The sequence below is a fragment of the Pteronotus mesoamericanus genome, unplaced genomic scaffold (genome assembly GCF_021234165.1).
Source record: "Pteronotus mesoamericanus isolate MK-2021 breed Mesoamerican mustached bat unplaced genomic scaffold, CSHL_Meso_final scaffold_31, whole genome shotgun sequence".
Lineage (NCBI taxonomy): Eukaryota > Metazoa > Chordata > Mammalia > Chiroptera > Mormoopidae > Pteronotus > Pteronotus mesoamericanus.
Window position 1 is genome coordinate 5,487,406 of NW_026555312.1, and position 122,686 is coordinate 5,610,091.

Genomic DNA, 122,686 nt, shown 5'->3' on the forward strand with positions numbered 1-122,686 from the left:
CCTTCTTTCACCTTATGTTTTATTTGAAAGCCTTGCTGGGAAGAGCAGCCGTGGTTGCAGGCCTTTGCTTTTCATTACTTGGAATATTTCTTGCCATTCCCTTCTGGCTTGTGGTGTTTCTGTTGAGAAGTCAGCTGCTAGCCTGATCGGGCCTCCCTTGCTGCCTTTACGAACTCTCTTTGTCTTTGATATTTTCCATTTTAATTATGATGTGTCTTGGAGTGGGCCTCATTGGGGTTCCTCTTGAATGGGAGGCACCCTGTGTGCTTCCTGGACTTGTGTGAATTTTTCTCTCCTCCAATTAGGGAAGTTTTCCATCATTACTTTTCCAAACAGGTTTTCTATCCCTTGCTCCTCTTCTTCTCCATCTGGTATCCCTATTATATGAACATTATTACATTTCAGGTTGTCCTCATTTCCTTAAATGCCTCTTCATTCTTTTTGAGTCTTTTTTCATTTTCTTGCTGTCTCTGGGAGCTTTTCTCTACCTTGTCCTCCAGCTCGCTGATTTGGTCCTGTGCTTCCTCAAGTCTTTTCTTGATTTCTTCTGCTGTGTTCTTCAATCCAGAAATTGTGTTCTTCATTTCCTCTTGCCTCTTGTTGATAGTTTCTAAGTCCTTTTTCATTCTGATATAGTTTTCAGTAAGTTCCTCATAGTTTCCCTGTAGATTTTGGTAATTCTTCCTGAGCTCTCTGAGCTCATTGAGCTTCCTTATAACCATTGTTTTCAACTCAATATCTGATTGTTTACTTGCCTCTATCTCCTTTAGGCCTCTTTCTAAGGAGTCATCCTTTCCTTTCAGTTGTGGGGTTATTTCTTTGTCTTCCCATTATTTGCGAGTTTGCGTCTGCTTCTTAAATTGATCTGTCTTGATTTCTGACTTTGTGGCATAAACTTTTGTGGTAGGAGACCTGTGAGACTCAGTGGTGCAGTCTCCTTGATCTCCTGAACCTGATGCTGCTTGGATGCCTTTTATGCTGTTTATGTTGGCTCCCTAGAAGTAATTGGGTTTTGATTATTGTTCAGCTGTTCTTTGGTTGGTCCTTCCCTCCAGCTGGTTGACTGGGGGTCTCTCTGCCCATCACGTCTTGTGTGTTTTTGTGCAGGTGCTGCCAGAACAAATCCGCAAAGCCCAGGAATCAAACCCACATCTGCAAACATAACCCCTCCTGCAATCCCAGCATCAACAAGCAAAGAAATTAGTATCAAGAAGGCTTAAAGAGATTAAGACTATGATAAGGAAGTAGAGAAATAAACTAGTAGTAAAAAATCTAATGACTTAATATGCACAAATTTGATGGACTTGAAATGGAATTTAAAAAGCTATGTAGCAAAGAAAATATCACACATCATGGAGAAGACCTCAGTGGATTTCATCTTGGTCCTCTAGTATTTACCACTTTTTATTTTCTGGATCCACCTCTGGTGGTGTCAGATATTGATCCTGTCTGACCTTAGGCAGTCTGTTCAGGACTTCCAGGAATCTAGTGTCTGTGGCTATCTCCTTCATTTGTTAATCTAGTCACTCTGCACTCAGCAGTCAGGCTTAGGCACCACAGGGTGAGGCAGAGTCCCTTCTTGGGGCTGGGCTATTGTTTCCTCTCATGCTGCTGCCGATCAGGGGATTGGTCTTCCTGAGCAAGATGGCTGCTGCCGTATGGGAGATGACTCAGCACTGGGATCCCACCAGTTACCCTCTCAGTTCTCTCCCCAAGTTTCTCTAGACCCCTCTGCCCCCACCTTTGCTGGAGCCCAGGGTAAGTGATAGCAAATAAAAATTTATGCATTGTCCCTTTAAACAGCTCTTTGTGTCTCCACCTGCCCGTCTCTGGCAGAGAGCAACCCTGCTGCTTTTCACAGCTGACTGTTATCTGTGTACTTTTTAGGCTCTGGTGCTGTAGACTGAGGATCCCCACTTATGGTTTAGACCTCACTTTTCTCAGGGGGAATCCAACTGGCCACTTGAGTGCCGACTGTGCATCAACCCCACAACCCTTTGGTGTATGGGATGATGCTGCAACCAACTGAGTTACCCAGCCAGGGCTGTGTTTGTGTCCTTTAATAAGAACTGCCTAGGATTCTTGCAGCCCTCTGCCTCATTCAGCCACAATTCCTGCTGATTTTTACAGCCAGAAGTTATGTGGACTTCTCTTCCCAGTACTGGAAACCTGGGTTGGGGGGCCTGGTTTGAAGGTTCAATCCCTTGCTCCTCAGTGGGGGGGGGGGGCCTTCCAAGTTGAAATGTTCCTCCTGATTTTTATCTGTGACACATGGGTGTGGGACCAGCCTATTCCATGTCTCTGCCCCTTTTACCAGTCTCAATGTGGCTTCTTCTTCATGTCCTTAGTTGTAGGACTTCTGTTTATCTATGTTCCTGGTGGATCTGAATGATAGTTGTTCTATAATTTAGTTGTAATTTTGATGTGGTGGTAGGAGGATGCGAGCTCTGCATTTACCTATGGTGCCATTGTAACTGGAAGCCTATTAATCTTTGTAAGCTTCATTTTCTCCTTTATAAAGTGGGCATAACCAACATATCCTCAAAGGGCTGATGTAAGGAAAATAAGAGTATTGCATGTATAAGGACCTAGAACATAATATATGATCAATAAATATTATATTTATGATGTCCTAGGATAGTGAAGAAAGACTTCTCTAAGGAAGTAGAACTTTACAGAACCTAATCTGAATTCTAGAGGAAGGATAGATTTTTAAATAGGGAATAACAGAGTAAGACCGTTTTTACAGTCATGAGGATTGATATGAGCAATATAAAGAATAAAATAAGGCAAATTTATGAAGAAATTCTTCTGAGCTTCCTCTCTGTGCTCCCATAACATTATGTACTTAATGGACTTTTTAGTGTCTAATTCCCTTACTCCTAGAATGCAAGAAATATCACAGTACCTTACATAATATCTGGTGCACAGTAGGCACTCAATGATGTTGCTGAATGAGTGGAGAAATAAACAGATCTCAGGGTCAGCTACAAGGTTAATCAGACATGGATTCTGTGGAACAATGTCAGTGATACACATTTCATAAGCAGGATATCTTTTTTTCTCCTATGAGGTAGCTATTTCAATTTGAGTCACAACTGGAGGATGGTTTTACATCCTTGGCAATATAAAGGCAACAGCTTGCTTATGTTCTCGCTAAGAACTTTAAAGAGTAAATGTCTTCAAAAGGAAGTTAAAATTCATTAGAAAAATAGAACTATATAACTTCCATAACCAGTTATTAATAGATTCTAGAACAGATCTCTGAGCAATTCTTTGCCATGGCACATGATCCTCAGTTAAAAGCAAGCACACTCGACCTTTTAACACTATATATTTTTTAACACTTTCTATAAAAATTAATTTATATGAGAAATATTTTTATAATTTATAAAATGACCTTATTGCTCTTTCTATAACTTTACTGTATTTCTTGAATAGAATCTTGGCAAAAATTATAGCCTTACTTCTTATGCAGCTAAAAACTTATGTTATCTAAAATACAGGGTTGGGCAAAAGTAGGTTTGCAGTTGTTTATATGGAAAAATGTATAATAAAAAAATTAATAGTAATACAGGAAAAAACTCTGTATTTCCTGCACTGGCAACCATAAACCTAATTTTGCCCACCCCTGAATCCTTTAAAAAAGTGTTTTGGGTAATGGAGATACAGGCTCACCTCTGCCCCTTCTTGGCACCCTTGCAGCAATCAAAACAGCAGCTTCCTTTCTTCTCTTGTTTTCATATTTTTATTATCCAATCAATTTTCCTTATCAGTACATTGAGAGCTGTTCATTATTCTTATAGCTACATGGTATTCCACTTATGGATATACCATTGTTTATTTAGCCAGTTCCCTATAGGTCAGTTTTTTTCAACAAGAACGAGGGAAAGATTTTGTCCCATTCCAACTCATCCCCAGGGAACATTTGTCAATGTCTGTAGCCATTTTGGTTTTGGGGGAAGAATTCTACTGGAGTCTATGGGTAGAGGCCAGACATGCTGCTAAATATCCCACATTGCACAGGATCCCCCCACCAACAACAAAGAATTTATTTGGTCCAAAATAAGAATTAGTGCTGAGATGAGAAACCCTGCTCTATAGATAGACACTTGGGCTACTTCCATTCTTGACTAGTACAAACAATTCTTTAACACATAACCTTGTAAATTTGTCATTTTGTATAAATGCAAATGTATTTTTAGGATGACTTGCTAGAAGTGAGATTGCTGGGTCAAAGAATAAATGTAATTGAAATGCCTTTCAAATTCTCTTCAAGGGGATGTGGGGTTTTTCATACCCAACAGCAGTTTATTTATTTCCATGATCTTATAAACAATATGTAGTCACACTTTTGTTTTTTAGCAATCTGAAATGTTCAGAGAGAAGAAGTGGGGGCAGGGGGAGGGAAAGAGGAAGGGGACTTGGGAGGGAGAGGGTAAGGGGGGAGAGAGAGGAATCGATCAGTTGCCTCAACTATGTGCCCCAACCAGGGATTGAACCTGAAAACAGCAACCTAGTACATGCCCTGACTAGGGATCAAGTCTGCAACCTTTTTTGATGTAAGGGACGATGCTCCAACTAAGTCACCTGGCCAGGGCAATGATAATATCTTTTTATATGTTTAAGAGCCATTTGAATTTCATTTTCAGTTGCCTGAGTATAAGATTTAGTTGTCTAAATATTGCATAGGGTTTTCAGAGGGAGGAATTTGGACAACTGCTTTCTTTACTTTGTCATGCAAGAAATCTCCATGGTAGAAGGTACAGCCAGAGGACTTTATTCTGTTATCTGAGAGTCAAAGTTTCTATTTTAATTGAACTATCAAGTTGGGAAAATCACGAAAGATTGATGATTTAGGACTCTTCCTGTTCGGTTATTGCAACTAGGGACCTGCCTTCCTTGATAATGGAATTTCTATAGAGTTCCATGAGAATGCAAAATGTGTTCATTGATGTATCCCCAGAATCTAGAACAATGCTTGGTACAAAGCAAGTGCTCAAAAAGTAGTTGTTGGAATGAATGGATAATCTGCAAAATGTGTTACAGAGATATGGTAATGGGAATGAAAAGAAAATAGCAGGCAAGAGGCCTAGAAAAAAAAAATATACTGAGTTTGTTGGCTGGGACTAGGAGTGCCAAGGGAAATTAAGAAATAAAGAGGAGCTGGTGGATTAGCAAACTGGTGATTTTGGAACTCATAGTCCCATTGACATAAGTAGGAAAGTCAGGAGGGTGTCAGAGAAGTTACTTTGTGGGCATGTCAAGTCAGAGGAAATGACAGGATGTATAAATGGAAATGCTCAAAAGGCAGAGAAGGGACAAAGTTGGAATATTGACTTGGAAGACATTTGTTAAGAGAGTTGATATTTTAATAAGTGCATGACATCTTTAAAGAGCAGAATATTGAAAGAATATTGCTAGGGAGAAATTAATTACTAAAGATTTTCTGAGAAATAGTTGAGCTCAACCTATTATTAAAGGAAGGCCTTGCTCCATCAACTATCTTCACTTCCCTGTATTTACAAGTTCTCTATCTCTATTGGCACTTCTCTCTCAATTAGTGAATGTGCTCAAATATCTCCAATACTAATAGTACCCACCCTCATCCCCCTGATGAGTTGCCTATCTCCTCTTCAAGCCCACAGGGTGTCACATTTCCAAAGTAGGAAAGGTTTTCCCAAAAAAAGAGGAGCTCTGATACAAGGTGGTACCATTTTAAACCTTTTATTATGAAAGATTTCAAACATATACAAAAGTAGAGAGAATAGAATGAAGAATTTCCATCACTCCAATTAAATAATGATCAATTCATGGACAATGTGATTTAATCTATTGCACCCTATTGCTCCTATCATTTCTTAGGAGCAAATTCCAGACTTCATATGGTTTCATCTATAAATATTTCAATGTGTACTTCTAAAAGATATGAACTTTTATAAAAACATAATCACAAAATTATTGTTACATGTAAAAAATGAGCAATTTCATAATAACATCAAATATTCAGTATGCAAATATCCTTGATTATCTCACAAAGTTTATTTTTTATAGTATTTGAGTCAGGATCTAAAAAAATGTTCATATATTGCAATTGGTTGCTATATCCCTTAAGTCTTTTTTTAATCTATAGGTTTGCTCCCTCTCTCTCAACTGGAAATTTATTTGTTGGAGAACCCAATTTTTTTGTCCTATGTTTTCCACAGTCTGAATTTTGCTGAGTTATCCCCATGATATTGTTTCATAAACTCTTTTGTCCTCTGTATTTCCTGTAAATTAGTAGTTTAGTGTTAAGTTAAGCTTGATAAAATTTAGGTTGGGTTTAAAAAAATTTTTTTTGAAAAGACTACTTCATATATGGTGTTAGGCACTTACATAAAAAAAAAACATGCAATGTTTAGTTATCTCTCTTTTTTGGGGGGGTACAGTGAACTTTATTGATGGTGCATGACAAGGCAGGGCTCCCTAAGCCCCTCCCCTCTTCAGAGGGTCTAGGATGGAAACAAGATCAGGAGATTCTCAGTGTGTTGGGGGATCGATTTGGGGCAAGGACTCCCCAGCAGCTGAGGGTCTCTCTTCCTGTCGCTGGGGCTGGTGGTCCAGGGGGCTCTTACTCCTTGGAGGCCATGTGGACCACAAGGTCAACCACCCTGTTGCTGTAGCCAAATTCATTGTCATACCAGGAAATGAGCTTTGCAAAGTGGTCATTGAGGGCAATGCCAGCCCCAGCATCGAAGGTGGAGGAGTGGGTGTCACTGTTAAAGTTGCAGGAGACAACCTGGTCCTCAGTGTAGCCCAGGATGCCCTTGAGGGGGCCCTCTGATGCCTGCTTCACTACCTTCTTGATGTCATCGTATTTGGCAGCTTTGTCTAGGCAGCAGGTCAGATCCACAACTGACACATTGGGGGTGGGGATATGGAAGGCCATGCCAGTGAGCTTCCCATTGAGCTCAGGGATGACCTTGCCCACAGCCTTGGCTGAGCCAGTAGAAGCAGGGATGATGTTCTGGGCAGCCCCTCGGCCATCCCGCCACAGTTTCCCAGAGGGGCTGTCCACGGTCTTCTGGGTGGCAGTGATGGCATGGACTGTGGTCACGAGTCCCTCCACAATGCCAAAGTTGTCATGGATGACTTTGGCCAGGGGGCCAAGCAGTTGGTAGTTCAGGAGGCATTGCTGACAATCCTCATGGAGTTGTCGTACTTGTTGTGGTTCACACCCCATCACAAACATGGGGGCATCGGCAGAAGGGGCAGAGATGATGACCCTCTTGGTTCCACCCTTCAAGTGAGCCTCAGCCTTCTCCATGGTAGTGAAGACACCAGTGGACTCCACAACATACTCAGCACCAGCATCACCCCATTTGATGTTAGCGTGATCTCACTCCTGGAAAACGGAGATGTACTTTCCATTGATGATAAGCTTCCCGTTCTCAGCCTTGACTGTGCCTTTGAACTTGCTGTGAGTAGAATCATACTGGAACATGCAGACCATGTAGCTGAGGTCAATGAAGGGATCATTGATGGTGACAACATCCACTTTGCCAGAGTAAAAAGCAGCCCTGGTGCCAGGCACCCAGTACAGCCAAATCCTTTCACTCCAATCTTCACCATCTTGTCTCAGGGTTGAGGCTGGCTCTGCGCAGGGAGACCTGGCTGCCTGTCAAACAGGAGGAGCAGAGAGCCTATCTCTCTTTTTGTAATGTTAGCAGCCACTGGCAATTAAGGTCTACAACCATTAATTCATAATGAATTGTAAAATGATGATATTCAATCAGTCTTCATTTTTAGCTATAATAATTTTATCATGAGGCATTTTCTCTCATTGGCTATTTGATAGAGTTCATATAGGGAAGACAGAATAAATGCTTGATTCTTTGCTGTACAAATTGGTTTTCAAAATAAAGTGTTGGTACCCCAGTATTCTCTAACTGGACTAACTACTTTTTTCTAATCATTATGAATTTGCATTTAAGTAAAATTTATATTTTTCAATTCATTGTTATTAATTTCTTTATTAATAACTTACTAAAACAGCCCTGGCTGGTGTGGCCCAGTGAATTGAGTGCCGCTGGCTGGTTCCCAGTCTAGGACACATGCCTGGGTTGCAGGCAGGGTCCCCAGTAGTGGGCGCATAAGAAGCCACCACACACTGATGTTTCTCTCCCTCTCTCCCTCCCTACCCCTCTCTAAAAATAAATAAAACCTTAAAAGAAAAAAATTTATTAAAATAAACTATTCCATCTTTGGCCAGTTGGCTACTGAGTTTTTTTGACATGACCCCAGTGATCTTTGATTGCCTTCTTCATTTCTGGCATTACAAAATATCCCAAGCTTTTCTTTTATGTTTTATGCCTTAGATGGACTCAGCCATTTCTCCTAGGACTTCTTTTAATGGGAAATGGCCTACAAACCAGGCACTACAGTTGCTCATTACTTCTGATTTGTCATTGTTTATAGATCACTTCAGAGGATAGAGATAGGAAATACATATTTAAAGATAAAATACATTATGAGTACATACCGATATTGCCAATTCAAATTCATCATTTTGAACTTATATTTATGTCCCCTTTCTCCCATGGCAAAAATCCTAGTTCTTAATAATGCCAATGTAATTGTTTACCGGCTTTAACCCACAATACACTTACAATAATTTCAGGATAACACCACCACCTCCATTAACAATATGAACACTGAAAGAGTTTGTTTTTTTTTTTAATTTCTTTTTTTTTAAACTCTTTTGTCCTTACAGCGTATACCAATAGTAATGTACAAATTCCTGTATTTTATTTTATTTTTAAAAAGATTTTACTTATTTATTTTTAGAGAGAGGGGAAGGAAGGAGAAAGAGAGGGAGAGAAACATTGGCTAGTTCCTTCTTGCATACCTCCAAGTGAGGATCTGTCTTGCAACCCAGGCAGGTGCCCTGACCCGGAACTGAGTCAGTGACCTTTTGATCATTCAGTCCACTGAGCCACACCAGCCAGGGCTCCTGTATTTTAAAGTCACTCGGAATAGTTCCTGTCTGTGTGATTATGCCTCCAACTGAATATGTGAGTAAATCTTTTTCATTTTGCTTTCGATCTTTAGAGATTTTAAAGATTTCATTTTGCTGTATGATTATATTAAATATTTACATAATTCCAGAGTCTAAACTAAAAAAAAAAAAGTATAATTAAATACTTTTTTTTATCCCAATTTTCCCTGCCCTACTCCTTTTTCCCACAGGTAACCATTTAAAAAATTGTGTGATTTATCATTTCATTTTTTAAAAGTATATAGGCAAATGAATGTACATTCATTTTTCCTATTCCTGCTTAGATAAATGGTAGTCTACCAAAACACTTTTCTCCATCTTGCTTTTTTCACTTAATAGAATATCCTGATGATCATCCCATTCTAATATATAAAGATGTTTCTCATTTCTTTCTACAGCTTTGTAGTTCTACAGTTTATACCTGTATCAAACTTATTCAACTATTCCCCTATTGATGGACTATTGGTTTTTCCCAGTCTTTTGATAATACAAAAAAATGTAGTTATGAATAGTTTCATGCAAACATTTTTTCTTATTTTTGTCTGTATGTTTGGGACAAATTCCTAGAAGTGGGATTTTTGAGTGGAATGCACATGCAATTTTGCCAGATATTGCCAATTCCCCTGCCATTAACACATGTGCATTTTGCATTCCTACAAGCAATATATGAAAGTGTACACTTCCCAATGCCCTCACCAAAAGAGTGTTGTCAAACTTTTGAATCCTCACCAATCTTATAGAGAAAACACTGCACTCTAATTTTTTTTAATCCTCACCTGAGGACACATTCATTGATTTGAAGGAAGGGTGGGAGGGAAAGAGAGACAGAGACAACGACATCAATACAAGACAGAAGCATCGATTGGTTGCCTTCCATACATGCCCTGACCAGGGATCAAATCCACAACATTTTGGTGTATAGGACGATGCTCCAACCAACTGAGCCACTCAGCCAGGGCTCGCTGTAGTTTTGATTTGCATTGTTCTTATGAGCGAGATTGTGCGTAATCTCTTTTCACAGGATTGAGAGATTTTTGCCTGTGTGTGTGTGTGTGTGTGTGTGTGTGAACTTCTGTCCGTTTCCCTAATTCAGTTTTTCAATGGGAATTTTTGGTCTTTTATACTTTTTATATACTAGGGATATTAATCCCTTCTTTACAACAGATGATGCAGAATTTTTCCCAGTTTGGAATTTTTGTTTTCATTTTGCTCATTCTGTTTTTTATCATGGAATTTAAATTTTTTCTGAAATCAAAGTTATTAATTTTTTTTCCTTTTTGCTTCTGGAAAGGAAAGTTTTCTCTATTATGAGGTTGTAGAGAAATTTACTAATTTCTTCTTTTTACATTAAAGACTCTAATCCCGTTAGAATGCATTCTAGTGCAAGTTACAAGAAATGAATTCATCTGTATCTTTTTCCATATGATTACCTACTTATTCAATCACTGTTTATTTAAAAATCCACATTTTACCCACTACTTCATTGTGCTGTCTTTATCAATTACTGTATTTTCTTATATATCAGTGTTTATTTCTTGACTTTCTATTGTATTCTCTTTGTCTGCTTATCTGCCAGTACTACCTGGTTTTAATTATGGAGGCTTTATAAAATGTTCATTTATCTGGTATAGCTAGCCCCATCTCTCATTGCTTCTCTTTTTTTTTACATTTTTCAGGTTACTCTTGTTATTCCAAATAAACATTATCATCAATGTCTAGTTCCAGTTTTTTAAAAAAACTAAGATATTTTTATTAAGATTGAATTAAATATATTCAATAACTTGGGGAGAATTGACATTTTTATGATGTTGAGTTTTTGTATCTGAAAACATGAACTATATTCCTCTTTTTATGAAAAGGTTTTATTTATTTACTTTTAGATGGAGGGGGAGGGAAGGAGAAAGAGAGGAACAGAAACATCAATGTGCGGTTGCCTCTCACGCGCTCCCCCTCCCCCACTAGGGACCTGGGTGGCAACCCAGGCATGTGGCCTGACTGGGAATTGAACTGGCGACCCTTTGGTTTGCAGGCTGGCACTCAATCCACTGAGCCACACTAGCCAGGGCCTGAAAATGTGATATATCTTTCTATTTGTTCAAGTTTATTTCTGTATCTTTCAATAGTATTTTATGGTTTATGTAAGTTTTGGACATTTCTTGTTCATATTTAGGTATTTTCTTTTTTAAAATCATCCCTTTATAAAATGATCTTATATTACAGTTTCTAAGTGGTTTTGTCTAAATACAAAAAAGCTAGTGATTTTTGTATGCTAATTTTATGACCTGGAGTTTTACCAATTTCTTTTATTATCTGTAGTAATTCTTCTATTAGAGAATAACATGTTTAAACTTGTTATACTAAAATGAACACATGGTTCTGCCATCAAGAAATGGAAAGAAAATTGCCTTTAATTCACTATTCTGTACCAATGAGTACAGAATGTTCTGAAACTCCTTTATTTTTCAGACTACTTCCCTTTGGGAGCCAACCAGAACAGGGTTAGGAGAGGAAGAAAGACTAGAGCCATTTATCTGGTTTGAGTTTATACTGCAAGATTCTGGAGATTCTCATACATTTTGTTATTCCTTGATGCTCCCCATGTGGACCTTAGCTTCTGAAACTCTAATGGTAGGTTGGAGGATGAAAAAACCTCTGGGCATATGCCTATTTTCACAATGGTAACAGACTAATGAGAAGTTTTAAGTTTCTCAGGTCCTTGCTTTAAGGTACAAACTTTCCTTTGCCTTCCTATAGTTTTAAACTTATATATCTCTATTCACAACACAAATTCCTTATTCCAGTAAGACAGGTCTACTCACTTTTCACTGCACACTACTCTTTTAGACATGTAGTCCTTGAATGTCATCTACCACCTCACATTTTTATCTCATTGGAAGCAGAACCCCTCCCCCGCCACACACTAATTTCACTTTCTTCCTCCTCTTTTCTTGTGCAACCCTAAGGGCTCTTCTGCCTCACAAAATTTTTATTCTATTATAGTTTTCTATATAGTTTTTCTATATAGTTTTCTATATTTATTCTATTAACTTGTTTTACAATTGTTTATTTACCTTTATCCTCATCTTATGAGGATAAGATTCATAAAGGCTTTTTAATTTTTATGTCTCCTGTACTTAGCACAGTGCCTGACACATAATAAGCACTAAATTAACCTTTATTCCAGGAAGGAATGAGGAAGAGAGAGAGGCATTTGTGTTAGCTCCTGATCTTATTCTGTGTTTTCCCATCTCTGTATCCAGTGCTGATCTTGAACTCTTAGCCCAGCCCTCCTCTATTCATACTTATGTGCATTTTAAGTAATGAGTTATGTTGTAACATTTTCCATCTCCACTTCCAAATATGCTAATTAACTCTGATAGCTAAAATGTTTGTATTCTTTTAGTCTAAATTAATAAATATACCTGGCTGGTTATTGCTACATCATATTCAGTTTTATTTGTGAGTGTGTTATTGAGCAGAAACTCAGGGTGTGATGAGAGCCTTATTCTTGGGGAAAAATACCAAACTCAAATGGTATCCCTCTTTTACGTTCTTTGTGAATATTTGATTTCTCACATAAGACTGTGATTCTCATGCCAAGTAAGATACTCTATTTTATAAATTTGTATTATATTTTAAACTGGATGCTTCTGGATAACTTAGCAGGAAATACATTACTTTAAACACTAAAAGACTACTAGCATTATACTGTAAAATTTAATATTTCAGGAATATTTCTTGCAGACAACCAATTTCATCAATGTGTCCACTGAGTTCAATGAATATCTTGTGAAAAGAAGTATAATGAGAGTTTGCTCAAAACCCGATAATTATAAATTGAAGTACATGCTATCTTCTATGCTCCTAGCACATACTGTCACAGGGCAATGCAACGTTTAGTAATACTTAATTTCCTACCTCCCAGGAAGTCACAGATTAGTGAAGGAAATAAGCAAAATTTACAACTAATGAGAATATGAACCAGACTATGTGGTGTTTTTTCCCCTTTTTTAAAACCCCGGTTGTGATTATAAGCAAGTGCTAAATTAATGTGAAGTTTGAGTCAGGAGTGGCTTCACAAAACTTGTGACATTTGCTGTAGGCCTTAAAGGAAGAATAGTTTGTAGAGGGCCGAGGCAGAGGGAAGAGCATGAAAAAAGGCAGAGCAGTAAGTAAAAGCATCACACATCTGATGTACCCAAAACAGTAAGTGGAAGTGAGGTAGAAAACAGTAGACATCGAGCCAAGATGGGAACACAGGGAGAATGGATATTCTTAATGGGAGAAGCTGAGGAGATAATGATCGATAATAAGTAACAGTTGAAGGCATGGAAGTGGGTTAACTAGTTTAGGAAGAGTTGACTAGACAAGGAAAAGGGAAAGAACTGAGGAAGAAGTGTCCTGGTTTTTATTTAAGGGCTCAGGAGAGGAGGAGAAATCAGCAATCATGTAGATGGAAGATCCATCAGAAAAGTATTGAGATTTGAAGATTCTCGATTATTATGTTCTTTTTTGTTAAAAAAAAGGATTTTATTTTTTTTACAGCAGTTTAAGGTTTACAGAAAAATTGAGTACAAAGAGTTCCCATATACTCCCTCCCTGCCTCATTTTCCCCTACCAGTATTATGCATTGGTGTGGTACTTGTGTTAAAACTGATAAACCAACATCAATACATTATTACTTACTGAGGTCCATAGTTATATTAGGGTTCACTCTTTGGGTGGTACAATTCTATGAGGTTTTTTTTTTTTATTGAGCTTTTACTCAATGCTCTTCCTCACTTTAGAGAAACATCTTGATGAGTTTATTCTCCTAGGAATATTCTTCTAGTAATATTCCATATTCTCCTAGTAATATTTTATAGTCATTAAAATTTTTTTGAAATCAAATAACTTTTTTTGAGAATGTCTTCAACTGTGGTGTCATGGAGCTATTTAACATTGGTTTCCAAAATAGGTACCAAGAAATAAAAAATTCACATATAAATCTAGTCATACTTCTAGTATTTTCTATTTCCAATTTAAATATGAACCATGGATGTCACATTTCCTTCTTCTTTTTAGAAGTGGTTTATGAATCTACTTGAAACCTAAAAAAAAAAAAGTAGTCTGTATGGGAATAAGGACACCAAAATATTATTGGTATTTACTTGGTCCCCCCCGCCCCCAACCTTGGATGAAGAAATAAACTGTACCAGACACAATTTACCTGTCAGGAGAGGGGATGGTGATTCCCTCCAGTGGAGAATGCCCTGAGCCCTTCTCTTGAAGTGGCTTTCATTGAGAACGGATGAGCGCAGGGGTATGCAGCATGTATGCAAAGGTCATCAATCAATGCCTTAAGGCTATATTTACAGGAAACAGGTAGAGAGCATAGGTAACAATGGGAGGAACAGAGATTTGCCTTAGGTCAGGGTCTGGTAGACAGGGTGACACCTATTCAGCCCTAAAACCTGGGAAAATAGACTCATCCCGTGCTTTGCTCAGACCCTAAACACCAGTACTCATTAACTCCAAGGCATTCTTAGCAAAGTAGGTTTCGTAGGATTTAATGCATTCCTTTCCAGGGCCTAATTGCCCCAGGGAACCGCCTGATCCAGTTTAGGGCTATACCTGCCTTTAGCATTGTTTCAAGCCTGAGTCATGGGGGTGGAACAGAGCAGCCAAGAGATAAGGCGACTTCTTTCAGATAGAATGAGGACTCCGGCCATGACCAGGCCAAGGGGTGAGGGTCTTTTACTCCTTTTCCGTGTCCCCCAACTCCTTCCCTGATGGCCCCTATGTAACTGTGCCTGTCTGAGGTTGCCCCAGCCATCAAGGGGTCTTACCTGTCATTGACTAAGCCATCCCCGGGGCCCAAGCAGGGTGATGTGAAGGAGGCAGGGGCTATGTCCCTGCCAGGGGGACAGGTTTTGTCTCCTCAGTGGCCTATTTTCCCAAGACCTCCTTGCTCAGCTCCAGTCTTGGGGCCCTCTCACCTGCTGGCAAGGCTGCAGTCCCTGAAACCAGGCAGAATGGTTCCCAACAATTTACCTATACATAGATTACAAGTAATTTTATTTTAGCTTTATACTTTTTATACTTTTCTAGAAATAACACCAATAGTTTGTAATTGGAAACAATATATCTGTTACAGACAGCTATTGACTTATACATTTTTTTTGCTTTTGCAAAAATATATAGATGAGGTATCTGTTATATTATGATGAAAATATATATTAACAAAAAATACCTTTACAGAAGTCTTTAGAAACAAAAGGAAAATTAAGGCCAAAGCAAGTCATGTCCTGGCTTTCAAGCACTTTGGTTCCAAGGATACAGAATCTATTAACTTAAACAGTAAGACTATTGTCTATAATAGTACCAAATATTCTGAATGGATAGAAGCCTCCAGCTGCATACTGATGGACTTTTGTGGTCTAAAAGCAACTGAGGGTTTCTACCCTTTAAGAAAACATTTCTCATGTTACAGCAATTGAGATGGTGAACAATGTATAGGACAGATTACATTTCACTTTCTTTATTTGCACGGCTTGTTGAAAGTAGTTTAATACTGTGGGAATCCTTACTCCATTTACAGCAGTGAATATGTACTTATAGTACTTATGCATCTAGAGTTTAATCGATCGCTCTGGTCACCATCTGTACGTGGATAGTTTTTCCCCTAATAGCTATTAGTTCCAGTGTATTGTTTTGACACTATACACTATAGTTGATTCAAACAGAAGTAAATATCAGTTCAGGCTTCACTCCGCAGGGGAGACTATATGGTTGGATATAGTGCAGAGTTCGACTATAATGCTGGTGACACTGAATTGACTATTTGAGTTGGGGAAATCATCAAGAATGTGATAGAACTAGAGTAGGAAGGATGGCTAGAAGGAGAACTAAATGGGAGAAGAGGAATGTTTCCTGATAATTTTGAGAGACAGAACCCAAGGATGACAGTTTGCCCGTCAAATGGGAAAGATATGGGGCTGCAGTAAATGTAGCAAGTCTAATACAATGAATAATCACCTATAGATGTCCAGCTGGAGGAATTCAGCCACATCCACAAACTAAAAACATTAACAAGACTAAGAAGTGTCAGTGTAAAGTTCTCTTTGAATACATCCCACAAAATGATGATGAACTGGAGCTGAAAGTGGGAGATATTACTGATATTAATGAAGAGGTGGAGTAGAACCCTGATCAACAAGTTGGGACTGTTTCCCTCAAATTTTGTGAAAGAGTTAGAAGTAACAGATAATGGTTTACCTCATGAAGCCCAGGAGGATTCAGAAACTGTTTGGACTGGCCCTACCTTGTCTTTCCCCTCTCTGGGAGAGGGGAATGAAACTGCATTTGGATCAGTTATGCAGCCAAAGAAAATTCAAGGAATTGGATTTGGAGATATTTTTGAGGAACTTTCTGTGAAGCTTAGGAAAAGAATATCTAGTGAAACAGAAGAGAAAAAACAAAACAAAACAGAAAAGACCTTAGTCATATAGTTACTATATTCCAGAACTTAGTGTGGAGGTAATAAAAACAACACTGGAAGTAAAATTAAAGTTATGGAATACTGTAGGATGTTATTTGCCTATGAAAGTATTCATGAAGATGAACTTAAAGGAGAGCTAAGCCCTGGCTGGAGTGGCTCAGTGAATTGAGTGCCAGACTGTGAACCAAAGAGTCACTGGTTTGATTCCCAGAACAGGTTCCCAGCAGGGGGCTCGTGAGAGGCAAACACACCTTGATATTTCTCTCCCCTTCTTTCTCCCCGCCCCTCTCCTCTCTCTAAAAATAAAAAAAGAACTAAAGAGGGAGAACTAACATCATATCTGATAATTAAGGAGACTAGAGAAGCTGGCTGGTGGAAAGGTAAAGTTAATGGTAAAGAAGGAGTATTTCCAGACAATTTTGCCATTCAGATGAATGAACTGGGTAAAGACTTTCCAAAACCAAATAAACCACCACCTCCTCTTAAGGGTCCAGCCCCAAAGCCTGAGCTGATATCTGCACAGGAAAAATATTTTCCTGTAAAGTCTGAAGAAAAAGGTGTGGGTAACTTTTCCATTTTTAGAAAAAAAATCTTTTCCCACTTTTCTTTTGTTGTCGTTCTAAAGAAAAACATCTCTCCACATTGAGTCATTTACATTGTTATTTCACAAATGCTCAGTATTTACTTTGAAATGCTTGGTGTTTTCTGGGAGGAACTACTTTGTCAGGATCCATTGGAAATTAAGATTTTACTCAAACTGATACCAATTTACATTCATTAAAATGTTCAACCATTTTTTTTAGTAAGGATGTAGTATTTATTCATAGTTATTTCAAATAATGTATAAGAAAACAAAGCATAAATTGTTGTACTTTTATTATTTTTATAGTGTCCTAGTTGAAATAAATTTAAAAATTTTTTAAAAAGAAGCAAATACCACAACAGTTGGTGCTCTAAAACAAAAGTCAGCCCAGTAATTTTGACATTTTTGTGAAATCTGATATACTCATCACTCCCATTGAGTTCATTACATAGTCAAAGTGAAATCTTGGGAAAGTAAGAATGAAAGATATGGGTAGAAATTAGCACCACTTACTTGACAAAAATATCTTAAATGAAATTAACTGAGACTAAAGAGTACAATTTAAGAAAATTAAAGACTTAGAATTCCCAAAATTTATCAACCATGGTTGTTGACTAATATTTATGGCCTCCCTTTCCATTTCTATTTTACTATTTCTTTTCAATCATGGTACATTATAACTTGTTTAATGTTTTTTCAAGGACTGAAGTTTCAAAAACAAACTAAACAATTTAAAAACAAAACTTTGGATTATAGATGCAACATAAAAAATATGAGCATAAGGTATGGAACATCTTTATAGTTTGCAACTTTTTTTAAAACCTTCACCTGAAGATGTGTTCCTTGATTCCAGAGAGAGAAGGGAGAGAGAAACATCCATTGGTTGCTCGTTGTATGCGCCCCCAACCTGGGATCAAACCTGTAACCTAGTTATGTGCCCTGACTGGGGATTAAACCCACAACCTTTTCATGTATGAATGAAGTTCCAATCAACTGAACCCCCTGGTCGGGGCCGAAAACTCATTTTAAAAAGTTCGACAAACAGCTTATCCACAATAATAACACTCTTCACCATCTTAAAAAAAAAACAACAAACAGTGTGTATTTAAGTTTCCGCCATGGCTTTTCGTTGCTTCATACCTCATTTCTTTTTATCATTTGATAATATGCTATTGTATGGATATATCACAGTTTGTCCATTTGCCTATTTTTTTAAATTTTATTTATTGATTTTTATAGACAGAGAGTAAAGGAGTACAGGTTGGAGAGACAGAAATACTGATTTGTTGTTCCACTTATTTATGCATTCATTGGTTGCTTCTTCTCTATGCCCTGAGTGGGGATTGAACCTGTAAATTTGGTGTATCAGGATGATGCTTTAACCAACCAAACTACCCAGCTGGTAGGGGCTGTCCATTCACGTATTGAAAGACATGTTGGCTCCCTCTAGTTTGGCTGCAAACATATATAACATATATAAATGTTCATGTGAGAGTTTTTGTGTGGACATATTTATTTGGGTAAACACTTAAGGGTGTGATTGCTGAATCATATGTTAAAACTATACCTAGTTTTGTAAGAAACTATTAAACTGTCTTCCAAAGTGTCTGCATCATTGTCCAGCAATGATGAGAATTCTTGTTGTGCTATATCTTCATCAGCGGTGTTGTCAGTATTTTGGATTTTGGCCATTATAATAGGTGTGTAGTAGTGTTTCATTGTTTTCATTTTTCAATTCCCTAAAGACAAGATGTTGGACATCCTTTGGCATGCTTTATTTACTATCTGCATATCTTCTTTGGTGAGGTATCTGTTCAGGTCTTTTGCCTATTTTTAACCAGGTTGATCATTTTCCTATTGTTGAGCTTTAAGGTTTCTTTGAGTGTTTTGGATATGTCCTTTACTGGACATATGTTTTTGCAAATATTTGTCTCTTGGCTTTCTTTTCATTCTCTTAATGCTGTGTTTCACAGAGAAAAATTAATTTTCATAAAGTTCAATCTATCAATTTTTTAAGTCACAGAACATGGTTTTGGTGTTGCATCTAAAAACTAATTGCCAAACCCGTCATATAGATTTTTTCTGTGTTAACTTCTGGAAATTTTACAGTTTACCTTTTTGTCTACACTCAATATTATTTGCTAAATAAGTTAATAAAGGATGATGGTAATAGAAATGGAACAGATGATTTTGGGTGGGAAGAAAATTACTGGCTCTATAGATTTTGAAATCATCAGCATAAAGTTAACGTAATTAGTCTTTTGGTGACTAATCCAAAGAACTAAGTTGTCAGTTAAGACCTTGTTGAGACAGTTGGCTGATCAGAAGAGCATGATGTAGGGTAAAAGGGCAAATAGGTCAGAAGAGAGAAAAAAGGATCTAGTTAGTTCATTGATCGGAATTTCAGGAAAGGCAGTCCAGTACCCTGGAGAGCTCCCCCAAAGAACCCATGTTTTGAGAGCCTGTGAGTTTTCAAATGCCTCTACCTGACATCATCTAAATTTTCCCATGGTCACTAGACTAGAAACCTGCATGAGTTTTAAATAACCTTTTAATTATTACAAGGATATATAAATTAGGAAAAAGAAAGGAACACAAAGAAGAAAAAAACTTACCACATAGAGATAATCATTAACTACATTCATTATTAATTGATGACAATGGTGAAACAAGACCCACAAATGGATCCTCTTTATTTATTCCTACCTTCTTTTGTCAGCAATCCTTATATCACTCCAGTTTAATGTGCAAATTTTGTGAAATTAAATTTTAATACGTATGTAATTAACTATGTTCTGGTCCAGTTATAATTATTATTCATGCCAAGCCTTTGTGCCTGACATGCACAAAGAGAGTCAGGAGCACTAGTGAAGCAAACTGGACTGGAGAACCAGGGCTTGGTTAGGTTTGTACTTCTCCACTCAATACCGGCCCTCTCTTTTCCTGAGCTCCAGATGCAATTCCAGCTGCCTACGAGACATACTCATTCCATGGGCACTTTAAACTCAACTTGTTCAGTACTTATTTGATTAGTTCTTCACTCAAATTGTTCCACATATCATTCCTATCCTGGTTAATTTCAACACAAGCCACCTCCAATCTTTGTTAAATGAAGAAAGGAAGAAAGAAAGAGGAAAGAAAAAACACGGGTAGCCCCTCTCATCTGACTAAAGCCACGAACCTTGAAGATTATCCTTAAATCAATTCACTTGTTCACTTACCTCTTCCAGTGACTGCCAAGTTTGTTGATATCTCCTTCCAACCATCTCTGAAGTCTCTTTCTTCTTTGTTCAGGCTTTTGCCCATTATCCACCTGGACAGTTGCAGTGGCATCTTTATTTGTAGTTTTTCCCCTCTTGAATTAAATTTCCACACCACTACAAGAGAGATATTTCTAAAGGATGGATTTATTTTAAAGCTCCTGATGGTTCTATTTCTATATAGGATTGTGATTAAAGGATAGTTTCCAGAGTCAAAAAAAAATTGAATTAAAATGTGCACTTATTGTTGTGTGACTCAGGACAATCTGTTTATCTTCTCTTTACATCAGTTACTCGATAACATAAGAATAATTTCTTCATACGGATAAAGAAAATAACATATGTAAAGCACTTTCACACAGCTTGGTAGAGGGCAAACATTCAGGGAATGCTATGATGATGATGATGAGGATGATGATGATGATGGAAGTCCAAACCTCACTGCATGTTAGTAGATCCAAAGTATTTTGGCAGTCCAGAGTAGCAACCCCTTTCTCTGGGGAAACACATTTTTTCCAACTCAACTATGTGTTTCTTATGGTGGCAGCTCATAAAAGACCATTTCTTTGGCAAGAGGGTTGGGCATTGATCCAATTATTGTTGACCATAATAGCTCATCTTCTTGCTTGTAACATCTGGTCCAAGTTGGGCATGTGACCCAAGCATAGTCCATCAGGATAGTTTCCTGGAGTTCATGACTCATTTATTTAGGCTACAATTCCAAGGGTGGGGAGTGAGGATGAGGGAAGGAGGTAGAGGAGATAAATTCCCTTTTCTTAACTACTGGTTCCTTTAGCAAAATGTAACTTTGTTGAAAGTCATGTTTCCCACTAAATAGAGAAGGCCATATGCAGAAGGAGAGAATGAAAACATTTCTCAGAGAAAGCAGAAGCAAGAGAGAGACTGAGAGAGAGAGAAATATGGATAGAGAATCCTGCTATCTTTCTAGTCCCTGTTTCCAGGCAACACCAAGGTAAGTAAGGGTTTCTACAAGGCTTGTGTAGGTTGCAATCATGACCTCTGTAATCAAAAAAAGTCTTCACTAATACCACTTGTTGTATGAGGTCTCTCAACAGTTAGACAAAATTTTTCTGTGCCTGTTTTTATCCTTCGCCCTAGGTTCTACTAAATATTTCTCTCATTCCTAGGATACATCACACTCTTTCACATCTCTTTAATTTGTATTGTATCTTAGTTGCTTGTTAATGTCACTGTCTCCAGACTCTAAGCCCCCCAGCCCACTTTGTGGGTATGGCTTATAAATGCTTGTATCATGTCCTGAATAGTGTACAGCACAGTTCTTTACATATAGAAAACATATTTAACATGGTTAAATAAATATCCATTATGAAATTTATTAATGTAAGGGCTATTCTGTGGTCCAGGTGTGTTTCCAGAAATAGGGATATAAAGAAGAGTGATGCCCTCCTACCTTCAAGGAGCTTACAGTTCAATTGAGGGAGTAAGACCTGTAATAATTGCTATGAGAGAAAAATAAAGAACTTTCACACATAACTTCATTTAGTCTGTATGATAAAACTTTAATATTGATTACTCTTATCCTTCACATCGAGCCCACAAAGCTCAGGCTGTGAGAGCTGAGGAAACTTGCTCAAGATCACTCAGTTAATGGAGACAGAGGCTGGCCAGCAACTGAGGTCCTCTGTCCTCCAGGGTTCCTGCTCCTGTTATTCTGCCTCTCTTACCTTGTCTACATCTTTGAATGCTCAGTGGGCAAATTAGCTGTATGAAGCAAATGAGAAGGTTTATCTTTCTTCCTTTTGGATAATTTGTTTTCATTCACTCTCTCTCCCCCCACCCTCTTTCCTCCCCACACCCACCGACCTTTGGCGATTTAACCTTCAAAAGCTTGAGTCATAAACACAGTACATGCAGATTAAAAGTGGAACCTAGCTCTTCTGATTTTTAATTGAGTGATCAGTTTTGAATGCACACCTTTCATTCACCTTAAATTTCTGACTGCTAAGATAGCACAAATATCACTTGATGGCAGCATGTGCAAATTCTTCTGGGGTTTTTCTAGGGAGATGATTTGACAAGCCTGACAAAGGTGCATGTGCTGCAGGATCCCAGCTCTGGGGAAGCTGTGGGCACTGCAGGAGGCTGCTGAGAGCGCACTTTGGAACCAGGGAGGTAAACCACTTTATAATACACGGTCTCTCCACCGACAATGCTTAACATTCTGCCAGTTGATAAAGGAAAAAATTTAAACGGCCCATATCCATTTTCACAAAGCAAGCAATGAAGGGTAGATTTGGAAATGGCACGTAATAAATTAATAATGGGCACACTATATTTTTAGGTGTATTATACAAAGAGTACAAATTTACTATATATACTTTTTACAACAAATAATGGTTTTAAAGCAGTGTTCATGTTGTATATGGATTCTTAATCTCTGAATAAAAAGGAAAGGAATTTGAACATATCCTATTGATTTGATTATTATGGAAACATTGATTTTTTTTTTTTATGTTTCAGATCTATTTCTCTTTTCAGACCAATGAAAGCAAATTCTATAAGGACACAAAATGTCTTTCTTTATTTCTCCGACTTGTCTGATTATTTGCATTTCTATCTCTGCACAATGAACATTAAAGCTCTTCTAGCCCTTTTGTACAAGAGAGTAATAGCTAATAATTGAGAGCTTGTAGGCTTATAAATATAATATCTTGTAATATTCACTGTGACTTCTCAATGATAAAATTAGAGAATTACCTAATGCTTTGAATGTTCTGATTGAATTTTCATATTTTTCAACTTTGCTTCTTGTTACAAAAGAGAATTCAATGCTATTTCTGAGTTCTGTTACATATTAACATATGTAGATTGTATCAGTCAGAGGTAATATGCTGGGTGGCAGACAACTCCAAATTGCAGAGGCTTAACACAACAAAAGTTTCTCTCTCTAATTGAATATCCACTTGCAAAAAGATTAATATAGACCCATGAACTCAAAATGGATCATAGACTCAAATGTAAGAGCTAAAACTTCTAGAAGAAAACATAATAGAAAATCTCTGTGATCTTGAGTCAAGCCAAGACTTCTTAGGTATAAGATCAAAAGCATACAGCATTAAAAAAATAAATTGTATTTCATCAAAATTAAAAAACTTTTGTGCTTCAACACACACCATTAAGAAAGTGAAAAGTCATTGGGAGAAAATATTTGCAAATCATGTATCTGATAAAGGACTTGTATCCAGGATATATAACGATCTCTTATAACTTGATAATAAGACAAACAGCCCAGTTTAAATAAGTGGGTAAAAGATTTTAATATACGTTTTACCAAAGAAGATCTAAGAAGAATTAATAAGCACATAAAAAAGTGCTCAACATCATTAGCCATTATGGAAGTATATATTGAAATCACAATGAAAAACCACTTTCCTCCCACTGGAATGAATAAAATAAAAAAGGAAACAATAACAATTGGTGAGGATGTTGACAAATTAGAATCCTCAAACATTGCTTGCATTTTGGAAAAAGAGTTCAGCAGCATCGTAACAGGTTAATCATAAACTTACCATACAATGCAGCAGTTTCACTTCTAGAAATCTACCCAAAATAAAAACAAATATCTACACAAAGACTTGTACACAAATGTTCATAGCAGCATTATTTACAATAGTCTCCAAATTGGAAATAATCCAAATATGCATCAACTGGTGAATGGATAAATAAAATATGTCATATTCCAGTCATACAATGAAGTACTATTCAGCAATATAAAGGAAAGAACTGACACATGGTACAACAAAGATGAACCTCAAAAAAACTGTATTGGGTGAAAGACGCCGGGCCAAAAGACTATATATTGCATGAGTTCATTATGCAATTGAAATATGAAATATGAAATATTGCAAGTTCAATATGAAATTGAGGGGGGTACCCCGTCCTGCAGAGTTCCCCCAGCCACCTTGGCTGAGGAAATAAGTCATTCCAGACACTCTCCGTCTGCCAGGAAAAGCGGTAGCAATTCCCTCTAGGGGAGAATGCCATGAACCCTTCTCCTGAAGTGACTTTTATTGAGAATGGTATGCACAGAGGTGTACAGCACGCCTGCAAAGCTCCTCAATTAATGTCAAAAGGCTATGTTTACAGAAAACAGATAGAGATCATAGGTAACCATCGAAGGAACACAGAGATTTGCCTCAGGTCAGGGTCTGGTAGACAGGGTGGTGCTCATCTGGCCCTGAAACCTGGGAAACTGATCTCATTCTATGCTCAGACCTCAAACATCAGTACTGATTAACTTGAGGGCATTCTTAGCAAAGTAGGCTTCAGAGGATTTAATGCATTCTTTTTCCAGGCCTAATTGCCCCAGGGAACCGCCTGATCCAGTTTAGGGGTGTACCTACGTATAGCATTGTTTCACTCACCTGGTCAGGCGGGTCTACCAGAAGCAACCAAAAGATAAGGAGACTTTTTTCAGATAGAATGAGAACTCCAGCTATGACAAAGCTGAGGGATGAGGGTCTTTTGCCCCTTTTCTGTGTCCCCCAAGTCCTTCTCTGATGCCCCTATGTAACTGTGCCTGTCTGAGGCTGCCCCAGCCATCAAGGGGTCTTAGCTGTCATTGACTAACCCGCCATCCTCCAGGGCCAAGCAGGGTGATGTGAAGGAGGCAGGGGCTATGTCCCTGCCATGGGGACAGGTTTTGTCTCCTCAGTGGCCTATTTTCCCAAGGTCTCCTTGCTCAGCTCCAGTCTTGGGGCCCTTTTGCTTATTGGTGAGGATACAGTCCCTGAAACCAGGCGGGATGGTTCCCAACATGAAATGGCCAGAAAAGGCAAATCTATAGAAACATCGAATTGCTTGGGGTTGTTAAAAGGGGACAGGACTGACTGAAAATGAGCATAACTATTTTTAGGGTGGTAGAAATGTTCTAAAACTGGATTGCAATGATGGTTGCACAAATCTAGTCTCCACTTATTTTCACTTAGGACCTAAAGTGACAGCTGTTGTATCTGAACACATGCTTCCATGATTTCATGATCACCACCAGGAGGGGAAGAGACTGCCTCCTAAAAGATTTTCCTAGGAGGTGGAATCACTTCGTCTCTCATTATATTGGTAAAAACAAGTTACATGGCTATGCCTAACTTCAAGGGTGCAAGATAGAGCTATTTTACTGTGTGTCTGGAGGAAAGGAAAAGAATTTTTGTGAACCTTAATGACTCTCACAGAAATATTTAACAATAAAGGGAACAGCATACCCTGACGAGTTATTTTGCTTTGTACTTCTGACAGACTTGACATTTGTTACTTTTTACAGTCCTAATCCTTTGTATACAGTTTAGAAATATCTAAGACAACAGTAACAGGGATTCTTTGTATATGACTGTGACTCCCTCAGGTGTCCTTGATTCCCTGAGCACCTAGTTTCCTTAAATTAGAGGACTGCACTTTTGCAGTCATATGTTTACACAGAAAAAGCTTTTTAAAAAACAGGGATCATTGATTTCTCCAATGTTTGAGGGATTAGGATAGGTTTGTGTGGCTAATGAGGCCAAAATTATACCAGTAAATGGAAATTATAGGAAGGCATATTGTGCATCTCTGTAAGGGAGAATTTTCTGATTATTGTTGTTTCTGAAATTAAAATGACTGCCTCTGAGGTGCTGAACCACTAAAGATGTTTAAGTTGAGACCTGATGGGCACTTGAGAGAAACATGGAGAATTTAGATCAAAGGTTCTCCAAAACTGATATTCTATGATTAGGCTTAGTTGCACAGCAAACCTAGCTGTTTGTGTAATTTCTTTATCTATTTTTGGACTACATTTACATTTTTTTAAAGTCAAACTCTACTCAACCAAAAGTGTGAAAGGAATTGAAGTCAAATTTATGAAAAATTATGTTACAACAGAATTCATAGAAAGTGAAACTCGAAAGGTAGCAAATAGGTTAAGGCTGTAGTAAGAAGACAGACTTAAAACCTGATTAGGACTATTAGGAGAAGCAAAGGAGTGGAAGAGTATGACAAATATTTAATGGTGTGGATATTTTTACTTGCCAAATCCTGTGATCAGAGGCTGAGGGGAATCCCTTTTGAAATATGAGCAAAGTGAGTTTAGGCCACAAGAGGTATTTTTGGAGAGAGAGACAGAAAGCAAGCATGGTATTAATTATCTCTGTAATGTAACATGAGACAAAAACATAAAATATTTTCAAAATATTTTGACACGTTTATAAATAAAGGTACTACACGTGGCTGCTAATAGGAACTGGGTTGTATCTAAGTCAGAGAGACAAGCTTGTACTCAGTTTGTCACTTGGGACCTCTGACCGCAGCAGTATGTTGGCAGGTCTGCCCTAGTATAAAAAAGTTTGTGTTCCTAAAATAAACCACTTTGCACGGGATTATTCTCAGATTTCATAACAATTAGGACGGATTGCAGGTAAACAGAAAAACCTTTCATTGTCAGGGAAAAACTGTCTGAAAATCTATATAGGCAGCTGCCTATTAGAAGGAATTTGGGGCTGGGCAATAATCACCGAACAAAATTTTATTGTAACGTCCAGGGTATTCTGCCCGCTGAAGGAAATTCGAACAGCAGGCCTCAGGATAAAGACAGAAGAAACGTACTTTATCTAAGGTTTTTCTCCACGGAAAGGAAATCGGCACGGCAGAATGTAGCAAGCAATGCCTTGTATCTCAGAAGACTATGCACAGTGGACGCTACACTTTACAGGAGAAACCCCAGAATTACAGCCGACGTTCCAGAGCGCAGCGCTCACTATTGTGCTAGCACCGACGGCGGAAGGACGTAGACCCACCGCAACATTAAAGAGTTCTTCTTTGTTCAGCTTCGGTCGGCGACGCAGGGAGAGGTGTTCTTCCGCGCTCACCGCGCAGTCCCCGCCTCCTCGCGGCCCTGGAGAGCTGCCATTCGGCACTGGAGTGGCTCCGCGCTCCCAGAATGCACCGGCAGTCCGCGGGAAACCAAAATGGCGAAGGGCTGTAGCGAATGGGGCTGTGTTTAATCCTGGTGTAAGAACACTCACTCTTAGCCCCCAGCCCTCGTCCTCAGGACCTCGGTTTGTGCGTGTGTATGTGCGGGGTGCCCGGCGGGGCGGGTGTCCAGTAAGTGCTCGTACTCGCAGGGGAAGCGCCCATAGGGACGTGATTGGTTGTTTTTTCCTGTATGAAGCGGTTGGCACCACTGAAGTGACCGAATGAGGTGAGAGACCTTGGCCTGGGGACCAGGCTCATTCGGAGGAGATTGTTGGTGGGTGGGTGGGGAGGGAGTAAGGGGGGCGAAGAAAGGAAGCAAGTATAAAAGGGAAAGATGGAGGATCGAGGTGGGGGTGGCGGCTGCAGTATGTGTATGTGGGTGCCTTGCATTTATGCTTATGAAAAGAATGGATGAAAAGGAGTAGTCATTTAGGTGGTAGAGAAAATAGAGACTAAGGGAGGTAGCTGGGCGTTAGGGAAGTCGGTTGGAGGAACTGGATGAAACGTTGAGACGGGGAAACAGTGTTTGGAGGGGCAGGAAGGAACCTGGGCGCGGGAGACGGTTGGAGGGGCAGGATGAACCTGGTGATAAAGGGGTGGTGAACTGAGGGGAAGAGCCGTTAGGATATATAGACCGAGGGAGACGTGGGGTGCAAAGTGAAGGGGCTGCCTGGGACCTTAGGGAGTGCAAAGGGAAGTAGCAAATTGGAACAGGAGGGTGGTGGAATTGTGTGAAATTGGAGTATGGGGGTGTAGTAAAAGGGTAGGATGGGGTACGAGGTTAAGGGGAACACTGACTGGAGCCTGGGGGCAAACCCTGAAAGCTAAAAGGGAAGAAGTGGAAGGGAAAGTGTGAGATGGGGAAGATGTGCTACATTTGGAGCACACCAAAAATCTAAGGCAGTTCTTGTATTAAATCTAATTTTTATGCCTGCTCACATGTGGATTTTTATTATTGTGTTCATTTTTTACAACTGAGGTAATTGCGGTTTAAGGGATTTAAACTAATTTGGCGAGATTTCTTAACATATTTTGGTAGTGCCAGAACTCTGAACTCTGTGTGTTTTACAGTCTGGAGTCCTTGGTTGCTAGAATTTTTCTTTGGAAGCAGCTAGAAGGAACAGATGGATTTATCGGGGTTATATGATGAACAGTGAGGGTTCATGAACAATGAGAAAAAGGATGTGGAATGTTATTCTGTTCTTCAAAGCATTTAACTTTAGTGAAAGATAGAACCCATTTACTAATACAAATATGAAAACCTAGGTAGGCCTGTGCATAATATAAGAAAGCATGTGAGGTCAGTATAGAGCTAGAAATATGTAAATAGTGCCTGATTTAATTTGACTCCAGAGGCTCCGGTAGTAGTAACTTTCTCCTTCAGATTGATTCCATGTGACCCTCCTGTATACTTTGCCTACGGGCTGGTTTCAATTTCCCTGTTTTCATTCTCTCTTGAGAATTCCTTTTTTGGCAGTGGATTGCGAAGACAGTGAATTGAAAAGTATTTAGTGTGGATAAAGTAAATACTTAAATTGTTGAGTGACTTTTTTTAAAGTTTTGAACTGCTTTAAATGAAACCATTTTGACTTAAAGTTTTAGGTGCTGAGTAGTTTTGGCAAGGAAGAGTTCTTAACATAGAGCATTCTGTTCTTGATATTTGGAATGTTATTCACACTCCAAGCATTTGCAGTGATAACTTGAGAGGGAATACAAGGCGAAATTTTTTTTTAGGTTCTTAAATTAAAAACATATGTAATTCACATTTTAAATATGCTCACCTTCAGTTGTTTTTAAGGTACTAAAAATATTCTAAAATATTTGAATTGAGAGTGCACCTGTTTCCTGGCACTGCATGTGATGTTAATGGTCATTAACAGAAGTCTATACCTGTAGAGATGAAAGCACACACAATTTTGGAATTAGAAGTACAGAAAATTATCTGGTTAAACTTTTTCTAGATGAAATAAAATATATTTAATAATACCTCTTGCCTCAGAGCTCAATTTTGAAAGGGATTTTATTCTCTGTATTATGCTATGTATGGGTGCTTTGATGTCATGGATTATAAATACACCTTTTTATTGGATCCTTGACTGAAATGGTAATTTGTTCCATTATTATTTCATCATAACCTTTACATTTGACTGTAGGAAACTGGCAGTATGGTGATCATCTGTTTTGTAAATTGATTGATTGAATGATTGATTGGGGGGGTAAGGGGGGAGAGAGGAAAAGAGGAGAGGGAGACTGATGGAGGGAGGAAAGAGGGAGGAAGAAAGAGAAAAAGGGAAACATCGATTTGCTCTTCCACTCACTGATGCATACATTGGTTGATTCTTGTATGTGCCCTGACTCGGGATGTTGATTTTTGTGTGTGCCTTGACCCGGGATCAAACCCACTGCCTTGGTGTATCAGGGTGAAGCTCTATCAAACTGAGTTATCCAGCCAGGGCGTGATAATCTATTTTAACATGTGGGGAAGTTTCCTTCTGAGGAGTTGCCGTGGCCAACATCTATAGCTTGGTGGTTCTGAAAGTAAAATTTACTGTTTTATTTAGTCTGAACTTCCACAAATGATATTCCTTGGTTGATATTTTTACGTTGTTTCCTTGTTTTTCAGAATTTGTTTATTGATACAGTATAACAACCCCAAATTGGAATGTGGAAGTTTCCCTGTGGGTGTTTTTATATATTAAGATAGTGCTCTCTAATAGAACTTTCTGCTCTGACAGCAGTGATATTTATTGTCTCTATCCAGCATGGTAGCCAATACCTCCATGTGGATATTGAATACTAGAAATAGAACTGGTGAGACTGGGAACTGAATTTATAATTTAATTAATTGAAATTAAAATGTCAGTGGCCGTAAGTAGCTATTGTACTGTATTGGACAGCACAATATTAGGGGTTGTTGCACTCATTTATTAGGAGTTGTCACATCCATTAACCATGGAAACCCAAGGGTAAGGAAGTATCTTACAACTAAGGAGACTGAAATTCTCTTTGTACATTTTTAAGATAAAGTATTTTTCATTTTTGCTCCACATCATGTCTTCTGTCATATCTCTGTTTTCCTATAACATTGCCAAAAACCCATGAAGGTAGCAACCTCTCTGCTCTGGTCTTTTCAAGAAATATAAGATTCTATTTCTTTGGTTGAAAAACAGCAAAAAATGGATGTTAGGAAAGTTTATTTTAAAAAATTTTACTTTGTTATTTGGACACATCAGTTAAAAACTTTTTATTAAGGAAAATCTCAAACATATACAAAGTGAACACAAATATTTATTATAATGAACTTTTTTTGTATCCATGTTTGTTTCATCTATACCTCTGCCTACTCCCCCACCTCCAGCATTTTATTATTTTTTTAAAGGTTTAAATTTTAGGTAAAATATACATATATTGAAAGGCACAAATCTTAACTGTACACTTTTAAAAATAATAGCTTTAGTGGGATATAATGCACATACCATATTTATATGTACATAATTCACATGTATTAATTTTTAAGATACAATTGAGTGACGATTGTGGTGGTGGTGTTTTTTTCAGTATAGTCACAGAGTTGTACAACTGTTGCTATTATCTAACTTGAACATTTTCATCATCCCAAAGTGAAAATCTGTATCTACTAGCAGTCACTCTTTATTTGTCCCTCCCTCTACCTTTGGCAACTACTGATCTATTTTTTGTGTTTATGTTTTGCCTATCCTGAACATTTCATATAAATGGAATCACACATGTGTTCCTGACTTCTTGTGTCTGGCTTTTTTCACTTAGTAAAATATTTTCAAAAGGTACATCCAAGTTGTAGCATGTATTTCTACTTCATTCCTGTTTATGGCCAACATATATTTCATACTACATTTTGTTTATTAGTTGATCGACATTTGGGTTGTTTCTGCTTTTTAGCTATTGTAAATAATGCTTTGAATATTTGTGTACAGGGTTTTCGTGAGCACGAGTTTTCATTTCTCTTGGATATATATCTAAGTGGAATTGCTGCATCAGATGATGCCTCTTGTGTTTAATATTTTGAGAAACTGCCAGTTTCCAAAGTCTGTACAAGCAAGTATGAGGATTTTAATTTGTCTACGTCCTTACCAGTACTTGTTGTATCTGCTTTTTTTATTATAACCATCCTAGTGGGTATGCAGTGGTATCTCATTATAGTTTTGATTAGCCATTATCCTGATGACTAATGATGTTGAACATCTTTTCCATGTAGTTACTGGCCTTTTGTATACCTTCTTTGGAGAACTGCCTATTCATGTCCTTCCCCTGTTTCAAGAATTGGATTATTGCCTTGGCTGGTGGGGCTCAGTTGGTTGGAGTGCTGTCCCCTAAACTGAAAGGTTGCAGGTTTGATTCTTGGTCAGGGCTTATGCCTAGGTTGCAGGTTTGGTCCCTGTTCTGGGTGCGTAGGAGAGACAACAGATCTATGTTTCTCTCTCACATGGATATCTCCCTTTCTCTCTCCCTCCTTCCCTTTTCTCCCTCTAAAAACCAAAAAGCACGCACTGGCCAGTGTGGCTCAGTTGGTTGAGCGATGTCCAACAAAGTGAAAGATCACTGGTTCCAGTCTCAGTCGGGGCACGTGCCTGCGTTTCAGGTTTGGTCCTGGTCGGGGCACACAACCAATCAGTGGTTCTCTCTCACACGGTTGTTTCTCTCCCTCTATTTTTTCCCTTCTTCCCTTCTCTCTAAAGGCAGAATAAAATAAAAAATTTAAAAATCAGTAAGCATGTTCTCTGGTAAGGATAAAAAAATAAAAATTGGATTATTTATCTTAAGTTTGTTTTATTTATTGATTTGAGAGAGAGAAAGGAAGTAGGGGGAGAACATTGATTTGTTTTTCCACTTAATGAGGCATTCGTTGATTGATTCTTGTGTGTATCCTGACCTGGGATGGAACCTGCAACTGTGGCGTGTAGGGAGGATGCTTTAACCAACTGAGCTACCTGGCCAGGGCTGGATTATTTATCTTTTGTTGAGTTGTAAATATTCTTTCTTTATGTGTTTTGGATACCAGTCCCATGTCAGATGTATGATTTGCAATTATTTTCTCCCATTCTGTGTTTTTTTTTCCCCCACTTGGTGGTGTCTTTCAAAGCACAAAAGTCTTTTACTTTTAAGATTTATTTTATTTTTTTAAATGATTTTATTTATATATTTTTGGAGAGGAGGGAAGTAAGGTAGAAAGGGAGAGAACATTGATGCTAGAGAGAAACATCAATCAGTTGCCTCTTTCACATGCCCCGACTGGGGACCAAACCCCCAACCCAGGCAACCCAGGCAACCCAGGCAACCCAGGCGTGTGCCCATGGACCAGGAATCAAACCAACGACCTTTCGCTTTGTGAGATGACGCCCAGCCAACTGAGCCACACTGGTCAGGGCTGCTTGTGCTTTTGATATATCTAAGAGAAGCATTGCCTTATACAATGTCACAAAAATTTAATCCTATGATTTTATTTTTAATTTTTCTTAACCCTCACACTCGGCATTTTTTTCATTGCTTTTAGAGAGGGCGCGAGGGAGAGAGAAGAAACATTGACTGGTTGGCTCCCATACATATATCAACCAGGGATGGAACCCACAACCCAGATATGTGCCCTGACCAGGGGATCCAGTCTGCAACCTTTCAGTTTATGGGACAGTGCTCCAACCAACTGAGCCACACTGGCCAGAGCACTCCTATGATTTTTTTAAAAAACAAATTGTATAGTTTTAGCTCTTATATTTAGCCTGAGATCCATTTTGAGTTAATTTTTGCATATGGTGTGAGCTGGGTATCCATTCTTTTACATGTGAATACCATTTTCCCAGAACCATTTGTTAAAAAGTCTTCTCTTTCTGTCTGAATTGTTTTGACAAACTTCACAGAGCAATTGACCATAATTGTAAGGGTTTGATTCTGAATTCTCAATTTTATTTCAGTGATTTATGTGTCCTCATATCTGCATCATAACATCTTGATTATTGTTGCTTTGTATAAAATTTTGAAATTGGAAAGTGTGAGTCCTTTGGTTTTGTTCTTTTTTTTTTCAGTATTTGGGTATTATGTGTTACGATCAGCCTGTCAATTTCTGCAAAAAAAATTCAGCTTGGATTTTGATAGATAATGCATTAAATCTGTAGATTGATTTGGGAAATAGTGTCATCCCAGTGTTAACATCCATGAACACAGTGTCTTTCCAATCCTATAGGTCTTATTTAATTCCTTTCTCTGTTGTGAGGTAGTTTTCATTGTATAAGCATTACTCCTTTTTGTTAGATTTATTCCTAACTATTTTGTATTTTTTGGTGCTGTTGCAAATACAATTTTTTCTTAATTTCAGTGTCAGATTGTTTCTTGCTAGTGTATGGAAATGCAGCTGATTTTTGCATATTAACCTAGTATTCTGCAACCTCGCTGAACTTGTTCATTAGATCCAATATAATAGTTTGTGTTTGTGTATTCTGAATCACCTTTTGAGGTTTATAGCATATTCCCTCACAGTGTCAGTTTTTGTGCCATTTCATAAAGCTAAAAAGTGAAAACTATATGTCCTTTAGTTAATGATTTCTCAAGGCATCCCTAGGACCCATTGGAGCTCTTTAAGCAGAGGAGTGAATGATTAAAAATAGGTTTTCCTTGCTGAATTAAAAGTGCATTAAATAAGCAAGAGGGTTGCTGGCAAGAAGATCAGTTAGGAGGCTATGGTAATAATGAAGGCAAGTAAGAGTGGTTATAGGAGATATTTGAGAGGAGATCTTTGAGGAAGAATCAACATGATTTGGTGAGTGTTTGGAAGATTAAGGAAGAGGAGAGAAGGATAGCAAATTTCTAGATTGAGAGATGGTCAGATGGTAATGGTATTAACTGAGACAGGGAATACTGGATAAAGGGGTGGAATTTGAAGAAAATGTTAGTTTTGTTAAGGTGCTGGGGGAATCCAAGTTGGCTATCTAGTAGGCAATTAGAAATAAGGGTCTGAAGCTTGAGAGATAGAATGGAACTGGAAAGAAGAGATTTAAAAATTGTCAACAGATAAAAATTAGGTGAAACAGGAGAGAATGACTGTTTAGGGCAGGCAGAATATGTAGAACAAGAGGAGGGAACCCTAGGCAACTCTGACATTTAGAGGGTTGGCAGAAGAGGAAAAATCAATACAGAAGATGCGGGAGAAGAGACACTTACTACAGGTGACAAGTATCTCAGAACCCAAGGTAAGTGAATTTCAAGAAATAGATCATCAATTATACAGATACTGGGTAGTGAGAACTTAAATTAGAGCATTGTTTGGAATTTGGTCATTTGGAGGTCTTTGATGCGACTGTTGACAGTAATTAGGACCAGTTAACTTGCTGTGGATTGAATGTGTGCTTTTTTAAGTGTATTGGTAAAAAGAATGAGAAAAATGGAGAAATAATTTGTAAGAACTTAATGTTGTTGCTTTGTTTTTGATTTTGGTTATGGTGGACTAGCACCAGAGTTGGAAAATTAAAATAAAGGAAAGGAGAAAAATCGATAAACTGAAATTTGTATGTAAAGTCTCTTTAATACTGGAGAGAAGAACCATGGCGTCCTTAGAGAAGTGAATTAGATATGTGCTTTCATGGATAGGTTTAGAGGAAGTTGAGGAATTTCATATTTCTAGCTTCTGTTTTCTCTGAAATGTAACCCAACCTTGAGAGTGGAGTGGAATGCTCCAACAGACCTGACTTCAAGTTTCTCTTTCTGAAGGTGTTCACGTAGCAGAAATGATAATATTTTTAAAAGTTTTCTTTGTGCATTGATTACTTTGCATATGTGTTTAGTTACAGCACCTAAACTTTTTGAAAAATATAACAGTTTTTTGAGATTATTGTAATTTCCCTGAGGCCAGGAGACTAGGTTTTAATATGGAACTTTCAGCTCTTGAGGAGTATCTGGCACATATATACCCCCTTACTATTCGTAGGATAATTATTTTTTTTAAGAATCACAGTTTATGATATTAAGATGCTCTAATCATATTGAGACAAAATAAACCCATTTTTATTGAGAAAATATAGCATTTTCTCCTGTCCTCAACATTACAAGTTCTCTTATGGGTACTAGTTTTGTTAAGGTGCTGGGGGAATACTGACAGTCTGCAACTTTCTGATAGCAGTTTGTGAATTCTCTATAGATAGAAGAGTTTATGCAGTTCTGGTTAAGTACCTAGTGTTAAAAATAGACTTCTACTGAATTTCCAAACATTCTCATCAGAATATAGTTTTGGATCCTAGTGACATCATCTCTTAATTGTGAGTTAACATCAAATATCTGTTGGTTGCTGATCTTGAAGAAAGTACTGTACTCTGGTACTGTATGCTACAAAGAATTAATTTACTTATTTGTACAACAAATGTTACTGAGGATCTTCTGTGTGGGATATAGCTTTAGATGCATTGTTGAACAACAGACATTTTCACAGCCCTTGTGGAGTATGCAGTATTTTTGGAAATCACACACACACACACACACACACACCCACCCACCCCCAACACACCCCCCCCACACACACCCCATGTAGTTTTTTACTAAAACTATTTAACCTGATAATCATGAGGAAACAATAAGACAAATTCTGTATGTGTAGCATGCTACCAAGATCGTGAGGAAACAATAAGACAAATTCTGTATGTGTAGCATGCTACCAAGATCGCCGATTTCAAAAAATGCCTAAAAAAATGACAAAAAAGTATTTAATAAAAACAACCAAAAACAAGGATACAGTTGAGATTAAAGGAGACAAAAGAGACATGATGTGCAAGGTGTGAGCCTTGACTGGATCCTAGATTTTGAAAAAAGGCTTAAAGAACATTTTTGAATCAAATCAGAGCATTTGGATTGTACATCAGGCAATAATATTAATGTTAAATTTGGTGGGTATGATAATGGTTTTGTGGTGCCATAGGAGAAGGTTCATTGTTTTAAGGAGGGGATACATCTGATACTGCTGAAATTTCATGATTCTGTAATTTGAAATGGATCAGTAAAAAAAAATCTGCATGGCAAGGAGAGAGGGAGAGTGAAAGAAATGTGAAATATTGGTGAATCTAGGTGAAGAATATACCGATTATTGTACTTGGCAACTGCCAAAAGAAAGAATTGGAATAAAAGAATTAATATAATTATAGGTTATAATAAATCTCTTATAGAGACTATTGTAGAGTACAACTACTTTGATAGAATTACTTAGAAGAATTAGCTGTGCAAAGAATGGAGGAATGGGGAGAGCAGTTTTGGTAGGAGGTCCTATATATGAGTGTCTCGAGTGGGAAAGATTTTTGTTTTTGAAGAGTAGAAATGAGGCTGAATGGCTAGGTCTTGAGATGTAAAGATGGAATACTCCAAAGAGGAGAAAACTATACGTGATACTTATAGCATTTTCAGCCTAATAAATATCTCAATGTTCCAGTTTTGTTGATGTTTGAACTATAATTTTTTTTTCTTTTAATCTGTGTGAGACTCTTAAATGCAGAGCTTTGGAAAAGTAAACTAGAGACAGTTGTCCTTGAGTTTTTAATTGTGTCAGAATCAGGGACAGGTAGCTATTTCTATCTCAGGAAAGAGCAACCCGGTTGAATCATCTCTAGAAATGCATTACATCACTTGATAGTGTTACATGCATTTTATTACTTAATAGACTTAAATTAGGCCTATAAAATAATTTTGGCTAAATGCACTGTGGACGAGTGGCTTGAAAAATGACAATGAATGACTTGATTTGATCACTTACATCTGAAAACATTCTTGGCCTTTCCACTGTATTTTGTGACTTCAGAATATAATTGGGATCCAAAATGACAACTATCTATAGAATAACTTAGATTGTCTCAGATAATGTGACCTGCTAGAGTTTACCATTCTAGGAGTTTTGGGCTGTAATCCAGCATCACTTAACTTTCTTTAGAGTTTTTAGGAAGTGCTTTTACTTCTGAGTTACAGAACTTTTATTTGTTAAACGGAATAGTAGTCTCCCCTTCCTATCCTATGGTATTGTTATTAGGAGACAGTGAGATATGAATGCTCTTGAGAAAGTTAAAACACTGTAAAGTGAAGGTCCTTTCAACCCTTTTAGTTTTTGTTTACAGCCTACATTTACTGAGGCTACATTTATTGACTTTGGGGTGGCGGGGGGGGGGGAGACAGACAGAGAGACAGACAAGAGAAAACACTGTGGGAGAGCGAGACAGCGTGCCCAAGAGCGAGCCAAGGCAAGAGGGAGAGAACTATCGTTGTGAGAAAGTGGGTACCTCCTCCTCATGCCTGACTAGGATTAAACCCACAACCTTTTCGGTGTTTGGGACTGCCCTCCAACCACCTGGCCACGGCTCAAGCTCTTTTAATCTGTTTGCTCTGCTACCCATGATTCAGTAAAGAATTTTCTTTTAGGAATTGGAACTTAACTGCAGGGCAGAGGTAATGGCTTGCAGCAAGGATACCTCAGTTCTGTGATTTCTTCTTCCTTGGTCTTATGGCCAAGTTCTGCAGGACAATAATGAGAAATCTGAACTTTTCATTCAGTTCATTTTGCCTGAATTGTTAGTGAATTTCATTTATGATATTGTAATCAACTTAAAATGGACTTCAAGTCCATAACTATAGTTTCTATGTATATTATTAGCATTGCTGTTTTTTGGTGTTTTAAATTTGTAGTTACCTGTCTATTGCATGTGTAAGATAACTAATCATTTCACAGCTAATAATCATAAGGGACCTCCAAAGTAATTGTTAGCTAGTATTAAAATGTCATTGTGGAGACATTCTGTTTTTAATTTGCACAGATATTTAAGATGACTGGATACTTGATAAGTTGTATTTAACAATTTTGTTTACAACTTTTAAAAAGTTATGATTTTTAATAGTTTATAAAAATCTTTTAGTGGTTACACAGATACTGTGTACATCTTGGAAAAGCCTAAACATACAGAAATGTTCTATCAGACTGATTTTTTTATCCTTAATTTTAGTATATTTAAACATTTTCTGTAATTTCTTGATCAGATCCAAAGCCACACTCACTGAAACTATACACCACTGTCATTGCTTGACCTGTTAGGTGGCTAAGCTATTTTTAATTCTAGAGGGCTCAGGCTAAACCTGAGGTCGTAGTGGCAAATTTCGTTCTTCGTTTAGTTTCAGTCTTGCAGTGACATATGGAATTAAGTACAACTTTAGAAGAGTTTTTGGCTTTTAATTCTACACTTAAATACACAAATTTAGAGCTGTGTGTATTACAGTATGTACATTCATAGCATAGTGGTATTTGATTGATGGAGGATTTATTTTCTAGTGTGTGTATTGGTAAGTATAGGCTATATTTATTCAAGAGAGAATTATTAAGTATGTACTTTTGTGACAGGCACTATGAAGAGTTCTAGATACCTAGTGATGAAGAGAATATTTTCTTTCAATTGTAATTTGAAATGCAAATTCCACTTGTTAAGATGGAGTTATTTAGGTCATAATTTCTAGAAAATTGTTTGACTCTGCTTTAAATATGTGTTTTACACAGAAGATTCTGAATTAATCCTCAGTGTATGAAATACAGTAGATTTATTAGAATATGAATATTTGTGGTTAGGTTATTTTTCCTCTAGTTTCAACAATTTCTCCATTCTTGTAACTAGTAGCTTGTATTAATGCTCAAATTATTCCCACCCCAAAACCTTCTTTCTCTTTCTAGAGGAGTTAAACTTTTAGAAACAGTAAGCTAAACATAGCTTATTAGCCTTCACTTCTAAACCCCATGTGGCCTGACATTTGAACCTAGTGGTGATAGGTGACTTCGGGATTGTTAACTTCAATAAACAGTTTTTATTACTCATTTTACCTAACCTCTTAGGTAATCTGATACACTGTTTTATCCTTTTTCTGTTTTTTATTATTTTTTATAATGATATTTCTGGGTTGTGTTTCTATTTCTCTGATGACTTCTTTCCTATGAGGACTCTTTTTTAAAACATTTTATTTTGCCCTGGCTGTGTAGTTCATGGATTGAGCGCTGGCCTGTGAACCAAAGGGTCACCAGTTGGATTCCCAGTCAGGGCACATGCCTGGCTTATGGGCCAGGTCCCCAGTAAGGGGCGTGCAAGAGGCAACTACCCATTGATGTTTCTCTCCTTCGCTTTATTTCTCCCTTTCTCTAAAAATAAATAAAATCTTTTAAAAAGTAAAAAAATTATTTTATTGATTATGCTATTACAGTTCCAATTTTTCCCCCTTTGCCCCCTTCCACCCAGCACCCCCCACTCCCTCAGGCAATCCTCACACCACTGTTCATGTCCACGGGATCATGCATATAAGTTCTTTGGCTACTCCATTTCCTATACTGTACTTACCATCCCCATGACTATTCTGTACCTATTTGTACTTCTTAATCCCATCACCTCTTCATCCATTCCCCCGTACCCAACTCCTACCTGGCAGCCATCAAAATGGTATCTGTATCCATGATTCTGCCTCTGTTCTTGTTTGCTTAGTGTGATTTTTAGATTCTGTTGTTGATAAATATGTATTTATTGCCATTTTAATGTTCCTAGTTTTGATCTTATTTTTTTTAAATGTCCCTTTAACATTTCATGTAATAATGGTTTGGTGATGATGAACTCCTTTAATTTTTTCTTGTCTGGGAAACTCTTTATCTACCCTTTGATTCTAAATGATATCTTTGCTGGGTAGAGCAACCTTGGCTGTAGGTGCCTGCTTTTCATGTCCTGGAATATTTCTTGCCAATCCCTTCTAGTCTGCAAAGTTTCTTTTGAGAAATCAGTTGACAGTCTTATGGTAACTCCCCTGTAGGGAACTATCTTCTTTTCTCTTGTTGCTTTTAAGATTCTCTCTTTATCTTTAACCTTTGGCATTTGAGTTATGATGTGCCTTGGAGTGGGCCTCTTTGCATCCATCTTGCTTGGGACTCTCTGTGCTTTGGACTTGCATATCTATTTCCTTCACCAAATTAGGGAAGTTTTCTTTCATAATTTTTTTAAACAGATTTCTAATTTCTTGCTCTTTGTCTTCTGCTGGTAACCCTATGATGCAAATGTTGGACTTCTTGAAGTTGTCCCAGAGGCTGTTTACACTGTCCTCATTTTATTTCGATTTTTTTTCTTCTTGCTGCTCTGAGAGGGGTTGGGTTTCTTTTTTTTGTTTTGTTTTGTTTTTTGCTTCCTTATGCTCCAGTTTATTGATTTGATTCTTAGCTTTATCCACTCTCCTGTTGTTTTCCCTGTAAATGTTCTTTATTTCAGTTACTATCATCTTTGGTTTTGACTGGATCTTTTTAAAAAATTTTTTTAGCTCTAGCTGGTGTGGCTCAGTGGATTGAGCACCAGCCTGCAAACGAAAGGGTTGCGGGTTCAGTTCCCAGTGTAGGGCACATGTCTGGGTTGCAGTCTGGGTTGCCAGCAGGGGGCGCATGAGATGCAACCACACATTGATGTTTCTCTCCCTCTCATTCTCCCTCTCTTCGCCTCTCTAAAAACAAATAAATAAAATCTTTAAAAAATTTTTTAAAAATCATGTTTATTACAGTTGTCTAATTTTTCTCCCTTTGCCCTCCTCTGCCCATCCCACCCCGCCTCCCTCTCCCACAGTCAATTCCCACTCTGTTGTCCATGTCCATGGGTCATTCATACATGTTCTTTGTTTAGTCCCTTCTCTTTACCACCGTTGTCCGCCTTCCCCATCCCCTCTGGTCACTTTCAGTCTGCTCCAAAACAAAAAATAGTTTTTTTTTGTTTCCTTGCCTTGTGGTTTATTTTGTTCCTTACTTTATTTTGTTGAATAGATTCCACTTATAGGTGAGATTGTTTGGTATTTGTCTTTCACTGACGGGCTTATTTCACTTAGCATAATATTCTCTAGTTCTATCCATGATGTTGCAAAAGGTAGAAGTTCCTTCTTTTTTTCTTTTAAATGCAGATTTTATTTATTTATTTTTTTGAATGTCAAGATCCATTATAAAATACTTAAAAATGTCAAGCCTCAGTAATTAAAACAGTAGGGCACCACCACAGAAATAATCAAGTAGATCAGTGAAATAAAATGAGTATTCTAGAAACAAATGTAAATATTTAACAGTGTAATATATGATTAAATTAATATTTCAAATCAATGGGGAAAATCAGGCTTATTCAACAAATAAGGTGCATAGACCACTATTACTTGAAATAAAACAAATATAGAGCCTTATTTCACACGTTGTAAAAAAAAGTATTCAGATGAGTTAAAAATCAATATGTAAAATCTAAGGAGTTTTTGGAGAAAATTCAAAATAATATTTTTCTTACCCTGAAGTAACATATTCAAACCCAGAAGCTATAAAGTAAAATATTGGCAATATGACTATATTAAACATTTAAGGCTATACAGTAATATACACATAAAAAAATTATAAAGCACAAGTAATAGAATAGGAAAGTATTTGCAGCACATCTAAAAAAGGGTTAATAGTTTTTCTGCTTTTTAAGTTGATCTGTCTTGATTTCCTGGCTTTGTGGTGTGAACTTCTATGGTGGGAGATTGCTGTTTTTTTCCTTTCTGGATCTGCCTCTGATGATGTCAGCTGTTGCACCGTCTGACCTTAGGCAGTCTCTTCGAGATTTTCAGGAATCTACTGTCTGTGGCTGTCTCCTTCAGCTGTTAATCTAGTCACTCTGCAGTCAGCAGGCCAGTTTAGAGACAGCACATGGTGGGGCAGAATTCCTTCTGGGGGCGGGGTTATTGGGTCCTCTCATGCTGCTGCCGCTCAGGGGAGTGGTCTACCTTGGGTAGATGGCTGCTGCCGTATGGGGGAGCCAGCACCAGCATCCTGCCAGCTACTCTGTGTTGTCTCCCCAAAGCCTCCGTCTCCACTCCTCAAGTGTCTCTAGACCACTCTGTGCTCCCTTTAGCCAGAGATCTACTATCTGTGGCTGCCACTCTGCACTCAGCAGGCCGGCTTAGAGACACCACAGGGCGGGGCTGAGGCCCTCCTGAGTGCGGGACTATTGGGTTCTCTCACGCTGTTGCTCAGGGGAGTGGTCTGCCTGAGCAAGATGGCTGCTGCTGTGTGGGAGATGGCTCAGCACTGGGATCCCGCTGGCTACTCTCTGTTCTCTCCCCAAAGCCTCCTTCCCCAGTCTCTCCTCAGGCATCTCTAGCCCACTCTGTCTCTGCCTTTGCTGAAGCCCAGGGTAAGTAGCTGCAAATAAAAATTCATGCATTGGCCCTTTAAACGGCTCTTTGTGTCTCCATCTGCCTGTCTCTGGCAGAGAGCAACCCTGCTGCTTTCGCAGCTGACTGTTAACTGTGTGCTTTTTGAGCTCTGGTGCTGTAGGCTGGAGATCCCTGCTTATTGTTTAGACCCCACTCTTCTCAGGGAAATCCAACTGGCCTTTTCAGTATCCTTCTGGAGCTGCCGCCCATGGACACCCCACCTGCCTTCTCGAGTGTTTACAGCACTCCTTACCTGTGAGGTTGTGCTAAAGCTGATTCTTCCGCCTTCCAAGGTTATAAGGCTCCTCTCTTGCTGTTGTTCAGTTGTTTGTTCCAGGTAATTTCTCCACAATTTAGTTGTAATTCCGGGTTAGTCTTGGGAGGTCATTTTGACTTCCACTCACTCCTCCGCCATCTTAATTCTGCTACGTGGATCTTTTTTTATGCTGTTGAGGTCCTCACTAAGTTCCTTGAGCATCCTTATAACCCATGTTTTGAACTCTGCATCTGCTATATTGGTTATCTCCATTTTGTTTAGTTCTCTTTTCTGGAGTTTCTGTCTGTTTTTAACTTTGGGCCATGCTTCTTTGTCTTTGTTTTGGCAGCCTCCCTGTGTTTGTTTCTGTGTGTTAAGTAGAGCTGCTATGACTCCCTGTCTTGGTAGCATGAGCTGATGTAGAAGATGTGTTGTGGGGTCCAGTGGCACAGCCTCCCTTATCACCCAAGCTTGGTACTCGAGGTGCACCCTTTGTGTGGGCTGAGTACACCCTTCTCTTGTAGTTGAGCCTCGATTGCTCTTGGCAGGTTAATGGGAGGGATTTACCCAGGCCGGTCAGCTGCAAAGACTGGCTGTATCCACTGCCCACCAGCCTCTGTGGAGGATCAGCTGTGCAGGGGCAGGGTGTTGGTGCTCCAACATGGGTGTAAGCTGTCTACTGGGTGTCCAGGCTCTGGCGTTTCTCTGGTTTTGTCAAGGTCATCCACTACCTGCGTTCTGCCTGGGGCCACCCTGCATGAGCTATAAAGCATCTTGAGATGGCTGCTGCTTGTGCTGGGCTTGGAGATCCCATACAAAGCCCAGTTGTTAATCCAGGCTGACTGCTGCTAGAGCCGGGCCTGGGGCTGCTTAGCACAGAGTTGCAGAATGGGAGAGGGGCTGGAGGCTTACTGAAGCCTGCTGTAGATTGTTTGATAGGATTTAGGAGATTGTGAAGCATGAGCTAAGACTGGCCATTTTTATGGAAAAGTCGCCGTTAACAGTTTGGGTGTGCTGGTAAGTTGGGTAGGAAAGAGTCTCAAGGGATCCCCAAAGCGGTCAAATGGTGTTAGCCAGGTGATTGAGTCTCAGATATGGCACCTGCCTGCCAGCTCTATGGCTCTGTGAGGGGAGGACTCAGAAAAGGGACAGTGGCTTCTGTCCAGAAGGCTGTTCCCCAGCTCTGGTCTGGATGCCACATACTTCAGTTCCTCCCTGTATGCCACTGGTGCCTTTGAAGCTGCTACCCTGGTGCTGGAGGTCAGAGGGAGTGAGTCTGGATAAGTCCATGTGTGCAGGTCCTTTAAGGGAACAGCTTGGGACTGAAGAAGTTTCTTCCACCTACTCAATCCTTGCTGGTTTATGCAGCCAGAAGTTATGGGGACTTATCTTCCTGGCACTGGAACCCTGGGTTGGGGGCTGGATGTGAGGCTGGGGCTGCTGACTCCCGAGATACCACTCACAAATTTTTATCCACCACACGTGGATGTGGGATCAGCCTGGTTTGCTTCTCCACCTCTCCTACCAGTCTGGATGGATGTGGTTTCTTTAATTCTGTAGTTGTCAGACTTCCATTCAACTTGTTTTCTAACGGTTCTGAATGATGGTTGTTCTATGTTTTATTTGTAATTTTGATGTGGTTGTGTGAGGGGGTGAGCTGTGTTTACCTGTGCCACCACCTTAACCAGAAACCTCCTAAGAGGATTCTTTGGCTTATCATTTGAATAGGAATTTTCCAAAAATTCCTAGATTTGTCTTTCAGGAACCGTTAACTTTTTTGGTAGGATAAGGGTAGTATGTTGAAATAGGTTTGCCACCTTTTTAAGTTGAAAAGTCAGAAGGTTATTAAAAACTGCCAGTTAACACCATCATTTTATAAAAGAAAATATTTTATCTCAAGAGTGTAAGGATCTGCTTTCAAAATATTGAAGTTTCTTAAGTTGATTAATTTTAACTTAATTAAAAACTCAATACCTTGTCCTTGCTTTTCTTTGTACTGGTCTGTGGACTTAATTACATTTGAGAACTACTGCCTTAAACAGTAATTTCTCTAGCTGATTCAGGAGGAAGGAATGGGTAATTCTTGTGGTCTAATGTTAGGGAAAAGTATAAAATGTGTTTTAACATACAAGGTGGGGCAAAAGTGGGTTTGCAGTTGTTTGTATGGAAAATAATGCAGTAATTAATAAATAATAATACAAGAATAAATGATGTGTCTTGCATACTCACAATTGTAAACCTGCATTTGCCCTATCTTGTATGAAAGGCTCCAGATTAGGCCCTGACTTGGGTGGCTCAGTTGGCTGGGCATCTTCCTGAAAAGCAGAAGGCGGCTGGTTGGCTTCCTGGTCAGGGCAGATACGTGGCTTGTGGTTCCGTCCCCAGTTGGGGTGCAGAGAAGGAGCAACCGAGTGATATTTCTCTCTCGATGTTCCTGTCCCTCTCTTTCTCTCTCCCTTCCCCTCTAAATAAATAAATATTTAAAAACATATATACTCCAAGATAATCTGGTGAAATGCCCCTGTGCCTCCCCACCCCCTAGCTTGTTTACACACAGCAACTAGTGTTAGTATTCTGTAGAGCAGTTATTCAAGAGGATACCCTGTGGGAAGCACTGCTATGGATGTCGATGTTATCAAGGGTTTGTTTTCACTTTTATCATTTTGTATCTTTTAAAAGTTAATATGTAATACTTATCAAAAATGAAGTAGTTGTAAAATTGTAAAACTTCAAAACAGCCCTGGCCCCTGTGGCTCAAGTTGGTTGGCATGCCATCCTGTAAATTGAAAGTTTGCAGGGTGTGATTCCTTGTCAGGGCACATGCCTAGGTTGAGGATTGGTCCCCAGTTGGGGTGCATAGGAGAGACAACCAATTGATGTTTCTCACATAGATGTTTCTCTTCCTCCCTTTCTCTCTCTCAGATCAATGAACATGTCCTCAGGTGAGGATAAAACAAAAAAAAAGGCAAAACATAAAAACCTTTTAACCAGAAGATAGAGTATCTTAGCGAACCCTGGTGCCCTGTTGGTGGAAATGCAGATTGGTGCAGCCACTGTAGAAGACAGTTTGGAGGTTCCTGAAAAAAAATTAAAATGGAACTGCTGTATATCCCAGCAATTCCATTTTTGGGTATATATCCTAAGAATCCTGAGATAGCATTTCCAAAGAATACATGCACCACTATGTTCATAGCTATGGAATTATTAACAATAGCCAAGATTTGGAAATAGTCCAGGTGCTCATCAGTAGATGAGTGGATTAAAAAAGACTGTGATACATTTACACAATGGAATATACTACTTGGCTGTTAAAAAAAGAAAGGAGGAAATCTTACCTTTTGCGATGGCGTGGATGGACCTGGAGGTTATTATGCCAAGTGAAGTAAGCCAATCAGAGAAAAAAAACCTCTGTATGATCTCACTTATGTGTGGAATTTAATGAACACTATACACAAAGAAGTCACAAACAGATTTGCAGATACAGAGAACAGACTGATGGTTGCCAGAGGAGAGAAGGGTTGGGGGACTGGGAGAAAAAGGTAACGGGATTGAGAATAATAGTAATGGGGGTATAAAGTACAGTATAGGAAATGTAGTGAGTAGTATTGTAATAGCTATGTATGGTGCCAGATGGGTACTGGAGATACCAGGGAACAGTTTGTAAAGTAGTTTATTGTCTAACCACTATGCTATATACCTGAAACTAAAAATTAATATTGAAAGTCCAAAAATAAAAAATAAAAAGATAGTGTCTTACTGTTCGCTCCGTCTTTCTTAGAGGCGGCCACTTTTCATTCTTAGATACATTATTTGTATTTCTAAATAAAACACTACTGTAGCTTGATTTATCAATTTTAAACATTTTCTTTCTATAATGTTAGATGAGGAATTTCTCACATAGCCTCTTAACCCATTCTTTCAATATGCTTACACAAAAAATTTTGAACCCCGTTTTCTTTTTATGATCAACTACAGATTTACTTACGAGCCACACAGAATATAACAAAGGAATGTTGAGGGTTAAATGATTTAATACATGAAAAGTACTTAGAACAGTGTCAAATATTTGTTTCATATTTTTAGTTATTTTTATTATTACAGTTACTATGCAGTTGGACTTAAAAGGTGACTCATTAAAAAAGTATAATTTGCTTAGTATTCTTTGAACATTGAAATCTTCACATATCTTTCCCCTGTTCTGTAAAATGTCTCATAATACATTTTTCCATACTGTCAGTCTGTGATATGATTTATCAGTTACATTGATTTCCTTTTTTTTTTTTTAAAGAGATACTATCTGGAACTCTTCTGGAGTTCTTCTCTAGTCTGGACTTGCTGCTCTCTAGACTTCCTGCACAGTTGTCTTGGTGGTTGCCTTCACAATTTCCTTTGTTTTCCTGCTGTGTTGACTCCCTTGCATCTCTTATCTGCCTTTTATTTTGTTTTTTGGTATCTCCTATCAGACCTAAAGAAAGTGTGCTTGAGCAGTAAATCTTTATAGACTTCATATGCCTGAAAATGTACTTATTTTACCCTTAGTCTTGATTGATAATTTCATTGGTTTTAAAGTTGATTTTCACTCAACTTATCTTTCACTCAAAATTTTAAATGAGTAGTTCCTGTCTTCTAACTTCTCGTGTTGCTGTGACAACGTCTTGAGTATTCTTAGTCCTTTGAAAATTCCCTTTTTCTTTCTTCCTAACCATAGTAGCTTCATCCTTAATTTCCTTGGCATAGGTTTGTTTGGTTTTTTTTATTCAATTTGCTGGACACTTGGCTGTTTCAGTCTGACAACTCTTGTTCTTAAGTCCTGGAATGTTTTCCTCTACTTTTTCTTTGATAATTTCCCCGTAACTTTTCCCAGTTTACTCTTTATTGCATGTACTTTTACTAGCCACATGTTAGATTTCTTAGGTTGAACTTCCGGCTATCTCTATTTTTTATTATTCATCTTCAGTTTATGTTCTAGTGAAATTTTTTTTTATTTTGGCTATCATTTCTTAGTACTTGCTATTTTCTCTTGTATATTCATAGATGCAATATTTTCTCAGATTTCTGAGGACATTATAGTTTTTAAAGAAAAACCTTTCTAAAGGTAAGACAAGCACAGATAAAGCACAGATGTAGGTTGTGTAAAATAAATGTATAGGTTAATAAATTATTATAAAATTAAAGCCTTTGTAACCAACCTGGGGTCAAGAAATAGAACACTGCTTGCCATTGCAGAAGCCCACATTTTAACCTGTTTCCCCAAAGATAGCTATCCTGACTTTTATGGTGATTATTTTCTTTTTTAAAGATTTTATTTGTTTATTTTTAGAGAGAGGAAGGGAGGGAGAAAGAGGAGAGAAGCACTGATCAGTTGCCTCTCACACATGCCCCACCCGGGGAGCAGCCTGCAACCCAGGCATGTGCCCTGACTAGGAATCAAGCTGGTGATTATTTTGCTCTGTGTGACGTTGACCAACCAACTGAGCCACACCAGTCAGGGCATTTTTTCTTTATAATTTTATTATACAACTGTACATCTTAAAGATTATAGTTTAATTTTGCCAGTTTCTAAACAAGAGTTTCAAGGCTTTTTTCCTTACAGGTTCTAGCTTGTGTCTTGTCCCTTTTTTTTCTTTGTGTACAGTTTATTTGAGGAAGAAACCAGGTCATTTGATGTGTAGATTTCCCAGCCTAGGTTTTGCTGATTACATCCCCATTGTGCAGTTAAACATTATTTCTCTGCATTTCTATAAATTGGTGGCTAGACCTACAGGCTTATGAGATTCATGTTTGCTTTTTGGCGGGGAGTGGGGCAGGGCTTCATAGGTGTGGTGTGTTCTATCAAGAAGTATGTAATGTCTGCCTGTTTCTCTTGTACTGTTGGAAGCCATGGGTGCTCAATGCATGGATCCATTTATTCATTATGTGTTGCAAAATGATGATTTTGAACATTCATTTCTTTTTCATTCTCTTGAATATATATAAAAATAAGGTAAGTTTTTAAAATAAATATATTCAAGACAACCCTATTTTCAGTAGGCACTTTACCTATTTTATTCAATCTTCATAAGGAAATGTGACTTGGCACTCCAGCTGTCTTTTTATAGTATTTTTACATATTACTCTATTCTTCATGCCCCACCTGACCTCTCTTGTGGTTCTGTGGGACAGATAAATTTATTTCTAATTGTTTATTATGTTGGGCACTTAAGTTTAATTGTCTTCCTTATTTTACCCTTGTTGTGTCTTCTTTCATCTGCTTTCCATTTTCATATATTGTGGTTTGGAGTTTTACATGTATTGTAGAATGATTTAAGATAGTGTATGTTTAATTTTTTTTCTTTTCTCCTTATTTTACGGTGAGGAGCACAGAAATCTTTACTCTGCTGTCTTGATACAGTAAAATCCTCTTCATCCCATTTCTGTTCTCATTTTTATCCAGGGCTTCAAATACAGTCAACACTTTCTGACATCCAGAACTTACAAACTTGATTTTCTTCCGTTTCTGAGCTGTGCATCTTTTCAACTGCTTATCAGAGTTCCTGATTAATCCTCTCCAATGTTTGCCAGTTTAATCTTTTTTCAAAGGACCAATTTTTGATGCCATTGATTCTAATATATATTTTTCTTTCATAGACTTTTAAAAAATTTTTACATTTTTTGTGGTCTGTTTTCCTTTTTTCCCCTCTTTAACATGAGATAGATGCTTAATTTTTTAACTTTCAGTCTTTTTTTCCCTTCTAAGATCTGTGCTCCAATTTTTACTAGTTGAAAGCTTATTTGAACTAGTGAAATAAAAATGAAAATGAAGACTTTCCTCATTTAAATTCCTGTGTGATTCTTCAACTACTACTGTATTTTTTTTTCAATTGAGGTATAGTTGACGTATAATATTAGTTTGAGGTGTAACATGATTCAATATTTGTATGTATTGCAAAAAGATCACAATAAGTAGTTAATAACTGTAACTGTATATAGTTAACAACCTTTTTTTGTGATGAGAGCTTTTAAGATTTATATCAACTTTCGAGTATATACAACACATTATTAACTGTAGCCACTATGTGATACATTATACCCATATGACTTGTTTATTTTATAGCTTGAAGTTTGTATCTTTTGACCACCCATCACCCAGTTTGCCCATCACTATGGCAATCACATCTGTTTTCTGCATCTGTGAGCTTGGTTTTTTTGTTCTTGTTATTGCTGTTTCAGATTTCACATATTAGTGAGATCATACAGTATTTGTCTTTGACTTACTTCACTTAAGGTCCATTATGTTGCAAGGGTCAAGATTTCATTTTTTTTTTTTAATGACTGAATAGTATTCCATTGTACAAGGTCTGTCCAGATGGTATACAGCCATATAGTATGAAAAATAGGAGACATATATTGAAGAAGGTACAAGATACAAGAAACATTGTACATAGGACAGTGACACCTCAGTCCCCCTCAAAGTAGGCACCTCGGGACCTCACAGAGCTCTCCCAGTCACCATCAGTTGCCCTTTCATATTTTTCTGAGTCTCATTGACAGTCTGAAATCTCTCCGCTTTCAAAAGTGATTTTAGTTTTCATAAAAGCCAGAAGTTGTAGGGCACCAAACCTGGGCTGTAGAAGGGGCCGAGTGACCTGAGTGATTTGATGTTTCTCCAAAATACTTTGCATGAGATGGGATGAATGAGCAGGTGTATTGTTGGTGACAAAGCTCCCAATCACTAGTTGCCCATAGATGCGGCCTTGGGAATCATCCAATTAGTTTCCATGGAGGAATGTTCAGCCTTATGCAAAATTTGATGCAGATTAGTTGCTCTACTTGCTCAGTCTTTTTGAATGCAACTGCCACATGGTATACATGCTCACTCAAAGGTGTCTATGGCCCTCGCTGACTAGTACAGGGAAGTTGTCATTTTTCACACATGCATTTTCCAGTCTACTCTCCTTGGCTGCCAGATTATATCAGTGTCATGCAAACCTGTTCTCACTATGTTAACGATGGCTGCACTTTTTCCAGACAGACATCGTATATACTGCATTTTCTTTATCCATTTATCCATCGATGGACACTGAGGTTGTTTCCATGCCTTGGCTACTGTAAATAATGCAGTAAATGTGGAGGTGCATGTATCTTTCAGAGTTGGTATTTTTGTGTTGGCTAAGTATCCAGAAGTGGAATTGCTGGACCATATATAGTTCTATTTTTATTTATTATTATTATTATTATTATTTTTAATCCTCACCCAAGGACATTTTTTCATTGCTTTTAGAGAGAGAAAAGGGAGGAGGGACGAGAGAGAGGGAGATTGTGGGGGGGGGAGAGAGAGAGAGAGAACATGTTATGTTTGCCTTCTTGTACATGCTCTGACCAGGGATTGAACCTGCAGCATGGGTGTGGGCCTTGACTGGGAATCAACCCCACAGCCTTTCAGTCTGTGGGATGATGCTCCAGCCAATTGAGCCACACCTGCCACGACTATGGTTCTATTTTTAATTTTTCGAGGAACCTCTATACTGTTTTTCATAGTGGTTGCACCAGTTTACGTGCTCAGCAACAGTGCACAAAGGGTCCCTTTTCTGTACATTCTTACCAGCCGTTGTTTGTTGATTTAGTGATGACAGCCATTTTAACAGGTATGAGGTGATACCTCATTGTGGTTTTGATTTACCTTTCCCAGATCAGTGAGGTTGAGCACCTTTTCATTTACCTGTTGGCCATCTGTATGTCTTTGGACAAATGTTTGTTAAGATCTTCTATTTCTTAATTGGATTGTTTAGAGGTTTTTGTCGTTGAGTTGTAAAAGTCCTTTTTGAAAAAAAAAAGATTTTATTTATTTACTTTTAGAGAGGGGAAGGGAGGGAGAAAGAGAAGGAGAGAAACATCAATGTGTGGTTGCCTCTCTCATGCTCCCTGCTGGGGGCCTGGCCTGCAACCCAGGCATGTGCCCGACTAGGATTCGAACTGACAACCCTTTGGTTTGAGTTGGGTGCTCAATCCACTGAGCCTCACCAGCAAGGGCAAAAGTTCTTTTTATATTTTGGATATTAACCCCTTACCAGATACATGCTTTGCAAATGTTTTCTCCCCTTCATTAGGTTGCCTTTTCATTTTTCATTGACGGTTTCCTTCCCTCTGTAGGAGATCTTTAGTTTGATGTAGCCCCACTAGTTTATTTTTGCTTTTGTTGTGTTAGCATGGTGTCAAATCCAGCATACTGCCTATATTTTCTTCTAGGAGTTTTATGCTTTCGGATCTTGCGTTCAAATCTTTAATCCATTTTGAGTTAATTTTTGTGTATGGTGTAAAATAGTGATCTAGTTTCATTTTTTTTGCATGTGACTGTCCAGTTTTCCCAGCACCATTTATGGAAGAGGCCCTACTCTTGTCCTCTGTGTCATAAATTAATTAACCATAAATGTGTGGGTGTATTTCTGGACTCTACTGTTTTCTGTTGATCCGAGTCTCTTTATATAACAATACCATACTGTTTGATTACTATGGCTCTGTAATATAGTTTGAAACCAGGAAATGTGATACCTCCGTTTTTGTTCATTCCCAAGATTTCTTTGGCTATTCAGGGTCTTTTGTGGCTACATACAAATTTTAGGATTGTTCTATTTCTGTGAAAAATGCTCCTGGGATTTTGGTAGGAATTACATTGAATCTGTAAATTGCTTCGAGTAATATGCACATTTTAACAGTGTTAATTCTTTCAGCCCATGAGATGGAAAATCTTTTTGTGTCTTCCAGTTTCTTTCATCGATCTTTTCTAGTTTTCACTGTATAGGGCTTTCACCTCGTTGGTTAAATATATTCTCTGGTTTTTGGGGTTTTTTTGTTTGTTTGTTTGTTTGTTTGTTTTGGTGCAATTGTAAGTGGGATTGTTTACCTAATGTCTCTTTCTGATAATGACTAGTGAATAGCAAACAACAGATTTTTATATATTGGTTTTGTTATCTTGCAATTTTTATTCTTTTTTTTGAGGAGTCTTTGGGGGGGGTGGGGGTGTGTGTGTGTCTGTGTGTGTGTATAGATAAATTGAAATACAATGTTATGTGTAGATAGTGACAGTTTTATTTCTTCCTTTTTAATGTGGGATCGTTTTTTCTTTCTCTTGCGTAGATGCTCTGCCTAGGACTTTAATACTGTGTTAAGTAAAAGCAGTGAGAGCAGGCTTCCTTGTATGGCTTCTGACCTTAGAGGAAAAGCTTTATAGCTATCTCACCAGTGAGTATGATGTTACCTTGAGTATGATGCGGGCTTGTCATATATAGCCTTTATTATATTGACGTATGTTCCCTCTGTACACCACTTTGTTGAGTTTTTTTATTATAAATGGATATTGAACTTTGTCATACTTTTCTGTATTTGTTGAGATGATTATGGTTTTTCTCCTTCCTTTTGTTAATGTGGTGTAATACATTGATTGATTTGTGGATGTTGAAGCATCCTGCTAATCCCTGGAATAAAACCCCACTTGATCATGGTGTATGATTCTTCTAATGTATTGTTGAATTTAGTTTGTTAATATTTTGTTGAGAATTTTTACATGTATGTTTACCAGGAATAGTTGCCTCTAATTTTCTTATGTAGTTTCCTTGTCTGGTTTTGGTGTCAGTAATGCTGGCATCATGAAATGAGTTTGGAAGTGTTTTCTCCCCTTCTGTTGTCTGGAAGAGTTTGATGATTGGTATTCATTCTTTTTTGACTGTTTGGGACAATTCTCCAATGTATCTGTTTTGTCCTGGACTTTTGATCCTTAGTAGTTTTTTGATTACAGATTTAATCTCCTACTGGCAATGTGTATTCAGATTTTTTGTTTCTTTGTGATTCAATCTTGGTAGGTTATATGTTTCTGGAAATTTCTCTCTCCTAGGTTGGTGTGTAAATGTTGGTGTATAATTATTCATAGTGGTCTCTTATGATTCTTTTTGTATTTATGTGATATTAATTGTAACCTCTTCTCTTTTATTTCTGACTTTGTTTATTTGCACCCTCTTTTTTCCTTGTTGGGTCTAATTAAGGTTTGTCTATTTTTGTATTTTTTTCCCAAAGAACCTGCGCTTAATTTCTTTGATCCTTTCTATTGTCTTTTTAAGTCTCTATTTCATTTATTTCCACTGTGATTCCTTTTATTTCTTTTTTCTACTAACTTTGGGCTTTGTTTGTGTTTCGCTTCCCAGTTCCTTGAGGTTTAAGGTTAGATTGTTTGAGATTTCTTTTGTTTCTTGATGATGTAGGCATTTATTGCTATGAATTTCCTTCTTAGCATTGGTTTTGCTGTATCCCATAGTTTTTGGTATGTTGTATTTCCATTTTAATTTGACTCAAGGTATTTTTTAATGTTTTATCTACTGGTTGTTCAATAGCATGTTAATCTCCACCTATTTATGAATTTTCCAGTTTTATTGTAGTTGATTTCTAGTTTCATACCACTGTGGTCAGAAAAGACTAATAATAGACACAGAAGTGTGTTACATAACAAAGAGGGATGACTACAACAGGAGGATATATTTGTAATTATCTATGTACCACAAAAGGGGTGCCTAAATATATAAAGTACGTATTAACAGACCTAAAGGGAAAAAGAAGTAGAAATTACAATAATGCTAGGAGACTTTAATGCCCTAGTTTTATCAATGGATGGCTTATCCATACGAAAAATCAGTAAGGAAACATTGGCCTTTAAATGACATGTTAGAGCAGATGGACTTAATAGATATAAACAGAACATTCCATCCAAAAGCAACAGAATACACAATCCTCTCTAGGATATACATTCTCTAGGATAGATCATATGTTAGGTTTCAAAACAAGTCTTAATTTTTTGTTTTCTAATATAGTTAAACTTATCTAAGTACTGCTTTTGCTACATTTTATGAGTTTTAATATGTGATATATTTGTTACTGTTCACTTCAGCATACTTGTTAATTTCCATTATGATTTCTTTGGCCCATGGGTTGTTTAGGACTCTGTCTTGATTTTCAAACTTCTAAGTTCTTTTCTTGATTTTTCATCTTACACCATTGCAGTTAAGAACATATGCGATATTATTTTATACCTTGAAATTTGTTGATCCTAGCTTTTTGATTCAGTATTTTGTCAATTTTTATAAATATGTTGTGAAACACATCCTGGGATGAATCATAAGTAAATAATTTATTTGTCTTTTTTTTCCCCCCATCAGTGCCAAATGCTGAATGTGATAGTATAGGAATATCATGAAACTTGTGAGGGAAAATTATTGTCAACATAAAATAACCATATACAGAAAAGCATCAGTCAGTTGTGAGGATAGGACTGAATAGTTTTAGATACATAAATGCTCAGGATATTCACACACACACTTCCTTTTATTTCAAGCCACTGCTTCAGCAGAATAGTGTGTGATGCAGAGTACAGAGTAATAAGGGAAACTCTGAAGATGACAAGGGCTAGACCAGAGGGTAATAATACAGGTTGGTACAGGAACATGGAGAGCTCGGGAAGCAAGAGTTACTTGTGGAAAAAAGAAAGGTTTGAAATGATTCTTGACAATTTGAAACAAGGAGGCAGTAAAGGAAAACATTCATAAAGGGCCCTGGGAAAAATAGAAAATGAGTAAGAAAAGATGTTTAATAAGGCTATGTCATTTAGCTTAATCCTGGTAAGTCATTGATTATTGTGTTCCTATTACTATTCTGGGCATTGTGTTAGGTACTGGGAAAGTAATGGTAAACAGAATGGGACAGCTGTTTCCCATCTCTGAGTACAAATTATTTTGAGGAGTAAAGATAAGTAAGTGATAGAGGAACTATAGCAAACCAAAAGAACATATAACTTGAACTTGGGGGTTGGACCTAAATCAAGAAAGAAGCCTTAAAAAGGAATGTCTAGCTGAGTCTTACCTACCAAAATCTTGGGCTCTGAAGATAGGGACCTTGACTGTCTTAAGGGGAAAACAACCTGAAAGTGAGTTGAATTTTGTAAAATTTCTTCCACTACTTAATGAGAAATTATACTTTGTCAAATCTGTAACTCATGTTTTTAAATATTAGCCTGATAGTACTTCTCAGAGATTATCTAAGGAAGATGAAATAAACTGTCCATGGTCTCACAAGTAATGTTCACGTAGTTTCCTTCTTAGCTGGGGGAATAGAGTGGGGAATGCGAAGGGAAGGAAAAAAAGACACACTATTTGAATTATATTTCCGATTCCTAAGATCTTGAGTCAGGGTTGTATTTATTGTGGAAGTAGTCAACCAAGAAGGGAAACCTTCTTTGTCCAGGCAGTGTCTTTCAGGAAGTATATCAGTAGCAGTGATGAGGAAAATACTCTAATAATGTCATTATAGATAGAAATGGTCTGTCTTTGTGTGTTGTCAGATAGGAAAAGCAGATAGCAAGTAGTGATGATAGTAGTGACTATTCTTCAAATAATGACCTACTATTTTGCTATTCTGTATTGTATATTATGAGAAGTGGATGTGTTAAATCAGACCTTAGAAACATTGGGAAAAGTGTACATCATCCCAAGTCTGATAGGATATGTTCAGATTCCCCAGTTTTCAGATTCCTGCTTTAATGTACCAATCATCTTATTAACATACCCACTTGAATATATTTAATATATGTCCTGCGTGTGTGCGTGTCCTTGTAAAATATATAGGATTACATATGCATGTTTTCAGTTTGCATAGATGATAATTGTGCTCTAAATTTTGTTCTGCTTCTGTTGTCATCAATACATTTGCGAGCTCTTTTTCTGTTGCTGAATGTATGTTCTACTTTGAATATCACAACAATATTTTACACTTTAAAGCTAGATTTTAGGTTTTATATTTTACTTTTATGTCATCAGTCCATCGGGGGTGGGGGGAGAGTGAGAGAGAGTGTGTGTACTGTAAGTTAGTGATACAGTTTCTTTAAGTTGGCCAGTTTCCCAAATACCGTTTACTGAATAATGCATCCTTTTTGTACTGATCTGTGATACCACTTTCATCATTTATCAACATCCTATAAATGAATCCGTTTTGGAGATACCTATTCTGTTGGCATTGGTTTTATTGTCTGTTTCCTTTTTTTCTGGAACAGTTTTACTCTGGAATATGTCACAGTGTCTGTAGGGCAAGTCTTTCCTTTGTTCTTTTAAAAGTTGACTTAGGTATTCTATGGACTTTTAGTGCATCTAATTTTATAAAATGTTTGACTTCAAAAAATCCTTCTGGAATTAATTGGAATTTTATTGAATTTATGTGCTAAAATTATCTGCCAATTACATTGTATTTGATTTGTATCAACTGCATTGAGAGAAGCAAGAGTATTCTAGATGCTTTTAACATCCTCTAAAATGAAAAAGTATGGACTGGAGATTTAATGGGTGTTGGGAAGAGGAGGGAGCATCTTACATAACCCCACAGCACAGATAAGGAGTATAGAGCTTAAGGAAAGGACATGTGGGCCAACTCCTGTATTTGTTTGGTTTTATGTTTAAATTTTCTTTTTTCTGACTTAAACAGGAGAGGCAGCCTATCACGGATGCAATATGAGTAGTTTCATAGCTACGGACCAGAGTCAACTGAGCACAAAAATACTAATTCCCTTATCAAAAAGTCTTATTTATCATGGCAATATTACAGTGTATGTACCGGGAAAAATATTTCTAATAAGTATAGTAAAGTATTTTTATTTATAAAATCATGAAAAGGATTAACAAGTTTATAAAACAGTTTCCAGAAGATACACAAATTGTTAACAAATCTGTGAAAAAAATGCTTCTGTGATAACAGAAATACAGATAGAAAGTATGTATGTGTAGTAGGAAAGGTTAATAACTCATTGTTGGTGAATGTGTGGGCCATCAAGTTTACTCTCATAGTGTGAATGAAAGTATTAATTGGTATTTTTCTTGGGGATTCATTTGACAACATTTATCACATTAACATATGTACATAATATGGGTTAAGGGGAAATGGCGTGTTTAAATGAAACAATATTGGCCATGAGCTGATCATTGAAACTGGATGGTGAATACCTGATGGTTCATTATACTTGTTTTGTCTACTTTGTATATAATTGTAATTTTTTCAAAAAAAAGGAAAAATGTACATATTCTTTGATTCATTAATCTTTATGAATTTATTTTATATAGTAGTTGGCACACTTAAAAATAGGATGTAAAAGAATGAACTTTATAGTATTGTTTGTAATAATGAAACATTAGGAATAACCTAAATGTCCTTTAGTTAGATAATAGTTTTTGAAAGTAGCTTAGCAGTTGATAATAAGATTATCTTATATACTTTAATACTTATACAGATGGACATTACATTGTCAAAGATGTGAGAAAAGTTACAGAACAGTATGTAATCTACCTTTTGTTAAAATATATATATGAATTATATCTATGCATGTAGTATATACATAAGTAAAATCAGAAGATTAAGTTTTACTTTATGGGAGGAGGTAGAATCGGAAATTTTCATTTCGACTATGTATTTCTGTAATACTATTTTATCATCTCTGCATGTTTTACCTTTGCAATCAAAAAGGAAAGAATAAGTTCTAAAATTAGAAAAATTAACTTGACTTCTAATAAAGGTCACATCCTAGAGAGGAGGGATGTTATCAGTGACATTAATGGGGGGTGGAACCTTAGGGAGATATTTATCCTAGTTATGTTTTGAGGTATGTTATATGCGTCATTTATTTACCCTTATCTTTCTTGCTTTGTTTTCTGTAAAATTGAGCAGAGAGGTTTTAAAAGAATAAGGCTTTCATAAATATCCTTATTAATGCTGTTTTATATTTGATTTTTGTTCTTCATGTTTATATGGACAAAGAATTGGTATATATTTGTCTTACAATGTGAATTACAATCTGTTTACTCAGAACAAAACAGATTATTTGTGCGTGCAGTTTTTTTTAGAAGAAATTTAACTCTTTAAATACAGATTTTTCTTCAGTTAAACTTGAACTTTATAAATTCCATATAACCTTTCTGCTTTTTTATGTACCACGCCCTATGCAGAGCATTGAGATGCATCTGTGAATAAGAGTAAGATAGACACATGCACTCTTTTTAATATATTGTTTGCTGGGGGAATGGTAGTATGTGTTGCAGTCAGCTGAAGACTAAATGGGGGGCACTGTAGGAGTGGAGACAGTTAAGTATGAATTAACTTTGCTGCAGAACTTTGGCTATGCATGGGAGGAAGGAAATAGGAACACAAAGAATCAAGAGAATTTTAGTTCTCTTTTCCCTATAAATTCTTGAAAATATTTAGCATAGTTGAATGTTAATGGAAAAATACCAGTAGGAAGATTTATTGAAAGCTGGCCTGGTCTATACTTGTCAAATCTTGGTCAATGTATTTAATCTGCTTTCTTATAGTTACAGTTTGTTTATATGTAAAAAGGGATCTGTGAAGTCAGCACCTATAATAATGTCTCCATAGCATTGTTTTGAGGATTAAGTTATCTTTGTTCCCCTGCCATAGTAAATGGCTCATAATAGGGGCTCAAAAATGACTTGTAAATAAATAAATAGGCAGAATGCTTAATGTGGAGTTGAGCACATAGTAAGAATTTAGTAACTTTTTCCCAGAGGTATTGCTGTGTATGGAGGGGGAAAATAAGAAGGCGGTGGTGGAGGGGGCATAAGGAATCAAGGGTAACTATAAGATTAGGTATTATTGAAGCACAATATACCAGAAATATTAGGAGATACAGGGCAGAAACACTAGGAGATGGAAAAGTAAGAAAATGTTTACCTAAGAATATAGTGTGCAATGAGAGTAATACAGTGCAGAGTAAGGTAGAGAGAGACCTGCCATCATGAAAAAGGGAGAGAATTTGCTGAAGCAATAGCAGAGCATATGAAACTATCTGGACTGTTTGTATTTTAATTTTTGTACATCTTCCACTGTAGAATTGGTAGATTCTCGGTCTTGGTAGTCACCCTGACATTCTATTGAGGTCATTTCTCACCCATAAGTATGTTGCTCAGGCTTTGGTTCATTTCTTTAACTTAAAGGAAGCAAAATCCCTTAACCACTGGATTTACAGCTTTTTAGAAAGTTGTTGTTTTAATACCTTGATTTGAAGGCTTTAAAATTGTTTTCAGTGTCTGAAGAAAGGTTTTCAGCCTGGCATTGAGCATTCCTGATGATAAAATTCATTGTTGTGATTTGTCATTTTTATCTGTCTCCAGCCATTACCTTGTCAGACTTTTAAATATTTTAACCCCTCTAATCATAGTACTAAAGTGCCTGTTCCTCACAGCTGACTATATCAATAATATATGGCAATATCTATTTTTTTATTTAGAGCATTAGTTCTCAGATTCTTTCAGGGAGTCTACAAGATCAAAACTATTTTCATGATAACACTAAGATGTTACTTGCCTTTACCACTGTTTTGGCATTTGTACAGATGGTACAAAAGCAGCCTTCCAGGTAGTATCACTTTTACTTGAAACAAAGAATAACTTGGGTATATGGCCAATATTTCCGTGAAATGACTTTATTTACTTCACTTATATTTACTTTCTTATTTACTGTTTTTTTTTGTTTTCTTTATTTGTTCCTATGGGTTGGAGTTACCATCTGGTGTCATTTATTTATTTATTGCCTTAAAATCTTTTAAAAAAATAAATAAAGGATGGGGAAGGGAGAGAGAAAAGAGGGAGAGAAACATCGATCAGCTGCCTCTCGTATACACCCTGACCAGGAATTGAACCTGGGACCTTTTGCTTTGCTGGACAGTGCCCACTGAATTGAGCCACAATGGTCAGGGTGTTATTTCTTAATAAAATTGAGTTCCCACTACCTCCTTTGTGTGAATTGACAATATGTTTCAGGTCTACCAGTAAAATTATATATGTATTGTTTCATATACTTTGAGGAAAGATGCAGTTATACTGTATTTTATAATCACTCTTACCAGTGTTTGTTTGTTTTCCTGTTATGTGTGTGTGTGTGGGTTTTTTTTTTGTTTTGTTTTGTTTTTTTTTTGAATTTTCACCTTGGTTTACTTGCTTTCAACCCTAAGAATTTCCTTGTAAGGTGCTCTGCTAGTAGCAGATTCTCTCAGTTTTTGTTTATCTGGGGGTATCTTTTTTCACCTTCATTTTTGAAAGACAGTTTTGCTGGGTGTAAGATTTTTGATTGACACTATTTTTTCTTCTACAACTATGAATATGTTATCTCACTGCCTTTTGGCCTTAATTGTTTATGATGAGAAGTTGTTATTGGGTTTCCATATAGGTGATGAGTAATTTTCTCACTGCTTTCAAGATTTTCTCTTTGTGCCCTGGCTGGTGTGGCTTAGTGGATTGAGCGCCGGCCTGTGAACTGAAAGGTTGCTCGTTTGATTCCCAGTCGGGGCACATGCCTGGATTGCAGGCCAGGTCCCCAGTAGGGGGCGTATGAGAGGCAAACACACATTGATGTTTCTCTCCCTCTTTTTCTCCCTCCCTTTCCCTCTGTCTAAAAATAAATAAATCAAATCTTTTAAAAAAAGAAAAGATTTGTCTTTCAGCATTTTTATTATTGTATGCCTGCGTATAGAGATCTTTGCATTTATCCTAGTTGGAGTTTGTTGAGCTTCTTGGATGTGTAGATTAGTGTTTTTCAACAAATTTGGGAAATTTGGGGAGAAAACAGGTATTTTTAAAATGTGTATCTTTCAGACTGAAACTCTATATACTCTTTAAACACTAATTCCACATGCGACCCTCTTTCAGCTCCTGGCAACTACCTTACTACTGTCTGTCTCTGAATTCTACTACTCATTATGTGCTCTAAGTGGAATATTTGTCCTTTTTATTTTAGAATATGTAATTTCTGGCTCTTGTTTAAAAAAGTAAAATGATTTTACATATCTCATCTGATTATGATTTTGTGAAATTGGTGGTTCCTTTTTTTTTTTTTTTAAACTCTTTGTGTGCCTATTTGAAGGACTGTGATACATCCCTGTTTATAAAGAAGGATCAGTTCAATAGCAATTCCCTGTAGGGAGGTCATGACTACCCTTCAATGAGTTGAATATACCCAGCTACCCCAAAATCACTGGTTAGTGAGTTTAACTACAAGTGGCATAATCATTTTTGTTCTTTGTCAAGTACTTTGGAAATCGTGCCATGTAACTCTTTTTAGTTTGTCTAAACCCAGTTTTGAGATTCAAAGCATCCTTTGCTGCTGACCATTGCCTGCCCACTTAAACTTAGAGCTGTTATTTTGATAACTGCCATTATTATCTTGGAGTGAGTGTTGAATCCTGGCCTCACCTCAGATAGGCACTGAAAGAATATTGAGAACTGTTGTCATTTTGTTTTAAACTTCTTTGTTTCTGGAAAGTGTTTGTGACTTGAGGTACTTGTTATATTTTCCCTCAATTTAAGGTTTTTCATAAATCAAAAATTTTACTATATCATTGGTATAAAATAAGCTCTACAAGTAAATTAATCTTATATATGCTTATCTTTTATTTTCCAACCAGAGACTCTACAGGGGCAGGTAATTCACTGGTCCACAAGCGGTCTCCTTTACGTCGAAACCAAAAGACCCCAACATCCTTGACCAAGCTGTCTTTACAGGATGGACATAAAGTCAAAAAGCCAGCATGTAAATTTGAAGAGGGTCAGGATGTCCTAGCTAGATGGTCAGATGGCTTGTTTTATCTTGGAACTATCAAAAAGGCAAGTTACCTTAATATAAAATATTTTTTACAGTTTTATAGTAAACTTTTAGTAATTTTGAAATTAAATTTGACTTCATGTTTTTAATTTTAAAAAATCACAAGTGTTCTTTTGTATTTCAGATAAACATATTGAAACAGAGCTGCTTCATCATATTTGAAGACAGTTCTAAATCCTGGGTTCTCTGGAAGGACATTCAAACAGGCAGGTGCTACGGTTTCTCTTGAACATGACTTATACTAAAATTTGATATTTTTTGACTTGTCCTTTTTGATTATTATTTGTTCAGCAGTGTATTAAGATATCTCAGAATCACTTTTGAGGAGAGGCTAAAAAAATAATTAATATTACCTTCACAGTCTCCAGGGACTCAATCTATATCAGTGATTTTCAACCTTTTTTATCTCACGGCAAACATAATCTAATTACTAAAATTCTGCAGCACACCAAAAAATACACATTTTGCTGACCTACCGCCCCCAAAAGTGTGACTTTGATTCATTCATGCCAGATGGCTATTGTGTTGGCAGTTCTCATTTTTTTGATTTGACAGTCTAAGGGAAAAGATGTCAGTGCCCCTGACTAAATAGTCAGGTATTGCATATTTTAAAAATCCTTGCAGTACACTGACTGAAAATCGCTGATCTGTATTAAAGAGCACAGAAGAAAAAGAATCACTGTGCTAGCATAGAGGAGGACTAGAAAACAGATGTGTCACACTGATGCACACCTATAAACTGGCTAAGAGCCTTCTAAAAACTTAGAGAAGACATACTCTGGGCTTCATCTTAACTGTTACTTGCTTGTATTAATACAAAGTAATGTAGAGAACTGATAGGTATTGAGAACATAGTTTTTGTTAGATGTATGGGGGAATTAGGACATATTAAACAGGCTTAGAGTACTAGAAATATTCATTAATAAGTGGTTCAAAACCGCTATTTATATTTTTTATGTGGGAAAATGAGGCTATATTGGGTACTAGTCAAAATGAGTACAGGTAAGCGTTGGCTTGTTATAGGTATGTTTTTTACAGTGCTTTTTATTTTTACAAACTCTAATTGCTGTGTGCCCTTTGAATCTGCTAAATAAAGGTGTTTTCCTAGGAATCTCTTTCACGGGAAGTGCTTTATTTTTAAAAAGTATGAATACTAAAAATCTGAGTATTTTAGCTGCACACTAAAGCAACAGTTTCGGTTTTCATTTTACCAAGTTAATAGGCCTGCACTAAGACCTGTGTTTTATATTTCCTGTTGTAGAAAGGAGAGATGTAAATTCTCTTTCCCTAAAGGGTGGATACTTTTCTCAAGTATTTAGTGATTGAGCTTTGTATTAGGATCCCAAGTGCAACTTTATGGTAGGTTACTGCATGTTGTATTATATTTTTGAATCTACATTTGATGGGTCAGTGAGGAAAGCAATAGGTAGGAGGATAGGATGTCTTCAATAGTAGTAATACTGGGCAGATCTTATTACCTCACATACAGAATTTCCCTTTTTCAGTTTGTAAACATGAATCTGTCCGTGGTAGGACTGAAAGACGTTATACCACTTCTGTTCCCCTTCTGTTAGCTGTGTGTCCCTTTCAACTCTTAATACCTTTTCAAGGTTCCTGTGAGTTAAATATAGGTTTCTCTCTGCCTTTCATGTTCTCCTTTCCCTCCCTTCCTCTCTCCCTCCCTTCTGAAGATCAGTGGTACATAGGGATAGAAAGTTGTCATGGAAGTGAGGGTCCTATCCAACATGTCCCAAAACCAGTATATCAGTTTAGTAGTCTGGTGGTTCTTTCCTCACTGGTTGCTTTTACTATCCTTAGAATTACCAAGGATTGCTCCTCAGCCGTTAACTCTTTGTAACACTCAGAAAGTAGCACACATATAACTTGGGAGTTGCTATAGAATGAGCAAGTGAACCTGAAAACTACATTATGAAAGAGTCAGTGCAGAGAAAAGTTTTAGTAGTTTTCTTCCTGTAAGGAACCTGCTAATAATAAATACTATCAAAATAACTTAATGTTAATTTCACTCATTTAATAAGATTCCTTTGAAAAGTTTACATAAATAAGGAAAAATATATAGTTATGTAAGTAGTCTAAGAAATGTGCATTACAGAAGGGAGATAACGTGTTAAAATCATTAAATGAATTTAAAAGGATTTTTAATTTTAACACCTAATACTATTGTGGTTTCTGTGAAAATAACACTACTGATGACAGTGTAAATTTCTACTTTGGGTATTTAAACAGTTGCATTAAATGCATAAAAATGTTGTACACTTTATGCAGCAGACCCATTTCAGCAGTGTATTCAAAATAATTCTAAAGTAAAAAAGCTAGGTGAAATATATTTACCGTAGTTTCATTTTAGCAACAACAGGAAAGTTGGTATATTGAAGATGAAATGGTTTGAACTTTATAGTCAGTTGGATTTAGAATGAGGGAGTCTATAGAAGGCTAGTAAGCTACACAGAAAGTTCTCGTCAACTTGATGGTAAAAAAAATATGTACTTGGATTTCACAAGTAAAGGCAATTCCCTGCTTTCTCACAGTTGTTTCCTGAGGTGAACACATATTGTTTGTTGAATTAGCACCTGCTTTTCTGAGGAGCCATGTTCTCCCACACTAGTCCATATGGTTGGCAGCTACCCCAATCTGGGACTATTGGTCCTTTTCCAGGGAATTGCAGATTTGGACAGAGAGGTCCCAGGCTCAGTCTGGTTGCTCTCCTGGCCATAGCCATAAACTCAGAAGCTGTGGGAGGACATATTTAGTCAACTGTGCAAGGGAATAAACAAACCTTGGGAAAGTAGGAGGCCAGAGAAGACAAGACCAAAACAAGGGAAACTGCAAAAAATGAACAAGAAATTTGGTAACTCGTATATGTAAGAACAGAAGCATAATAAAGTAAATTTGGTTCTTTCCACCGGATGGAATATTATGTAGTTATTTTAAGCTCTAATTTTGAAAACTGCAGAGTGAAGAATGATGCTTTTTTTTTTTTTAAAGTTCAGCTTTTTATTGAATGTGTTACGAAAGAGATTTAGTCAGAAAGACCAAAGCCCCTGTCATCATCAGACTCCTCAGATTCTTCTTTCTTTGCTTCCACTTTCTTTTCCTGAGCTGAGGCAGCAGCAGCTAAGGGTGCAGGACCTCCTGCTGGTGCAGCGGTAGCTCCTGGGGCAGGTCCACCAACCCCTACATTGCAGATGAGGCTTCCAGTGTTGACATTGGCCAGAGCCTTTGCAAACAAGCCTGGCCAGAAAGGTTCAACATTCACATCAGCTGCTTTAGAGGGCATTGATCTTATCCTCCGTCACCGTCACCGTCACCGTCACCTCATTGTCGCGCAGGATGAGGGCCAAGTAGATGCAGGCGAGCTCTGAGACACAGAGGCCAGAGGCCATGGTGTAGGCAAATGCTGGGCGAGCGCTGCCGGGAATGGAGCTAGACGCCGGATGAAGTGAGAGCCTCAGCCCAATGCGGCCTTAGCTTCCTTGGAAGGACCGAGCACCTTAGTGGCAGTTGGGGAAAGGGCAAAAAACGCTTCTGATAGAAGAAATATTCTACAGTATTAACAAAAGGAAGCATCTCACAGTGGATGGAGTATTGACTCTTGCATATCTGGGTTTGAATCCTAGCCTTGATACTTTCAGACTGAGGGTCCTTGGTTTAGTTACTTTATTTTTCCGAGCTTCAGTTCTTCTCTTTAAGTAGACTACTTTTCTAGTAAGTTGTAAAATTAAACAAAATAGTATATGTTGAGAGCCTATCAATGCTTGGCTCATAGCACAAAATTGAAATTTTTTATTGTTGCTATGTGAATAAAGCATATGTGTTAATATTTTAACAATGTTGAAATTGAGAAGAGAACATTGGAAATTGTTAGTGTTAAAATCATATTCTAAATTTTATAGAACATAATTGTTTTCAATATAAAAATGTTTAAGAAAAATAATTTACCTATGCAGGTAGAAAGTATAATTAATAACTAGAACCCCCAAATTTTGTTGCAGTAGGGTTTTGTTAGGGTATAATATTGGGCACCATATTCCTAGATTTCAGAAGCTAGAGAGTAAGTTGGTGTTCGTTCTCTTTCGTAAATTAGTATATAAAAAATGTTCCAAATCCAAAGAAAAGGAGGTCATTGATCTTCCTTGCTCTTTTTTGTTAGTCTTTAGGCAGCGTAGTGAGTGAACACACCATACATGGGTAGAGACAGATGTGTGTTGTGGAGAATAGTTCTTGTGTTGACGAAACATTCTCTTCCCTTACCCTCCCTACCCACAGGATACTGGGAATATTAGAAATAAATGATAAGGTATCCTGCCTGAGAGCAGGTTAAATTACGCCCTGTGCCAAAAATCAGGTTAAATTATGAATGTAGACAGGCATCTTAAATGAAAGGTGTGAAGAACATAGGGAGTAGAGAGATAGCATTTTATATATAATACTTTGCCTTGAAAAAAAAAAATTATGATCTAGTGAACAAACATCACCCATATGGGCTACTCACTGAGTCAAAAAGTAGTTTTGTTATATGGAACACTTCTTTATTATTTTAAATAAAGGATAATGTTTATTATTTTAAATATTTCAGGAGCCACTGGAAGTGGGGAAATGGTCTGTACAATATGTCAGGAAGAGTATTCAGAGGCTCCTAATGAAATGGTTATATGTGATAAGTGTGGCCAAGGTAAACATTGATTTTTTTTAATTTTATGGAAAAGTTTTGTTACATATGTAATGTCCATGTCGAAATTTAATGATTAAAAATACTTTTCACTGGTAATTTGAAGCTGTTGTGATAAATTTATTATCAGTTGTAATTATATTAATGTAGGAAAAGAGAATACTAAAATGCCTTCTTGAAATTGTGTTGCAGTATTTATTAATAAAATAGAATTTGCTTTATGCTTTTTTTGATATTAAGGATATCATCAGTTGTGTCACACACCTCATATTGATTCCAGTGTGATTGATTCAGATGAAAAATGGCTCTGTCGACAGTGTGTTTTTGCAACAACAACAAAGGTATCTTTTAAGTGTTTTGGGCTAAAGCCCTAAATGGAATTTGTAAGGCACTACCAACATAATGATTGTGTACGTTGAAAGTTTATTTGAATGAAATGAGCAATCAATGCTGGGTAGAAAGAGGTACTGCTTATTGTTTGACTAATGATGCTTAAGTGACTTGCAACTCTTCTTGCACTTGTTTTCTGAGTGGTCTTGGAACTGGGGCAATAATTTGAAAGAAAAGATAAAGATTATTATTAGTCAAACAGTTTGTGATATGGTAAGAAAGTTAGAATGGAAGTTTCTTCAGCAGTGTCAGAGCATTTTTAAGTTATAAAATTGTATTTAAAGTTTTATCCTTCAATCTTTAAAATAACCTTTTCCCTCTAATATAGAGGGGTGGTGCGCTTAAGAAAGGACCAAATGCCAAAGCACTGCAAGTCATGAAGCAGACATTACCCTATAGTGTGGCAGACCTTGAATGGGATGCAGGTCATAAAACCAATGTCCAGCAATGTTACTGCTATTGTGGAGGCCCGGGAGAGTAAGTAAATATAATTATTTAATGCCCTTTAAGTAATTTTTATTTGCTTGTATTGTTGATTTTATTTTTGTTATTGATTATGGTGTTGGAATGATAGTGAACTGTAAATTCATGAAAGTACCAATAAAGAAAATTGGGGGAGGGAAATTAGAGGTCGTAGTTTCATTCATCTTTTTCATTAAATATTTGTTAAGTGAATCAGTTCTAACAAAGAATATTAAGAAATTTACCTTTAACTTCTAATTAGTAGTCCTAGTCCTGCTCTTTGGAACTAAACAAGTAAATCTTACTGTCCTGAGGGGGTAATTCTTAAAATATTTCAATCCAACGCTGGCTGGTGTGGCTTAGTGGATTGAGTGCTGGCCTGTGAACCAAAAGGTGGCTGATTTGATTCCCAGCCAGGGCACATGCCAAAGTTGCAGGCTAGGTCCCCAACTGGGGGCATCTGAGAGACAACTGATCAGCCTCTCTCCCTCTCCTTCTCCCTACCTTGCCCTCTCTCTAAAATTAAATAAAACCATTAAAAATAAAAATATTTCAATGCATATTTCCCACTGCCATGATTCATATACCAATAGCATCCTCTTTTCTAGGCTACAGTCTCCATTACCATCAAAAATTCTTTATGACATGACTCCCAAACTCTGTATTTCTTGTTCACCAATTCTTAAAAGTTACTCTTGAAATACAGTGTTAAGATAAGAAAATTCACTGTTTCCAGGAGATGGAATATAACAGGGTTATTAGAGTTCTGGATATTATGCATCTGTAGTTGCAAAGAGAGATTGTATTACTTATCTCTCTTTGGTAATCCCATTATATTCTTTTGGATCATATTGGGTTTGTAGGTGGTCAACTAATGCTTTTAGCTTTTTTTGTATACAAGCTGATATAAGCCAAGTTGTACATCATGTATTTGTACTGCATTTAAAAAATATTAGTGAATAACTTTATATTTAACTTTATTTAAATCGTAATTATTGATTTCTTGTGTCTTATGAGACTGCTTCTCAAGATGGAGCTATCTAGGAGAATGCTGGGACATTCAGTGATGAAAACATGAATAAATGAATATATAAATAATGAAATTCTAGTTCTTTATTCTATCTCATCTCTGATCTTAGGCAATTGTTTTGATTTAACATTTTTATAATACCTCTCAGTTTTTGGTTACCTGCACATTTAAGAAACAGTCTGTCTCATTTTTTAAAATTCCATGTAAAGTAGATAAAATGAACAGGCCTATAGATTGATTTTTCCCTTTACTCATTTATACCTAGCATTTATTTTAAAGTATTATTCAAAATAGGTGGAAACTGTTAGAGACATTATTTTATGAAGCAGATCATTCATTGTGTTATTTAGAACTAACAACTCTAAATAACTTTAGCAGATAGCAGAGTATCTGGAACATTATATTCATTAGTCTTTGATGAATGAATGACTTTAGTTAGTATCAGTCTTCTTGCCTTTGTGTATGTGTGACTTAAAGTTTATGTGGGGCTCATTTGTTGGGCAAAAGAAGTATTGGGAAAAAAACACATTAGGGTGGCAAATAAGGATATCAGTATATCAAAACCATGTACTAACTGAGAAGAGAATGACCTCAGTTAAAGATTCAGCTTTAGCATCTTCAACTCTCTGAAACAGAACAAAATCTTTTACAAAGCCTTTATACCCGGTAGTCTTAGATTAGATTTACAGTTCGGTTAATCAAGTGTATTAAATTGCCATATAGTCATGTGCCACTTAACAACGGGGATACTTTCTGACTAATGCATCATTAGGTGATTTCATCATTGTGTGAACATCATAGAATGTACTTTTACAAACCTAGATGGTATACACCCTAGGCTATATGGTATGTCACTGATGTATATGTGGTCTGTTGTTGAAGGAAATGTTGTGATGCCATGCATGACTGTACTTCTCTCCATTTTAATGGACAAGAATACTAGAAGCACAGTGAAGATATAAAGCTGCTTATGTCCATTTGGTATATGGAGCAAACAGCTGTACACATCAGTGACTTCTGAAACTTAATCTCTCTTAGAGTGTAAAGTTGATATGAAATCCCAGGCTTGGGTTTTGTTTTTTGGGTTTTTTTTGGTTTGTTTGTTTTTTTGTTGTTGTTTTTTTTGTTGTTACTGTTTTTTAAGTTCTCACTCTAGGATATGTTTATTGATTTTAGAGAAGAGAAAGGGAGGGAGGGAGGGAGGAAGATAGATGGATTAAGAAAGAGACAGAGACAGAGAAAGAAACATTGATATGGGAGAGAAACATCAATCATTTGCCTCTTGTATGCACCCAACAGGGAATCGAACTTGGGCCTTTTTGGTGTACAGAATGATGTGCCAACCAACTGAGCCATCTGGCCAGGCTTGTGTTTTGACATAGATCCTTTACTAGTGTAGGAACTATGCACTTGTTGATTAGAAATAGATGTGTTTGTCTATTATTTATAAATTCTCATGAATAAAAGAGAGTGATGAAATGGTCAATATTAATAACCTTTTTGGGAAAGAAAAAATTTAACACTAAATGTGGTAGAAATGTGATACTATAAGCAGAACTATTTCTGCAGAGTGCCTCTTTTTTTTTTAAACCCTTTATCTCATTAAAAGGTAGTAATTTTAATCTTTTGTCTTATAGCTGGTATTTAAAGATGCTACAGTGCTGCAAATGTAAGCAGTGGTTTCATGAGGCTTGTGTGCAATGCCTTCAAAAGCCAATGTTATTTGGAGACAGGTGAGAAGGGCATTTGAACTTTAGTTCAATTTTTTTTTTTTTTAGCTTTTTTATTGTGGTTATATTTTCAGTTTCAGATTTCTAGAAGTTGTTTTAACAGTGATTTGTAAAGGGGACACCTTAGAGGGAAAATACTGAGTAATATACTTAAATTATATATCATTTTAAAATACACATAATTTTTGTACTTTTGGATGTTATTCCAGAAAGCTTTTAAGTATTTGATTAGTGATTACGTTTGCCGATATTGCCCCACACTGTTCTAAACTGTTCCCATTGGTATCTTCCGTTGAAGAACCTCAAAGAGATCCTATGACAGAAGATTGGAAAAGACCAAAGAACCTTGATACACACAATTTACACCTCAGATCTCAAAAATTTCTAAAAGCAGATTAAATGTGCTTTATGGATTAGGAGAATGTAGAATAGCAGAGAGAACTCTAGGAAGAAAAATTAAAGATACAGCACTAAACTTGGCATCAGAAAACCTGGTTTTAAATCTTGGCTTATGCCATGTACTGTCTTTCTGAATTTAGGAAGGTCAACTTGTCTCCTCTGGATTTATTTTATCAGATTGTTTTAAGCATTAAATGTAACAATGTGGATGGAATAGCCACCACAATTCCTGATACACACAAGCCTTTAGTAAAGTATGTCTGTATATGAATCACTTTGTGAACTCTGAAGGTTTCTAATGGTTAAAAAAGGAATGTCCATTCTCCCCAGATATGAACTATTTCATTATTTGTCATTACTGGAAAAGAAATTCTTTAAATCACAGACAGTATCATAATTCAAAATATACTTTGCTCTGTCGATCCTTATGTCACTTGTAAGATATGCACTTGCTGAATATTAGCTTTAATTGAGAAATAATTTATGTATATCATTGATTACTCAACATACAACTTTTCCTTTTTCCTTAGGTTTTATACATTTATTTGCTCTGTCTGTAGTTCTGGACCTGAATACCTCAAACGTCTACCATTACAGTGGTAAGTGAGGACATGTTTGTTAAGGAACAAAAGAGTCATATTCTTAAACCTATACGATGAAACTTTAGACATACATTTACTTGGCTTAAATAAAAATTTGGTCGTCTTTATGCCTGGCTTTATTTTATTTATCATCAAATCTGATATCATCTTCACTAATGTTTATTTAGTTTTGCTAAAGTAATAAGGCCATTTATTTACTAATGACATAAAATGTAACTTTTAAAAATATTTTTAAAAACTTATTCATGTTTCTAGTTCTTTTGGGCCTTAGAATAGCATACAGTAGGAGAGAAAAGTTCTTATTATAAATACTTTAATTTCTGCTTCAGGGTAGTAATTCTTGGGCATGGGAAGTATGGTGAATTTTGGAGATTTAATGATAAAATATTTATACAGCAGTTCCCCCTTATCTGTAGGGGAAATGTCCAAGACTTAAAGAGCATGCCTGAAACCATGGATTCCATCAATCTATATTATAATACGGTTTTTCCTATACATAGCTACACTTTACAGCTTCTCTTTGGTGAATTGCCAGCATCACTATTCTTGACCTTTGGGCCCACTATACAGTAAAATAAGGTTTACTTGATCATAAGCACTGAGATACTGTCACAGTTGATCTGATAACCAAGAGGGCTACCAAGTGACTAATGGGTGGGTAGTGTATATAGTCTGGTTACACAAAAAGATGATTCACAGGTGGGACATAGTGAGGTGGCACATGATTTTATTATGCTACTCAGAACATAGTTTGAAACTTAGGATTGTTTATTTCTGGAATTTTCCATTTAATATTTCTGAACTGTGATTGACCGCAGGTAACTTAAGACATTGAAAGGAAAACTGTTGTTAAGGGGGACTACTATAGTACATACTTAGAAATTTTTATTAAATGTTTTTTATATTTTTGGAAAAGAAAACACTCGTGAATGAGGTAAAAGTCTATTAAAGTATGATCTATGCTGTAGTTTATATGTAGTGAAAACATGAAATTTTAATTGTACATTTTTTTTGAAGTCAGATTCTTTTTGAATGCATAAGACATTATTCAAATATGTTTTAGTTTATAGTTACTTTAGGATAAGTAAATGTTTAGTTACTGTTTTCCAATGTCATGATTTATTACATCGTAAATATGACTTAGGATATTGACCCTCTCTTCACCTAAATACTTAACACTGGATTTTTAAAATTGCTGGTGTTATAAAAAGTTGTATGATTTTTTTAAGCAATTACCAAAAACATTATTTTTGTATATTTTGATTACTTTTGGATTCCAGGGTAGATATAGCACACTTATGCCTTTACAACCTAAGTGTTATTCACAAGAAGAAATACTTTGATTCTGAACTTGAGCTTATGACATACATTAATGAAAACTGGGATAGATTGCACCCTGGAGAGGTAAGTGGTTTTAGAGCTAACTTCGTTAGCTATTTGATGTGTTTTTTGTTTGTTTTGTTTTAGTTAAAAGCAACTAAGACTTATGTATGAGCCACACATCTAAAGTGGAATTTATTTTTAGTTCAGAGAGAAATAACTCCAGTAAAGATATCAATACCTGCTCTTTCATCCTCCTGTTTGTTGCCTGTTGACTATGGAAAAAATGTAGGAGAAAATAAATTACTTGAATCTTCCATTTTCTGAATGAGAATCACTGTAGCTCAAGATAGAAGGGAGGGAGGAATCCTTGTTATTGGGTACCTTACTTATGGTTCCTCCTTTTCTTGTAAGTTTTCTACAAACTTAGAGAGGTGCCCAATTTTTTTTTTTTTCCCCAAAAAGAGTGCTTGTTTTTAAATCTTTGACTTCCAGGAATGATGGGACCCACTGATAGTGTAAAAAGAATGGGAGAGTGAAGCTACCTGAGTTGGAGATTTTTTCCCGTAATTTAGATATTTCACTCTGCTTTTCATTTGTGAAATATAACCACTAGTGCTAATTTACAAAGAATCTTTTTTATAAAGCATTATAGAAGTTATGCACATTTATTGAAGAAGATTCTGAAACCGTAGGAGAGCACAAAGAAGAAAGTAAAATAACTAATAATTCTTTGGTTTTTATTTTTATTCTTTAAAAATTTTATTTATCCTCACCCAAGGACTTCTTCGTTGCTTTTTATTTTTTAAAAGATCTTATTTGTTTTTAGAGAGGGGGGAAAGGAGGGGGAAAGAGAGGGAAAGAAACAGCGATTAGTTGCTTCTCATACACCTCCAATAGGGGACCTGGGCTGCAACCCAGGCATGTGCAAACAGTGACCTTTTGGTCTGCAGAAGGACACCCAACCCACTGAGCCACATCAGTTGGGGCTTCATTGCTTTTTGGAGAAAGGGGAAAGGAGAGACGATTTAGAGATAGGGAAAAAAAGGAGACAGAGAAGGAGAGAAAATTCAATGTAAGAGAGAAAAATCAATTAGTTGCTTTTGGTACATGCCCTGGCTGGGGACTGAACCCACAACCTAGGCATGTACCCTGACTGGACATTAAACTGGTGACCTTTCAGCCTGCAGGGCTGCAGGCAATCACCTGAGCCACGCTGTCCAGGGTGATAATTATCTGTTTTTTAGTATGTGTTTAGAATGATTGAAATAAAGATATAAACTACTCCTAGGTTAAATAAAAATTGTTTTATAATATGTGGAATTAGATGAATGAATTTTACTCATATTGCATTTTGAGTAAAAATTATGTAAACTGATTTGAAATTCAGGAAAAATTTCTGTATTTGAAGCCTTTAGCCATATGGCAGTTAATAAGTTTTATATCAAATATAGTATTAACGGGTTTTTTTATTTGACGGGGTTATGGGGCATAATGGACAGCATAATGCACATTTATTTAAAAATTAGTTGGTGGTAGATCAGTTAACATAAAATAAAACATTTGCACAATACTTAGATTTTAAAACTAAGGATATTATTAAAATCAATTGAACTAGGATGTTTTGAGTGTTAGTAATTGGGCTATAATAATTTTGTTAAGTTTTGTTAAATGCTGCTTTTTCTGAAGTTTAAGAGAAAATTAGTGACTCGTGAATTAGATAAACTTTAATAAATTGATTAGTATAAAAGAAAAATGTAAGTGCAAAGTAGTAACTTTAGTGTTCTTTATAGTCATCTTAGTATCTTATTTTCTAATACATTCATTGAAAATACTTTCTTTTCTAGCCATGGTTCTTTGAGGGCTTAATGTACAGATATATCTATACTCCTGTTAATACATTTCATGTTTGCATGATTAAGTTCTGCAGTAGTTATTTCATGTAGACAGTGGGCATACATATTAAAACTCAAGTTGTTTTATGTGTTTCAGGTGCTATAATTTTTTTTATTAAAGTAAGAATAATATATTTTATTTAAGAGACTGAAAATAGAAAATAAAAATCACAATTAGTCTATTTTTAAGGAAATGAGTTTAATCTGTGAATTTCACATATTTCAGTTCCAGCCAAACTTCTGGTACATATTAGAAGAAATGTATTTCAGCAATAGATACAAATTTTCATTTTCTGTAGTTTATGACATAATGTCCAAGCAGCAAGAAATTTCAATTTTTTATTCTTTGACAATGTGGAAAAAAGTTTCTTTTTTTATTTAAACCTTAAGAAAAACATGATTATAATCAAATAAAACTTTACAACCAAAAATTTTTACTTTGTGAGGTACCCTTTGCATTTTATTTTGAGCCATCAAATTATCAGAATAATCATTAAAATCATTTCTCATTGTCTTAAAAAAAAAAGAAAATGTTGAGACTTCTCAGATTAGTCTTGTGTCCTCAGATTGATTATTTACAGATGGAACTTCAGGTTTTAATTCTTCGTTAACTTTCTACATCTTTATATAATAAAGAAACCATAAAATTTATGCAACTGGTAATGGTTATTCAGTGATTTTAATATAGTTCACTTTTAAAAATGTTTGTGGTACTAGAAACAAAGAATACAAATAATGGATTATTCCAGATTATTAAAATAATAAATGAATCTCTGGTTAACTAACATTTAATTGCAAATTGAATTTTGTCACTAATCCAAAAAAATTGCTTGTTTATATTTGTGTTCAGCATTTTGTAAAAATAGCAATTACTTTTGGAAAATATGGGAAATACAATATTCTAAGTCTATCATTGGTTAATTGAGTACCTTGGAGTACTCAAGGGTCATTTTGAACATCAATTCTTATTATACATACTATAAACTATATGACATAGGCACTTAACTTTAGAAGTTTTTCCTCAGAAATGACACAAAACAGGAAAGTAGTTGTGCTTTTATTCACTCAAATGTTGACTTTTCCTCTCTTACTCTGTTGCGGTAAAAGAAAAAAAAATCTTGCGGTGATTTGAGAAATTGAGATTTTTATGGCATTTATGTATAATGGACACCTAGTCAGAGGGAGGCACTTACTCCTATTTACCATTTCTGAGCTGAATTATAACATATATACATATGAGAACTGGCTAAAGTCATATGGTATTTCTATGTTGAGAAGCCATATAAATAATTATATTTCTAATTACTCGGAGCAATTGTATATTGAAACAGTGGTATCTCTTTAGTGTATTGTGCTTTTTTTTTTTTTTAATCGTATAAAGGAAGTACTCTGACCTTTTAATAACAAAAAAGTTTCAAGGACCTTGAACTTTTTTTGAAGAATATATCCTTCCATATGGAAAGGCAAATTTAACATTTGTGTAGCATATGTATTTTTTCAGTTGATTACTTTATGATTTCTGTGAAGAGATGCTGAAACTTACGGAACATAATCTAGAACATAAAATTTGATGTTTCCTTATATAATATATTTTTTTACATCTTTGAGAGTTAGTGACTTATTACATAGATCGAGTATAGCTATTTGAGAGACTGTTTTGAAATATTTTCTTTGGATTAGTAAAAATTTGTAACATAACATTTGAGACCCCAAGTGAAGTTTGCTTAAGGTTTTTATTTAGAATGAGATATTGCTCTGGTAACACATTTCTTTTGGGAGTTAAAACAAGATACTAGTACTTCATGGCATCCGCCTGTTATCATTTTGATGCCTAATGTGATTTGAAATTCTAGTTCTGGGAGGACAATCACTTTTCTGGTAACTGATTTAATAGTGTGTTGAGTGTATCTCACTTTTGAGGGATGTAGGGGGAAAAGTATAGATGAAACTCAAATGAAAATATTATGGCAGAAATTAGGTTTTGGCCAGAGTAAAATGTAGTGTAATAGAGGTAGTATAGTAAGAAATCTAGTTAACAAAAATATGTGGGACCTTGAGTGTTATATGGTAGCATACAGTGTGTATGTCTCTAAACAAATTACTTAAGATGTTTGTCATGGTTAAGTCGATGTGGCATGGAGTTCAACACAAGGGGTTGAAGGGTATATTTTATTGAAGTGGAAGAATTGTAACTATACGTAATAGCATTTATGTCTGTACAGAAATCTACAACCCTGAAAGTAAAAGCACAGTGTGAGATTGGTGTCTTCTCATACAGATTCTTTGATTTATACTATGATATTTTCACTTTTATTTTTCAAAATACAGAATGGGATCCCCCTCATTATATGAATTGAAGTACAGTCCTATTTAAAATATTGCAGTAGTGTTAAAGGAACTGAACAGATAAAATTTCTAAGAACCATAGAGAATAACTGCTAAAGGAAAGAAGAGAGTTCATTGTGATTCTTAAAAGGTAGAAAGGAGTAGAATTGAGAAATTAGAAAGTCGGCTTTGTTATTGGTTGTCAGCCAAATTGTAGAGCAGACTTTTCAAATACACGGTTTGTGAATTTAAGAAGTAATAAGAAAATAACACCGATTTATTAGAATAAATCATGTTAAATACCCTGGATTCTGTTTTGTCATGGTTAGCAAAATTGGAATGGGCATGATGTAGCCATAATACAACTCAATTTCATATAAGATATTGAAATGTGACTGGTTAAAGTATAAATTAAATAGATTTGTAACTAATTGAATTAGAGTAACAAAGGCAGTCAGTGGCTTGGAAATATTCTTGAGGGAGAGTCTAATGGACAGTCACAGGTTCTGTCTCTGTCTCTACTCTCAGTATGACAGAATCAAGAGAAAAGATCATTTCGAACATGGAGCTGCAAACAAAATCAGATTAACAATAGTTATAAAGTTCTGCTTTTAGATGTAAATACAGAAGATATACAGAAGAAGCATATATGACGGGATACTTGATTTGACAGAAGTTCATATCATCAAATGTTAGAGTTGGGATGGGGATGGGGGAAGGATGAGGAAAGGTGATGGAATTTGTTAGCCAAAGCTTAATATGAAATAATCATGTGGTGTTGCTGCTAAAAATTTAAAAACCTAATCTTAGACATGATAGCTGCTGTCAAATATTTGAAGAACTATCGTGTAAAAGAGGGAATAGAAGAATTCCAGGAAGGAAAGTTTCGTGCACCTATGGAATGGGCTCCCTCAGTAGGTGCCTCATCAGCTTTCATCAATGGTGACAGTTAAGCCAAGGTTCAGTGACATTTAAAGTCTCTTTCAAGCTTTAAAGTCTGATTGTTATTTTTGCTTTAATAGAAATTTTTTATCATTAGACACTTCACAAATTATAATAGGAGAAAGTGGTAGAATAATATGGAGGAGTGAGCATGAAACTGCCCTTCCCCTTCCTTTTTTAGCATCTAGCACATTGGCATGGGATTGGTTTTCAATGAATGGTGAATGAATGGATTTATTGTCACTTGGGTTTAGGTTCTAGCTCTCACTAACCAGCCATGTAAATTTGAGCAATTCATTTAATTTCTACATCTGTTAAATAATAAAGAGTTGGAGTAGGTGACTTCATAAGTTTCTTTTACCTCCAGCATTCTCTTTGGCAGATTTGTTTACTCTTTTTACTAGAAACTGTTCTGAGGTTTGGAAGTTTTAACTGATAAAGAACATAATCAGCAGAATTTTGAAAGTCAGCTGTGATATTTTGGAAGGTTTTTTTGTTTTTGTGGCTTTCATGGAGGATGGTCCTTTCATAATGAATTATAGTTTTTTTTTTGTTATGGTTCCTCAGTGTTTAAACTGAAGAAGAGACAGAAATGACTTTGTAGGAAACTCTTTTGAAACAAAATAGAATGTTTTTTAGAATTTAATTCAAATTTAATTAGATTTTAAAATGGTTTGTGATGTTAAAAAAATGGCAGAGCCAGTTTGGGGTTTAGGGCTATGTGATGTCTAAAATTGTTATAAAAATGATTTCCCCAGATTTCACAGTTCTAAAAAAATTTTCTTTTGAATTTTCTTTTATTTTTTAAAGGGGATGGGAAGGGAGAAAGGGAGAGAAACGTTGATCGGTTTCCTCTCCTACCTGTCCCAACTGGGGGTTGAACCCGCAACTCAGGCATGTTCCCTGAACTGGAATCAAACCTGCCACCTTTCACTTTGCGGGGATCATGCCCAACCAACTGAGCAACATGGGTCACGGCCCCAGATTTCACAGTTTTAAAAATTACAGAGATTATTGGTTTGTACTAATACTAGAAGTACTGTGAAGTGAAATGGTATGTTTCTTACTACTATTATATTCTTCTCTATTCATATCTAATATCTATTAGAAGCTTTTGTGGTTGATATTACTATAATTCAAATGTATTATTTCCCCAGGTTATAAAATGAAAACAAATTTAATGATAAGTATTCTCATTTTTGTAGTGTTACACAGTTTATGTCAATAGTTCTTTTGGACATATCATTTAAGCCATACCATTACTAGTAAAGTAACTTGTGTGGGATTTATACTCCCCCTTTTTTTTTTATAGATGAGAACATAAGCCTGGAGAGGTTAAGTGACCTTAGATCACAGAGCTAGTCAGTTAGGACCTGGAATTAGAACTTAGATCTTCTGACTATCAGTCAGTACGCTTTTCTTCTGCGTTACATTGCCTCTATCTAGCACCTGTATATTACTAATTGATGAAATTATACTACGTTAAATTGTTTCTTGATACTTCACAGCTGGCAGACACACCAAAATCTGAAAGATATGAGCATGTTCTGGAGGCATTAAATGATTACAAGACCATGTAAGTTGATTTATTTTATGTATCCCTATGAGGGAGACATTCATTAAGTATAAGGAATAATGGCATTGTTTAAGAATTGTGGGATTTGTGTATAGAACTAGTACATACAGTTTTAAACTTTCTAATGTCCTATTCTCTTTCAGTTAGAGTACAGCATTGATTCTCAAGGACTGGAGAAGGGAAGAGCAATCCAATGGGAGTGGGGTGTGGGAGGTGGCATATCAGTATCTCAGGGGAATTTGGCCTGGTTAGTTGGAAAAGTGTAGTCAGTAGTGACTTGTTTTTATAATGCACGCTACTGAAAGTAAAATAAAATCTTGTTAGGTGGTGGGGAATATGCAAAAGGTAGGGGAATTTATAATAGAGAATATGGGTTTTAAAAGGAGGCCTTTTATGGTTTTAAAATTAATATTTGCCATCAGTTATAGAAAAGTAATATTACTGGTTTAAGTTTTTGGTAATTAAGTTACATTGTTTAATATTTTCTTACCTGGATCTTTCCTTTGCAAAAAAAAACCCCAGCATATCTATATTTCTTTAAAATATTTTCAGAATACAATAGAAGTACATTTTTAAATGCATATGCTGGCTCCAAACACTGAGTTACATTACGAAATTTCTCTAACAAGTTGCTGTTTTTGTACTCGACGGCATGCTTTTCCTTATTTTAAAAAAAGTTACAAAAAATGTTGTGATTACTAGCAGCTAGATCTGTAGATCAACTCAAACAGCCATAAAGTACCTGAACAGTTACTGTGTTGGTAAAAGTACTTCATGGGACAGTGAATTCTGTAATACAGTTTAGGGTGCCAGAAGTACATGTGTTCATATTATAGAAGAAAGTGGGGCTTCCCTTTTTCAACCCTGCATAAGTGGAAGAACAATACAAGCATGTGACAGTGGCGCTATGGCTAGGCAGGCAGAGCTAGGGTAGACTGGAGTGTTTCGGGAGTAAGGGCCCTACAGGCTTTGGAAAGGGTAAAGGAGCAGGTTTTTCAGAGATCCAGGTCCACGCTGAAATAACATTTCTCTGCTCCAGGTTATTTCCAATTTCAGATCTGACACTAGATACTCCTTTTATTTTCTGGGTTTCTAGGATTGGTCTCCTACTTTCTTTAACAATGCTATTACCTTTTGCTTTCTGGCCAGAGTTTCTCACAGACACATTCTCAAATAGAATTCTTCTTTTTCTACACCTTTTTTTGGAGAAATTTTTAACAGAGGGTACTAAAATATGGAAAAACATACTGGGACTAAAGAGACGCCACTCTATACTCTCCTTTAAAAAGTTAGATGCCATATTAAAAAAAAAAAGTGGACATGTGCTTTTCCCTCTTCCTTCTGATCCTATCCTTCCCTCCCTATTCTTCCATCATATCCTACTGTGGACTGGCCCTGGGGCAGATAAGAATAAAGGAAAGCAAGGGAAAGAGTGAGTATTGGGTGTACTTTCATGTCTAAAGGCGTTATATCTGAAAGTTGAGGTAGGGTCTGCCATGTGTATGTGTTCAGTTTTTAAATTTTTAGTTAATTTTTTTAAAAATTTAGGTTTATGTCTGGGAAAGAAATAAAGAAGAAGAAGCATTTGTTTGGGTTGCGAATTCGTGTCCCTCCTGTGCCACCAAATGTGGCTTTCAAAGCAGAGAAAGAACCTGAAGGAACATCCCATGAATTTAAAATTAAAGGCAGAAAGGCATCCAAACCTATATCTGATTCAAGGTAAAAGTTGATCTGTGGCTTAGTTTTTCTCTTTAGCTTATTTGTAACTAAAAATGTGTGTTATGTAGTCTCCTTAGTATATTTGAAAGTACAAGTGGTAGTTACCCTGATTTGTTTTACTGTTTATAATTTTTTGCTTAGACAAGGTACAAAGAGTTAATGCTAGATGTTTATTTATTTATTTTAGATCTTAGGTTTTACAGGAATAAGCCCTATTGATGTGGTTAGCAAACAGCTTAAGTACTGGCCTGTTTATCTGTTTGTTTACTTCTCACATATTCATTCATTTCATTTATCAAGCACCTTACTATCTAAGTGCTGGGGATATAATAACAAACAGGACAGACTTCTTTTCTGCTCTGATGGGTTTTACATTATAATGGGGAAGAAAGAGGGTAATTAAAATAATTACAGATTATGTTAATGCCATTTTGGAAATAGCCTACAGATTTAGACTGTCATGGGATGGAGAGAGAGAATTGGGTCTAGCTGATTAAAGAAGGAGAATTAAGGAAGCCCTGTTTAAGCTGAAACTTTAAAAATGAGAATGACCTAATAATTTGAAGAACAAATGGAAAAATACTCCAGGTAGCAGAAATAACAAGTATGAAAGCTGTGAGGCACATTCTGGGAACTCTCAGAAGGATTTTGAGATAAGAATGAGGGCTGGAGAGTTGTATCAGGTGTTGGAAAGGTTGGGTGGGGCATGATCATACAGTTTTTCAGGTGTCCTACAGATAATGGGGAACTATTTAAAGATGTAAGTAGATTGGATTATCTTTAAAGATAACTCTGGAAAAGATAGTTACATTCTTAGAGGTAAGAATAGAAACGATAAGATTAAATTAAGACTCTTGAAGTTGTTTAGGTAAGAAACAGAAGGTAGCTTGTGCAGTGGTAGGTAGTAACAGTCAAATGGAGAGAAAATAGAATCAGGATTTCTATTGGAAGCAGAATTCATTGGCTTTGCAAATGAATTAAACTTACAGAAGAAAGGGAGGAATGAAGTTAAACAATGCCCAAATTTCTGGTTTGATCAACTGGTGGGTGGTGGTGTCTGTTACCAAGATCTGAAAGAACAGAATTTGGCAGGTGAATGAAGCATTCTTCTGTTTCATACTCACTGAGTTCGAGATTCTTACGGGGGATATCTAAATGATGATGATGATGTTAAATATAGGCAATTGGGTGTGCTAAGTCAGAAGCTCAGGAGAGGTCAGGACACATGATATAAATTTGGAAGCCCTGAGAATAAATTAAATTACCTAGGGAGCAAGAAGAAAGAAGAGAATGTGGCCCATAACAGTGCCCTGATATTTAGAGATTTGGAAGAGGTAAAATAAAAGAGACTGAGAAAGAATGATCAGTGACCTAGGAGGAAACCAAGAAAGACTGTTCAGTGTCACGAAAACCAAAGAAGGGTAGTGTTTCTAGAAAGATGGGTGTATTAAACAGTATTGAATGCTACTAAGAGGTGGATTAAGATGAGAGAAAAGTATTTTTTTGGATAAGATAACGTTCAGTTATTGGTGACCCAGTCACATAGTATTTCTGAGAGATAAATATAGAAGTCCGATTGAAGTGTGTAGAAGAGTGATTGAATCTGGCTCTGCCCAATCTACATGTCAAAACTGGGCTTTTTCTACAAATAAGGGGCATGGGGAGATTCAAAATGATGATGATAATAATAAGGGAAAGGGGAATAATCTTTTAAGAATTCTGAATGAGAAGAGAAAGTGAAAAGGGTATGTCTTCAAGTCTCAAGTAGTTTTACTGTGAAGGAAAGTAGACAAATGAAATGGGAACTGAAGAGGGGTCAGGGAGTAATCAAGTAATAGTTTTTTAATAGGTGGAAGTTAATTGGAACTTTCTTTCTTTTCTTTTTTTTTTTTTTTTTTGGTGCTAGTAGGAATGATCCACTGGAGGAGAACAGATTGAGATTGGTGTAGGAAATAGGGGAGATAATTGAAGATATTGTAAAGTCTTTGAGAAGACAAAAAGGAAGGGATTTTAGAGCCTAAATGTGGGAGTAGCCTTTGACAGGAGGACTTCACACCTTTCTTTTGAAATGGGCTGAAAAAGGAAAAGATGGTTATGGATGCAGGTCTGTTTTAGATTTGCCATTTAGAAGACGACTAAAGTCATTGCTGATAGTTTCTATTTTCTCAGTGAAATAATGAGGTAAAGATAACTGAGAAGGAAATGTAAGGAGAAAACAAAAGGTATGAGGTAGTCATCTTGGAGAGTAAGAACATGTAATTATAAGGGGTTGACAGTGCTTCATATCCATTTGAGTTTGTAATAAAGTAGATACTATTTCAAGATTTTTTTGTCCTGAAGAAAAGAATATGTGTTGTTACAACTTATTATTAATCCTTTGCTAGAAGTTGCCTGTATGATAAATTAGGAAAAGGTTTACACAAACTTTCTCATTCCTTTCATGATTTTGATAGAACCCTCCATCTGTGGTAGCTGTCAGGTAATTTGATGCCTCCAGGTAATGGTTCACCTTTCTTTAAAGGCATTCTTAGTTCTCTCTGGGCCCTATGTATGAAGTGGTCCTTTTAATCTGAGAGTATTTTCCTTAGTCCAGGGTGGGTCTTTTATAAATGTTATGTTAATCATCTTTTGAAAAAGAAAATGTATGCTCTATCCATCTTATCCTCGAGACTTTTGATTATAGTTCTAGTTATGGTTTGTTCCTCTAGCTCCCCTACTTGTATATACTTCATCTTTTTCCCCCAACCTTAATTTGGTGTCTGGTAGTCTCGCCTACTTTTCTCCATTCTCCACTTTTCAGCCTATTGTACAGTATTGTTCCTTTTTTTGTTTGTTTGTTTTTAATTTAATTTTCCGGGATAGCTTTCTTATAGCACTTAACTCATTTTATTAGCTTGCTTGTATACACATTTGTCACCTTCTAACTATATGGCGAACCCCTTTGCACAGGGAACATCTTTATATACCTATTATCCCCCTTTATATGATAATGTTGAATAAAATAGATATTTTGTATGTTGATAGTTCCCCTTTTTTTCTTTTCTTGTATTAATTAGGGGTGTCCTTGACTATTGCTTTTTTTCTTGGTATTGCTTTATATTTGCCTTTATGTCTCAAAAATGGTTTTCTAGACCTTTCTTATTTTGCTGTTTGAATGACTCACTCACTGCCCAATATGAAGGATTCCTTCCTCCTTTACCTCTGTCACTCTGGGCTTCATTCTCCTTGTGATTAGCATCATTCAAGAATGAGAGAGAGAGAGAGAGAGAGTGTGTGTGTGTGTAATTTAGATAATATACACCTAAAGGCAACCTCTATTTATAGCTATTATATTTTAACATAGATACTTCTGGCTCTGTGAGTTTAACTACAGAATTCCTAAATATTTTTAGTAGTAAATCCTTGAAACATCCCCAAGTTCCCACCTAGTAACAACTTAACCTAAGTAATGGAACTTTTAGGAGTTCTGAACTTTTCCATTCTAAATAGTAGTCTGTTATCTCTTCTTTTTAATTTTTAGGTGGTATTATTTTTTTATAAGTATATTAAAGAACTGTTTTCCTAAACCTTTTAAGTGTAAATATCTCAAGTCAAGAAGTATTTATTTAAATTAGAATGTATTATTTATGCACTTGAACAAACTTGTGGATTCAACTTATATTTAATGTTTATATTACTATTAATATAAAAATAAAATAAGTATGACCTAATTATTACATAAATAGAGATATGACAGTGTATATAATCCATTTTTTCCTCTTTATGCAGAGATTAAACACATAATGATTTTATATTTCAGGGAAGTAAGCAATGGCATAGAAAAAAAAGGAAAGAAAAAATCTGTAGGTCGTCCACCTGGTCCATATACAAGAAAAATGATTCAGAAAACAGCTGAGCCATCTTTGGTAAGAGAATATGTTGGTGTATGTTCTAAGAAAAGAAGGCTGCTTGAAATTACTGAGGAACTAATAACTTTTCAGCTTACTTTTACAACCATGCTTTTTAAGTGTGTGTGTCTGTGTGTATATAATTTTTTCTTTTTTCCAGGATAAGGAATCAATTTCAGAGAATCCTACCTTGGATTTACCTTGTTCTATAGGGTAAATAGAAAGTTATTTTCTCTTGTCCTAGGAATTTTCTTCTGGTGAAATTAGTATTTTCTATTATTACGTAATATAGTTGTTTTACTGTTCAAATTTTTTTTTCTCAGGAGAACTGAGGGAACTGCACATTCATCCAATACCTCAGATGTGGATTTCACGGGTGCTTCCAGTGCAAAAGAAACTACCTCGTCTAACATTGCCAGGCATTATGGGTAGATATTTTATGTTCTTATTCTTTGTTAATTTTCCTGTAGACTCTTTTCCTTTGAAGTGATGATTAATACCTTTTTTTCCATATGAAAGTGATACAGCTCTGTGTCTCATCCTTGGAGAAAGAACCCATATGTTGATTTCTTAGGTAGTTAATATTCTTTTGAATAACTTTGCTTTTCAGAGCCCAAACATTCAAAGTTTCAAATTTGTTAGAAAATTTGCTATATGCACAAAGAAAAGAGGTATAATAGTGTTTATAGGCTGGGCTTTTTTCCTGAGAGACCTTTGTATGCTTTTAATATACAAGAGTGCTTTTTTTAAGGAAGGCTCGATGATGATGATGATGATGATGATGATGGTGATGGTGATGATGATGATGATGATTTTTGTAAGTTCCAATCAGGATAATAAGCTCTTTTATTAGTAGAAGGGTTTTTAAACTCAGGAATTTTATGAATAGCAGATTTCCTTAATATTTTATTTAACCTTACTCTTCAGAAGGATAACTTTTTCCTTGTGTATAATTTATCAGTCATGAAAAGTTTTCATTTACTTGGGGTTGGAGTTATAAGCTTCCAAGTTTTATACTTCTTTTTGTTTAATTTTTGTTCACAATTTAAGAACTGCTCTTGTAAGTTATATAAAACCCTAAGCATTTAAAAGCTTAAAGTATAACATGAATCAGGAATAATAAGGTATACTATTTTTTGGCTTCTTACCAAGCGTTGTGTTAAGTTTTTTACATATGTTTTAGTCAGGTTTTGTTTTTTTGTTTTTTTTTAACCCTCATCTGAGAATGTGCTCATTAATTATGGAGAGAGAGGAAGGAAGGGAGAGAGAAAAGGGAGAAAAATACTGATTCGTTGCCTCTTGTACATGCCCCATCTGGGGACCAAACCTACAACCTAGATATGTACCCTAACCAGAAATCGAAACCATGACCTTTCTGGTTTACAGGAATGTGCTTCAACCAACTGAGCCACACTGGCCTGGGCTGTCTTGGTTATTCTTAAAATGATCCTTAGAGTTGTAGGTCCTGTTAATTTCCCTTTTATAGGCAAGGAAACAGACTTAGAGGGTTTTACGTAACATGCTTAAAATAGCATGTTTAGTGAGTATTCAATATAACAGACCTGGAATGTTAACCCGTGTAGGATGATTGTAAAGTCTTTGAATTTAATTGTTATGCTCTATTCTCCCTTTGTTACAAGATCATAAAATCATTGAATTTTTGAGCTGCAGAGGACCTCAGAGTTCATTTAGTTCAACCCCTTCACTTAATCTTTTTACTTAAGAGAGAAAATGGAGAAGAGATTTGAATTTGGCCAGTATTTCATAGAGCTATACCCAGGGTACCCTGACCTCTAGTTTGTGCTTATTCTAGTTCCTTTCATTACTTCACTAGGCCTAGAAATGGTAATAAGAAACCCTTTATTCTAGTTTTATAATCTCTTTGAGCATGTGGAACAGTGTCTTGTACATAGTAGGTGCTTATTAAATATTTGCTGCATTGAATGAATGAACTGGGCGTGTGTGCATGTGTGTGTTTTAAATGATAAGACCACTGACAAAACCCGACTTACGAATAAGTCCTCTTGGTGAGAATTTGACTTGTTGGCCTTGTAATTCAAAAATTTCCTTTGATTCTTTTAAGCTTAATAGAACATAGTTAAGGAAGAAAAGCTCTTCAAAGGTCAGCCCAGAAGGTGATGGAATCTAACAAAGCCAAGCCGTGATCCATTTATATAGCTTTTATTATTTTGATTTGGCTAATTTTTATGTCGCCAGTATATATACTTACAACAGAGTGACAGAAAAAAAATCGGAGAACATACTGTGTGGGCAGTGGATGCTTTATAAGCTTAGTAGACAATTTTGGCCTTTTTTATTCCATAGTTTATCGGACTCCAGAAAAAGAACTCGAACAGGAAGATCTTGGCCTGCTGCGATCCCACATTTACGGAGGAGAAGGGGTCGTCTTCCAAGAAGAGCACTCCAGACTCAGAACTCAGAAATTGTAAAAGATGATGAAGGCAAAGAGGATTACCAATTTGATGAACTCAACACAGAGATTTTGAACAACTTAGCCGATCAGGAGTTACAACTCACTCATCTAAAAAACTCCATTACCAGTTATTTTGGTGCTGCAGGTAGAATAGCATGTGGTGAAAAATACCGAGTGTTGGCTCGTCGGGTGACACTTGATGGAAAGGTGCAGTATCTTGTGGAATGGGAAGGAGCAACTGCATCCTGACTGTAGGACTGAACATTATGTTCACTGCACTCTCATTTTCTGTAGGTACAGTTCAAACCCTAAAGAAGCCTGGCTTTTACTATCTTTCTTTTAAAAAAAAGTCAAAAAATTCCCAAAAGAAGATGATACTAGCCTTAACGTGTACCCGTCAATGTTATGGATATTGTCATAAAAAGATATCTTTTAAAATCAGAACAGAGACTTAATTTTTTTAATCTTAAGATTTGTAGAATGTTTCTAGGATAGGATATTAAAAATGATTCAAACCCATGCATGGTGTTAGATAATTTTTCTATTATTCCATTGAGTCAGTTTTTGTGATTAGTGGTTATCAGAGCAAACAGATCATGTAGTTAGATAGCACAAGTATTTGAAAAAATTGTCTTGTTTTGTTACCAAAATGTTGGAAAAAAATTATTTCAATACCTTTTGGATTTCATAAAGTGCAGTGTATATAATGCCTACTAAAAGACTGTAAAATACTGAAATTTTCAAGCAAAATGTAAAAAATATATTGAGCCTGTAAATTGCTCTGTGACTAGACTTCATTGTCGTCTTAATATATTCTTTGCATGTGCATATATATATACACATGTGTATATATATGTGTGTGATTATGTGACCTATGCAATACAAATTATGGGAATGGGCAGCTTTGGAGTATATATCCCATAATTCTTTTTTCAGGAATAGTTGCAGTATTTACACAGCAGCATTTCTTCTCAGGCTTTTATTGGGTGCTGTTGCTTGCTATGTATGAAGAGAAATGTGTCAGACAAGTTTAGTGTGTTCTGAAAAAGGGTGTGAACAACATTGTTCCTGGGCTTTTAGAATGCTTTTCTCTTTCAGTCCTTGTAACTCAGCTTGTTCAGTACCTAAAACAAATTCAAATAATAGGAACATTATCTCCTACTAGAAGTGACATTTTCACGTTTTCATGGCACATTATGATTGTAAATGTCTCTCAGTTTTAACAGTAAGTCTATAGGAGTCCTGTGAAGATTCCTGAAATGTCTGTAGTAACTGTTAGTGATGTTGAATAAGTGTAGTATGAACAAAGTATTTTATTGCACAGGGTTAACAAACAGTATGTCGCCTGCCAAGGCTACAGCTGTTTTATTACAACATTACCTCTTGTTTTTATAAAATGTACCAAGATTTAAATTGATAACTTTATTTTACATGTGAAAAAAACCAATTTCTTTTATCACCAGTGTTAGAGTTGTCTTCTGTTTATTTTTCTTTTTTTGTTTGTTTTCCTTTTTAGCCAAAGAGTAAACAGAAGAATATTCTTATTTTGGTGGCTATTCATTGTATTCTTAAAAGTGATTGGTGGATTTTAGCCTAAAAATTGGGGAATTTGCTGCCAAAATGAAAAATATATAAAGTGTAGTGATTACAGAGTGGTAAAAATGTGGGTTAGTACTTATTTATTCCATTGATTGATTATTTGACTGTTTATAAAGAAAGTTGCTTTATTTCTTTAAACATCTTCAAAAGATGATCTTTTCTTGTCATATTATAGCCAAAAGAAGCAGAGAACGTCTTTGTCCTGCATTTGGTTCCTGGTTGGCCAGGTATAAATGAGCTTTACAAAAGTGCGAATTAAAAACTGTCACTTCTGTTTACCTCCACCAAAACTTGATTTCCCCCTAGCTATTAATTTAAAGTTGCCTTTCCTGCAGCTGCAATATTTTGAATAACACACAGAGTTTGTGTTGATTTTGAATGTTTGTTTATATCTAGGGGTAATGGAAAATGTAAATCCCGTGTAACCTTACTTACTCCACCTGTATCATATTATTTCATTTTCCCCAAAGTCCTTTAATTCTAACTGAACACCAGCAGTATTTTTAGTAACTCTTTGGCATACTTGGAAGATGATTTATTAAGCTGAACTGTCTTTAGACGTAATTATTGTGAATGTCTGTTTTTACTTTATCATGGTGGTTCACATGACTCTGATGTTCAGTTTGTATTTTTGGAATTGCTTTACTTAGAATTAAAACAGACTATTAAATGTGTGTATTTTTTAAAGAGCTAATGAGTTTTGCTTCTGTATTTGCTTGAAAATACACACTGGTGCAGCAGATGACTACTATTATTTTGTCAGGGAGCTAAGGATTTTCCAATTCCATTGTAAATATGTTCACTTGAATTAATCTTCATGAAACTTTGCTTTCATTTTTTCTTGTCCCCAATAGTATTAATAATTATTGCACATTCATCTTAAATGGTCCTTAACAATTTACCTGTTTAGCCAAGTTGTACACTCTATACTTGAAAGACAGTACCTCCCTCTCTTTACTTTGTCCCTGAACTTCAGAAAAATTCAGACTTTTCAACTATGTTTTTTTTCTTACTTACATAGAAGCTGTCAGGGATCATGTAAAAGAATTTCTTTTTTTTTTTCTAAAAAGCTTTGTACCTATGCCATAGAAAGGAAAGATGTAAAAATAATCCTCTTTACTCATTGAATTCCATTTTTGTTTCAAATACATTTTTATAAATACTCTGATAATAAATGATAAATATGGGTTCTTAGGCCCTTAGGTTATCAAACAAGATCACAACATGAGCTGTCAGAGTTAGTCTATAAATTCTAATATGGGGATGATGAAGTCAGATCTTGCTAGGTATATTTTATTACTAACTGTTCAACAGAAGTGAGTGTTGACGGATATGTGAGTTGAAGGTACCTCTCCTCTTTTACTTTGCTAGATTTGTCCAAGTAGCCATGTTTGGTTTCTATTGTGAATACTGAAGATTTCTATTAGCAGTTTTGGGGAGGGTAGAACTAATTCTGTTTTGGGGGGTTACTTGATTGAGCTTCTATTAGATACTATTAAATTTTGATTGGAAAGTAATCTGACTTGCAGTGTTGTAGCAGACTGTTTTATAATGTGGTTCTAGAGTTTTTTGAATGAGGATGTGATGGCAAAGGAAAATGTCCATGCAACTATGGGAAATAGTAAAAAAAAAAAAAAAAAAAAAAAAAGGCCTCTTTGTGTGGGGATGTTTTTGTCTTTAATTATATTTGAGTATCTTGATGAATACGTATTCCCAAAAGTCTCCCTTGGTTTCTTCTGTGGCAATTGATGAGTCATGTCCTTTCCTTAGGAAAATAAAAACTTGACAGTTAAATGTAAAGTGAGAATTTTATCTGATCATGGATTCTTTTCTAATTAATAGCAGTTAAGAAAACAGGTGTCTGATAATCATTTGGGGATGGGTTTGCTGTGAAAGCAAACTGGCTCTCTGAATAACAAATAGATGGGAACAAGTACATTATTTGTAACCTTTAAGTTATAATACAAAATGTCCTGCAACTTTAATAGAATACACATGATTTAAAAATAAAATTTTAAAAAAAGATGAAAAACAAAAGTCTTGGAGAAATAGATCAAAATACTATATTGTTTTTATATTTGAAATCAGAATAAGACTGTAAATGAACAGGCTCACTCTTTTTTTTTCTCCCCTCCCCTCACTTCTTAACATGATCCCTCTTTGCTTTCTGCCCTTTGAGATCATGAGTATTGAAGCTGGATGGTTAGTAGTAACTCCACACTTTTGTAACCTCTTCAAGGAAGATGATGTCTCATTCAGGAAAACTTCCCATTGAATTTAAGCAAGCAAGCAAATGAATAAAACCTCCATAGATGATAAACTATACATTATTGGATAAAACAAAAATATATTTTGTTATTATCATTAGTCTAATTTCTGTTCCCATGGTATTCAGTCCCCCTTTTTTTTTTTTTTTTAACTCTTTAACTTGCTTTCCCAGTGAGGGTTCATAAACTGGCACATGTTGGTTTATGAGGGGCAAGAAAATCTTAGAAAATGGTTTGTGACCTTCCAAAGTTCAACTGTACTGGACAAAAATGTTACTCCTTAGTATGTAATTACTTTTCATTTAAAAAAACAAAACCGGAAAGCCTTCTTTAAATTTAATGTCACCATGAATCAGTGGTCGGCCAGAATGGCCAAGGATTTGCCTGGCCCAATTAGTAAGTACAGGTATTTGTAGAGAAAGTGCAGTATTATTTGTTATGGGCAAATTAAAAGATAAGGCAGGTAGGTTCCGTAAAGTAAAATTAGGTTTAAAAACAGTAGTAGAAATGGTGAATTTAAGAGCACCTTAAAAATCACAGTATAGATTGGGTCCATATTGTCCTCGACACATAGTTTTTTTTTTAAGAAATAATTTTTCATTTTCAATTATAGTTGACATAAAGTATAATATTAGTTTCAGGTGTACAACATAGTGCTAGGACATTTATATAATTTATGACATGGTCGCCCTGATAAATCTACTAGCCATCTGACACCATACATAATTGTTACAATATAATTATTTTTTAAAGATTTTATTTATTTTTAGAGAGGGGGAAGGGAGGGAAAAAAAGAGGAAGAGAAACAGTGATGAGAGAGGGAAACATTGATTGGTTTCCTCTCTCACACCCCCAACTGCGGACCTGGCCCACAATTCAGGCACGTGCCCTGACTGGGAAGTGAACTGGTGACCCTTCAGGCTGCGGGATGACACCCAACCTACTGAGGCATGCCAGTCGGGGCATTATATTATTGATTATATTCCCTGTGCTATACTTTACATCCCCATGACTACTTTGTAATTACCAATTTGTACTTCTTAATCCCCTTTTTCACGCATCCCCTCTACCCCACTCCAATCTGGTAACCATCAAAATATTCTGAGTTTCTTTCTGCTTTGTTTGTTTTTAGATTCTACATATAAGTGAAATAATACAGTATTTTTTCTTTGTCTTATTTAGCATAATATTCTATAGGTCCATCTATGATGTTGCAGATGACAAGATTTCATTCTTATGACTAATATTCCATTGTATATGTGTACCACTTCTTCATTCATCTGTTGATAGCTACTTAGGTTGCTTCCATATCTTGACTATGGTAAATAATGCTACAGTAAACATGTAGATGCATATGTCTTTCTGAATTAGTGTTTTGGGTTTCTTTAGATAAAACCGAAAAGTGTAATTGTTGGGTCCATCTTTGTCTCTTATTGTAGCCTTTGTTTTAAAGTCTATTTTGTCTGGTATAAGTATTGCTACCCACCTTTCTTTTTCATTTCCATTTTTGTGAAATATCTTTTTCTATCCCTTTACTTTCAGCCTATGTCTTTTGACCTGAAGTGAGTCTCTTGTAGGCAGCATGTGCGCGGGTCTTGTTTTCCCATCCATTCAACCACCACGTCTTTTGATTGGAACATTTAATGATTTATACTTAAAGTAATTGTTGATAGAGATGTAGCTACTGCCACTTTATTATTCATATTTTTGATCTTTTTTTTCTTAAAGAATTTACCTTAAGATTTCTTATAATATTGGTTTGGTGGTGTCATTGAGTGTTGTTGAGTATCACAAGAGCAGTACTGACATTGAGTTAATGGAACATACTCAAAATATGTGCAAGTTCAGTGCTATGAAACTGCCAATTGCATAACTACGTTTTGGGGGACTTTGATTGTTCAGTCTTGAAATCATATTGTCAGGGGTGGTCTGCACATGCCTATTGGCCTATATTGACTCCCTTGCAGATATTGTTTATGTTTGATCCTCACTGCTTTTTGTTTGTGACCTGGGCTTGCAGAACTTAATTAAAATACTTCATATTTTGTATTTAGTTCAACCAAAGTTACTCAATATATCATTAATTATGTCATCTGCTGAAAAGAAAAAATGTTGACAATATCTGAATGAATGTCTACCAGGTAGTTAAAAGTAATTTTTTTATATCAAGCAGAAGTTAAAAGTAAGCTCACCAAAAAAAAATTATTACATAAGAAATTTTTTGAAGATGGAGGCATAGGTATATACACTCTGCTTCCTTACATAAACAAAAAAAGGGTAGCCGCCAATTTAAATACAAAAAATAACCAGAACTGCCAGAAAATCAAACTATATGGAAGTCCAACAACCAGGGAGTTAAAGAAGAAACATTCATCCACGCTTGTAGGCAGTGCGGAGAGGACTCATGGGAAGGCAGCAGGTGTCAGACTGGGTGATCCCATATTTGCATGTGGATAATTGGAAGGAACAACTGGGGAGAGAGATGGACTATGCAACCCTGGGTTCCAGCATGGGAAAAGAAAGCCTCAAAACCTGGCTGTATAAACCTGTGGGGATTGTGGGGAGAAACTGCCAGTCTCACAGGAGTATCCATTGGAGGGGCCCACGGGGTCCTAGAAAACTCACCCACTTAGGGAGTCAGCACCAGGGCATTGCCTGAAAGGGCAGAATTCACTTTTGGGAAGCAGAGAAGGTGACCAAAAGCTGGACGAGAGCTGAGCAAGCAGCACTGTTCCCTCTCAGAGCCCTCACCCACAGACAGCACCACAGTGCAGCCAAGTGGATTGCCCTGCCCTAGCGAATACCTAAGTCTCCACACCTTAAAACATAAGAAAGAGGTGCACCAAGACAAAGAAATATGGCCCAAATAGAACAGATCAAAACTCCAGAAAAAGAACTAAAAGTGGAGATAAGCAGTCTATCAAATGCAGGGTTCAAAACACTGGTAATCAGGACTCCCTCAGAAATCACTGCAAACAGCTGCAAAATGAAGACATGAAGGCTATACAAAGTGAAATAAAAAATACACACGTAACCAAGAGCGAAGGGAAGGAAACTGGGACCCAAATAAACAATTTGGAACACAAGGAGGAAGTAAACATCCAAATGGAACAGAATGAAGAAACAAGAATTCAACAGAGTGAGACGCTCAGGAACCTCTGGGCCAACTTTGGATGTTCCAACATCCGAATCACAGGGTTACCAGAAGAAGAAGAAGAGCAACAATTTGAAAAAATAATGGAAAAAAACTTCCCCAATATGGCAAAGGAAATAGACACACAAGTCCAGGAATCTTAGTCCCAAATAAGCTGGACCCAAGGAGGAACACACCAAGACACATCATAATTAAATTCCCCAAGATTTAAAGATGAGAATCTTAAAAGCAAGAGAAAAGGAGACAGTTACCTACAAAGGAATTCACATTAGACTATCAACTGGTTTCTCAAAAGAAACATTGCAGGCAAGAAGGAACTGGCAAGAAATAATTCAAAATGATGAAATGCAAGGACCTACAACCTTGCTTACTCTGTCCAGAAAATCTATTACTTAGAATGGAAGGCCAGATAAAGTGCTTCCCAGATAAGGTAAAGGAGTTCATCATCACTAAGCCCTTATTGTATGAAATGTTAAAGGGACTTATCTAAGAAAAAGAAGATCAAAACTATGATCAGTAAAATGACAACTATCAACAACTGAACCTAAAATCACAAACTAAGCAAACTAGAACAGGAACAGAATCACAGGAATGGAGATCACATGGAGGGTTATGAGTGGGGAAGGGGGGAATGGGAATGGGGGAAAAGGTGCAGGGGATGAGAAGCATAATTGATAGGTACAAAGTAGACATGGGGAGGTTAAGAACAGTATAGGAAATGGAGAAGCCACAGAGCTTTATATGTATGGCTTGTGGACATGAACTAAGGTGGTGGGGAGGGGATGCTGGAGGGAATGGTACCAGGTGGAGAGGTATAAAAGGGAGGAAAAAAATGGGACAGCTGTAATAGCATAATCAATAAAACATATTTAAAAAGGATATTAAGTTTTTAAAATGCTTTACTTTTGCTGGAGAACTGTCTTTTGAATTTTTAGGTATTTGATTATATTGCTATTTATATAAATTGATAACTTACATATGCAATTTTAGATGTATTACAATTTAAATGAAATTAAAAGGTATTCAGAAGGACATTTTAAATTGAAGTTAATAGCTGTATTAATAACATACAAGGTCTGTCCAGAATGTATCCAGCCATGTAAAATGAAAAAGACATTTATTGAAGAAGATAAACATTGCACATAGAACAGTGACACCTCAGTCCTCTCCAAAGTAGGCACCTGACACAGGTCTCCCAATTGCCATCAGCTATCCCGCTGTATTTTCCTGAATCTCATAGATGGTCTGAAATTTGTTCCCTTTCAAAGGTGATTTTAGTTTTTGAAAAAGCCAAAAGTCACAGGGCACTAAATTTTGGTTGTAGGGGGCCTGAATCACCTGGGTGATTTGGTGTTTGCCAAAAAATACTGCATGAGATGTGATGCGTGAGCAGGTGCTTTTTTGGTGATAAAGATGCCAATCAGCAATTCCCTGTGCTGTGGCTTTCTGAATCATCCAAATAGTTTCCATGGAGGAATGTGCAAACCTAATGCAAGATTTGATGCATATTTGTTGCTTTGTGCAGTCATTTTGAATGGAACTGGCATACAGTACACATGCTCACTCAGTGGCATGTACGGACTTGGACACCCCCACTGACTAGTACAATGAAGTTGTCATTGTTCCCACATGTGCTTGCCAGTTCATTCTTGGATGCCAGGTTACATCAATGTCCCACAAACTTCTCGTTATATTAACAATAGCTGGGCTTGTTATGGACAGACCTTCGTATACTTGGTGAAGGATTGTAATTGTTTGAATTAATAGGTGACTTCATATTCCACTGTAAGGAAATTTTTCCTACATAGAATTAGTGGAATGTGAGGAAATTTTCATATGCAGAATTTAAAACAAAAACAAGATTTTGTAAGAATTTCTATGTCCTTTGAGAATTATGTAAACCTTGCTTAGATACCCCTGGAGTTAAACTTTTTCCTGAGGAGACATGGACATTTTAGGACATGCAGCTTGTTGGACAGGGTTTTGATAGGAAAGGCCTATTGGCTAATCTAAGTCTCAGATGTATTTCGTCTATTATGGATTTGTAATATAAGAATATTATCATTTTAGATACCAGCATGTAAGACATGGTTTTATTAGATGCATATATTCAGTAGTCAAAAAAACAGCCTAAAGTTCTATTAATAATTAGATCTAAAAAACTAACAAAACAGAAACAGACTCACAGATACAGGAGACATTTTGATTCTTGCTAATTGGGATGGGTGAAAAATAGACGAAGGGATTAAAAAATAATAGAAGTATATACTGTTTGTTACGGAATGGCCTTGGGGATGTGGAATGCAGCATAGGAGATATAGTCAATGGTACTGTGGTAGCTATGTGTAGTGTCACATGGCTGGGAGATTTATCAGGATGATCACTTGGTGGGTGTGTGGTGTCTGGTCACTGGTGTGTACACCTGAAACTAGTTTAATATTGTATATCAAGTGTAATTGAAATATAAAAAATTATTTAAAAAGTCTAAGGAATAGAGAGGGGATTAAATGTCATCAGAGCAATATTTCCATACTAATTCTAATTCCCATGGCCATATAGGTTAAAATGAATATAAGAATTGATCATAGTAATTTAACTTCTCAGTAGTTTAAGTGCTGAAATTGAGTGACTGCAGTTAAATTTAAAATCTCAAGCTTCAGAGGATCCTAATTCCTAAGGAAATAGTTGTTTTACCAAATTCATGTAATAATGTTTGATCTTGGCTAAGTAAGTCAGGGAAATGAGTAAAATTAAATTACCTCTACTGGTTATTGCATGTATATGGAAGGTATAATTTAAAATGTCTTAGTAGGGTCAAACTCATTTTTTTTTAATTACTTTGAAATAATTTTAAAAAATTTGAAAATATTTTAAAACTCAATTTGTACTTTTATTAAAAAGTAGTGCTTAATATAAAGACTCATGTGCTTGAGAATTTATATTTAGTTTGGGGCCCTTTTTAGAGGAAATATGTTGGCAGCCATGTTACAGTCAAATTTTATTTTGCTAATTGAAGATACCATTGTTATATATAAGCAAAAACAAAATACACAATCATTTCTATTAAATTTGGAATTGGAGGGCTTTTTAAAAAATTGATTTGAGAGAGGAAGAGAAAAATGTCCATTTGTTCCACTCATTCATGCATTCATTGGTTGATTCTTGTATGAGCAGTGACTGGGGATCCAACACTCAACCCTGGCGCATTGGGATGACATTAATCAACTAAGCTACTTGGCCAGGGCTGGAATTGGAGTGCTTTATTATTCGTTTAGGTTCATTTAAGTTATTTTGTACTCCTCAAGCATACTCTGACTTAAAAAGCAAAAGTTGGGCAATTTAGAAACATCGCATAAGGATTAAAGGGGAGCACTGGATTGAATTTTTCATACCGAATGAACTAAATATTGACTCATACCTAATATCAAATTACATTGATCATATGAATCTTCTCCATTAAGAACAACATTTAAGACTTATTTTGTAGCCCTGGCTGGGTGACTGAGGTGATTGGAGGATCGTCCTGTACACCAAATGGCTGTGGTTTTGATCCTCAGTTGGGGTGTGTACAGGAGGCATCCAATCGATGTTTCTGTCTCTGTCTCTCTTTCTCTCCCCCCCCCAACCCTCTCTCTCTTCTCTCTCTCCTCCTCTCCCTCCCATCCCATCTTTCTTCCTCTTCCTCTCTAAAAAGTCAATAAGCATTTCCTCAGGTGTGGCTTTAAAAAAGAAAGATTTATATTGTGAAAATACCAATGAAATAGAACCTCATCTATTCACCAAGATTATTCTCTTTAGGAGTAGTGTGAATGTTTAAAATCATAGTATATATGAGTATAACTTTGGTTTTACATCTTTTAAAACTTTTAACATTCCATATTTAGAGGGTGCACTGAATTCAGTTTAACATAAGCCACTAGTTATTTATAAACAAAATCCACTTTATATAAGTTTAGGTAAAATAATGGTTTTAATTTTTAAAATGGTGTTTTTGTTTTTGTTTTTTAAGATTTTATTTTTAGAGAGAGGAGAAGGGAAGGAGAAAGGGAGAGAAACATCAATGTGTGGTTGCCTCTCATGCACCACCTAACCGGGGACCTGTCCTGCAACGCAGGCATGTGCCCTGACTGGGAATTGAATCAGTGACTTTTAGGTTCACTGGCTGGCACCAGCTAGGACCCAAAATCCTAGTTATTTCTTTAACTTATTTTTGCTCTTATTTTTGGAGATAGAAAGTTGATTTTTCTGAATGTTTAAAACAGTATGCTATTGAAGTATATATTAGTTGCTGGGACTACCATAAGAAATTACCACGTACCTTGTGCCATAAAACAACAGCAATTCATCTCATAGTTCTAGAAGCTAGAAGTACAAGATCATGGCGATGGGTTGGTTGATTACTCCTGGAGGCACTGAGACAGAATCCATTCCATGGCTCTCTTTTAGCTTCTGGTAACAGCCAGCAATCCTTGGTGTTCCTTAGCTATAGACTAGCATTACTGAATTTTCTGCCTCATATTTACACAGCTTTCTGTGTCAAATTTCTCTCTTCCTCTTGTAAGGGTACCAGCCATTGGATTAAGGGCCCACCCTGAGTCCAGAATGGTCTTGTCTCAAGACCCTTAACTTAATCATATCTGCAAAGATCCTGTTTCCCATAAGGTCACATTTAAAGTGCTTGGAGTAAAGACTTGGGCATGTCTTTTGGGGGGGACACAATTTAATTCTCTTTACAGAATTTTTTTTGTATGCTTCAGCTTCTGAAGACATTTTTAAAGCCATTTTGTGTTACTGTTTATTAAAATGCATAGATGGAGAGCAGGATGACAGCTGCTGGAGAGGAGAGGTTGGGGTGAAGGGATTAAGGAAAAAGGACTCATGGACAACAGTGTGGTTGCAGGGGGCAGGGGGTATAAGGACTAAATAGTAATGGGAAAATACAAAAAATGACAGCAGTCATGCTTCAGATACCTGTGAGTTGCTGTGAAAAGAGAAATGAAATATTAGGATCCTTGCTCTGATGTCTTAAATTATGGAAGACACAAGCATAAATATAAATAAAGAGCCCTGGCTGGTGTGGCTCAGTGGATTGAATGCCTGCCTGCAAACCAAAGTGTCGCAGGTTTGATTCCAAATCAGGGCACATGCCTGGGTTGCAGGCCAGGTCCCCAGTTGGGAGTGCGCAAGAGGCAACTGCCCCGATAGTTCCCTCTCTTTCTCCTTCCCTTCCCCTCTCTCTAAAGAATAAATAAATAAAATCTTTAAAAAATAACTAAATTTGAGATTAATGTGGTAAGTGCTATGGGATATTGGTACAAGATTCCACAGGAACGTAGAATAAACCTAGGATGCATTAGGGAAGGGCTTAATGAAGGGAATGTTATTTGAATTTGGTTTTGAAGGATGATAGAAATTTGACTGGCAAAGATAGGGTAGAATATGAAATTATAAATAAAAGAGATGGACTTTGGGGGGAGGAGCAACTAAAGGGGTGTAGTTTAGGGAACTGTACAGTCTTGGGAAGTTAGGACATGAGAATATTTGAAAACAGTATATGACTAACTGTCATACACTATATAAAGATATTCAAATATGTGGCATATCCCTGGAGAAGTGATTGATTAATTTGGACTTAATTATTTGTTAGGTTGTATCTTGAAGGGAGAGAAATACTTGGTTCAAAGTGAGCAAAATGAGGGAGCAGGGTAAGAAGAAGCTTGGGGTTGAGAAGTAACATCTCACTCAATATGTGAGGGCCTGATGTTTTCCAAGACACTACTAGCAGGAAAATGTGAAATTGATATGATAACCTCCTTTATTTAATGTTCTTAGTTGGGAAGATAACACTATGTTTAGCTATTTAAAGGGTCCACAGTGACAAGAGGATGTAAAGGAAGGGAGAGAATACTTTTGCCTGGGGCTGGCCATAGAGGATATTTGGGGAAAGCGAATTACTGTATTTTGCTGTGTATAATGCACACTTTTTGCCCAAATGTTTGAGGGAAAAGTAAGGATGTGTATTATAGATGGGTAGTGCCTGAAATACGTTGTGTCTGTTCTTGTATTTTGTAATTACTTGTTACATAAAATTTCTTGTCCCATAATATGTTAAAAAATAAATGCTAAAATTCCTTTATACTACAAAAAACAAGTATCTAAATATAAAATAAATAATTGAATTAAAAAATTAAAATGAGTTTTTTTCCCCTGAAAGTCTAGGCCAGATACGTGGGTACACATTATACATGAGAACATGTTATTCACAGCAAAATATGGTATTAGGGAAGACTTCATGAAGGTATTTAAACGAGCATGAATGTTACGGATCTGTAGAGAAGGGAGCACATTGAGACATTCACGTCCAAGAAGAGTAAGCAAAGTTATTAAGTCCCCACACAGAAAAGGATAGTTGAGTTTGGATAGTGTGTGGCATATGTGAGGATGGAATGATGTGCATTCTGGTGGGACTGCTATGCCAAGGTGTGTTTCCGAATGAATTTGGCTCTGATATATGTGTAGGATGCTTTAAAGGGAATGATGTGAGGGGCAAAGCCCGCTAGGACTAGTCTAAGTCTAAGTAAATCTGAGGTAGTAAAAGCGGCAGGAGTGTTAAGAATACATATAAGAGATTTTGGGAGAGGACTGAGTAGGTAAGGTCTCTAAGTTTTGAGGACTTGGGAGGCAAGTGATGTCATTAAATAGGAGAAACAGAAGAGGAGGAGACCTCTTCAGAGGACAGGAAGGAAGATAGGCGTGGTTGGAATAACACATCCTTGGAAGTAATGGAAGAAGACGTGGAATAGGACTGGATTATGAAACATCACACATCAATAGCTGCTGCCTCTGTTAGGCGTTTCCCAGGAGCTTCTGCATTTTATTATTGAAAACTTTTTCATTACCATTCTTTGAGCAAAGACTTAAACTCAGTTTCTTTATGGTTTTCTTTGCTATCACTAGAAAGCATTAAAGTGTTTCAAGTAGTGAAATTGACCTTTTGATATTTTTTACACTTTTATCGATTTTAGAGTGAGAAATATTGATATGGTATTCCACTTATGTGTGCATATATTGGTTGATTCTTGCTGGGGATTGAACCTGCAACTTTGACATATTGGGATGACACTAACTGACTGAGCTACTCGGCCAGCGATGAAATTGACCTTTAAAAAATTCCACTATTACACTACTTTGTCTTTTGTATTAAAAAAAAAAAATAAGGTTAGAGAAATAACGAATATTTGCTGTAGTTCAATAATAGGGAAACCTTAGAAACTAATTATTACACTTACCAATTAATTTATTCCCTTCCTGAAGTAACTGCAATAGCCTCCAATTCTGGATTTTCTTGTAATAGAAATTACTCACCTCTGGGATGAAAAATACTCCTTTACTCAGTTAAACCTGACTTAGAGGGAAATAATGCTAATTTGTTCTTAAAGTATTGCTTTTCTTCTTAAGTTTAAATTGTATTTTAGCTGGCAACAAAAAGACTTGGTGAAGCAGGTCCAAGAGAATGAAGATGTGGTTTAGCAGCGAGGGGCAATGATAGGGAAGGATGGAGGAAGCAGATGAGAAAAATGGGAGGGAGTTTTGTATCAACTATTGTTTTTCCCCCCAAAATGAAAATGCTTTATTATTTCCTAAGTATGATATACAAATATTTCTCAGTGAAAAAATACAGGCAATACAAAAATATAAAATATTCTGAAAATCCTCCCAGTTCTACAATCCAGAAAAAACGGTAAGTCTTACTTTTTACTTGATAATACACAGTAGGTTCAGCTCTACCCCAACAATACTGTGGCCTGACCACTGGGTGGGGTGGATAGAATAGATAGGTTCTCTGCCTTCAGATGTATTGTTCAGAGTTTAGTAAAGGGTTTATATACGTTAAATATGATATGGTGTGAGCAGTGCTCTTAAAGTGAAGAATAGGTGGAGCATATAATAGGGGCACAGCCTAAATTTTACGGATCTTGTCAGACTTTCTGGAGCAATGAATGAGAAAGCCGACTGGAAGACATTAGTAGTTTATAATTCCTAAATACTTGTCCCTCCCTAGTTATATTGTCAACTCTTTAAGGGTAGATTTCTTTGCTTTTCTGTTCTCAAAGTCCTGGACATAGCAATGCTCAAATTTTCTTATCCTAGAATATTAAACTTTGTCTTGATAATATTATGATGAATGTAACTCACATTAGGTGCTATGGCAATATAAAAGTGTTGCATCCTGATCTTAGGTGACAAAAAGCAATTACTTTGACAAATATAGGACATATGCATAATATTTTACACTTTCCATTTCCCTGTCTAAACAACTTGATCTTTGTTCATTCTTTTCTCCTTTGCTGTTTGTCCAAGGAATAGTAAAATAGTTGTCACACACATTTTTAAGTTTATGTCCCTTTGTCATTTAAGAATTTATAGTACTTTTTATTGTGCTTAATAAGTTGCTTCTCAGTTACATGTGCTGTATATTCCTTGATTCTAAGATTTTTTACAGCAAAAAGACTTCGTTACCTTTATGCATGAAGTAAACAGTGATCCTATATTCAAGGTTTTTCCATATACCTATATGCCTTGATTGTCCACTGGAAAGTCAGCATTTGAAAAAGTCAAGGATAGCTTCTCTGTTGAGACTCCCAGAAATGATGATTCTGCAACATTTGAGAAATAGCTGTGTTCTTCCCATGTGGTGTTCTTACAACCCCTTCACCACACTATAAACTCTAGATAATGTATTAGAATATAGAATTGCTTCAAAAAGGAAAAACTGTTGACTTTTGATTCTTTAATATTTCATGTTAAAATGATCAGGCCCAATCCCTTAATCTTCTTGCAGAAGATAGTATTTCACCTTTTTACTAATAACTAAAATCTTAATTGAAGCAACATGAAAATGACAATCATTTTTTCCACTGAGAATATTTTGATTTAGTATGAAGATAAATTGTTATACCTGGGCTCATTCAGAAACATGTATATACCAACATACTAATGTCCATTTCATCTATAAAATTCATCTGCTCATTTTTGTTTTAAATCTTTTTAAGATTTATTTTTTTATTTATTGATTTTAGAAAAAGACAAAACAGACAGACATTGATTTGTTGTTCCACTTATTTATGCATTCATTTGTTGATTTTTCTATGTGCCTTGACTAGGAATCGAACCCAAAACCTTGGGGATGATACTTAAACCAACTCAGCTGTCCTGCCAGAGCTTGGTTTTAAATTCTTATTTTGAAATAATTATAGACTCTCAAGAAGTCTCAAAAAAAAAAATGTACACGGAGTCCTTGTGTACTCTTCACAGTTTTCCCCAATGGTAACATTTTGCGTATAGTACAATATCAAGTCTAGAAAATTGTCATTGGTAGGATTCAGAGTTTATTCTGGTTTCACCAACTTTACAAGCACTCATTTGTGTATGCATATTTTTATGTAATATCACCTGTACATTATATAACCACTACAATTAAGACAGAATTATTCTACCACAAGACTGCCTTTATAGCCACATTCCCTTTCTTCCCTCTGTTCTTAACACCTGAGGACTACTAACCTGGTTTCCATCTCTGTAATTTTGTTGTTTCAAGGTTGTTACATAAAAGGAATCATACAGTGTATAACCTTTTAAGATTGTTTTTCCCCCCACTAAACCTAATTCTCTTGAGGTCCATCCAAATTGTTGCATGTATCAAGTTTGTTCATTTTTATTGCTGCATAGTATTCCATGGTGTGGATGTACCAAAGTTTAACCATTCACTTTTCAAGGACATTTGTGTTATCTCCGGTTTTGGGATATTACAAATGAAGCTGCTTATATAACATACAGGATTTTATTGGCGCATATTTTTTCATTTCTCAGGGATAAGTGTCCAATAGTAAAAATGCTGAGTTGCATGATAAATTCATGTTTAATTTTATAAGAAACTGTCAAAATACTTTCCTGACTGACTACCATTTTATACTCCACTAGCAATGCATGAGTGACCCAATTTCTCTTGCATCCTAGCATCGGGTGTTGTGTTTTCATCTCAGTGATTCAGGTAGGTGTATAGTGATAATCTCATTGTGGTTTTAACTCAAACTTCCCTAATGGCTAATGATATTGAGCAATATTTTTACGTGCTTATTTGCCATCTACATATCTTAAGTGAAATGTCTGTTTATGTTTGCCCATTTTCTAATTATTTTTTACTGCTGAACTTTGAGAATTCCTCTATATATTGTAGTCCTTTTTCAGATATGTGGTTTGCATATATTTTCTCTCCATCTGTAGCTTTCTTTTTTCATCCCCTTATCAAGGTCTTTCGTACAGCACAAGTTTTTGCTTCTGATGAGGACGTTTATCAGTTTTTCATTTTATGGTTCAAGTATTTAGTGTCAAATGTAAAAACTCTTTGTCTACCCCTGAGGCCTTAAGATTTCCTTATTTTTTTTGAAATGCAATATAGTTTTTCACATTTAAGTTCATGTTTTAACTTATGTTTGTCCCAATTTCTCCAGCACTATTTCTTTAAAAGGCCGTCTTTTCCCTATTGAATTGCTTTTGCACCCTTGTCAAATATCAGTTGGGCTTGTTTTTGGTAATATTTCTAGAATTTGTTCCATTGACCTAGATGTCTTCCTCCAGCAGGACCACACAGTGTTGATTATTGTAGCTAAATAGTAAGCCTTAACTTAGGCAGACTTTATTCTTTTTCAAAATTGTCTTAACTGTTCTTAGTCTTTTGTCTTTCCATGTTTTAGAATGTCTTCATAAACCTTCCTGGAATTTGATATAAATGTTAAATTTATAGATTAATTTAGGAAGAATTGAACTTTTTATTACGTTGAGACTTCTAATCCGTGAACATGGTATTTTTCTCCATTTATTTTTGTCTTTGAGCATTCTCTGATAATTTTCAGCATACAGATCCTGTACGTTTTGTTATATTTATACCAAAGTATATCATTTTCTTTGAAGTGATTGTAAATGATATTGTTTTTCATTTCTTAATTTGTTTTTGAGTGTCAAGCAAGAATCCAGCAAAACACAACTCTAAAATGTATCTCTTGAAGCTGTGGCATATGTTTAAGCTTTTTCCTATATATTGTATTATTGGGTTGGCTAAAAAGTTCTTTTGTACCTCCCTTAAGCTAACTCTAGTAGCATTTAGTTGTCTTTAACTTCATTTGAAACAATTTTGTTAGATTGCATTGTGACAGCTGTCATATTAGCCTTCATTAAAGAAAAGCTTATCAAAATTGGTGAATTTTTGTGTGGCCATTTTAATATTGAAGATGGAAGAAAATATGCAACATTTTTGGCATATTATGCTTTATTTCAAGAAAGGTAAAAACAAACAAAAAAAGATTTATGCAGTGTATGGAGAAGGTACTGTAACTGATTGAAATATGTCAAAAGTGTTTTGCGAAGTTTTGTGCTGGAGATTTCTCCCTGGATGATGCTCCAAGGTTGGGTGGACCATCTGAAGTTGATAGCAAGCAAATTGAGACATTAATTGAGAACAAGCAATGTTGTACCATGCGGGCAATAGCTAATATGATCAGAATATCTAAGTAAATAAAGTTAATGGAGAAAATGAAAAACGTGTCTTTTTATGGAAAAAAACCATACAGACTTTTTGGCCAACCCAATACTCGTTCTTTTAGATTTGAAATAAGGGTAGAAAGGATAGAATAATTAGTCCATTCTCCCACTTGTTATCAGATGTAGAAATAATCCCTTTTAATAACATCTGGTCATTATATGCCATTTAAAAACTTCCAGGATGGGAAAGTAGTCTCTCTCTCTCTCTCTCACTATATATATCTATATATTTCATTTTAGTGTTAACTGATTCATTGTTCATTTTGCTGTTGACTCATGATAATTAAAAACCTCCGAATTTTTATCCTGCCCTGCATTTTCTTGCCTTTCTCTTTCAGATTCAAGGATGGAGGGCATCATCTCAAAGTTCCCACTTTCATATAGCATCTTAGGTATGGATTCTTTATTCTGTGCTCTCCCCCCATACATACATGAAATAAATGTGGCATGACTAGTTTCTAATGACACAAGCCTTCCATAACTCAAGGCACCTGAAAGTGATGGGAGTGCAGAAGTAGAATGGTGCCTCAGTTTGTGAAGTAAGGAGTGGTTTGTCTAGATGGTGTGAAAGAAATGGACTGTATGATGCTATTTTAACTGAGTTTTAAGATCTTACTTAAAATATTTCTATAAATGAAGAAACAGACTCAAATGAGTCATGAATTCCCAAGATCACCCAGTTAACAAACAGTTAAAGGATAATGGACACCCAAACCCCACACTGTGTTGTTAATTTAAGATTCTGGAGCCATATTCCAAACCTAAACAATTAATTTCTGGGGTGGGGTAGAGGAGGGGAGCAAGCTCCTTGGGTGCTTATTTAGCATTCCAAACTTTCAGAACTGATGATCTTTGCCTCTACTAGTATTTTGAGCACCTTTTAGGTACAATGCATGTGTGGCAACAGATGAGTAACTATAAATATAAAGAGAACGCCAAAGCAAGGTAGAAGGCTATAATGAACTATGGCTTTTTATTGAAAGGGAGAGCACACTTTGCTAAGATGAAATCAATGAAGACTTGAAGGATTAGACAGCACTTACAATGACTGTAGATAAGTTAGATTTTTTAATTTTAATTTTTATTATATATACTCAGTGCAGTATTCATTTCTCATTTAATAAGGTTCACAACTAAAAAAGCAATTTGAACAACTGCATTATTACACTTCAGATGAAAAACCATTACATTCTGAATTAATTTCTTTTAAAATTTCATTTGGGGAGGCATACAATTATAGGAATTCAGTCTTTGTCAATTTTAAGACATAATAATAATGCTTAAGATAAACAACATGAAGTTACATTGGAATTTATTTCAATGCTGTTTCAACCACTTATTTACCCTCTACATCAATGTCTACATGAAAGAACAGTATATCATTAATGATCCAAATGCAAATTAGAGTAAAATGCCAGACCTTAGTTAAATAGAGTAGTATTTTAAAAGTTTAATTAAAAACCAATGATAAAAAGCTGTTGATTTATAAATAGTTTACTCAATTATAACAAAATTTTAATTTTGAAATTGAATACTGACATTAAAAAAACCATGAAGCAAATAATATACCTTTTGAAATATTGAAGAACTTAGTCCTTTGCTTACAAATTTTGTTTTTGATTAATACAGGTAACATGCTTCTTAAATCTCTTTTCACTTTGTGTCTATAAAAATAAAATTGTTCTCAGTATTCCTAAATTCTTTCTTTTCCAAATAAGGCTATTGTTGTATGGTAAAAAGTTACTGAATTGGTTTAATTTAACATCAGTGTCAAAATATGTGCAGAAGGTGTAACAAATTCATTGTTAGGTAAGGAATCAGAGTACAGTACAGTAACTAGCCATTCACAAGAGGTAGAATTCTTAATCACAGTTTTATAAAAAGATGCAGTAGTTTATATCTGTACTGTCTTACTAGTTATAGTACTAAAAGTTTGCTTCTCAGTATGAGGTTAACAGAAGCGGGTATGGGAGGGCTCTTTAGAGACAAGAATATTATTGGTCCTTGTTTTGCATGTGTTACAGAACTATTCTTGGACACTTGGGAGCACTTACCAATGAAGGTAATTGATCACATACGGCATTTATCTCATTTTTTTAAAGGCTTCAGGGTAGGGAAATCTAAGTTTCTGTTCTCCCAAAGACATAGAGAGGAAAATAAATCTTTTTGTACCACTCTGATTATTATCATAAATGAAACCATTCTCTCTGGATATCAATTATTGCTTTGGAGTTCCAGCAGTATTAACCTACAGAGGTGTTCTGTACTCGAATTTAAAAGTTGATTGTTTCTAACTCCTATTTGTCATAAACAATATTACAAATAGGTATATCCTAAAAATTCTATTCAATTCATGATGTAGCTAAATTACTATTACTTGAGTAATACTCCACAGACTGCAGTAAGCTAGGATGGCACAGGCTTTATTTTTGTAGTTACTGACACATGGAGCATTCAGACTTAGGACTCTGTGGGTTTCTAATCTTCCTTGAATCATCAGTAAAATGATCAGAAAAGTCAGTTTATTAAAGTTACAGTAAAAATTGTAATAAATATGTATACCCAGTGCTAAACTACATAGGATTTATAATTCATAAAATACCTGAATATGGAACTTAGATAATTCAAAACAGTAAAACAGTTGTAAAAAAAATAAAACTCATAGCCAGGTAATGTTTCTTCCAGTTAACTGGAAATTATGATTTGTATTAGGATTGGGTCATTATAATGAGCCAATCAGGTTATAGATACTTACCTAAATCCTTTTTTAACTTTTTATTAGTTCTTTTTTTACTGATTTTGAGAACCCAGAAAAGGAGATATTTATTTATGTTAGGCCCAGATTCTTTTAGCAATATTTCCTTCACAACTACTGGTAATAATATATCCAACTAAATAATCATGTTAAAATTTACTTAACACTCTTGACAAATAACATAAAATTATTTCCCTCACATTTAATCTTAAATTTCCATACCTTAGACAGAATGTATCCTTAAGGAGACTGAGCAACCTTTAGCTATTTACTTCAAAAAGATAATTTGTCCTAATTTTAATAAGTATGACATAGCATTTTAAAGAATTACCACAATGTCAGCTTTTGGGAATGTAAGATAAGTATATAAAACAAACTCTTTGCTAGTATTTTAAATTGAAATATATTTAGTTATAAAAGTCTCACAAGCCTGTTTTTCACAGCTATGCTTCTACTTACATTAAAGGATATTCAATCCATGATTAAGTAATTCTCAGATGACTTATAACTTTTATAACAGTATATTGAAAACTTCTACAATTAATTTGTTTGCCATATTTACAAAGAAATTTCTGGGTAAGAGAATCTTTTAAAAACATTGTTCGGTGTTGTATTTAAGCCCAAAGTTCATTTATTTAAATCACCTATGACACATTTTATAAAAACTTTTTTAAACTTAGGAAAATGCCATCATTAATATGGCTTCATTCAATTATACCTATACTATGTAAAGTTTTGTTAGACACTTAAGTACTACTGAAGCAATAAGATTACTTACACAGACAAAAGTGAAAACTTTTCTTTCACATTAAAATTATAATTGTTTCATACTTATGGTAATACCTGAAAACATTTTGGAAAATACTATTAATGGTCTTGACTGTAACAGTTTATTGCATTTTTTGTCTCTTTTTTCCAATATTAAGTACTCTGATTTGGAGTTTTAAGTTCTACTTTTCCTCTTATCTTCAAATAGACTCTTCAGCATATAAACTTGAATGGCTGACACTACCACCATTACCACTAAGTTAACCATAGACCAGAAATTGACTCTGTCAAAGTTGCTTTCTTGTATATTTCGATCACGAGCTTCAAATGCTCTAAGCAGAGTTTGGATATGACCACTTTTGCTTAGTCTGGACTTGATACTGTTGATGGATTCCTGGAGATAAATAAAATAATTTTACTAAAAAAGAATGCTCAGTAATTTCAAATTAATTTTAAAATGTTTCATAGCACACTGATGTTCATATTAGTTTTATATCTAAATACAGTGTTAATTAAGAGACAGATGCTACCTAGATTACCTAAAGATCTTCTTCTGTAAGTTTATGCAATAGTTCTGATACTTTAAATTGTTGTTTATAAAGGTATTTAACAAAGCAGTAAAACTACTGTGAATTGAGAATAAATAATATGAAAATATATTCAAATGGCATAGTGCCAAGAATTTTATATACATTTTCACCTCCTTAGCCCTCACAACCATAAGGAAGTTTTAAAAAACTGAACTGGTAAGTTTTTAGGTATTTACCTTTATATAGTACATTGTATGTTAATATTTTTTCCCTTTAATGTTAGCCTGGTCCATATTAGCATTTAGCAAAACACCTAATGTTTTTATCTCACAAAGCAGTGAAATTAGAAATACTTCAACTTTGTATGGGCATTCTATACATACAAAAGTATAATGTATTTTTAATAAAAACACATTCCAACATCACATTCATTAAACAAACTTAGATGCATTCTAAATTATGTATCTTCTGAAAAAAAAACTATTTTATAGTAGGGACTTGGTCAGAAATCAATTGAAAACTGACTGTAGGCTATATGAATATAAGGTAGAATTAAGTTGAAATTTAAAATGATGTAAAAGTATTTATGGCAAAAATAAGAAGTGAGAAGCAAATTTTTCTGGAGAGTCACTTTGCTTAAAAATTCTCATTTAATCAGAAAATATACTTGAAATTTCAGATTGCAGTGTTAATCCTATAAAACCAAACATGTAATATTTATCATATGGGCATATTTGTAAAGAAATACAAATATGTTCCAGAAAAATAAGGAGTTCAGCTCAAAGAGCCTGTATAATTCTTATTAATAGCATAAGGATGATAGTCATACATAAAATTATTTTTTCCAGTTTGCTATTGTGATACAAAATTTGAGGGGAGTAAATGGAAAAAGCTCCTGAAAGACACATTATTTTTTTTTAAAGGCATATGTAAGTATTTTAAAGAATTTTAAACCTGAACTTTCTGGCCATTTTGTTGAACAGTGTGAATAAAGTGAATCTCTTGAGAATGCAGTGAAGTACTAATAAGATTTATAATTCTGTTTTGTTCCTCTTAGCAAAATAAATTTTAAATGGAATAATATAGTTACATGATTGAGATTTTAAAAATGGGTGTGAAGAAGACTGGATTATAGTAGAAGTATGGATCTATCATTCCATTTTAATTTGAAGCCAGTGCCTTATCTAAAAAATGGAGTGGAAGGGGAAAGGAAGGAGACTGGAACTAGACTAATTAATGAATGTCATCTTCTAGTTTGAAAACTCAGCTAAGTTTAATACACATATGAAATCAGGATGAGATCAAAAACTGTCAAAGTAAAAATTCATGCCAATCAAACTTAATACTTTCAGTTTGTATTCTCCGTAATATCAGTGGAAAAGGTAGTAAAACATTTATTGTGTGACAGACACCATTTAAAGCACTTATATACACTGTATATCACATTTCATCCTCATACCTCTGGAGGTATTGTCCCCTTTTGCAGGTTGGAAACCAAGGCTCAGAGAGCTCAGTCATCAAGGAATTACGCGTATAAAAGGACCATTTACTATTCCAATTTAAGCTAACCTCTTTATCTCTCTTATGCTATAATTTGATTGTTCCTTTCCTAAGAAACTTGAAATGATACCACATTATAAAAATACCACATTATAAAAAGGAAGTTCGGGTGATAAGAGTATAGAGGTTATACCATTTCAAACTTGGAATAACCATGTCATTTCTCCTGCAGGAATTTCTACAATAGAGTTATACATGTTATTTACAGATATCACTGAGTAAATTCCTTTTAAAAAAAGATTTTATGTATTTATTTTTAGAGGTAGGTGAAGGGAAGGAGATAGAGGGCGAGAAACACTGATGTGAGAGGGAAACATCTATCGGTTGCCTCTCACATGTGCCCCAGCCCCAGGGACCAAACCTACAACCCAGGTATGTGTCCTGACTGGGAATGGAACTGGTGACCTTTCACAGTGAGGGACAAAGCCAAACTGGTCAGGGCTCACTGAGTAAATTCTATCCTTTGATTACATCTAGCTGTGGCTGAAGGGCTATAACACTTTCCTCTATTGTTGGCAGTACTATTGTTAAATGCAAATAGGTTCTTATACATGTACATTTCATTATGCATGTTTATAATAAATGAAGCATAAAGCAATGCAAGCAAAGAAACCATAGCTGAAGTTTTTACTCCTGAGTGTAATGCTAGTTTTTGATAACTGCTAGGTTTGGTTTGAGTAATGAAAACAGTGTTCCCAAATTAATCAAATATCAAATTTTCATGTTACAAAAACTATGATGTGGGAAAAATGCCTGTCCATCTTAAGTTTTTACAAATCACTCAGGTTTACTCTATCTGTAAGTTTGCTACAGACCATTACATTCTTCTATTAGTGAACATTTTAAGGGAGTATTTAAGAGCCTGTATTCAAATTCTAGTTCTCCCTCTCTAGTTTTGTGACAGAAACATTACATAATCGCCCAAAGATAACAATTTCCTCATTGGAAAGATGGAGATAATCCTGAGAGAGTTAAGTAAGGATTGCATGAGATAATGCAATTAAAGTATTTAGCTCAGTGCCTGTCACATAGTAAGGCCTCTGGATGTTAATAATTTTTATTACATTAAAAAACCATACTAACCAGGATATCTTCCAGTTTCATATCCAACATATCTGTGCCAGTAATATATTTCTTCCAGTCCTCTTGTTCTTGCTCCTGTTCTCCCATATTATCCAGGATTAATTCAAAGAAAATCACCTTCTCAGAAATGGTGCTGAATGTATTATCAAAGCAGAACATGTAGTCACCAACTTCAGTCTCTACCCTATATTAAAAAAAGTACATCTTCAGTTATTTGTACTTATATTTTGGATCAAAGAGAATTACTACAAATAGAAGCAATAATGGTTTATAATAATTGGGAGGCTTACTGATAGACTTCCTTAGTATTTAAAGATAATTTATAATTTCTTAGGAAAGAGGCAACCTGGAAGTATACAGCAGTGGGCAAAAGTAGGTTTACAGTTAAAATACAAATAGTACAATAAATAATACAAGAATAAACTCTGTTTCAGGTACTCTCAACTGTAAATCTACTTTTGCCCCCCTGCCCCATGTTCTTGAAATCTACATGTGCTTGGTATTATGGTAAATGATCTTGAACTAATTTTTGGAAAAGAACAGAATTAAAAACCTAGACACATGAGATCTCGCAATGAATTTCAAGATTTATATGTTATAAAAAGTAATTTATCAAGAGTTCAATTCATATCGAAATATGTCGAGAAACCTCCCCTTCAATTGAGATTAAGCTGTAAAGTGAGTTTTGTTTTGTTTTCAAAAGCAGTGATGGATTTTTCTAAATGCTTTCTTTCAGGTCTCCTACCAATTAGGTACCTTTTTGAAATATAGTTAGGGTATTATTAATTCAGTTGTAGAGAAAAATGCATTTACATATAACTCCTCATTACAGGCAGTGCTAGACAAATAGGTATTATTTACACTCTTTAAGGCTGTGTTTGGATAAATTTTTACTAAAACTGACTTCTAGAAGGACAGTACTTATTATAAAAATTTAACTTAAGAAAAAAAATGATTTCAATGCCATAAATGAGACTTTTGTTGCCTTTAAAAAGTTAATATAGCTAAAGATAAAATTTTGGTTAAAATCTAATTTTTACAAAGTAGGTTTGTAAATTTACAAAGTAGATTTGTAAATTAGGAATGAGTTGGACTGCCTGGGTCTTAAATCCTGGCTTTACTGATGACTAGCTGTGTAACCTTCCATCAGTTTAATTAACAGCTCTAGGCCTCACTTTACTCATTGATAAAATGATAATATCATGTACCTCCAAGGACTGGGGTGAAGAGTAAATATACAAATTCATGTAAAGTGCTTAGAACACTGTCCTGGCACATCAAAAGAACTCAATAAATATGAACTCTTATAGACTCATTTTTGTCTCCTAATGTTTTAAAGAGAGAGAATTCTATGCATTAAAGCAATAAAATACACCTTTTTCACCTAAGAGTCAATTTTTATCTCTAAAGAAAAGCAGAAAATTGGAGAGAAACAAAAACTACCAGAAATTCTATTTATTTTCTATATTCTGAAATTTAAAGATGAACTACATTTTTAGTTCTTATTCATATGTCTATCAGAGAAAGTATACCATATTTTGCTGTGTATATTGCACACTTTTTTGCCCAAATTTTTGAGGGAAAAATAAGGATGCTCATTATATATGGGTAGTACTAATACTGTATCTATATGAATGTTTTAAATTCTTTATTTATGCTTATGTGTTAAAAGTGTACTCTAGAAAGCAATGACGATATCCGTATGCAAAATAACCTGGAATATGATAACTGCCTTTGTTCCTAAATATAAATAAATAAATAATTGAATTAAAAATTAAAATGAAAGATTTTTTGCCCCTGAAATTATGGGCCAAAAACATGGGTGCACATTATTATACACAGCAAAATATAGTACTTAATCCCAAGTATATCAATCTAAACTGACTTCTAAATTACTATTTCTCATCCTGGCTGGTTGTGTGGCTCAGTGGATTGACCACCTGCCTGCGAACTGAAAGGTTGCTAGTTTTCCTAGTCAGGGCACATGCCTGGGCTGTGGGCCAGGTCCCAGGTTGAGGGTGTGCAAGAAGCAACCGATTGATGTAGATCAATGTATTTCTCACACAATGCTGTTTCTCTCCCTCTCTTTCTCCTGCCCTTCCCCTTCTTTAAAAATTAAAAAAAAAATTAGTATTTCTCTATTTTATATATTAATAGTTTATACAAATATTTTTTTCTGAGCTCTACATAAATAAAATGTCATTTTACAAAGCACTCTGAAATTAATATATTATGATGGAGATATTTTTCCTCTTATTCATTCATACATATATTCGATTTTACTATCAATTACATGCCAGGTACTTTGTTTACCAAAGACCAATAATTATAATAATAGCTAGTACTTACATAGTGCTATGTGCCAGTGATGTTCTAAGCATCGTATGGTAGAAAGTAAGAATTTTGGTCCATCCTGCCTCCTGTTAATAAATGTATATCCCTGCAGACTTATTTAACTTCTCTGAGCTTCCTTGTCTGTAAAGATTCCTTTTCTGTAAAATGGGAATTAGGGAATCAAAGAATCTATCTCACAGTGGAGTGAAATAATTTAGAAGCATATAAAATGCAAAGCCTAGTTTATGGCAAATATTAGATACTCTGTATTCACTCTTCCTATAAACTCAAGAGTTTAGTTTTAACAAGAATACTGAGTAATGAAAGTGCTGAAGTAAAATAATAGAAAGAACATCAAAACATCAGTGACTGATTTTAAAAAAGGCGGGGGGGGGATGAGATGTAAGGAGAATATATGGCCTGTTGTCAAATTTAAACTGAAAGTGTTATAAAAAATACTTTCTTTTTATATGGTTTTCAATGGTCAGATTTTTTTACTTTCAACTCTTTTAATGGTCTAAAAAGAGTGAGGTTTGCATAAAAAAAACGTTTTAACTACACACACACATGCATTTTACTGTTGTTTTAAGAAAGAATGGGCAAAGATGATAGCAAGCAGCTCAAGAAACTTTAGGATATATACTTGGAACAGTAACTTACAGTTAAAACAGAAAGCCTGTGCTAGCCAGAAAGGCGAGTTTAAAATGCCAAAATAGATTGAATGCAATACCTAGGGAATGCTCATCTGTTTAACCAAAGCAAGGAAAAAGTTTAGTCAAGATCAACACAAAATGCCTACACACACACACACACAAAAAGGTCGATGGAAAATACTGTAGTTTTTAAGATCACAATCAAGGACTGTTTAAAATGTTCACATAAAATCTATTAATATTGATATTTACTATCAAATGTGCTAAATTTCCCTGCCCTGCAGAGAGCCCACTGGTATTATTCAGTCCGAGGAATCAACTCAGAGATTACTTACGTGTGAACTCCATCTGATTTTCTTTGTTCAAAAACTAAAGTTCTTCCTTCTGGAGAAGCAAGATGGAAATCAATATCTAATCCTGCTCCATCTAAAACCTGTAGAATAGTCCAGAAGAACATATATTACAAATTCTGAAAATAAATTATATAAAGTAGTAGATGATGAAAAAAATCTTCTTTATAAACCTAGAGGGGAAAGAAAGTCAATGGACTCATTAGGGCTGGAGAGGAGCAGAAAAATCATCTAGTTCAATACCATTCATTTTTGGAACTTGGTCCCTTTCTTAAAATTTCCTGTTGGCTATCATGGAAATTTAGACTTTATGGGTATTACTGAAATAATCTTCCTAAAAACAGTGTCTTCACTGAGAATCCTTATAGAGTAAAACGAAACACAGAAGGGAGTTGAAATTGCAGACCATTTACTTAGGCAATTTAGGGTATGTTATGTAACTTGCCTGAGTTTGTTTTCTCTTCAATAATATAAGAGTAAGAATTAGCTATTTCTTAGCCTAGAACTCAAGACCTTCATGATTGACTCCAACTGACTTCTTCAACAGATTCATCTATTGTTCCCCAATATAAGCTATATATTCAAGGTAGGTTGTTTACTTACTGGCCAGTGAACACTGTCTGTTCCTTGACAATCCCAAAATGACCTCCTCCTGCTGCCGCTGCTGCTGAGAAGATAGCAACTCACAGTTACAGTTTATGCCACACACTGCTATTTATTTAAAATCCTACCTGAGGATACGTTTATTGATTTGAGAGAGAGAGAGAGAGAGAGGGACAGACAGACAGACATGGCTGCCTCCCATACATGCTGACTGGGGACTGAACCCACATCCCAGGTGTGTGCTCTGACTGAGGATTGAACAAGCAGCCGCAAAGGTTTTGCTGTAGGGGATCGTGTTCCAACCAACGGAGCCATCCAGCCAGGTCCATACATTGTCTTTCAAGTGCTTTATGTGGATTGATTTATTCCTTACAACTCTAAAAGGAAGGTCCTATTATTCTCATTTTAATAAAAACAAAAAACCAAGTACAGATAAGTTATTTTCCCAAGGTGATGCAGCAAATAAGTGGCATGGCCAAAATAAGAACTCAGCAATCTCTCTCCAGTGGCTACTCTTTTTCTTATATAACATTCCATTTTATTTTATTGGTGGCTTTAATGGAATGATATAAAAGATTACCTACTCCTGTTCTCTATTTACTGATCAAAAGAACTTATTTCAAATGGCTAAATATATACAATTCTTTCTCCTCTTTAAATCCCCATGAAATGAAGAAAACAATACATATAATCTGTAACAACACTCGAAATCTAGGAAGCTTGTTAACAGACTTGAAGAGGAAAGAAATGTCTGGAAGATAACTCCACTGGGCAAAGGCTATATCTAGCTACCAGTATCTATCGATCTCAAAATTCTCAATTAAATGTACATTACAAACAAATGTAATTAGCAGAATGAACATGGATGGAGACTAAAAATCAGAGAACTAGAAGCCGCCAAGGAATCCTCAGAACAAGGTGGAAAAGTATAAATGAAAAAGTATGAGGGAAATGATAAGACCATGAATGACAGAGCTAAAGATATGAAATTATCCATCTAATAATATGCATTTCAAAAGGAGAGAACCAAGAGAAATGAAGAGAGGAAATTATCAAGTAAGAGAATAAAAATTTGTGTCTCAAAAAATAAAATTCATTAGATGGAAGCAGAATAAATAAAAAGAGATCTAAAAATTCTACTGACTTTTTGAAAGGATTTAAAAGAACAACCTAGAAACTTCCAAGCTAGTAGTAGAGAACTGCAAAAAAAAAAAAAAAAAAAAAAAAAAGGGGGGGGGGGGATTGGTGACAGAATTCTTACATATGAGATGCAAAAACCTGACAAAGAAGCCATGTCTTAACATTCCCAAGTAAAAATATTATATTGTTTACTGAAGTGAAAGCAGAAAGAAAAGCCATTTTCAGATATCCAAGAACTCAAAACATTCTAAAAGAATTAAAGTTATCCTCCAAAAAAAAAAAAAAAAAATCCATTAAATCAGAAAATGAACTATAACAAAACTAAGCAAAGATTTCAGTAAAATTAATTTTAAAAAGTATTTTTGGTAGTCGCTATCAAGCTTAATTGTTAAAAATGACATTTAAGAATACAGAAGTTAAAAATAAATAAAAAATATATTTAAAGTATAAATTATTTTAAAAAGCACCATAATCCAAAACTAAACTTGCCGATGATTTCAATGGAACATGATGGGCCAGTGCCACTTTCCTGTCTGTATTCTATGGTAACAGTGTTTCAGTCCCTCAAAAGAAGTCCTCTTATTCCTCAACGCCTTGTCACATGCTGTTCTTTTTACCCTTCACCTTGTTCTACGCACTCCCCTATGCCTAGTAAGCCTGATTCTTCTACAGATCTGAATTCCACTTCCTCTGGGATGTCTTCTCTCAATTCCCAGAAGAAATCAAGCCCTCCCTTTAAATACTCTCATAGTAGTATGCATTTACCTTCATAGCACTTTAATTAGAGTTATAATTTCACATTTATTTGTGTAATAATTTGATTAATGTCTGTCCCCATAGGAGACTGTGTAAGAGTACAAACCACAATTTTACCCACCATTGTATTCATAGCACCTAGCATAGTGCTTATACAAATTAAGCACTCAATATTTAAATTTTTAAATCTATTTTATTCCTAAAATGTATGTATTGATATTTAAAACTTCCGAGAATGTAATGTAGGGCTCATCAATTATCCTGAAAGTGTCCTGACCCTGAAAGGTAAGAAATGGTTAAACTTTTCAGTTTGTCCAATGGCAATGTTTGGAACATTGGTTCCCTGAAATTTTAAAAACTAAGACAAAAACCAGTAGTTTATAGTTAATGCAAAATTAATCATGGAGTAGGAAAATGCAAACAAAGGGCTGAAGATAATCTCTACCCTACACACCCCTCCAACATCATCTAGGATTATACATATTCAAATGATTTTACTTTTCTTCTCAATTAAAACAAATTGTTTGGGGAGAATGAATGCTTTGGGGGAACAGTCCCTTGAAGAGTGACTAAATACACAAAGTATAAAGCTAAACCAAGCCAGCAATATAGCACTAGCAGTGTAAATGTAAAAAAACTAACATTCATTTAATATTTACTCTGTGTCAGAGATGGTCTATGGGCACACATTAACTCATTTTCAAGTTTATGAGGTAATTATTATTATCTCTATTTTACAAGTCAGAGGTTAAGTAACTTGTTCAAAATCACACAGGTAGTAACTGAGAGGATTTCAACCCAGGCATTTTATCTCTAGAGCAGGAGCTCTTACTCATAAGAGGTCAGTAGTTAAAACAGATTTCCTTCCTAATACCTGGGTAAATATTGAGGAAGTTTTGAGTAATACAAAATGTTTTATTATGTAGTCCATTTCACTGATTTCCTTGCCTCTAATTTTGACCTCCTTAAACCCACCTTCCACACTACCCAGTGATCTATCTGAAAAACATTTTTGACTGTGTTACCATGCTGCTGAAATCTTCAATGGCTCTTGCACAGAATACAGGCACAGCTACTTAACATGGTGCACAAGGCTAAGGTAATTAATGATCAATGATCAAGCCTCCTAATCTCTCTCTCTCTTTTACTCCACTCTAAAGTCTCCACTCTAGACTTTGTAGACTTAGTCTAATAAAAACTCAGCACTTGCAGTGTGCACTACGTACTGCCCACTGCCAAAACACTCCCAACTATGCATTTTCAGAACCATCTATTCATTTTGTTCCTTTTCCTGAAATATCCTCCCTTCTTTACATTCTTGTTTAACTTAAACATCTTTCTAGATTCAAATTTATTTTATCCAGGAATCTTTTTCTAGAGAAGTGGCCCTTCTCTATTAGCGCCTAACCATACTTTATTGAAATTATGTGTTTACAAGCCAGTATCCCTTAGGATTTCAAGTACCCCTTGAAAACAGGGATTATTTCTTTTGTTAATCCCCGCCCCGCTCCCTTTTCCCCATAACTGGCGCATGGTACTGTTTACTACATGAACTTTTGAACTAGACTGGAAAGTTTAAAATGTTGAGCTCTGGATTTGGTTTTGCTAACTATGTGATTTTAGATACACTCTATACTTACCTTATAAATCTATCAATAATCTAGTCCCTTTGGATGAAAATTCTACATAACTTTTTATTTTGCTTTATATGTGACAGTTCCTGTTACTGAAAAAGATACCCCACATCAACTTAAAAAAATTAACATGTTTATAAATTAACTTGTAAAAAAATTTAAAAATGAACCACACCAACACACCTTTTTGCAGTGCTACCTAGAGACATTGAAATTAGCCGAGAGGAATTAATAAGATTTCTTCTAAGAAATTACTCTCTACCAAGAGGACAACATAAACTAAGGCAATTTCCTATATAATATTATGCAGATACTAAGAAGAAACCAATGATATGGGAAAAAAAGCTTACAGTGCTGAATGAAAGGTTATAACGTTTTAATATACAATTAGATCTTATTTGATTAAAAAATAAGATGTAATCGATAAGGAAATGTAACATTCATTACATACATCACAATATTCCAAAATCGGATTTAGTGATAATCACAGGGCCACAATTCAAACATCCTTAACGGAATGTTAAGATTTATAATATTGAGGTTGTGTGAGGGCGGTGGCGTGAATTAAACAAATGTCAGCATCTCGTCCAATAGTAAAGGACACCGTGTGTCAGTCCTGAGAATTGTGAAATTCTCAGTACTGGAGCGTGTACTGCCCAGCAAAGCGATGGGCGAATTATGAAACACAGAAAAACCACCGACAATAGCAGTGCTGGCCTCTCTCCGACCGGAGGAAAGGGGAGAGGGCAAATACTCAACTCGAGGTCCCGCCTAACTTCCCGGTTCCCGTCCCCACTAAGTACAGGCTTCCGCGCTTGCGCGGAGCTGGCCGGCTGCCGGGGCGGCCCTCGCCTCTCCACCATCCCGGCGGTCCGTAGGAAGTTTCCAAGCATTTAAAAGACGACCACGCGGTGCAGCGAGGTTAAAAGGAAGAGGTTGGCTCACCGACCGCACTTACTTGGTACTCGATCTCCAGCGAGGCCTTCAGGGGCATAGGCTGGTAGAAACACTCCTTCCGGCCGGCCGGAAGGGTAAACGTGAAGTCGCTGTCTAAAGAGTGTGTGAAGCCGACCACCCCCGGCAGCAGCACTGGGGGCAGAGCGGCCAGGAGGAGCACTGGGAAGGGCAGCCAGGTCCTGTCGCCCATCCCTGCCGCGGCGATCTCGGGCTGGAAAAGGCGTTTTGAGTTGTGGGTTGTCCCACACGTAGGCTCCTCTTTTCCTCCCTGGACTCCTCGTGGTTGGCTGGTAAACCTGAAGCAAACTCCAGGTGGCAGCCGCAGCGCAAACACTACCACAGAGGGTGTTACCCCAGCGTCCAAAGCTTAAGAACTGAGGGCGGGGCCAGCGGTTCCTTTCCTCAACTGAAAGCACCGTCCTAGGTCTCGGCTCCCTCTGGCCCGCCCCGCTTGAGCACCTCCCACCTCACAACCCGACGGCCGCAGGTTCCCATGGCTTCCTTCACGCCAATGGGCGCACTGGGGATAATTGTGGGAAATGTAGTTCCAAGAGAGCCGGCTCCAACGCGATCTCAGACCACGGTCCCCGACAGGCCCCGCGCCTCCCGCGTCGCCACGCCCACATTGCGCGGAGGGATGGAAGGGGTGGTGCTGCGGCTGGGGAGGTGCGACCTCAACGGTTCCCGCGGCGGTTCGAACTCTCTGCTGCCGGAGTTCGCTGCTTCTCTCTCTGTTGTGTCTGCTGTTCCCACGCCCGGGGCCCGCGAGAGGTTCCGAGGCTTCCGAACGCAAAGGAGAGCGCGGCGGGCGCTGTCGACGGGTGGGTCTCTCTGCCAACTAACACATGGGTAGTGAGCGACTGCTTCTTTGTGGGCGGAAACAGGCTTACCTCGGGAGTTTTGTTTCGTTCCCTCCAGGCACCCTCGGAGCGCTTAGTCTAGTCCAGTACTGCGCACGCTGCTCTGCGGATTGTATTTCAGTTGAAAAATGGAGACGAAGATGTCTTGTTTGCCCCATTCTTCAGATGAACATAGGGTCAATATTGTCCAGATGAGC

The 122,686-nt window shown here is 36.0% G+C and overlaps 2 protein-coding genes and 3 pseudogenes across 5 annotated transcripts; 2 read left to right on the forward strand and 3 right to left on the reverse strand.

The window, feature by feature from the left end:
- Nucleotides 1–6,410: 6,410 nt before the first annotated feature.
- Nucleotides 6,411–7,611, reverse strand: LOC129085712 (glyceraldehyde-3-phosphate dehydrogenase-like; annotated as a pseudogene).
- An 8,193-nt stretch (nt 7,612–15,804) lies between these two features.
- On the forward strand, nt 15,805–27,561 carry LOC129085761 (CD2-associated protein-like; annotated as a pseudogene).
- MTF2 (metal response element binding transcription factor 2) lies at nt 27,326–90,228 on the forward strand. Of its 4 annotated transcripts, XM_054592140.1 has the most exons (15): nt 27,326–27,570; nt 62,291–62,489; nt 62,612–62,693; nt 67,085–67,180; nt 67,418–67,518; nt 67,896–68,044; nt 70,697–70,792; nt 71,719–71,787; nt 73,071–73,194; nt 79,781–79,848; nt 81,397–81,567; nt 85,367–85,472; nt 85,615–85,667; nt 85,778–85,882; nt 87,780–90,228. In XM_054592140.1, the coding sequence occupies exons 1-15, from the start codon at nt 27,566–27,568 to the stop codon at nt 88,135–88,137; spliced, it is 1,782 nt and encodes a 593-aa protein (XP_054448115.1). In that variant the 5' UTR covers nt 27,326–27,565; the 3' UTR covers nt 88,138–90,228. The 4 variants fall into 4 exon arrangements, with proteins under 4 accessions (XP_054448115.1, XP_054448114.1, XP_054448116.1 ...); XM_054592139.1 differs by lacking the exon at nt 27,326–27,570 and having other exon boundaries at nt 62,236–62,489; XM_054592141.1 differs by lacking the exons at nt 27,326–27,570; nt 70,697–70,792 and having other exon boundaries at nt 62,236–62,489.
- LOC129085715 (60S acidic ribosomal protein P1-like) lies at nt 65,477–65,891 on the reverse strand (annotated as a pseudogene).
- A 17,337-nt stretch (nt 90,229–107,565) lies between the features above and the next one.
- On the reverse strand, nt 107,566–122,088 carry TMED5 (transmembrane p24 trafficking protein 5). Its single transcript, XM_054592147.1, has 4 exons — nt 121,631–122,088; nt 116,525–116,622; nt 113,203–113,386; nt 107,566–110,423 (listed from the first exon to the last, which is right to left on the reverse strand). The coding sequence occupies exons 1-4, from the start codon at nt 121,817–121,819 to the stop codon at nt 110,205–110,207; spliced, it is 690 nt and encodes a 229-aa protein (XP_054448122.1). The 5' UTR covers nt 121,820–122,088; the 3' UTR covers nt 107,566–110,204.
- Between the last annotated feature and the right edge of the window lie 598 nt (nt 122,089–122,686).

What these genes read in the sequence shown, in the direction of transcription:
- MTF2 (XM_054592139.1), top strand. Translation starts at nt 62,265, where the DNA reads ATGCTTATCTTTTATTTTCCAACCAGAGACTCTACAGGGGCAGGTAAT. An exon ending in TATTGTGGAGGCCCGGGAGA is followed by an intron (nt 68,045 to 70,696) that starts GTAAGTAAATAT and finishes TTTGTCTTATAG; the next exon opens with CTGGTATTTAAAGATGCTAC. An exon ending in AAACAGCTGAGCCATCTTTG is followed by an intron (nt 85,473 to 85,614) that starts GTAAGAGAATAT and finishes TCTTTTTTCCAG; the next exon opens with GATAAGGAATCAATTTCAGA.
- TMED5 (XM_054592147.1), bottom strand. Translation starts at nt 121,819, where the DNA reads ATGGGCGACAGGACCTGGCTGCCCTTCCCAGTGCTCCTCCTGGCCGCT. An exon ending in CGCTGGAGATCGAGTACCAA is followed by an intron (nt 116,623 to 121,630) that starts GTAAGTGCGGTC and finishes ACTATTCTACAG; the next exon opens with GTTTTAGATGGAGCAGGATT. An exon ending in AAATCAGATGGAGTTCACAC is followed by an intron (nt 113,387 to 116,524) that starts GTAAGTAATCTC and finishes TTTTTAATATAG; the next exon opens with GGTAGAGACTGAAGTTGGTG.